The 123,125-nt window shown below is 34.1% G+C and overlaps 4 protein-coding genes and 1 long non-coding RNA gene across 13 annotated transcripts; 1 reads left to right on the forward strand and 4 right to left on the reverse strand.

Moving 5' to 3' along the window:
* Positions 1 to 42,551: 42,551 nt before the first annotated feature.
* LOC120328895 (uncharacterized) lies at positions 42,552 to 45,357 on the reverse strand. The gene is made up of 6 exons (XM_039395460.2): positions 45,292 to 45,357; positions 44,965 to 45,075; positions 44,447 to 44,572; positions 44,141 to 44,236; positions 43,472 to 43,597; positions 42,552 to 42,899 (listed from the first exon to the last, which is right to left on the reverse strand). Exons 1-6 carry the CDS (start codon positions 45,306 to 45,308, stop codon positions 42,812 to 42,814), a joined length of 564 nt encoding a protein of 187 aa, XP_039251394.2. The 5' UTR covers positions 45,309 to 45,357; the 3' UTR covers positions 42,552 to 42,811.
* Positions 45,358 to 46,697: 1,340 nt separating this feature from the next.
* Positions 46,698 to 53,911, reverse strand: LOC120328388 (uncharacterized). Of its 2 annotated transcripts, XM_039394857.2 has the most exons (9): positions 53,729 to 53,911; positions 53,116 to 53,233; positions 51,301 to 51,422; positions 50,222 to 50,443; positions 49,955 to 50,059; positions 49,178 to 49,285; positions 48,622 to 48,727; positions 48,096 to 48,271; positions 46,698 to 47,785 (listed from the first exon to the last, which is right to left on the reverse strand). In XM_039394857.2, exons 1-9 carry the CDS (start codon positions 53,802 to 53,804, stop codon positions 47,274 to 47,276), a joined length of 1,545 nt encoding a protein of 514 aa, XP_039250791.2. In that variant the 5' UTR covers positions 53,805 to 53,911; the 3' UTR covers positions 46,698 to 47,273. The 2 variants fall into 2 exon arrangements, with proteins under 2 accessions (XP_039250791.2, XP_077970696.1); XM_078114570.1 differs by lacking the exon at positions 53,116 to 53,233 and having other exon boundaries at positions 53,729 to 53,827.
* A 7,289-nt stretch (positions 53,912 to 61,200) lies between these two features.
* Positions 61,201 to 63,132, reverse strand: LOC144425184 (uncharacterized). The gene is made up of 2 exons (XR_013477366.1): positions 62,721 to 63,132; positions 61,201 to 62,433 (listed from the first exon to the last, which is right to left on the reverse strand). It is a non-coding gene; the product is annotated as an uncharacterized LOC144425184 (long non-coding RNA).
* Positions 63,133 to 63,339: 207 nt separating this feature from the next.
* Positions 63,340 to 112,241, forward strand: LOC120327493 (uncharacterized). 7 transcript variants are annotated; one of them, XM_039393794.2, is made up of 15 exons: positions 63,340 to 63,831; positions 77,188 to 77,517; positions 83,821 to 84,160; positions 96,937 to 98,434; positions 101,152 to 101,244; positions 102,865 to 103,007; positions 103,723 to 103,912; positions 106,267 to 106,431; positions 106,771 to 106,920; positions 107,245 to 107,420; positions 107,671 to 107,905; positions 108,509 to 108,712; positions 109,838 to 109,975; positions 110,279 to 110,422; positions 110,632 to 112,241. In XM_039393794.2, exons 1-15 carry the CDS (start codon positions 63,411 to 63,413, stop codon positions 111,112 to 111,114), a joined length of 4,710 nt encoding a protein of 1,569 aa, XP_039249728.2. In that variant the 5' UTR covers positions 63,340 to 63,410; the 3' UTR covers positions 111,115 to 112,241. The 7 variants fall into 7 exon arrangements, with proteins under 7 accessions (XP_039249728.2, XP_039249732.2, XP_039249729.2 ...); XM_039393798.2 differs by lacking the exon at positions 63,340 to 63,831 and adding an exon at positions 71,289 to 71,439; XM_039393795.2 differs by lacking the exon at positions 63,340 to 63,831 and adding an exon at positions 73,017 to 73,195.
* An 885-nt stretch (positions 112,242 to 113,126) lies between these two features.
* Positions 113,127 to 117,346, reverse strand: LOC120327494 (pre-rRNA-processing protein TSR2 homolog). Of its 2 annotated transcripts, none has more exons than XM_039393801.2 (5): positions 117,118 to 117,346; positions 115,568 to 115,670; positions 114,818 to 114,909; positions 114,159 to 114,281; positions 113,127 to 113,363 (listed from the first exon to the last, which is right to left on the reverse strand). In XM_039393801.2, exons 1-5 carry the CDS (start codon positions 117,184 to 117,186, stop codon positions 113,181 to 113,183), a joined length of 570 nt encoding a protein of 189 aa, XP_039249735.2. In that variant the 5' UTR covers positions 117,187 to 117,346; the 3' UTR covers positions 113,127 to 113,180. The 2 variants fall into 2 exon arrangements, with proteins under 2 accessions (XP_039249735.2, XP_039249736.2); XM_039393802.2 differs by having other exon boundaries at positions 115,580 to 115,670; positions 117,118 to 117,340.
* Positions 117,347 to 123,125: the final 5,779 nt, after the last annotated feature.

Genomic DNA, 123,125 nt, shown 5'->3' on the forward strand with positions numbered 1-123,125 from the left:
AAATATGGATACAGCATGTTACTAAAAAAGCTTTATTAATTATTAATAAATATTCAATATCGGCAATAAACATAATACTACGTGCATTATTGTATTAGTATTAATATAATCAGAAAAATATTATATCAAACTAAAATCAAAATGAACACTAGATGGAAAAACATGTAACATATTTACCGGTATTTTAGATTTGTCTCTGGTTCCGTCTTTTTTAAATTTCTTCAGTGTCTTCAAAATTTTTTGCCTGTGAAGCTAAGATTACATTAACAATATCTCAGCCTAATAAAATTTGTAAGAATATTCACATTCAATATGTAGATTTTCCTTGTATCAGTCTTTTCCTATTTTCTTCATTGTGTCTTTGTATCAGTCTTTTCCTAATTTTCCTATTGCCTTCATAATTCTTTGCCTGAAAATCTAGAATACCATTAAAAATATCTAAGCCTAATAAAAACCCTATTAATCCTAATGGCGGGTATTTCTAACGGTGGGAATGGGTCTAAATCTATTTATAACAGAGAAAATATTAAAAACAAAAAAGCCATGGCAACCCCTGTTAATACTTTTCTTCTTTTGTCAGTGTCACGATATCCTGGTTCCTGTTGAAAATATCTTAAAAATAGAAGAGAAAATAATGATTAAGACAAATAAGATAGGCAAATATGGATAGAGCGTTTTACTAAAAAAGCTTTATTATTAAATATTAAATATCAGCCAGGAACATAATACTTCTTGCATTACTGTATCAGTATTAATATAATCAAAAAAATATTATATCCAACTAAAATCAAAATGAAAACTAGATAGGAGTAAGCCTGACTAACGAAACACTTGTAACATACTTACCGGAATTTTAGATTTGTCTCTGATTCCGTCTTTTTTCAATTTCTCTAGTGCCTTCGAAATTCTGTGCCTGAGAAGCTAAGATAATATTAACAATATTTAAGCCTAAATAAATTCGTAAAATATTTACGTGTAAATTGTAGATTTTCCTTGTATCCGTCTTTTCCTCATTTTCCCAGTCCCTTCATAGTTCTGTGCCTGAAAATCTAGAATAATATTAAATATATCTAAGCCTAATAAAAACCCTATTATTTCTAATGGCGGGAAGGGGTCTAAAAATCTATCTATACCAAATAAAATATTAAAAACAAAAAAGCCATATCAACCCCTGTTAATACTTTTCTTCTTTTGTCAGTGTCACGATATCCTGGTTCCTGTTGAAAATATCTTAAAAATAGAAGAGAAATTAATGATTATGACAAACACAGGTAGGAAAATATGGATACAGCATGTTACTAAAAAAGCTTTATTAATTATTAAGAAATATTCAATATCGGCAATAAACATAATACTACATGCATTATTGTATCAGTATTAATATAATGAGAAAAATATTATATCAAACTAAAATCAAAATGAACACTAGATAGAAAAACATGTAACATATTTACCGGTATTTTAGATTTGTTTCTGGTTCCGTCTTTTTTAAATTTCTTCAGTGTCTTCAAAATTTTTTGCCTGTGAAGCTAAGATAACATTAACAATATCTAAGCCTAATAAAATTTGTAAGAATATTTACATTCAATTTGTAGATTTCCTTGTATCAGTCTTTTCCTATTTTCTTCATTGTTTCTTGTATCAGTCTTTCCTAACTTTCCCATTGCCTTCATAATTCTTTGCCTGAAAATCTAGAATACCATTAAAAATATCTAAGCCTAATAAAAACCCTATTAATCCTAATGGCGGGTATTTCTAACGGTGGGAATGGGTCTAAATCTATTTATAACAGAGAAAATATTAAAAACAAAAAAGCCAATGGCAACCCCTGTTAATACTTTTCTTCTTTTGTCAGTGTCACCATATCCTGGTTCCTGTTGAAAATATCTTAAAAATAGAAGAGATATTAATGATTATGACAAACACAGGTAGGAAAATATGGATACAGCATGTTACAAAAAAAGCTTTATTAAATATTAATAAATATTCAATATCGGCAATAAACATAATACTACGTGCATTATTGTATTAGTATTAATATAATCAGAAAAATATTATATCAAACTAAAATCAAAATGAACACTAGATGGAAAAACATGTAACATATTTACCGGTATTTTAGATTTGTCTCTGGTTCCGTCTTTTTTAAATTTCTTCAGGGTCTTCAAAATTTTTTGCCAGTGAAGCTAAGATAACATTAACAATATCTAAGCCTAATAAAATTTGTAAGAATATTTACATTCAATATGTAGATTTTCCTTGTATCAGTCTTTTCCTATTTTCTTCATTGTGTCTTTGTATCAGTCTTTTCCTAATTTTCCCATTGCCTTCATAATTCTTTGCCTGAAAATCTAGAATACCATTAAAAATATCTAAGCCTAATAAAAACCCTATTAATCCTAATGGCGGGTGTTTCTAACGGTGGGAATGGGTCTAAATCTATTTATAACAGAGAAAATATTAAAAACAAAAAAGCCATGGCAACCCCTGTTAATACTTCTCTTCTTTTGTCAGTGTCACGATATCCTGGTTCCTGTTGAAAATATCTTAAAAATAGAAGAGAAAATAATGATTAAGACAAATAAGATAGGCAAATATGGATAGAGCGTTTTACTAAAAAAGCTTTATTATTAAATAATAAATATCAGCCAGGAACATAATACTTCTCGCATTACTGTATCAGTATTAATATAATCAAAAAAATATTATATCCAACTAAAATCAAAATGAAAACTAGATAGGAGTAAGCCTGACTAATGAAACACTTGTAACATACTTACCGGAATTTTAGATTTGTCTCTGATTCCGTCTTTTTTCAATTTCTCCAGTGCCTTCGAAATTCTGTACCTGAGAAGCTAAGATAATATTAACAATATCTAAGCCTAAATAAATTCGTAAAATATTTACGTGTAATTTGTAGATTTTTCTTGTATCCGTCTTTTCCTCATTTTCCCAGTCCCTTCATAGTTCTGTGCCTGAGAATCTCGAATAATATTAAATATATCTAAGCCTAATAAAAACCCTATTATTCCTAATGGCGGGAAGGGGTCTAAAACTCTATCTATACCAAATAAAATATTAAGAACAAAAAAGCCATGGCAACTCCTGTTAATACTTTTCTTCTTTTGTCAGTGTCACGATATCCTGGTTCCTGTTGAAAATATCTTAAAAATAGAAGAGAAATTAATGATTATGACAAACACAGGTAGGAAAATATGGATACACAATGTTACTAAAAAAGCTTTATTAATTATTAAGAAATATTCAATATCGGCAATAAACATAATACTACGTGCATTATTGTATCAGTATTAATATAATGAGAAAAATATTATATCAAACTAAAATCAAAATGAACACTAGATGGAAAAACATGTAACATATTTACCGGTATTTTAGATTTGTTTCTGGTTCCGTCTTTTTTAAATTTCTTCAGTGTCTTCAAAATTTTTTGCCTGTGAAGCTAAGATAACATTAACAATATCTAAGCCTAATAAAATTTGTAAGAATATTTACAATCAATTTGTAGATTTCCTTGTATCAGTCTTTTCCTATTTTCTTCATTGTTTCTTTGTATCAGTCTTTCCTAACTTTCCCATTGCCTTCATAATTCTTTGCCTGAAAATCTAGAATACCATTAAAAATATCTAAGCCTAATAAAAACCCTATTAATCCTAATGGCGGGTATTTCTAACGGTGGGAATGGGTCTAAATCTATTTATAACAGAGAAAATATTAAAAACAAAAAAGCCAATGGCAACCCCTGTTAATACTTTTCTTCTTTTGTCAGTGTCACGATATCCTGGTTCCTGTTGAAAATATCTTAAAAATAGAAGAGATATTAATGATTATGACAAACACAGGTAGGAAAATATGGATACAGCATGTTACTAAAAAAGCTTTATTAAATATTAATAAATATTCAATATCGGCAATAAACATAATACTACGTGCATTATTGTATTAGTATTAATATAATCAGAAAAATATTATATCAAACTAAAATCAAAATGAACACTAGATGGAAAAACATGTAACATATTTACCGGTATTTTAGATTTGTCTCTGGTTCCGTCTTTTTTAAATTTCTTCAGGGTCTTCAAAATTTTTTGCCAGTGAAGCTAAGATAACATTAACAATATCTAAGCCTAATAAAATTTGTAAGAATATTTACATTCAATATGTAGATTTTCCTTGTATCAGTCTTTTCCTATTTTCTTCATTGTGTCTTTGTATCAGTCTTTTCCTAATTTTCCCATTGCCTTCATAATTCTTTGCCTGAAAATCTAGAATACCATTAAAAATATGTAAGCCTAATAAAAACCCTATTAATCCTAATGGCGGGTGTTTCTAACGGTGGGAATGGGTCTAAATCTATTTATAACAGAGAAAATATTAAAAACAAAAAAGCCATGGCAACCCCTGTTAATACTTCTCTTCTTTTGTCAGTGTCACGATATCCTGGTTCCTGTTGAAAATATCTTAAAAATAGAAGAGAAAATAATGATTATGACAAATAAGATAGGCAAATATGGATAGAGCGTTTTACTAAAAAAGCTTTATTATTAAATAATAAATATCAGCCAGGAACATAATAATTCTCGCATTACTGTATCAGTATTAATATAATCAAAAAAATATTATATCCAACTAAAATCAAAATGAAAACTAGATAGGAGTAAGCCTGACTAATGAAACACTTGTAACATACTTACCGGAATTTTAGATTTGTCTCTGATTCCGTCTTTTTTCAATTTCTCCAGTGCCTTCGAAATTCTGTACCTGAGAAGCTAAGATAATATTAACAATATCTAAGCCTAAATAAATTCGTAAAATATTTACGTGTAATTTGTAGATTTTCCTTGTATCCGTCTTTTCCTCATTTTCCCAGTCCCTTCATAGTTCTGTGCCTGAGAATCTCGAATAATATTAAATATATCTAAGCCTAATAAAAACCCTATTATTCCTAATGGCGGGAAGGGGTCTAAAACTCTATCTATACCAAATAAAATATTAAGAACAAAAAAGCCATGGCAACCCCTGTTAATACTTTTCTTCTTTTGTCAGTGTCACGATATCCTGGTTCCTGTTGAAAATATCTTAAAAATAGAAGAGAAATTAATGATTATGACAAACACAGGTAGGAAAATATGGATACAGCATGTTACTAAAAAAGCTTTATTAATTATTAAGAAATATTCAATATCGGCAATAAACATAATACTACGTGCATTATTGTATCAGTATTAATATAATGAGAAAAATATTATATCAAACTAAAATCAAAATGAACACTAGATGGAAAAACATGTAACATATTTACCGGTATTTTAGATTTGTTTCTGGTTCCGTCTTTTTTAAATTTCTTCAGGGTCTTCAAAATTTTTTGCCTGTGAAGCTAAGATAACATTAACAATATCTAAGCCTAATAAAATTTGTAAGAATATTTACATTCAATTTGTAGATTTTCCTTGTATCAGTCTTTTCCTATTTTCTTCATTGTTTCTTTGTATCAGTCTTTCCTAACTTTCCCATTGCCTTCATAATTCTTTGCCTGAAAATCTAGAATACCATTAAAAATATCTAAGCCTAATAAAAACCCTATTAATCCTAATGGCGGGTATTTCTAACGGTGGGAATGGGTCTAAATCTATTTATAACAGAGAAAATATTAAAAACAAAAAAAGCCATGGCAACCCCTGTTAATACTTTTCTTCTTTTGTCAGTGTCACGATATCCTGGTTCCTGTTGAAAATATCTTAAAAATAGAAGAGATATTAAGGATTATGACAAACACAGGTAGGAAAATATGGATACAGCATGTTACTAAAAAAGCTTTATTAATTATTAATAAATATTCAATATCGGCAATAAACATAATACTACGTGCATTATTGTATTAGTATTAATATAATCAGAAAAATATTATATCAAACTAAAATCAAAATGAACACTAGATGGAAAAACATGTAACATATTTACCGGTATTTTAGATTTGTCTCTGGTTCCGTCTTTTTTAAATTTCTTCAGTGTCTTCAAAATTTTTTGCCTGTGAAGCTAAGATAACATTAACAATATCTAAGCCTAATAAAATTTGTAAGAATATTTACATTCAATATGTAGATTTTCATTGTATCAGTCTTTTCCTATTTTCTTCATTGTGTCTTTGTATCAGTCTTTTCCTAATTTCCCATTGCCTTAATAATTCTTTGCCTGAAAATCTAGAATACCATTAAAAATATCTAAGCCTAATAAAAACCCTATTAGTCCTAATGGCGGGTATTTCTAACGGTGGGAATGGGTCTAAATCTATTTATAACAGAGAAAATATTAAAAACAAAAAAGCCATGGCAACCCCTGTTAATACTTTTCTCCTTTTGTCAGTGTCACGATATACTGGTTCCTGTTGAAAATATCTTAAAAATAGAAGAGAAAATAATGATTGAGACAAATAAGATAGGCAAATATGGATAGAGCGTTTTACTAAAAAAGCTTTATTATTAAATATTAAATATCAGCCAGGAACATAATACTTCTTGCATTACTGTATCAGTATTAATATAATCAAAAAAATATTATATCCAACTAAAATCAAAATGAAAACTAGATAGGAGTAAGCCTGACTAATGAAACACTTGTAACATACTTACCGGAATTTTAGATTTGTCTCTGATTCCGTCTTTTTTTCAATTTCTCCAGTGCCTTCGAAATTCTGTGCCTGAGAAGCTAAGATAATATTAACAATATCTAAGCCTAAATAAATTCGTAAAATATTTATGTGTAATTTGTAGATTTTCCTTGTATCCGTCTTTTCCTCATTTTCCAAGTCCCTTCAGAGTTCTGTGCCTGAGAATCTCGAATAATATTAAATATATCTAAGCCTAATAAAAACCCTATTATTCCTAATGGCGGGAAGGGGTCTAAAAATCTATCAATTCAAATAAAATATTAAAAACAAAAAAGCCATGGCAACCCCTGTTAATACTTTTCTTCTTTTGTCAGTGTCACGATATCCTGGTTCCTGTTGAAAATATCTTAAAAATAGAAGAGATATTAATGATTATGACAAACACAGGTAGGAAAATATGGATACAGCATGTTACTAAAAAAGCTTTATTAATTATTAATAAATATTAAATATCGGCAATAAACATAATACTACGTGCATTATTGTATTAGTATTAATATAATCAGAAAAATATTATATCAAACTAAAATCAAAATGAACACTAGATGGAAAAACATGTAACATATTTACCGGTATTTTAGATTTGTCTCTGGTTCCGTCTTTTTTAAATTTCTTCAGTGTCTTCAAAATTTTTTGCCTGTGAAGCTAAGATAACATTAACAATATCTAAGCCTAATAAAATTTGTAAGAATATTTACATTCAATTTGTAGATTTTCCTTGTATCAGTCTTTTCCTATTTTCTTCATTGTTTCTTTGTATCAGTCTTTCCTAACTTTCCCATTGCCTTCATAATTCTTTGCCTGAAAAACTAGAATACCATTAAAAATATCTAAGCCTAATAAAAACCCTATTAATCCTAATGGCGGGTATTTCTAACGGTGGGAATGGGTCTAAATCTATTTATAACTGAGAAAATATTAAAAAAAAAAAGCCATGGCAACCCCTGTTAATACTTTTCTTCTTTTGTCAGTGTCACGATATACTGGTTCCTGTTGAAAATATCTTAAAAATAGAAGCGAAAATAATGATTAAGACAAATAAGATAGGCAAATATGGATAGAGCGTTTTACTAAAAAAGCTTTATTATTAAATATTAAATATCAGCCAGGAACATAATACTTCTTGCATTACTGTATCAGTATTAATATAATCAAAAAAATATTATATCCAACTAAAATCAAAATGAAAACTAGATAGGAAGAGTAAGCCTGACTAATGAAACACTTGTAACATACTTACCGGAATTTTAGATTTGTCTCTGATTCCGTCTTTTTTCAATTTCTCCAGTGCCTTCGAAATTCTGTGCCTGAGAAGCTAAGATAATATTAACAATATCTAAGCCTAAATAAATTCGTAAAGTATTTACGTGTAATTTGTAGATTTTCCTTGTATCCGTCTTTTCCTCATTTTCCCAGTCCCTTCAGAGCTCTGTGCCTGAGAATCTCGAATAATATTAAATATATCTAAGCCTAATAAAAACCCTATTATTATTCCTAATGGCGGGAAGGGGTCTAAAAATCTATCTATACCAAATAAAATATTAAAAACAAAAAAGCCATGGCAACCCCTGTTAATACTTTTCTTCTTTTGTCAGTGTCACGATATCCTGGTTCCTGTTGAAAATATCTTAAAAATAGAAGAGAAATTAATGATTATGACAAACACAGGTAGGAAAATATGGATACAGCATGTTACTAAAAAAGCTTTATTAATTATTAAGAAATATTCAATATCGGCAATAAACATAATACTACGTGCATTATTGTATCAGTATTAATATAATGAGAAAAATATTATATCAAACTAAAATCAAAATGAACACTAGATGGAAAAACATGTAACATATTTACCGGTATTTTAGATTTGTTTCTGGTTCCGTCTTTTTTAAATTTCTTCAGTGTTTTCAAAATTTTTTGCCTGTGAAGCTAAGATAACATTAACAATATCTAAGCCTAATAAAATTTGTAAGAATATTTACATTCAATTTGTAGATTTTCCTTGTATCAGTCTTTTCCTATTTTCTTCATTGTTTCTTTGTATCAGTCTTTTCTAGCTTTCCCATTGCCTTCATAATTTTTTGCCTGAAAATCTAGAATACCATTAAAAATATCTAAGCCTAATAAAAACCCTATTAATCCTAATGGCGGGTATTTCTAACGGTGGGAATGGGTCTAAATCTATTTATAACAGAGAAAATATTAAAAACAAAAAAGCCATGGCAACCCCTGTTAATACTTTTCTTCTTTTGTCAGTGTCACGATATCCTGGTTCCTGTTGAAAATATCTTAAAAATAGAAGGGATATTAATGATTATGACAAACACAGGTAGGAAAATATGGATACAGCATGTTACTAAAAAAGCTTTATTAATTATTAATAAATATTCAATATCGGCAATAAACATAATACTACGTGCATTATTGTATTAGTATTAATATAATCAGAAAAATATTATATCAAACTAAAATCAAAATGAACACTAGATGGAAAAACATGTAACATATTTACCGGTATTTTAGATTTGTCTCTGGTTCCGTCTTTTTTAAATTTCTTCAGTGTCTTCAAATTTTTTTGCCTGTGAAGCTAAGATAACATTAACAATATCTAAGCCTAATAAAATTTGTAAGAATATTTACATTCAATATGTAGATTTTCCTACTTTCTTCATTGTGTCTTTGTATCAGTCTTTTCCTAATTTTCCCATTGCCTTCATAATTCTTTGCCTGAAAATCTAGAATACCATTAAAAATATCTAAGCCCAATAAAAACCCTATTAATCCTAATGGCGGGTATTTCTAACGGTGGGAATGGGTCTAAATCTATTTATAACAGAGAAAATATTAAAAACAAAAAAGCCATGGCAACCCCTGTTAATACTTTTCTTCTTTTGTCAGTGTCACGATATCCTGGTTCCTGTTGAAAATATCTTAAAAATAGAAGAGAAAATAATGATTAAGACAAATAAGATAGGCAAATATGGATAGAGCGTTTTACTAAAAAAGCTTTATTATTAAATATTAAATATCAGCCAGGAACATTATACTTCTTGCATTACTGTATCAGTATTAATATAATCAAAAAAATATTATATCCAACTAAAATCAAAATGAAAACTAGATAGGAGTAAGCCTGACTAATGAAACACTTGTAACATACTTACCGGAATTTTAGATTTGTCTCTGATTCCGTCTTTTTTCAATTTCTCCAGTGCCTTCGAAATTCTGTGCCTGAGAAGCTAAGATAATATTAACAATATCTAAGCCTAAATAAATTCGTAAAATATTTACGTGTAATTTGTAGATTTTCCTTGTATCCGTCTTTTCCTCATTTTCCCAGTCCCTTCATAGTTCTGTGCCTGAGAATCTCGAATAATATTAAATATATCTAAGCCTAATAAAAACCCTATTATTCCTAGTGGCGGGAAGGGGTCTAAAAATCTATCTATACCAAATAAAATATTAAAAACAAAAAAGCCATGGCAACCCCTGTTAATACTTTTCTTCTTTTGTCAGTGTCACGATATCCTGGTTCCTGTTGAAAATATCTTAAAAATAGAAGAGAAATTAATGATTATGACAAACACATATAGGAAAATATGGCTACAGCATATTACTAAAAAAGCTTTATTAATTAATAATAAATATTCAATATCAGCAATAAACATAATACTTCGGGCATTATTGTATCAGTATTAATATATTCAGAAAAATATTATGTCGACTAAAATCAAAATGAACACTATAGATGGCAAGCCCTGTTAATACTTTTCTTCCTTTGTCGTTGTCACGATATCTTGTTTTCCTGTTGAAAATATCTCCAAAAATACAATAGAAAATAATGAATATGACAAAGAAGAGAGCTAAATATGGAAACAGCATATTACAAAAAAGCTTATTAAAAAATATACAATATCAGTAATAAACGACAATATAATTAATAAATCAATAATATACAATAACAGTAATTAAAATAAGAATAATGTAAAACGAAAGAATTATTTTAAACTTATCATACCAGGACATCAAATACAGGATTGCATTGCAGGGTGTTAGAATACAATTAACAATTGTATTTAGTTTTCTGAACTATGATTTAATTCATTAATAAATATACAATCAAAAATCTTTTCGCAATTATTCAAATTACATAAATAGTTCATCACGGGTCGACCCATGTTTTAACTTTCGCATATCATCCTTTTACAGTGTTTATGACATTTTGGTATAGTTTTAAACAACAGTCCTATTTGATATATAAGACATGTGTATGTGCTGCCCAATGCATTTCTTTGCGCTCACATATTGGTAATCAGTGCACATATATACGAGCTTAAAGTTTGTATGGCAATGAAATACAGTCTCAAACAACAGTCTATTTTTACATATCGAAGTCTTGTGTGTGGACTCGATGCATTTGTTGGCTAGCACATCTAAGTTATCTTTAATAAAACTCTTCTTTACATTCAAATAATTGAGTTGTATTTTTTTTTTGAAAAACAGAAAGATTCGTCAAGTTCCATAATTGAAGAATCCTGTGAAAATATATATACATTTAGGTATTATGTCCTTTCATAGTAGAGGGAGTAAATGATGAGCAACTTATTACGTATGATGAGGCTATACAAGACGCCTATAACGTGTTGAGCGGTGACACTGCGCGACATCAACTCCCTTAAGACTTATAACCTGCCAGTTTTCTCGATATTAACAACTCCACATCTTTGAATATTATTGAAGTCTATTACTGGCAATGAAATATCCAGTCTACATGAACAAAGTACAAGAAACGAATAATATGTGATGAAAAACGTCAAATAGTGTGCTGATAAAAATGATTATTGTAGAGGTCGAAACGCATAATGTAGAAGCCAAAACTATTAACCCTACTTTTCACGTATGCCAATATATTGGGACATTTGTCATACTTGGTCATAATGTATTGGGTTGCTAAAGTTTACGACCAACCTAAGTATGTCGACAACATACTTAATTCCCAAAAGATGCAAACAATAGCAACATTAATTTATGTAATATGAATAAACCCTATCATTTAATTAAAACCTCTTTAACCTCTTATGAAGATATGGCCCTAATATGATTGTGAGTTTAACGTCTTATCGTGGACTAAGTCAAAACAAAACCAATAAGAAACTTTTGCGTCACTTTTTAAGCATGATACATGCTTGTCCGTTGTTCGTTTTCACGGTAGCGCGTCATTTTTCTTAATTATATTTTCAATTTTACGAGTTTTATATCTTATAAGTATTTGAAAAGCAACAAATATACAATGAACCTGTTCCTATTTTAACAAAACTAATTTGAGCAAACGAGCATTCGATTTCGACTTGTAAACAAGCTAAATACTGATTACACGCACAATAATAAACAAACAATGATTACGTCCGCGAGAAATTCCTCGCGTCGACAAGCGTTCGTTGTTTCTTTATTATCTAGAGTTCCACGCCGTCTAGAATAGCAGGTTTAGACTTGTCTGGTAGAAGACGTAATTGTCCTTTTTGAGAGAACTGGTTGTCGAATCGGTTTCGCTTGGATTGATCACACCGATAGTAAAACAAAACTTTAAAAAAAAAAAAATCTCTCATTTTCAACGTAACACGGTCTAGCGAATAGCACACGCTATTTGTAAAACGTCTGGCAAAAGGCGACGAAATACCGCATTCCGATGAAATTAAAGTGAAGGCTCTCGCACGTTTGAACAGACAGTTATGACAATTTTTAGAAGGGGTATACAAAATTATCCAGCAGATTCGACTGCATAGGGTCCAAAATAAAAAAAACAAGCAAACAATCCGATTATTACAGCAATTAAATTAACACTACTTGAACGACAAACCTCTAATGCGAATTAACTTTTAAATAGCCGACCTGCAATGATCCGAAATAACTATAAACAAACAAGAGTATGAAGAGACAAGACCGATACAAGATTTTGTTGAAGTCAACATGCCTCTTTTCTGCCCCCGAACAGAAGATGAATTGCCTTAAAGAAAAAAGGGTGCTCCCGAAGTATGTGAACCAAGATGGCGGACATCGGAACGTAACATGGGTAACAGGTTAGGGTTAGGCGATAATTTTTTTCCATTTTTTTCCTATTTTAGCCCTATTATCAGTTCGAAGACTAGCAAAGAGCCTCCCGTAGTATTTATACCTAAAATTATGGCCTAACCCTAACCTAGTACACATATTACATTCCGATGTCCGCCATCTTGGTTCGCATACTTCGGGAGCCCCGAAAAAGGTATATGAGAGGTCATTCACCGAAAGTACAATGCCCGATAACTTTCGAAATAACCCCGGGTCAAATATATATACGGAAGAAAACAATTAAATTTTGTCTGTTGCTGAGAAAATAAATCTTAGTAGTAGTATGTATAACATACTATTACATGCTTGAGATGGCTTAAAAAGATGGTATTTGATATCATACGAGTTTTTTAAGTTTGCAGTGCAAGAGTACATTGTTTTACAACATATTATTTGATACAATAACGAATGAAGTGTATATCTATTTTAAACATTACATTAACGTCCATTACATTATGCTAGAGATTCCAACTAAGAGATTTACCGATACCTTTTGTCGCCGATACCAATCCGACAACAACGATAAAACGACGATATTAATATTTTAAAGCAGAAATTGCCGACATTTACATGCTATGTAATTATTATCTCAGGTGTGCAGTCCAAACAAGTTAAAGTAACAGTTTACAAGCATTATTCATGCCACACAATTTTTCAGATTTGAAAAAGCCATATTTCAGAAAAAAAGAAATTAATGATTTGGATCCTGATACGTTTTTTGATTTAAATACATTGCACACTGATGTTAATTAAATCGGTGTTCGGTTTTGGCTACTGTAGGTGGTAGTACTTCTGTAGGTGGTAAAATAAATAAATGTTCACTCAATCTATCCAACTGATAAATCGAGTTGTGTGCGCAGAATTTTATGCCATGCCAACGTCCTATTTTGTATTTTGCTTATCGAAAAATTCACATTCGATATATTTCTTCATAATTTCTATGGTATGTTAAAATTGTCAATATAAAAAATAGGTTGCAAAATTAGCCAAATTAGTTGAGCTAGTTGAGCTAGTTGGGCTGATGAATGGCTAAAATCAGTTCATAATCATATTCCCGTTTCTATTCGCGCGGTTGGGAAACATCATTGCTCCTACCTAACGAGGCTAATATCGCGAACACGATCACTCCAAGCAAAAAATAATTTTTATATCAGTATTTCAACCTTCAATTTTTTAAAACATTCAGGAATAGATAAAAAGTTAATTATTTTGAAAATATCAGTCTACATTTAACCGATATCGATACGAATACCAAAATATTGCCGATATTACCGATACCTTTTACCGAAAGCCTTTTATATTAGCTTTGACCAGCACTGACAGCATGTATAACGACATTGATGTTTGTTTTAAGCAGAAGGTAAAACACTCATTTCAAGCATTCCAAACCGAAATTGGAATAAATGAAAAGTCAATATACCGCAATTAATGATAAAATAAAACTAGTAAATAATACACGATAGTAATATGAACATTTGTTAAAAAATCACTATTCAAGGCAGACAATATTATTGCAAAATGAACATATCATATTGGGTTAGTTTAGCTGTCCTCAGTTAAAATTTGGACGTGTAGTAGAAACAAGTAGAACAAGTAGAAAATGCGTGTAAAAATTCACACTATAATATTTTCTTTTTTAAACCAAGAGCAAAAAACTGTAAAATCAAAAACTATCATATAAAGTATTGACAACATAAAAAATGAAAAAGTATGAAACGCAAAGAACTACAGAAACAAATGTTTGTGGAAGTATGTAATGAACAGACATTTTTTTTCTCTACAGGTATCCCATATTTTCCTCTTTATAATGTTAACGGCGTTCTATATTTTGTACTAAACCCAAAGAGGGTTTATTTGATTTGGGAGATTTGTTTTCTTTAATATTTATAGTCACGTTAACATATTTTAGAATATGATTTTAAAACAATCGCAATACAAATAGGAGTTTTATGATGTACCTACATGAAAGCCGGTAGAATTCGCATTTTTATTTTTTCAAAATCTCAAACTGATATGATTTTGTCACAATTACATCCAACACGCGCCTTCAGTTAACAGTTAGTTGGACGTGTTTTATTCTAAAATATTCTAACACTCTCCAACATTAAAATTAGAAGCAGGTTAAAGTAGTAAAACGAGTTTACAAATGTCCACTTATTAGCAGAGGATCAGCTAAAATAGAAGAACAAACGATTGGGCAAAGGCTTAAATATTATGGCTCGGCATGTGTGCAATGTAACTTGAATATTTTCTGCTTTGCCAGCCTGTTTGGGACTGTTTTCTATGCGCTGGAAAATATGAATATCCAATGTAAGCGTCAAGTATACAACAGTGCAGCATACAACAGATTTAGCAACCAATCACAAGAAATCATTTTTTTTACTACATTGGATACCCGACAGCCAGAGTGCACCTTCTGAAAAGGAGTCGAAACAACAACCGTTGGAATATCAAGCGCACAAACCGAGGATAAACAGATCGAGCAATAATCAAACACATCAATTTAATCACAATCAAAAACTATATGAAATATTTTGTACAGAGACAAAACAAAATGTGAAAGGAAAAACTAGCCTTGACAAAATGAAAAATTTGAAATGTTAGGAACTCCGGAAAAACGGCCCGCGAATGAACCCGAACGACTTTCGCGATTATTGCTGCATATTATTGTATTTTATTATTTCCAGTTTCGTGTACAAAATGACCACCTATTAGCAGAGAATCAGCTAAAATAAAAACATACGATTAAGCGAGGAGGGAATAATAAATATGACCTGGCATGCGTGCAGTGTAACTAAGATTTTTCTAGCTTGTCAGCTTGCTTAAAACATGTTAACTTTTTGTTCAAAAATTTACCATTTCAATACAAATATTAGAAACTATGAATATTCAGTGTCAGCGTCGGATAAATAACAATTCGTAAAATAAAACAGCTAATAAAGCTAATAAAACAGAATAAAGCTAATAAAACAGAACTAGACAGCAAACAACAGAAAATATCATTTTACTTCCTACAAGCATATTAAAAAGTTAATATTTAGGGTTGAAAATACGATAAAATTCCACGAGAAACTCAATGTTGGCTCGTGGGATACTAAGTAATTACTTTTCACCCAGTTATTTGTATCTGGTCCTTCTGTATTATAATTTGTACAACCCTGCTGTTTGATTTACATTTTTTACCACCAATGAATTCACTAAGGGAGACAAAACCCGAAAAGTTAATTGCGTTTTTATATGAATCTGTTGCTGTGCAGCTTTCAAACATCTGATCAAGCGTTTTTGTTATCGTGGAGATATAGTGTGAGAAATTTTGTATAAAAAAGGGTGTTAAAAACAAGAATTTTGCAGTTCATTTACCTCTCTTCATTACACAGCTTAAGATTTCGATTTCAAAATATCGTTATATAATTCGAATGTACCAATGATTTTTCGAACTATGACATTATGTGAACTATATGAATTATGTCAAGTTTTGGGTTTATGAATGACCGAAAATGTAATTTGATAAATTAGATATGTAATCGATATATATTTGAACAAATCTATTCGTACCTGTCTGCTCTAGCGATATGGCAACATAAAATAATACACTTTAGATTTTCCAGAACCCTAACGAGCCTGTCAAACCCCTGCGGTATCCTGAAAGCTCCCGCCAAACCCCATTGTACCAGATGGTTGAAATTAAGAGCCCAATTAAGACTTTATAAAGGGGGAGCATAATTTCGTGCAAATTTATAGAAAATGAAAAGATTCAGGTTGAAAATCCTTGGTTTGCCGTAGCAATCGAAGATGTTTCAAAGTCATGAGCAGAAAGCATCAAAGGGCACAAACACCGAAGCGCGCACCATCCGTGGAGATGACGGGTTCACTAAAACTTACAAACTTACAACTGCGAAACGCTATACAAACAGCAACGCTAATTTATAAGTTGTTGAACGTGTAAGTTTGAATAGCTGAGATGAACTGTACTTAAATTTGCATAATTAGTAGACGATGTGATAGAAATTCCCATAATAGAAAACTGTTTTAATTTGAAGGAACCTCGTCGAACCTTTGTTACCCCAACAAAAAACAAAAAGTCGACTGAACCCTGGTTAAAAACTACTCTTCTAGACTATTGAAAAACTAACAAAACGCTATGACAACGAAATAAACAAATAAAGTACGAATACAATAAATACTATAAAATGAGGCCCGAACAATTGTATTAATGCAACCGCAATTGCCCCATTACTAGTATTATAACCCCATTGCTGGCGGACTGCCGCATACTTCGATACATAACCCGCGTCTTTTCGGGAATTGTGCATACGAAATTAACAAAGCAGAAACATTTATTGCATACCAGCTAAAAACTGCACACCTTCCGTGAACTAGCTGGTGGAAAACATTGCATTATATGACTTTACGAAATTATATAAATAAAATTGGGCGGAACATCTTGTGAGGATAATTCAAACATTTGCAGTTCTTCCTGACTAGCGGGATTTAACATGATATATCAGTTTATACCTGACAAAATATGAATTGAAAGATTTATAAGATTACATACTTGCTCTTTACTCTTGGGACTATATAGGCTTCCATCCCACTCCGTGAGGCACCAGACTGATAACAATGTCCGTTTGATGCAATGACCCTTTCAAGCAGTGATTTAGAAAACTGAAAATGAATATATAGTTTCATTATCAAGTTTTGGATTACAAATCACAAAAAATGCTTATTAACAGACAATATTATTTTGACCACGTAGAAATGCCATTATTGCCGATTTATTCATGTGGTTAGTATCAATAAAAAGTGTTTTAACAAAGTTGAGTTACGTGAACATTCAACAGTAAGTATTGTGGTGATTACCAATTTGCGAAATTCTTTAATTAATATTTAACACGAAAGTAATACCGACACGATCTAAAATTAAACGCATAGAAATGTCCAACTATTCGCTCCACAAATATCGCACCCCGGGGTCAATAATGATGATATTGTTCGCTTAAAATTGGGACCGTAATTTACAAACTGTGATAGAAATCCTACACAGAAGACAGAAATCATAATAAAATTAATTTATGTTGTGAATGCACTTGTTGTCCCTCTTTGCCGATGTGAACTCACAATCATGTCCGAAATATAAAAACTACGATATCCGCCGTGATAATTAATATTTCCTAGTGAATAAAAAAGTGCTTTAATATAGTCTAACAACATTAATTGGAATGTCGGCCGCCAAAACGATCGCGGTGACAAATAATTCACTGAGGCCTTCGATTACGACAAAATTATGAAATAAAAAACGCCTCACTGTTCTAGTAAAATCCGAAAAAAAAAATATTGTCACGACGGAGGTTTCGGCGGCCGACATCCCAATTGATGTCGTTCAAAATGACAATACTGATTATTCGGCGTCCGTTAAAAATATTCGATTAACTCGATTAAAAAATACGATTATGCCCGCCACGGATCACGGCGCAAGTAAATAATCATTGAATGGAAATAAAAGTTCAACTTCATAACAATAAATTTCAAGTAATAGTTTTAAATTTCATGCATTTGATCGGCGCTACACGCGAGCGTATTTTTGTACATATAAACCATTATGACACTGCTGACATCTGCGAGTTTTAGTTCTCTCTGAAATTAATTTTCCCGAATTTTTAATGTTTTATTTCTAAATGCGGGTACCCGCTGACTACGGATTAATAGTAGACGTTTGAAATACGACTTGTAAAATATTCACCAACACCATCAGGCAAAGAGAGACGGGCTACAACGTAACTGTGGAATTTCGCTGTGAACGACCATACATTTTAGTTTATTAAACGCCTTACGTCGTCGTGAATTGCACTTTTGGCGCACTCTTTTTTAATTTCGTCGTAACCCCCATTGAAAAATCCTGGCTGCGCCCCTGGATGCGGCAATATTTAAAATGCTGTATTTATTGGCTTAATTGTGTTCAATGAAACCTGCAGTTGCGACGACTTACGTCTTACGACAATATAAAATCATTACAACTCAAAAACTCGATCAGCGGACTTGAAATGAAGAACAGTGAAACCAAGTGTAACAACACTGAATCCGCCCCGCCGCAGGCCTGTCACTCTGATTCTTTTTAAGGTTTCACCGTTTGAAATATCCCAAGATTTAGACAAAATACGAACGATTGTAATTTAAATTATTGCAAAAAAAATCGATCTAGATATCTTGCATTAATTATTTTATATATCACATCACATACCGAGAAAAAGTCGTATGCGGCTTCATAGGTAGTTAGTTTCAAAATAGACAAAAGTACATCGCGTGCACAATTTACTGTGTTTCGATTTCAGTTACTATTACGGTATATATTTTAAAGAAATCCTAACATAACACCAAATTTTGTGATTTACAATGTCTAAAAAGCGTATTCAATCTGCTGCGAGACTGCTAAAACAAAACTCATGGTGATATCTTCCGTTTTATATTTTAATTTTAATATTTTATAATGCCGCAATCAAGAAATTGGGTTGCGGATCACCTCTTTATCATTTATTTCTTCACCGATTTTTATAATATAGTATTCTAACTTGTTTGTGATGAATGTAAATTAAAAAGATTCAGAAGATTTTAATAACATACTTGCTCTTTAGACTCGATTCATCCCCCTCTCTCAGTGATGCATAATCGGACAAATAACTCCGCATGTCTTTTGATGTATTATGATAAACTGTCTTTTCCGCTTTCAAGAAGAGTTTTAGAAAGCTGAACTTTATGCGAGATAATGAACTGTAAGTAAATTTTGTATAATATTGATTTGAATAAATATAGTTGTTCGAACTAAGTCATTAATAAGTTTAAGATTTATAAGTTACGGGAAATGTAATTTGACAGGAGCACAGAGAAGCTATGCTTATACTTTGGATACATAAAATAAAAATATTAATTTTCAGTTCATTGACAAATTATTCAGATTCCCCCCTTATTTACTAACAATACTTTGGAATGAATGGTGTATAATATTGCAACACATCATATAAATTTTATTTATATTCATTGAATAGCACGTTGAAAATACGGCTATTAAGAAATGTAAATATCAAAAATAAGGGGGAAAAGATAAAATTTAACAAATATTCCTGTTTCTAATTACCTTTACGCCCCTCCACGCTCTTGTGATAAGCTATGCTTGTTCTAAAGATACGAGGACAACAACTTGTACTGATATTCATTGACGTTCATTCTATATTATTTGCAGATTTTCAATATTATAAATATTACTTATTCGGAATGATCTGTCAGTGTGCTATGTTTCTCATTATCTAAATTTTAACTAGTGAATTATATATTAGTGTGTTATATTTTACCTTCAAGTTCTCAATAGTCTTCTCTTCCCATCCCAGAGACCTGAAAATATACATTTATAAATAACTTCAGCCAAAGACATTTTAGACATTATATATATAAATATAAGAACATGACAGATCATAACTAGGGAATAAACGATAGAGAAATAAGGAATATATTCCCAGATTCAAACACTTATGAACATAAGGCTACTAGCAATAGGGATATATGCTGACTATAGTAGATTTACAATTGGTGGGATCTCATATATAGTAACCTTCGAAATTTTAGTTTGGGACACAAATCCCATTGTTAACCAATACTAAAGGATTCCCGGTTATATTGATGCATATTGATGCACTTGATTCTACTCACTCATATAATAATATACTCGTTATTGGGAACTTAATGCGATTTTAGTTCGAAACACATGTGAACACGAATGTCATGGTTAACTGATACCAAAGGGGGTATACGATTAATTAGGTCAAGTTTATTTTTTCCAACCAGCAAAAAGTATCACAACCATAAAATACGACACAAAGAAAATTTACACCGTTTTACTGGGGAAGGGACGTCGCGGGGAACCAAACTGGCTATCGTGCAGCGACACCCAAGTTCCTAATATCTAATTTAAAAAGTAAGAATTCTATAGTTTTGAAACCACTATATCTTATATTGACGGTGAGTACCGTATATGAAAGAGACCATTTAGTAGAAATTATATAGAAGAGTTTACATTAATTAAGCTATTCTTAATGCACATGATTAGGCATAACATGACGTGACCCGCACTAACAATAGGGAAAATATGACACATATTTCTATGTCTCTATTTTTAAATAGTTATGAACATGGATGAAATGATAACTTAGGACTTTTAGCAAGGGGATAAGAATCAAGAAGGAGTTTACACTTGGTTGAATATAATTCATACAGTATCGTTTTTGGAAATTTTAGTTGCTCTAAGGTGTAAGATTAACGGCGATTCCAGTTTGAAATAGTTGGGAACATCATTGGCATGAATATCAACTGTGAACTACCAGAGCGTACAGGTCACAATGAGCTACAGTTACATTTAAAAAATTAGCCTGATTACTTTATATAGTATGGTAGTTAGTGTCAACTACCATTTGTGGCAAAAACGCTCATCAGATTAATGAAAAAGGCCAGGACTACGTTTCCAGACATGTCAGACATATTAGTATATATAGGCACCCTATGATAACCAACAAGTTAAACAAAAAGTTTTAATATTTGCATGGTTTTTGTTGGGGTTGTGCTTTGACCGAATTACACTTAACGAGGCATAGTTCAAATTCTTACAGTATCTCTGCAGATATACACGTGCTGAACTTAAAGTATCAATATGAAAAAAATTCACTGTTTGTCGTAATCACAACGTGACACCCTATTGCGGTGAAACGCCTTTTATTTATGCTGGCCTAATAACCTTTAAATAGACTGACATTACAAGATAGTAATTGGCCTTTCGGTTTGGACGATTAAACGAAACGACAGCAGATGGGACAACACAGCAGTTAGCCCCTACGCTGTACTGACTATGCCATCATTCACCGGATATTGCTACAGTTAATTCGTAGGACAGAATATTTAATTCCGCGATACTACGAAATGAGCATGGTTTGGTTTAACAGATTTTGTCATAAACAATTATGAGCGCGCGCATTGGTGCCCAAACTGACAAAAATAAGATCAATTTAATGCATTCTTGTACCTCGACTATTGGGAGGGAACCAAAAAAAGCTTAATTTTTATTTCTAAAACATGGCCCTAGCCTTATTCACTGGACCGACTCAGCAGCCAGAATAAAACGGTAGTTGTGCGAATCATGTTATGATGAAATTTGGAGATTGTAATTTTTAGAAAATTTCATTTGACACACAAACCAAAACTTATACTCAATATATTGAAAGTAATATTTGTATGTAGATTTTCCGAAAAAATTACAATATATCATTTATCTATACTATAGACAACTAAATTGAAAAGCTTTCAAATGATTTGGTTACATACTTGCTCTTCAGAATTGATAGGCCTCCATCTCACTCAGTGATGAAAAGCTGGCACTTGACGAATTTCTTTTGCTACAATGATAAATTGTTCTGTCAACTTTCAAGCAGTGTTGGAAAAAGCTGAAAATCAACATATATCTCATGATTTTGTGCAAGCCAATTCTAAATTTGAGTTAAACTAAATTTCGTTGAGCCAACTATGTCATTAGGTAGTTAATTCAGACAAATGTTATTTGACAGAGACACTGCAAAGCAAAAAATAGACGTTAGTTTCAATAAAATACGTAACGGGTAAATTTCGACATTAGATTTCATAAAAGCCAAACTTTTCTCCGATTTTTTGTTAAATACACGAAACTAAGAAAATTTAGACGAATAAAATTTATTCAGCGATTGCCATTAAATTTCAAATATTATAGATTACCATAGAAATTGCTTTTCATCGACCTTACAGTTACAGGTATATGTAATCATTCAATTTCATAAATACAGCTCCATATTTTATAACATACCAGGTGTAGTTTTCAAACTGCACGAGTTGCAAATATTACAATAAAAGTAAAACACCCAATGAACTTTTATAACTGTTTCATGGAGTATATGACTAATTACCTCTAATCAGTAACTTGTAAAATTATCACCTTGTTCACGATGGGGATCGCACACTGGGGATCGCTATTCAGCAGAGAAGCGAGCAACGAATTTTAGGGGGCGCAAAGGGTACACCAGTTTGATACAAGGTACTATATTAATAGTACTATTTCGGACTTCTGCTTTAAAACACAATTATTAAAACATGGACAGAATCTAAATCTTAAATTTCGATAGAATGCACAGGATCAAATATACAGCGTAACAATGTTGGCTTGCATTGAACTATTTAGCCTTTTAAACGTGAACGTGGGTTGTACTTTTTTGGAACTTTGATTCGAAAGACAATTATTAAAACTTGTGAAAATATAAATCTTACAATTTCGAGGGAAAACACACGATCAAATAAGTGGCAATGCCGACTTTGATCGCAAGACCCGAGACGCGGTGCGCTTGCATCTAATTGTTTAGCATTCTAAACGAAAACAGTGGTGTACAGGAATAAAATATGCGTCGAAAGTCAAATAAAATGTTTAAATGATATTTACTTGTAAAATTCCTCGTTCGTTGCTCTGTGTCTTTGAATCTACAACCTTTAATAGTTTTGCATCTGAAAAAAAGTTAAAATATTGATAAATAAACTGTCGCGGAACTGTAGCTAGCATATTCAATGAACAGCGGGACTGAATCTATCGGATCTTCTGCCAACGCTCCCGCCACGTTTTAAAATGACATATTATTAATTATCCATTTGGGGTTAGGAATGATTTAAAAATTGAATTCCCAGCGCAATCTGCATTGCTAACTTAAACTGGATAATTATTAATTCTCTTATTTTAAAGGTTGATAGGGTCTTTGTACAAAGATCCAATCTATACAAGGCGATCCGGTAGTATTCGTACCAAGATGGTGCACAACCTGAACCCTAACTAGGTACACATACTGTGTTCAGGTTGTGCGCCATCTTGGTACAAATACTCTGGAAGCACCGTATACACAATAAAATATGAAAGGGAAAAGGCTACGGCGAATCTCTATTAAACCATTGATTTTGCGCTACATTTGCGAAAGTTTTGAAAGTTATGCATTACATTCATGTAAATCTTGTCCTGTTGAATGCAGCTTACGTAGTGACGTAGATCAGTATATTACGTTTAAATTTCTTAATATGATAAGTCTATGCAGCAGTCCCGCAATTGCCCCATTACTAGTATTATAACCCCATTGCTGGCGGACTGCCGCATACTTCGATACATAACCCGCGTCTTTTCGGGAATTGTGCATACGAAATTAACAAAGCAGAAACATTTATTGCATACCAGCTAAAAACTGCACACCTTCCGTGAACTAGCTGGTGGAAAACATTGCATTATATGACTTTACGAAATTATATAAATAAAATTGGGCGGAACATCTTGTGAGGATAATTCAAACATTTGCAGTTCTTCCTGACTAGCGGGATTTAACATGATATATCAGTTTATACCTGACAAAATATGAATTGAAAGATTTATAAGATTACATACTTGCTCTTTACTCTTGGGACTATATAGGCTTCCATCCCACTCCGTGAGGCACCAGACTGATAACAATGTCCGTTTGATGCAATGACCCTTTCAAGCAGTGATTTAGAAAACTGAAAATGAATATATAGTTTCATTATCAAGTTTTGGATTACAAATCACAAAAAATGCTTATTAACAGAGGTAAAGCAAAGGTAAGCTTATATTAAAAATACACAAACAATATTATTTTGACCACGTAGAAATGCCATTATTGCCGATTTATTCATGTGGTTAGTATCAATAAAAAAGTGTTTTAACAAAGTTGAGTTACGTGAACATTCAACAGTAAGTATTGTAGTGATTACCAATTTGCGAAATTCTTTAATTAATATTTAACACGAAAGTAATACCGACACGATCTAAAATTAAACGCATAGAAATGTCCAACTATTCGCTCCACAAATATCGCACCCCGGGGTCAATAATGATGATATTGTTCGCCTAAAATTGGGACCGTAATTTACAAACTGTGATAGAAATCCTACACAGAAGACAGAAATCATAATAAAATTAATTTATGTTGTGAATGCACTTGTTGTCCCTCTTTGCCGATGTGAACTTACAATCATGTCCGAAATATAAAAACTACGATATCCGCCGTGATAATTAATAATTCCTAGTGAATAAAAAAGTGCTTTAATATAGTCTAACAACATTAATTGGAATGTCGGCCGCCAAAACGATCGCGGTGACAAATAATTCACTGAGGCCTTCGATTACGACAAAATTATGAAATAAAAAACGCCTCACTGTTCTAGTAAAATCCGAAAAAAAAAATATTGTCACGACGGAGGTTTCGGCGGCCGACATCCCAATTGATGTCGTTCAAAATGACAATACTGATTATTCGGCGTCCGTTAAAAATATTCGATTAACTCGATTAAAAAATACGATTATGCCCGCCACGGATCACGGCGCAAGTAAATAATCATTGAATGGAAATAAAAGTTCAACTTCATAACAATAAATTTCAAGTAATAGTTTTAAATTTCATGCATTTGATCGGCGCTACACGCGAGCGTATTTTTGTACATATAAACCATTATGACACTGCTGACATCTGCGAGTTTTAGTTCTCTCTGAAATTAATTTTCCCGAATTTTTAATGTTTTATTTCTAAATGCGGGTACCCGCTGACTACGGATTAATAGTAGACGTTTGAAATACGACTTGTAAAATATTCACCAACACCATCAGGCAAAGAGAGACGGGCTACAACGTAACTGTGGAATTTCGCTGTGAACGACCATACATTTTAGTTTATTAAACGCCTTACGTCGTCGTGAATTGCACTTTTGGCGCACTCTTTTTTAATTTCGTCGTAACCCCCATTGAAAAATCCTGGCTGCGCCCCTGGATGCGGCAATATTTAAAATGCTGTATTTATTGGCTTAATTGTGTTCAATGAAACCTGCAGTTGCGACGACTTACGTCTTACGACAATATAAAATCATTACAACTCAAAAACTCGATCAGCGGACTTGAAATGAAGAACAGTGAAACCAAGTGTAACAACACTGAATCCGCCCCGCCGCAGGCCTGTCACTCTGATTCTTTTTAAGGTTTCACCGTTTGAAATATCCCAAGATTTAGACAAAATACGAACGATTGTAATTTAAATTGTTGCAAAAAAAATCGATCTAGATATCTTGCATTAATTATTTTATATATCACATCACATACCGAGAAAAAGTCGTATGCGGCTTCATAGGTAGTTAGTTTCAAAATAGACAAAAGTACATCGCGTGCACAATTTACTGTGTTTCGATTTCAGTTACTATTACGGTATATATTTTAAAGAAATCCTAACATAACACCAAATTTTGTGATTTACAATGTCTAAAAAGCGTATTCAATCTGCTGCGAGACTGCTAAAACAAAACTCATGGTGATATCTTCCGTTTTATATTTTAATTTTAATATTTTATAATGCCGCAATCAAGAAATTGGGTTGCGGATCACCTCTTTATCATTTATTTCTTCACCGATTTTTATAATATAGTATTCTAACTTGTTTGTGATGAATGTAAATTAAAAAGATTCAGAAGATTTTAATAACATACTTGCTCTTTAGACTCGATTCATCCACCTCTCTCAGTGATGCATAATCGGACAAATAACTCCGCATGTCTTTTGATGTATTATGATAAACTGTCTTTTCCGCTTTCAAGAAGAGTTTTAGAAAGCTGAACTTTATGCGAGATAATGAACTGTAAGTAAATTTTGTATAATATTGATTTGAATAAATATAGTTGTTCGAACTAAGTCATTAATAAGTTTAAGATTTATAAGTTACGGGAAATGTAATTTGACAGGAGCACAGAGAAGCTATGCTTATACTTTGGATACATAAAATAAAAATATTAATTTTCAGTTCATTGACAAATTATTCAGATTCCCCCCTTATTTACTAACAATACTTTGGAATGAATGGTGTATAATATTGCAACACATCATATAAATTTTATTTATATTCATTGAATAGCACGTTGAAAATACGGCTATTAAGAAATGTAAATATCAAAAATAAGGGGGAAAAGATAAAATTTAACAAATATTCCTGTTTCTAATTACCTTTACGCCCCTCCACGCTCTTGTGATAAGCTATGCTTGTTCTAAAGATACGAGGACAACAACTTGTACTGATATTCATTGACGTTCATTCTATATTATTTGCAGATTTTCAATATTATAAATATTACTTATTCGGAATGATCTGTCAGTGTGCTATGTTTCTCATTATCTAAATTTTAACTAGTGAATTATATATTAGTGTGTTATATTTTACCTTCAAGTTCTCAATAGTCTTCTCTTCCCATCCCAGAGACCTGAAAATATACATTTATAAATAACTTCAGCCAAAGACATTTTAGACATTATATATATAAATATAAGAACATGACAGATCATAACTAGGGAATAAACGATAGAGAAATAAGGAATATATTCCCAGATTCAAACACTTATGAACATAAGGCTACTAGCAATAGGGATATATGCTGACTATAGTAGATTTACAATTGGTGGGATCTCATATATAGTAACCTTCGAAATTTTAGTTTGGGACACAAATCCCATTGTTAACCAATACTAAAGGATTCCCGGTTATATTGATGCATATTGATGCACTTGATTCTACTCACTCATATAATAATATACTCGTTATTGGGAACTTAATGCGATTTTAGTTCGAAACACATGTGAACACGAATGTCATGGTTAACTGATACCAAAGGGGGTATACGATTAATTAAGTCAAGTTTATTTTTTCCAACCAGCAAAAAGTATCACAACCATAAAATACGACACAAAGAAAATTTACACCGTTTTACTGGGGAAGGGACGTCGCGGGGAACCAAACTGGCTATCGAGCAGCGACACCCAAGTTCCTAATATCTAATTTAAAAAGTAAGAATTCTATAGTTTTGAAACCACTATATCTTATATTGACGGTGAGTACCGTATATGAAAGAGACCATTTAGTAGAAATTATATAGAAGAGTTTACATTAATTAAGCTATTCTTAATGCACATGATTAGGCATAACATGACGTGACCCGCACTAACAATAGGGAAAATATGACACATATTTCTATGTCTCTATTTTTAAATAGTTATGAACATGGATGAAATGATAACTTAGGACTTTTAGCAAGGGGATAAGAATCAAGAAGGAGTTTACACTTGGTTGAATATAATTCATACAGTATCGTTTTTGGAAATTTTAGTTGCTCTAAGGTGTAAGATTAACGGCGATTCCAGTTTGAAATAGTTGGGAACATCATTGGCATGAATATCAACTGTGAACTACCAGAGCGTACAGGTCACAATGAGCTACAGTTACATTTAAAAAATTAGCCTGATTACTTTATATAGTATGGTAGTTAGTGTCAACTACCATTTGTGGCAAAAACGCTCATCAGATTAATGAAAAAGGCCAGGACTACGTTTCCAGACATGTCAGACATATTAGTATATATAGGCACCCTATGATAACCAACAAGTTAAACAAAAAGTTTTAATATTTGCATGGTTTTTGATGGGATTGTGCTTTGACCGAATTACACTTAACGAGGCATAGTTCAAATTCTTACAGTATCTCTGCAGATATACACGTGCTGAACTTAAAGTATCAATATGAAAAAAATTCACTGTTTGTCGTAATCACAACGTGACACCCTATTGCGGTGAAACGCCTTTTATTTATGCTGGCCTAATAACCTTTAAATAGACTGACATTACAAGATAGTAATTGGCCTTTCGGTTTGGACGATTAAACGAAACGACAGCAGATGGGACAACACAGCAGTTAGCCCCTACGCTGTACTGACTATGCCATCATTCACCGGATATTGCTACAGTTAATTCGTAGGACAGAATATTTAATTCCGCGATACTACGAAATGAGCATGGTTTGATTTAACAGATTTTGTCATAAACAATTATGAGCGCGCGCATTGGTGCCCAAACTGACAAAAATAAGATCAATTTAATGCATTCTTGTACCTCGACTATTGGGAGGGAACCAAAAAAAGCTTAATTTTTATTTCTAAAACATGGCCCTAGCCTTATTCACTGGACCGACTCAGCTGCCAGAATAAAACGGTAGTTGTGCGAATCATGTTATGATGAAATTTGGAGATTGTAATTTTTAGAAAATTTCATTTGACACACAAACCAAAACTTATACTCAATATATTGAAAGTAATATTTGTATGTAGATTTTCCGAAAAAATTACAATATATCATTTATCTATACTATAGACAACTAAATTGAAAAGCTTTCAAATGATTTGGTTACATACTTGCTCTTCAGACTTGATAGGCCTCCATCTCACTCAGTGATGAAAAGCTGGCACTTGACGAATTTCTTTTGCTACAATGATAAATTGTTCTGTCAACTTTCAAGCAGTGTTTGAAAAAGCTGAAAATCAACATATATCTCATGATTTTGTGCAAGCCAATTCTAAATTTGAGTTAAACTAAATTTCGTTGAGCCAACTATGTCATTAGGTAGATAATTCAGACAAATGGTATTTGACAGAGACACTGCAAAGCAAAAAATAGACGTTAGTTTCAATAAAATACGTAACGGGTAAATTTCGACATTAGATTTCATAAAAGCCAAACTTTTCTCCGATTTTTTGTTAAATACACGAAACTAAGAAAATTTAGACGAATAAAATTTATTCAGCGATTGCCATTAAATTTCAAATATTATAGATTACCATAGAAATTGCTTTTCATCGACCTTACAGTTACATGTATATGTAATCATTCAATTCCATAAATACAGCTCCATATTTTGTAACATACCAGGTGTAGTTTTCAAACTGCACGAGTTGCAAATATTACAATAAAAGTAAAACACCCAATGAACTTTTATAACTGTTTCATGAAGTATATGACTAATTACCTCTGATCAGTAACTTGTAAAATTATCCCATTGTTCACGGTGGGGATCGCAAACTGGGGATCGCTATTCAGCAGAGAAGCGAGCAACGAATTTTAGGGGGCGCAAAGGGTACACCAGTTTGATACAAAGTACTATATTAATAGTACTATTTCGGACTTCTGCTTTAAAACACAATTATTAAAACATGGACAGAATCTAAATCTTAAATTTCGATAGAATGCACAGGATCAAATATACAGCGTAACAATGTTGGCTTGCATTGAACTATTTAGCCTTTTAAACGTGAACGTGGGTTGTACTTTTTTGGAACTTTGATTCGAAAGACAATTATTAAAACTTGTGAAAATATAAATCTTACAATTTTGAGGGAAAACACACGGTCAAATAAGTGGCAATGCCGACTTTGATCACAAGACCCGAGACGCGGTGCGCTTGCATCTAATTGTTTAGCATTCTAAACGAAAACAGTGGTGTACAGGAATAAAATATGCGTCGAAAGTCAAATAAAATGTTTAAATGATATTTACTTGTAAAATTCCTCGTTCGTTGCTCTGTGTCTTTGAATCTACAACCTTTAATAGTTTTGCATCTGAAAAAAAGTTAAAATATTGATAAATAAACTGTCGCAGAACTGTAGCTAGCATATTCAATGAACAGCGGGACTGAATCTATCGGATCTTCTGCCAACGCTCCCGCCACGTTTTAAAATGACATATTATTAATTATCCATTTGGGGTTAGGAATGATTTAAAAATTGAATTCCCAGCGCAATCTGCATTGCTAACTTAAACTGGATAATTATTAATTCTCTTATTTTAAAGGTTGATAGGGTCTTTGTACAAAGATCCAATCTATACAAGGCGATCCGGTAGTATTCGTACCAAGATGGTGCACAACCTGAACCCTAACTAGGTACACATACTGTGTTCAGGTTGTGCGCCATCTTGGTACGAATACTCTGGGAGCACCCTATACACAATAAAATATGAAAGGGAAAAGGCTACGGCGAATCTCTAATAAACCATTGATTTTGCGCTACATTTGCGAAAGTTTTGAAAGTTATGCATTACATTCATGTAAATCTTGTCCTGTTGAATGCAGCTTACGTAGTGACGTAGATCAGTATATTACGTTTAAATTTCTTAATATGATAAGTCTATGCAGCAGTCCCGCAATTGCCCCATTACTAGTATTATAACCCCATTGCTGGCGGACTGCCGCATACTTCGATACATAACCCGCGTCTTTTCGGGAATTGTGCATACGAAATTAACAAAGCAGAAACATTTATTGCATACCAGCTAAAAACTGCACACCTTCCGTGAACTAGCTGGTGGAAAACATTGCATTATATGACTTTACGAAATTATATAAATAAAATTGGGCGGAACATCTTGTGAGGATAATTCAAACATTTGCAGTTCTTCCTGACTAGCGGGATTTAACATGATATATCAGTTTATACCTGACAAAATATGAATTGAAAGATTTATAAGATTACATACTTGCTCTTTACTCTTGGGACTATATAGGCTTCCATCCCACTCCGTGAGGCACCAGACTGATAACAATGTCCGTTTGATGAAATGACCCTTTCAAGCAGTGATTTAGAAAACTGAAAATGAATATATAGTTTCATTATCAAGTTTTGGATTACAAATCACAAAAAATGCTTATTAACAGAGGTAAAGCAAAGGTAAGCTTATATTAAAAATACACAAACAATATTATTTTGACCACGTAGAAATGCCATTATTGCCGATTTATTCATGTGGTTAGTATCAATAAAAAAGTGTTTTAACAAAGTTGAGTTACGTGAACATTCAACAGTAAGTATTGTAGTGATTACCAATTTGCGAAATTCTTTAATTAATATTTAACACGAAAGTAATACCGACACGATCTAAAATTAAACGCATAGAAATGTCCAACTATTCGCTCCACAAATATCGCACCCCGGGGTCAATAATGATGATATTGTTCGCCTAAAATTGGGACCGTAATTTACAAACTGTGATAGAAATCCTACACAGAAGACAGAAATCATAATAAAATTAATTTATGTTGTGAATGCACTTGTTGTCCCTCTTTGCCGATGTGAACTCACAATCATGTCCGAAATATAAAAACTACGATGTCCGCCGTGATAATTAATATTTCCTAGTGAATAAAAAAGTGCTTTAATATAGTCTAACAACATTAATTGGAATGTCGGCCGCCAAAACGATCGCGGTGACAAATAATTCACTGGGGCCTTCGATTACGACAAAATTATGAAATAAAAAACGCCTCACTGTTCTAGTAAAATCCGAAAAAAAAAATATTGTCACAACGGAGGTTTCGGCGGCCGACATCCCAATTGATGTCGTTCAAAATGACAATACTGATTATTCGGCGTCCGTTAAAAATATTCGATTAACTCGATTAAAAAATACGATTATGCCCGCCACGGATCACGGCGCAAGTAAATAATCATTGAATGGAAATAAAAGTTCAACTTCATAACAATAAATTTCAAGTAATAGTTTTAAATTTCATGCATTTGATCGGCGCTACACGCGAGCGTATTTTTGTACATATAAACCATTATGACACTACTGACATCTGCGAGTTTTAGTTCTCTCAGAAATTAATTTTCCCGAATTTTCAATGTTTTATTTCTAAATGCAGGTACCCGCTGACTACGGATTAATAGTAGACGTTTGAAATACGACTTGTAAAATATTCACCAACACCATCAGGCAAAGAGAGACGGGCTACAACGTAACTGTGGAATTTCGCTGTGAACGACCATACATTTTAGTTTATTAAACGCCTTACGTCGTCGTGAATTGCACTTTTGGCGCACTCTTTTTTAATTTCGTATATATGCGGCAATATTTAAAATGCTGTATTTATTGGCTTAATTGTGTTCAATGAAACCTGCAGTTGCGACGACTTACGTCTTACGACAATATAAAATCATTACAACTCAAAAACTCGATCAGCGGACTTGAAATGAAGAACAGTGAAACCAAGTGTAACAACACTGAATCCGCCCCGCCGCAGGCCTGTCACTCTGATTCTTTTTAAGGTTTCACTGTTTGAAATATCCCAAGATTTAGACAAAATACGAACGATTGTAATTTAAATTATTGCAAAAAAAATCGATCTAGATATCTTGCATTAATTATTTTATATATCACATCACATACCGAGAAAAAGTCGTATGCGGCTTCATAGGTAGTTAGTTTCAAAATAGACAAAAGTACATCGCGTGCACAATTTACTGTGTTTCGATTTCAGTTACTATTATGGTATATATTTTAAAGAAATCCTAACATAACACCAAATTTTGTGATTTACAATGTCTAAAAAGCGTATTCAATCTGCTGCGAGACTGCTAAAACAAAACTCATGGTGATATCTTCCGTTTTATATTTTAATTTTAATATTTTATAATGCCGCAATCAAGAAATTGGGTTGCGGATCACCCCTTTATCTTTTATTTCTTCACCGATTTTTATAATATAGTATTCTAACTTGTTTGTGATGAATGTAAATTAGAAAGATTCAGAAGATTTTAATAACATACTTGCTCTTTAGACTCGATTCATCCACCTCTCTCAGTGATGCATAATCGGACAAATAACTCCGCATGTCTTTTGATGTATTATGATAAACTGTCTTTTCCGCTTTCAAGAAGAGTTTTAGAAAGCTGAACTTTATGCGAGATAATGAACTGTAAGTAAATTTTGTATAATATTGATTTGAATAAATATAGTTGTTCGAACTAAATCATTAATAAGTTTAAGATTTATAAGTTACGGGAAATGTAATTTGACAGGAGCACAGAGAAGCTATGCTTATACTTTGGATACATAAAATAAAAATATTAATTTTCAGTTCATTGACAAATTATTCAGATTCCCCCCCTTATTTACTAACAATACTTTGGAATGAATGGTGTATAATATTGCAACACATCATATAAATTTTATTTATATTCATTGAATAGCACGTTGAAAATACGGCTATTAGGAAATGTAAATATCAAAAATAAGGCAGAAAAGATAAAATTTAACAAATATTCCTGTTTCTAATTACCTTTACGCCCCCCCCCCCCCCCCCCCCACGCTCTTGTGATAAGCTATGCTTGTTCTAAAGATACGAGGACAACAACTTGTACTGATATTCATTGACGTTCATTCTATATTATTTGCAGATTTTCAATATTATAAATATTACTTATTCGGAATGATCTGTCAGTGTGCTATGTTTCTCATTATCTAAATTTTAACTAGTGAATTATATATTAGTGTGTTATATTTTACCTTCAAGTTCTCAATAGTCTTCTCTTCCCATCCCAGAGACCTGAAAATATACATTTATAAATAACTTCAGCCAAAGACATTTTAGACATTATATATATAAATATAAGAACATGACAGATCATAACTAGGGAATAAACGATAGAGAAATAAGGAATATATTCCCAGATTCAAACACTTATGAACATAAGGCTACTAGCAATAGGGATATAGGCTGACTATAGTGGATTTACAATTGGTGGGATCTCATATATAGTAACCTTCGAAATTTTAGTTTGGGACACAAATCCCATTGTTAACCAATACTAAAGGATTCCCGGTTATATTGATGCATATTGATGCACTTGATTCTACTCACTCATATAATAATATACTCGTTATTGGAAACTTAATGCGATTTTAGTTCGAAACACATGTGAACACGAATGTCATGGTTAACTGATACCAAAGGGTATACGATTAATTAAGTCAAGTTTATTTTTTCCAACCAGCAAAAAGTATCACAACCATAAAATACGACACAAAGAAAATTTACACCGTTTTACTGGGGAAGGGACGTCGCGGGGAACCAAACTGGCTATCGAGCAGCGACACCCAAGTTCCTAATATCTAATTTAAAAAGTAAGAATTCTATAGTTTTGAAACCACTATATCTTATATTGACGGTGAGTACCGTATATGAAAGAGACCATTTAGTAGAAATTATATAGAAGAGTTTACATTAATTAAGCTATTCTTAATGCACATGATTAGGCATAACATGACGTGACCCGCACTAACAATAGGGAAAATATGACACATATTTCTATGTCTCTATTTTTAAATAGTTATGAACATGGATGGAATGATAACTTAGGATTTTTAGCAAGGGGATAAGAATCAAGAAGGAGTTTACACTTGGTTGAATATAATTCATACAGTATCGTTTTTGGAAATTTTAGTTGCTCTAAGGTGTAAGATTAACGGCGATTCCAGTTTGAAATAGTTGGGAACATCATTGGCATGAATATCAACTGTGAACTACCAGAGCGTACAGGTCACAATGAGCTACAGTTACATTTAAAAAATTAGCCTGATTACTTTATATAGTATGGTAGTTAGTGTCAACTACCATTTGTGGCAAAAACGCTCATCAGATTAATGAAAAAGGCCAGGACTACGTTTCCAGACATGTCAGACATATTAGTATATATAGGCACCCTATGATAAACAACAAGTTAAACAAAAAGTTTTAATATTTGCATGGTTTTTGTTGGGGTTGTGCTTTGACCGAATTACACTTAACGAGGCATAGTACAAATTCTTACAGTATCTCTGCAGATATACACGTGCTGAACTTAAAGTATCAATATGAAAAAAATTCACTGTTTGTCGTAATCACAACGTGACACCCTATTGCGGTGAAACGCCTTTTATTTATGCTGGCCTAATAACCTTTAAATAGACTGACATTACAAGATAGTAATTGGCCTTTCGGTTTGGACGATTAAACGAAACGACAGCAGATGGGACAACACAGCAGTTAGCCCTTACGCTGTACTGACTATGCCATCATTCACCGGATATTGCTACAGTTAATTCGTAGGACAGAATATTTAATTCCGCGATACTACGAAATGAGCATGGTTTGGTTTAACAGATTTTGTCATAAACAATTATGAGCGCGCATTGATGCCCAAACTGACAAAAATAAGATCAATTTAATGCATTCTTGTACCTCGACTATTGGGAGGGAACCAAAAAAAGCTTAATTTTTATTTCTAAAACATGGCCCTAGCCTTATTCACTGGATCGACTCAGCAGCCAGAATAAAACGGTAGTTGTGCGAATCATGTTATGATGAAATTTTGAGATTGTAATTTTTAGAAAATTTCATTTGACACACAAACCAAAACTTATACTCAATATATTGAAAGTAATATTTGTATGTAGATTTTCCGAAAAAATTACAATATATCATTTATCTATACTATAGACATCTAAATTGAAAAGCTTTCAAATGATTTGGTTACATACTTGCTCTTCAGACTTGATAGGCCTCCATCTCACTCAGTGATGAAAAGCTGGCACTTGACGAATTTCTTTTGCTACAATGATAAATTGTTCTGTCAACTTTCAAGCAGTGTTGGAAAAAGCTGAAAATCAATATATATGTCATGATTTTGTGCAAGCCAATTCTAAATTTGAGTTAAACTAAATTTCGTTGAGCCAACTATGTCATTAGGTAGTTAATTCAGACAAATGTTATTTGACAGAGACACTGCAAAGCAAAAAATAGACGTTAGTTTCAATAAAATACGTAACGGGTAAATTTCGACATTAGATTTCATAAAAGCCAAACTTTTCTCCGATTTTTTGTTAAATACACGAAACTAAGAAAATTTAGACGAATAAAATTTATTCAGCGATTGCCATTAAATTTCAAATATTATAGATTACCATAGAAATTGCTTTTCATCGACCTTACAGTTACAGGTATATGTAATCATTCAATTTCATAAATACAGCTCCATATTTTATAACATACCAGGTGTAGTTTTCAAACTGCACGAGTTGCAAATATTACAATAAAAGTAAAACACCCAATGAACTTTTATAACTGTTTCATGGAGTATATGACTAATTACCTCTAATCAGTAACTTGTAAAATTATCACCTTGTTCACGATGGGGATCGCACACTGGGGATCGCTATTCAGCAGAGAAGCGAGCAACGAATTTTAGGGGGCGCAAAGGGTACACCAGTTTGATACAAGGTACTATATTAATAGTACTATTTCGGACTTCTGCTTTAAAACACAATTATTAAAACATGGACAGAATCTAAATCTTAAATTTCGATAGAATGCACAGGATCAAATATACAGCGTAACAATGTTGGCTTGCATTGAACTATTTAGCCTTTTAAACGTGAACGTGGGTTGTACTTTTTTGGAACTTTGATTCGAAAGACAATTATTAAAACTTGTGAAAATATAAATCTTACAATTTCGAGGGAAAACACACGATCAAATAAGTGGCAATGCCGACTTTGATCGCAAGACCCGAGACGCGGTGCGCTTGCATCTAATTGTTTAGCATTCTAAACGAAAACAGTGGTGTACAGGAATAAAATATGCGTCGAAAGTCAAATAAAATGTTTAAATGATATTTACTTGTAAAATTCCTCGTTCGTTGCTTTGTGTCTTTGAATCTGCAACCTTTAATAGTTTTGCATCTGAAAAAAAGTTAAAATATTGATAAATAAACTGTCGCAGAACTGTAGCTAGCATATTCAATGAACAGCGGGACTGAATCTATCGGATCTTCTGCCAACGCTCCCGCCACGTTTTAAAATGAAATATTATTAATTATCCATTTGGGGTTAGGAATGATTTAAAAATTGAATTCCCAGCGCAATCTGCATTGCTAACTTAAACTGAATAATTATTAATTCTCTTATTTTAAAGGTTGATAGGGTCTTTGTACAAAGATCCAATCTATACAAGGCGATCCGGTAGTATTCGTACCAAGATGGTGCACAACCTGAACCCTAACTAGGTACACATACTGTGTTCAGGTTGTGCGCCATCTTGGTACGAATACTCTGGGAGCACCCTATACACAATAAAATATGAAAGGGAAAAGGCTACGGCGAATCTCTAATAAACCATTGATTTTGCGCTACATTTGCGAAAGTTATGCATTACATTCATGTAAATCTTGTCCTGTTGAATGCAGCTTACGTAGTGACGTAGATCAGTATATTACGTTTAAATTTCTTAATATGATAAGTCTATGTATTGTCATATAGCTTTTAAGTTCAACCAGTTTTGAGGAAACAATGGAACCCGTTCGATACAAAAGAGAATCACCCACCAATCTAGACTTCTGTATTTAGTTAATAATTCCAGTTCGTATAGGCCCGAAAACCTCCAATTTACCACTTATACAATAGAAATATGAAAGCAATGGAATAGCAATGAAAACAATAGGTTTAAAGAACATTTAGCTCACCTGAATATTGTTTTAAACTCGCTGTCATAACCCAACAGGTAGCTGTCCATACATTCTACACAAAATCAAACCTTATCCTACGACGAACATTTGTGACTGCGATGTCGCTTGTGGCTTCCCGCGCACAAATATTTGACGAAAAAAGCTAACTGATTGTTGTAATCAAATATTTTCAACTGATTACTTTAATTACTCCAGGTTGCCGTTACGATCCGATCACGCTTCTAACGCGTGATCTCAAAGTTGCAGAATGAAGATGACGGTTAGGATTTGCTTCATACATTTTCTAATCGCATAATACCTAGTTCATAGTATTTTCGGGGGTGTTTATCTCGGTGACCGTACATTTGAACTCACGTATATTTTAACCCACGTACATTTGAACCATGTACAAATATCCGTAAAACAAATAAATTTCCATAAGTGCAATAGTACACAGGTGCAATTGTCGTGGGTTCAGACGTACGTGGTTCAAATGTACGTGGGTTCAAATGTACACGGGTTTAAATGTAATGGAACCGTTTATCTCAGATCTCACATTTTTACATCAGTGACGGGAGCTTAGTACAAAGAATTCAGCATTTCCATTATATTTGTCTGTTTTGTTTTTCGAGTAAACGCGCACGTGGATATCATCAAAAATGTAACCTTCCCTCCACTCCATGAAAGAATAACGGCGTGTTTAGCGTTATATCAATGCATTCTCTAAATTGACGTACAAATCTTAGCTCATTGACTTTCGCAGTCAAGAATGTTTTCATGCAATAACGTGACGGCGATGTCCTTAAAAATGGAGTCACAATGGGTCGTTGTTTCGATGCCTACTGCAGGGCTACTCAACTATTTTTATCGAAGGTCCGCAAACAAAACTTCAAAATTATTTGGGTCCGGTCTTTCCAGAAATGATATTTTGGCCTCCTTAAACGGGCAATTCCTCGACGGCTAATGGTTAGTAGCAAATTAAAATTGTTTATTATGGTGTTATAGTTCTTTTCGTATATATTCAAAACTATGAAAGTCAATGTATAATAGGAATTCAAAAACTGGGGCTAATGATCCAAAATAAATAATTAGGTGCGGTCCTGGCCTACAGTAAAGGTAATTTCTCCGCCCAAACCAAACGGCAGAGACATAACATCAGCAACAGCATTAACCACGGTTCTATGTAAAGTAAATACGATAATTGACTGCTCAAGACAAGTGCATACCGACGACAACGACTGATTCACATATTTGGTGTTATGAAGCTCGTGAAGAGGTAGACTGCTATTTACGGAGCCCCACAATAAGAACGTAACAAAACCAAATTGTTACTTACAGATTAATATTAATGAGTGATTTGAAAATACGCTATTCAATACCTCGGATGTATTTGCTTCTTCTTAAACTTTATTAATGTCATTTTGAGTAAACGAATAGTTCGCGGAGACTCTATAGTTCTGTATGAAGCAATTTGAGTCTGTCTCTACAGTAGACCTCTTGGTAAAAAGCGATCATGATACAGGTATGTACGCCATAAAGAACAATCCTGAGATTTCGTCATCCAGCGTAAGGGTATAGACGTATTTAATGTGTTTAGTATCTATGTCAGTGCACTGCAGTTGACTACGTTCGCGTTGAGTGGCGCATCGTGCTAAGCCTTAGGACTACGCTTGATTTCTAACCTAAGATTACCCCGCTTAGATTCGCAGGTTCAAATCCAGTAGGGGATAATTTAGTACCAGAGGATTGCTGGCGGCTTACTCCCACTATCCCTACCCTAAGCTAGCGCTTCCCAAACTTTTTAGCCCCGGAATATTAATAGTTTTTATGATGTAATTTCAGTTTTTGCTCTACTTTCGCTTGAGGCACATAATATGCAGCACCTACGCCAAATGGATTTTTCGAACCGTCAGTAAATACTTGTACATAGTCTCGATAGTTTTTCGTGTATATGGTCAAGAAATGACGTTTGAAGTATTGTTGGTGAACATGTTGTACCATAAATCGTTAACGTTGTATCAATTTGCGGTGGCTTTATTACCCAGGGAGGAATCTTGAAATTGACATCTTTTGCAACAAAGAAGTTGGTAAAAAAGCTGTTGGTTGTTTTCATAATAAACGTTGCAAATGACGGTTTGTAAGGAAAATATTCTTCCCACGACTGTTTGAATAATTGTGCTGTAATTTCGCTGTCACGAGGAATCATTCTGCATTTGTAATGTAGACATTTTCTATAATGTATAATATGTAAAGGCATTTCGTTACACTGGGATTGTAACGCTATAATAGGAGTACTTTTTAATGCAACCAAACATTGTGATTAGATTACAGCCAGTTTCCGCAATATAGTCGTTGTTCTTATTGTTCCTGTTCTTGTTCTTTGACACGTTTTTAAAAAGTTGCGTTTCTCTTTGATTACTGGACCAAATGCTTTGAAATTTTCAGTAGTTAAAGATGGAATTTTTTTCTAGAAGGCTATTACTTTTATTAGTTTCAAATATTTCTGTGAGCTTTATGAGATTCGTTTTTATTTTGAGCTATGACGTCATCAGAATTTGCCACCATGTGGCGATTCCGCAAACATTTCAACGATATATTGGTCAGCAAAGTCGGGAGTTTTTTGATAAGGTAGACCAGGGTGGTCCAAACTCTGTCATGCTGATACATTCCGTGCGGCTCACAGAACAATTTTAGCGTATATTTGTATGTAATGAAGTAACGTTTTTTTTTAGATATTCCAACTGGGGTTGGGATCCCGAAATTCAAACCCTTTTTCTAACCCTTTGTGCCAAAACACTCCTCTGTTTACAAGCATCGGCCATGTGACAGTAGTGACGAAACGCAGAGCCGACTTAACACCGCGTAATCCAGTTTTTTAGCTAGGTCCAGAAAACAAACTTAGACTGACTTGGTTGGTATTTGACGATGTCACTGAGCTTGCTCACGCTGCAAGTTTCTAAATTACTCAATATAACAATTCGTAATAAAATGAGTGTCGCAAGAAAGGTGACATGAGAGAACACGGCGGAAATGTACTTCCTTGCCCATCACGCAGTGTCTGGTTTGATTTCAAGTAATATCTGTCACGAAAGAATATAATTTGAAGCGACATTAAACGCGAGATGCGCAAAATACAACGGTAATTCTCGGAAATTAACTTTAAAATATCTGAAGGCTTTATATATCTTCTTTAAACGAACGCCAACCATGCAGCCTAATAATAGTCTGATTAGAAGATCTCGTTGTTTAATAAATTCAAAGTAAGTAAACTCGCGATATTTTGATCACTTTTGGGTTTTCTCCGACTTGCGGCCCGCGAGAGCTCCTCAAAAGTTTTTGCGGTCCTTCAACATAGCAACCTTGAACCACTTTGAGGTAGACTACTAGGTACCGGTAAAATTTCAAACTACAGTTGTGACTTGTATCCTATGGTATTTTGATTCACGTTGAGACTGGAGGCATAAATCTTTATTGTCACACTCCCTCAGGATTAGCCCAACCGATATATCGGCCCGATATATATATCGGCTATATATATAACAGTTAAAAAACCTAAAAATGTTCGTAAAAGTTGTTCTATTTACTGTTGGTTGTGATTATCTCTAATGAATAATACACTTATGTGGTTTATTGTTTTTATAATTAAATTACACATGAGGGGTCACCAAACACCAAAGTATTCAGTGCTTAGGGCACCAAAGGGGCTTAATCCGCCCCTGGAAATATTCATAACGTGCCAATGATACTATTATGCTGGGTGCGTTATTGGAAGCTAAATTTAGAATAGCTGTATAACACATAAACACTTGTGGTTAGCATCTGATTTAAATCGTGGCATAAAATTATAATCAAGTATGCATGTAAAATATTTCTTTGTCCTTCCCTTTTCCCAAATTCTTCAATCTGTTATATGTAAATGACCGTACGTCTAATAGCATTGTACAAAGGGTCCAACTCGTACTATCCCACATGTAAGATATTTACTAGTTTGGGTAGCTGGCTTTGTTTATAAAAAAAAAATACCGCCTTCAAATCGATATATTCCTCTAATTATAAAATAATTTTGATTTGGAAATACACTATTTTAATAATGTAAACCCACGATTGAAAGACAACATTTCTTCAGTATCTGAAACCCATGGGCTATTTAATAAAATACAGTTGCCCAGTGATATTTTTCTTCGGTGAACGTATAATGAGCTACAACTCTACTCAAACGCAGTCTACTGCTCGATTACCAACACCGTCGACAAGGAATATGGTAAGTCATATATATATATATATATATATATATATATTATTGATAATCGAAAGAAAGTTATTTGAGGTACTGAAAAAATCTAGCTCGACTTATCCAGACTGCAAGTCGTGGCGTTGTTACTAGAAAGCGATATTACGACATGGCAACCCTCCTTTGGCCTGATGAATAAATATGCATTCCAAGCAACTATAAAAATTATATTTAGGTTAATATTGTTTTTTGATATTATGAAGATATATGTCCACAGATATTAAAAAAAAACTGTTGCAACATGCCGTGGTACCAGTTCAAACAAAAATTCATAATTTTTTCAGGAACATCTTCTATTTATATAGTCAATAAACAAGCATATGACCAGCAAGGTTTATTAATTACAGCAATCTGATGGTTGTATCATATATACAAGTTATCTTAAGTAAATGTGCATGAAAAGTTTGCAGAAGAGAATACTATCAAATCAAACTAAATGAAGCATAATATTTTCAAAATTACAAAACAAGAGGAACCGATGTGTTGATATTCTATTATATGCCTAATTGCTACCACCTTTGTTCTTTTCCTTCATAACGAATTCTACCACCTCCTCGGCCAAACCCACTTCTTCCGCGTCTGGACCCACCTCTGCCCCTACGGAAAGCAATATTATATTCAGCAATACTTTTTATTTTATGTTTACGCTGTATAATTTTGAAAGCTTAAGATTCAGCTTGCACAGATAAATGCAGATGCCGAGCTTGGTGATGGGTACGTAAATCATTCTGCTGAATACGAGACCACTGGCTTTGTTAACTTATGGCCAGCTATTGGACGACATCAATTGCTGATATGATAGATTTAAAATAAATTGAACATACCATACTTCATTATAAAGTTCTGTTACTGTATTCAATCATGATAGTGTGAATTTAGAGAACAAACATATAGTACATTTATTTAATTTTTATCAGTGTCGCATACATATGAGAAATCGGGCCCCAAATTCAATTGCCTCTATGTAGAATGTATGTAGATCACAACATCTATGCGGCTGAAATGCATCTTCCTCCGCCAAGTTTATTTCTCAAGCATGCTGGTTTCTGATTTGAGTCTCAGAGAACAACACAGAAATAAATAGGAAAGACGGAGTAATCGTTCGAACCTAACAGGTGAATTTGATACATAAAATCTAAGCCCTTTGAAACAAGAAAATGAAAGCTTACCGTAAAATGTAAGGCCTTCGATGGTCTGGAATATCGTTTCTAACTGGGGGCCATCCTCTCCGATCCTGGTCCCAGACAACGCGCTCACCCCAGCCTCTTCCCCTTCTGAGGTTTATACCCCTACGCCTGGTTTTATTTTCAAAATTATACTGTTTTGTTTATGTATAAAAACAGGTTATTGGGGGTTGATCTCGAGTATGCTTCACGATTGCAAATGCAATGTTTGGCTAAATAGGATTAATTGCCGTCAGCCACATAATGGTAAAATCACATAACTGCCCGCCACTGACTTACGATATATTTATTTCAGGCGGTGATCAACATCTTTGCCCCAAATAAGTCCATTTTCAAACAGGTAACAATCATACGGAATTATTATATTCAGTGACAATATTTTTTTACTATTTTCCTCATCCTAACTTTTAAAACTTAGATTTAATATTAAAATCATGGCGGATTATTTTGGTATTTTACAGTCACATTTGAGGCATATCAGCCATCTTTCCATATGTATACCTCATTTCGGAGGCTGAGTCTATTGTGACGTTTTATTGTGACGTTGTAGTTACATATTAGTTGACATATTAATTTGCGTTAGTATATAAAAGTATATAATTGCTTTGTATATAAGGGTATTAGTTAGAGTTAAACAACAATACGTAGGCTCACCACTTTATATATTCATCAAATTCCTGGTCTCTTGATTCTGTGGGGGGAACTCTGTGTGAACCTCCCCGACCACCGCCTCTTCCACCACCTCTATTTCTATTTTTGAAATTGAATTTTTTTTTAATTGAACAGGTATAAGATTGAATTAATTGTTAGTTGTTGAAAACATTTAAAAATTTCTACATTGAGCTTTTATCAATCAGCAATTGAATGAAAGGAGAAAACAAACTTAGAAAATTGTTTGTAACAGACAAGTTGAAATAAAAAGGCAAAAAAATAATGATGGACAATATGACTGAAACTTACAATTTACTAGCATCACGTTCTTGGTCTACATCTACAGCGTTATCATTAGGTGGAGTCGCTTTCCTTTCGTCTTTCACAGGTACGCTATGATGACTACCTCGGCCACCTCTTCCACCACCCCTCCCCCTGATTTGAAGACATATATTCAATCTTCCAGCAGCATTAGATTGAATAAAATTTCGCAAAATGCAGTAAACCTAAACTACCGGTTTACAGTGGTTTCTAACTTTTTAACATGTGCATCGACATTTTATTATGTATTGTTGACACTACTTAGTCTGACGTGTGAATAACTTAAGCCTATCGATGGTATATATATTTTTTATATATTATCAATTCTCGAGTGTCGCACATAATAGTAAGAGATCAAATGGTACCATTCTGACTATTTTTGCTTTTATTATTTATCACAGGTATTACAACGTCGTATTGATTATACTTTTATGTGACTTTACTTAGGCGAAATATTTCTAGAACTATACGTGAAACAATACGTTCAATCTCTTGCAATCACTTACATGTATGCATTGCTGCTCGGTGACTTGTCTGTAGCCATGCCCAATGATTCCCATGTTTGCTCGCTAGTGTGTCCACCGCCTCTTCCCATATATCTTCCTCTCCTTCCACCCCTATCCATAACAAGAATATATATGATAAGTTTGAATGATTTTGCATAATTTTCGATCGTCCAGAATTCAAGGATAGTTTTGCAAAATCTTACACCGATAAATAACTAATCTCACCCCGAAGTAGAATCCAGATACAAAATTCATTTCATAATTGTTGCAATGATCCTTGCAATCTTTTCTACGATATTAATGTTGAATTTGTATTACTAACCTTACCTGCCATAGCCTGACATTTTCTTCAGTCAGTTTTGAAAAATTCTAAACATCCGCGAAACAATTCAGACAAAGCAAAATACCATGTTGAATAGGTTATTTTTGTTCCCAAGACAAAGGTGACAATCAAAGAAGCCTCGGAAACATGAAGCTATTGTGCACGGAAATATAGCAGTGGAGTGTATGACATGGAACATTTTGGCGTATTTTACTCGATTGATTAGCAATCTACGGAAATAGCAGATACACCCATTATGACCATTTAGTTGGTGATGCTATCATGCATTATAATATAATGCTTATTTAAAACACTTGATCGCTATACGTATACGGTTGTGTCAATATTATTCTAAAAAAAGTACGACGGTTGATGTTCCATTTGGACGGCTTTGTGTTTATATCGTAATGAATATTTCTCCAACTAATTCATATATATTTTGTCACGTTAGATAGTTCTCAGCACTTTTATAAAAAGTTATACTATTGCCTATTTGCCTAAATGCAATGTAGGCTATCTATTGTTTTACTTTACTAGCTTTATCTATTATTTGAGAAATTGTAGTATATCCAACACCATGTTACTATTAAAATTGTTTGTACGTAACGTCATGCATGGTATAAACTGGTTTGTTTTGCGTTTTTATTTGCGACCTTGAACCTCTATTACATCTATTCTGTTTTGGGTGTAATCTTGTATAATATTATAGGTACATTTGAAAAGCGCTGGTCCGACAAAACGTCTAAACCCGCATGCCTAAAACGTTTCGTCATGTTTAAAGTGATTCAATTAAGTTTATGGGCATGGAAATGATTAATATTGCTGAATAGCCCACTGTTTTATTAGGGTAATAGTAATTGCCATAACATTTCAAAATATGGCAATTAAAATTTCATCTACTATCCACAAATTTTACGCTGATTTTCATGTATAAGGTTGGCTTGGTTGTACAGACAAGTTCTTGTATGTCCTTTTTGTTGTGCCCTACAACCAACGATTTCAATAGAACACCAATTTTGAATCATTGATACTCACTCAGTAAATTTGGTGCAATTTGCATATAATTTTTGTGTCCTCATGATCGATATGCATACTGATTTACAACATACTTGATAAAATGATTTTAAAGTGGCCAACTGAATTTTTCGGTACAATAGTGATTCACGCATAGTTTGTATACTTTGATCGTTATCGGTGATGCCTTATTCATAATATAGTTTAGTCATATTTTCTTTTGTAATTCTCCGGAGATATTGCTCATTCAAATTATTTTGTTCATCACATTATAAGTTCTTTAGTATTGTGTTAAATGACGTGGCTACAGCGTTGTTGAAATTTAATACATCCTCATAAGAACAGTAAAAACTTCTAACATATACCTTAAACAAAATGTTATTTTTTCGCCCAATATCTAAACAAAAATTTCTATAGAATCAAACAACATCATACTTTCAGATATTCAGATTCAATAATGTTTTGCATTCAAAATGTAGTTACATCTTCTGAGATGTAATATATTTGGCTGCGTAACGTAATACAAGTCATTAAATTGAGTTAGCAAATGCTATGGTTCAGAACAAACACTATATAATATATCTTTATGTCTGCTTTCTGTAGAAACAGAAAATGTTTTCGATCAAAATTTTCGAATCTGTTCGAAGTCATTTGATGAACGTACATTTGCAAAATTGATTTTAAAATACACGTCGGTACATTCAATCTTTTGCACATTGATAAGTAATAAATGGAGCATGAGTTAAGAGTTTAATTGGACTCAAGTATATATAATAAAAAAAAAATGAATAACATTCTCGATAAAGATTAGTTTTTGCATGAGTAAAATGATACATGAATAAAGTCCACATTTGGTGCCAATCAAAATCGACACAGTATAATATACACAGATGATATATCCTGATATTTATATCGTGATATTATCCATTATGATGGCAGTGGTTTCGGTAAACACCGTTAACCTAATATATATTCATATCTTCTTTTTCGTGGTAGGTTTTCTAGATTTATGTCTAACGACCGAATACGTTGTAGTCGTATCAGAATCACTGTCTGTTTCAAATTCATCAGAGTCAAAAATTTCGTCATCACCCTCTTCATTTTCTGTAAGCTCTGGTAAAGGACCGCTCATATCAGCATAAATTGATTCATTATTTGTTATTGGATCGATAACACGAATTGAGCGCATTTCTTCTCTGTGAAATGCTTGTGGGTTTTGTCCACCCATCGTTGCATAATCGTTTGTCACATCCTCATCGAACATATTTGAGGAATCCAGTCTGTTATAAGCAGGCGCCGCATCGTCATAGGAAGGAGGACTCAAGTCGACCGTTTGATATTCATTACTACCTTCTTGAACTGCATCACTGAAAGAAGCGTCACGGGTAGGATAATCATATGTATTTTGAGAAGGCGATGTATTCTCTTTTGCAGGAAACTTCTTCCTAACAACTGATGCATAAGTGGGTATTTGATCAGAATGACCTTGAAAAAAGAATTGTCATTTTATTACAAAATACGAAATGCCTAATTGGGTCATACTATATATATTACTATTATATCTTATATTAATTGTGTTTATAATTATAATAATTTGCTTCTTGCGTGATTGTCAATTTGGTATTGAATGTGCACAGGTTTTCGACGAGGTTTCAGTTCTGGCCGCTTTTTTGTGAAATGTTGTTTTGCATTACGGGCAAGTATGGTATTTTGTACGATACGCAATGTGAAAATTTTGTCTCAAATTAAAGCAGTGTTACAAGATTGGGAAAGTTCACCATATTTTTTTTCTCACCACTAGAATGTAAAGTATCATATCCATCATGCGCTTCATTTACACTCGAATTTATAGCTGGCGATTCATCCTGAGGCAATGAGGCATTCCTCATATCTTCCAGAGACGAGTATTGATTTTGTGGTTTGGTTGAAATCGCAACATCTATAGTTTGTAATGGTGTCGCCGGTTTATTCCTGAAAATTATATTATCATGACTTTCTTGTATGTATTAAAACCGTTATCGTCACTGGAACCCTCACCCAAACTGTAGTAATTTTGTAAAATGAACAAAATAAATGGCAAATCTGTTTTAAATGTAGCCCAGACTCTAACGTTAATCAGAAGAGAAGTGTCTCTCACATCACATAACTTGTCCTATGTTTCAAAATTGTTTTGTGATCAATATGAAAACCTTCAGATATAAGAGAACGTACTTTGTTTTAAATAACAAACTATCCAAACTTTTGGAAGAAAAATTCATTTTCAAGGAGGAGTGTTTGTAGACGATACTAATTAGAGACAAGTGTACGTCGTAGCAGTTCACCTGTGTTTTCTGAGCAGAACAACAATCAATATGACAACAACAATGATTAAGAGAGCGACAGCAACAATTGGCAGAACGTGTTCAATTGTCTGGTTACTAGTTACACCTGGAACATATTTGGGTTAATATTATTAAATAATTTTATTAATTAAACAATTTGATTAAAATAGCAAAATATGCTGTGAAACTTTTTCCGGTCATCGTTGGAGAATAGGGCGACAAAATATACAAAAACATTTTTTAGAGAATGTATTCAAGAAGATTGTATATACAATTAAACTTTGTTACCACGAAAAAAGTTCTATTCTAATCAAAATCTTTGGGAAAATCTGATAAAATTAATAATTAACCCAATGAGTTGTAGTAGTGGGGTGTTATGTTGACATATGATAGTTTTATTTGGGTAACAAAAAATTATTGATCTTTTTAAATTTTTCAAACACGCAATTGGTAACGTGATATTTGTCATCGGAATTTTAATATTTGCAAAAAATCTTACCAGAGCCAGGAGCATATACCCATATATATATTTCGTTTTTATAGGTTCAAAACTTACCTGCAAATGTGGTAGGGGAATGAGCCGAACGATTTTCGGTCGCTGTGACGTTGATAGTATTTCTTCTCCGAGTAGTGTTTAACAATGATTGGGTAATTTTCCAAGAATCTTCTCATGGGATTGATGTTTTAAAACAAAATATCGATACTTGCGATTTTATATTTAAAGCAAATAAGAAAAAATCAGATAGCTAGGTATAATCATAGAACCAACAAAAGTAGCCCCCCCCCCCCCCCCCCCCCCCCCCACTCGTTTCAGTTTAGTGGTTAAAACCTCCTGTTATTATAGAAATCAATAACACTCTGCTATATGGCGATTCTCATTTCTCAACGGGGAATTTGACCTGCGTTTCTCGCGCATGAAAATCAGCAGTAAGTTAGCATGCTTCTTTGTGGTCCTTACTTCAAGACTTTCCCAACCAATTTTCAGTGTTTACCTTCTATGAAAATTCTTATCGCTAACTATACACTCGCTTTCGAAATTTGAGAAAATATGTCATGTATTTACGTCTGTTCTATTCGACCAAATTTAATTTGCACTGCGTCCATAAACGTGGAGCTGTATTTATTGCAAGTTTGTGTCGAGGCCGACAATTGACTTTCCGTCTACCCATTTTACTACCCGTCTACCCAGAGCATGTCTATACTGCATTTATAAATTTAAAATCCCCAATGTTCATGAAATTTATGATCATAACATAATTGATCATTTCGTCTGCCAAAAAACTAGCCGTTGTATATAATTTATGTTATTAAATATTCGTAAAATAGTAAATACCTGTATATGCTGTAACATGTATTTGACTACCGTGTGAAGAGCTGGTAACGGCGGATTTTGTAGTGGTAATGGTAGCCCTCGTAAACTCCTTAAAACCAACATCATCTAAATATTTATTTTGAGTTTTTATTACGAATTTTGGAAATTTTTAATATAAACTGATTATTTAGACGTAAAGTGTTCCTCCTCATATCATGAAAAAGCCGCAAAAAAGCGTGTATGATGCAATACATATAATAACAATAAGTAATAAACTTACAAACTTACTTTTACAATCTAAAATTTGATAATCCATATTAAATCCTGTCCAGTCATCAAGATTTATAACACCGCTGTTTTCAAAAACGATTTTTGGTGTTGAGTTTGCTAGCGGGCCGTTGTGGCAATTCATGGAATGTCCGTGTGACACATGTCTTAGGCAATTATCGGATACCGAATTATAGTTGTATATGAAACACTTAGGTTGTAACAAAGAACACTCATAAGTACCTGTAATCGTTATGTGAATGCAGCATTTTTAATCTTGATTCAGTGTAAAGTTATTTGGCCATTTTTACATGGCCATTCTTACAACTTTTTGCGAACATGCAAAGTTATTTAAAAAATGAAAAAAGTGTCTGGAGTACTAAATACTATACCAGAATAAAACTACAAAATAGCGCCCTCGTTTAACTTCTGAAAATGTGGAAGGCAGAGGAATCCAAATTTGCGACCTACCCAAAACATGAGGTTATTTTATCAAAGAAAAGAGCGACAGCAACAATTGGTAGAACGTGTTCAATTGTCTGGTTACTAGTTACACCTGGAACATATTTGGGTTAATATTATCAAATAGTTGTATCATTTAAACAATTTGATCAAAATAGCAATATATGGTGTGAAACTCCTCCGGTCATCATTATAGAAATAAGACGATATATATACAAAATGATTTTTCAGTGAAGGTATTTAGCAGATTATATATCCTAAGCACACTTTGTAACCACAAAATACATCGATTTAAAAAAAGTTCAATTCTAATCAAAATCTTTGGTAAAATCTGATCAAATTAATAATTAACTCGGTGATTTGTAATAAGTGGGGTGTTATGTTAACATATGCTAGTTTTATTTGAATAACGAAAAATTATAGATCTATTTTAATACTAGGAATCCAAATTTGCAACCTACTCAAAACATCAGGTTATTTTAACAAAGTGTCGTGAGTACCCTGGACTCTGCCAGACAGACTACGGGGGTTTTCTCGTAGACTTTCAATAAAACTCCAGTCGACTTCAAAAATGTATTCAACGAGGTTTGGGTAAATATATCCTGGCAAAACATCTTATTGTATTCATAACACCTTACCATCAGGCATTGTTAGTCGGGCGGCAACATCTCCACACTTATGTTGATTATCGCGATAGACGAAGACGTGAGTCAGATTCAAAAACAGCAATTTGTCATTCCCGATCTGTGGTAAATTCCATCTAAAAATATTGAAACATAAGATACTTTCAAAATAATGTAACACTTAAAAACTCATCAGTTTTGCTGTTGGTCTTTTGCTTCCGAGTTTTGTAACTGTCTGAGTTTAGAAATCGAAAGTTCACAGGAGATGATCATCTCATGATCCAGGTAGAAAATATTTGCAAAATCGAGTTTATTGATCAACGTAAACTTTTATTTTATTCATGGCAAAGAAAAAATTTTCCCTATACAACTAGGGTTGTCATCTTTGAAAAGTTTCAATAAAGGACATAGATTACCGTCACCATTTATATTGTAACTTGAAGTAAAGAACAATATAAAACAATGAAATAAAAATTATATACAAGCTAAAAAGAAATTTTAAAACAATCTTTATGTGTTTTTCATTTAATGTTTATTTGACACTGACCCAAACAATGTTAATAAAATTGTTATTTCTTTGGATATTTGAGCCGGACCAAGGAGAAATTAAACTAAATAAATAAAAGCTTGCAGATACATAAACGGTGGCGATTTTTTAAGAACGGAACAATATCAAGCACAGTACTATAACTAGGGATGTAAGTTTCGAATATTTTTTTTACGAATCGAATTTCGAATCACAATGTTCCGATTCGAATATTTCCGAATCTGATTCTATTTAGTATGTCATCATATTATCGTTAACGTTCTTTAAATTTGGAAGAAATATAGTATAAATTTTGATAAAATAGCAATAATGAGATTAAAGAATTAAGAAAGTTACTAGAAAAACAGACTGCATGGATGTATCAACTACCAAATATATTACGGCTGAGATTTATTTGTTGTTACATAAAGGTATACTCAGTTACATATTTACTTACATACAATTATGTTTAAAAATAATATTGGGTGTATAGCAATTGTTTCTTCTAAAATTGACCTTCAAAATTCATCCAAATGATAAACGTTAGTACCGTATGCGCCATAATTTTAAGAGGCAATGATATCGAGGGAAGCATCATGTTTTTGAGGTATAAAGCAATAATGTTTTATTATAGTATTATTATGTAGATAATTTGAAGAAACGTTTAAAATATTCGTGAAACTTTGTAGCATTTTAAATAGTCGAACAAAACTGAGCGAAACCATTGGTTCCTCTAAAGCAGCTATCAATAAGAAATATAACGACTGTCACGGCTTTGGAATGCTGTAAACGTAAGGATAATGAACGCTTTTGGTCGATATAAAGGCAACGCCGCTGTATCGTGCAATTGCCTTGTGTTATCTATTAATTTTTTTCAAATAGAATCAAGCTCCTTTTTTCTTAAGTTACTTCGAATTGATGTTGATTCGAATCGCTTCGATTCGAAATTCTGAAACTTACATCCTAACTATAACTATCGGGCAACACGACGTTGGAAAGAATAAAGGACAATTGGCATCTTTTCTGAATGCTAAAAAGAACAAGAACAGAAAAGCTCAATTAAAGGATTGTCCTTTGAAATAAAGGACGGTTGGCAACCCTATACTATACAGCTGAAGTAGATATTTGACTTATATTTTCAAAACTTCTTCAAGATAGGAAGCAAAAGCAAAGGCCTGGAATTTTATTCGGGTGCATGGAATTTATCAAAATTTGATAAAGTTTTAGAAAAATCGATGGAAAACTCTATTATTTTTATCAAAATCTAACAACCGTAGATTGAATTTGAAATTAACAATGTATACCCGCATGCATCATCTTTCTTGAATTTCCCTTTTGTAATAATTGAACCGCTTTGTTCCGTTAATACTTTTAACTGAGTAGCATTAAACAAGGAACAAGAATTTGCTTCATTTTTTTCAACTGAAACGTAATTTCATTGTAAATAAATTTTAATATTTCTGGTATTACTGAAAATTGATTATATACTGTGATTATCGAAACTAAACAAAAATGGATATAGAAATATGGCCTGGGCAAAGAGAAATTCAGCTCGCCTGACTTGATCTGTAGAATGTAATTAAAATTGGCTCAACCTTATCCCCAAGCAATATCAACCCTTGATATATTCTTTGAAAATTTAGGCATGCGTTCTGGGATAAACTGGATTTGAATCCAAATGCACGCATCGCACCAATTTATGGTTTATTTCACATTTGGTCCAGAAGCCCGGTTAACTGGTAGATCCATAAAATACTTATGTCTGTCTATCTTTATATTAAATCGGAGTTAAAATATCATATTTTGTACTATTCTGAAGACTATTGTACTATTCTGAAGAGTTCACATTTTCGGTTTCAGGTTGATAGTTATTTTGTAATCATACTGCAATTATAACAAATGTATGCCTTTACTTACCGAGATTCAAGATAGTAATAAACAGCAGAAGGAGCTTGCAGATATTATCATTTCCTTTTGTTCTGCCACACAACATGATTTTAATTCACAAAGAAATGTTGAATAAAATATTTCTAATAATCTAAAAATTAGTACCTTCCTTAATATAGGGCAGGGGTCGACAACCTACGGTCCGCAGGCCAGATCCGGCCCGCGGAGCAATATAATCGGGCCCGCGACGCTTCGCTGAATTATAGTAAGAAAACAGCTGTTTTGACGATTATATTTTTTACGTAACAGATTGTTTTGTTCTGAGACACGTGTAGACTAAATTACATTGTAATTTCTTATAATTAGACAAATGGCAACAAAACGCGGAAAAGTTGATTGAAGTGTAAAGGGTTTAATGGAGCAGAATTAATTCAAATGGTCAGTCTCCGAGCTCTGCTTAAAATTTAACTTCTGACCTGTGTGAAAAAATGGGATTCATCGGCCATTCGTTCGGTTTTTAACTTTCTAAAAATCTGTGCGGCCCGCCAATGACGTGCAACCTTTAATTTTGGCCCACGGGTGACAGAAGGTTGCCGAACCCTGATATGGGGGTGGGGGGGGGGGGGGGGTTGTTTTAGCAGGTTAGCAGATGTATAACAATTTATTCCCCTTTACTCTACGAACTCCAATTAACCCTTTCTCCGCGTTCACAATACCCCCCGTAGTTGAGTGTTAGTAGGGTTGGTTATATGGCCCCATTCGAATGCCCTCCTCCGCAGAGGCATATTGGGCTGCTTTATTCGAGGACAGCTACACAAGTTGTGTACGTGAAGTCTTTGTTTTTTGCTATTGTGTTCGAATATGTCTAGTTGAAATGAAAAAAATCTAACATACTAGGAAACATTTTAGCCCTTGTCTATAACTGTTAGTCTAACATCACCGAATTTAACTCTAATTCTATGTCCGTACATGACGCTACGCTTTGAGAAACTCACTCGCCATCACACCTCTGATAACCCTACCCTGTCTATGGTAATGACCATTCCTGGAAAAATTTCTGAATCAGGTGTTTGTCAACTTTTTTTCGTAATAGTCTCCCCCCTTCTAACCTTCACTCAAAGCCTGGTACACCACACCCATCCCACATCGCGGTTAGTAAAACTAATATTGTTCGACTCGTCGAGATCACAGGGTGATTCATGTAAGCGCCGCTCGATTCAGATACCTGATATGAACAGGAAACTTGGCGACAGGCCGTAGTTTGCAATATGAATTTCCGGTTTATCAGCTGGTCTCTCCCCAGATGAATACGAAAATTCTAAAATTTATCAGTCAGTTATTTCAACATCTATGTCAAAGAATAAGCAAGCACATTCCAATAAGAAGTTTCTCATCTCCATGACAACATCCACCGGACGATGAAAATAGTGATTTTGTCGTTTTTTTGCTCGAGATGGGTTGAAAATAACCAAGGTCTTACTAACTAACAACGATAGGGTGACGAATTAGAAATTTAGCAAGACAGATATTTATTTATACGTTTTGATTTATTTGCAGGCTGCCTAGGCTGCCTTTGCCCATTAACCTAAAAACCATCACTGTGAAATAAGTATATATGCAATTCTAAACACGAATTTATAGACTTACGTATTAAAGCGTCTTCGTTTCTTAGTCATTAGGAAGTTGGAATGATATTTTAAGCAAGACGATGCAGTACTGCATCTGATATGATATAATATAGTTGACGAAGTCCGAAATCTTCTACTGAACCATGTTTGGCCTATGCCTGATTGAGAGTGATACTATGAAATATATATATATATTTTAAAATATAAATATATTTTATCGTTTATGATTTGTACTATGATTAAAATAACTGGTGAAAAATATATATATATATATGCTATAATCGTTTATTTTCCAAAACATGAACTGAAATGAACTGATTATAGTCCACTGAATTTAATTTTGTTAAGTACGAATTTTATATTTGATGTGAGGCACGGAAATTACAATATTTTCCAGTTGAAGAAACATTTGCTGCTTTTGCAATGTAGCTTTCACAACAGGACTCGAAAATTACATACGTATATAGAAATACGGAATGTCTATGGGAACCCACTCGGTTGTATAGCAATATATTTGTCAATCAAAGGACGAACCTTTAATTGTGAACACATTCAATGTAGCCTTTGTGTAGGCCATTGTTAGGAATAGGAATAATGAGTAATGGTCCCAATCATCGTGTAAATGGCACTCAACCTAAAGTGTCATCAAGTCTCTTATGTCAATCGTGGTTATGGCAAAGATAATAATGCATATATTTTGGCACCCTGTTTTTGAATAAATTTGTCATTTGGTTAAAATCTTTACTCTCACTAATTAAACGTACTCTGATTTTATTGTACAACTCTCAGCATTAAAAACTGTACGCATGGCACTTCCCTGCATTTCCACCGTGTTTTAACCTTTTTCGAATAGACTTACATCACCTAACCAAATAAAAGAAGGGTTTGGTCGGGGTTACCGTGAGTTGCCCGTTTGGATTCGGGACCAGGTTACTGTGTGTTGGCGTTGTAAGTCATATTGATAGTTGGTTCTGGGATTGGCCTGTTGTGATAAACTTGAGTTACTGGCCAAATTTACCAATATGCAATTAAGTTAAGGTTAGACTGAGTCATATTCACTGCCTATTTATTTTATTTTGGAGACATCTTCCTATCTGGAAAAGAAATCTGGCGCAATTGCAAATTCGCACTTTTCATGAAGCTAATACAAGGAAATAATGTGTTTCTTTTGCTGGTAGCGCTAGATAATAATAAGTGAAAAGTGCATCGTTTCCTGTGTTTCAATATTGTTCGATCACATTTTATAGCAATCGTTCTACGGTGTGGTTATATACACGATGGATTTGTTGTCAATCATTCTTTAGAGCTTAGGATTAACTCATTAATATTGCTAATATTATTTCAATTTTACTTTTTATTTATACTAAATTTATTACCTGTTCATTTTTCAACCAGTGTGATGAACTGAGATCGCAGCCCCTTTGTCCTCTGCAAAATGACCCACGTATTTGTCCACTATGTTTGGTTAATCCACGGCTCAAACTAGTAGTTAGCTGTAATTATGTTTACAAAGTAGATTAGAGAATATTTGATCAATGTTGCGAGACATGTTGCAAAATCGGTCGTAACCGTGTTGTAGAGAAAACTATAGTTTCTAGGCCACGGAAGAGGCATATTTTGGAAGTTTAAAGATTATCAGAATCTACGAATGAAGTTTGATAGATTTAGTTATATACGCGTTCTCGACATTCTGGTAGCGCTTTGGTCGCATGGGGGAATATCTTTGACGACAATCTTATGGTAAACGGAACTATTATGTCATTAAATCTGAATAGATTGACTTAATAGTTCCGTGTCCATGTTATAAGCTACATTACTATGAGATTGTCGTTTTAGTTAGGAGAAATGACAATCTTTTGTTAAAAGCGCAATAAATCTTATTGAAACAAACTACCGTGTCGAGTATGGTTTTCCAACAGAAGTATTATCACAGTTTTGGTTTATATCCGATCAGATGTGAGATAAGTATAATCCTGTCAGCGGAACGCTAGATAAACGGAACTGGAAATGAAAAGAGTATGACGTAATGGTTCCGTACTTAAGGTACCCAAGCCTTTATATAAATTTATATGTATGGGATTTGTTCCACCTAGATGGCCCAAGACCGTTGAATATATAAAAACACTATGCCAAATTCAATTCCCATTTTAGGCATTCAGTCGCGCGATATGATCGACCAATGTAACAGGATTGTTGTAAAATGGGAACCATTTTTGTTATTGTATCACAGAGTCCACACATATAGTAGAAGTAGATATTCAATGGACGCGTATTCTTATCATTCGATATTGACAACCTATCTGTGTCTCGCGAGTGATTGGAAATTCTGTAATAAAAAGCCATAAAATATGGCTTAAATAAATACAAACGCAAAATCTGAGAAGTAGATGAGAATTTTACGTATCCCCACCAAACACGGGAGTATACATACGCCTACGTCGAGTTAAGTTGAATTTTTTTTGAAACGACGATATTTCCGGCGTTAATTAAAGATATTAGGCTGAAGCACGATTTTGAGGAGATTTAAGCGAAGCAGACATGCCCAAGATATAGTTCAATCAAATACTGTTTAAACCAGATATTCAACTGTTTACACTTTCATTCATAGTCATTTTAGCGTTGAAATCTAATATGACGCAACGTCTGAATTTGGAGTGACGGACATCGTTCGTCTGAGGCAACAGATACTATAATTAACGCTAGGTAATAGTGGTTCGTAAGTTATTGTATAAATTATGCTATTGTGTTGGTATAAGGCCTAATTTTTAGAAAATTTAAGTGGCAAGGTTGTGATAGTGGGCCAGTCGCTATGATCACAATTTGGTAATTGTATTAGCTCACAGTGCGTTTGCATCGTAAACATATTGAATGACTTTGTAGCTAGAATTAAAGAACATTGGCAGTTGCTTTCACGAGTCAAAAGTTATATTGAGAATAATCGTTACGGAAAATTCCAATCAAAAAAGAAGTAATGTCATGAAAATGCAAAATAAATATCAACCGAAATCGTGCACAATGCGTGTTAGATCCAGAAAGAGCTAATATTATTAAAAATTTAATTATATTGAATCAAGAAAAACGATTTAAAAGTTTTTCACATCGGGTCACATTACGCCGTTTACGAATCGATAAGTTCTAAAAGTCAATGTTAGAGTACTTGTCATTCCGACTTAAAAGTAGCAAAGAAAACATTACTCCATCTTGAATGCCACGTCAGTGCAACAGTGCAATCTAAAAGTTACTAATGCTTTTCGCAAATTTAATTCCTTTGTTATACAAATGATCTGTTTTCATTTCATATTAAATAGATTTAAATTTGACTTGTATCGAATACTATATATGGTGCCGGAAGTAAAAAGTGACACCATGATTTCAGTTACCCCGGGGATAAAGTTGGGAAGTTCCGCCAGCGACATTGTTACATCTTATGGTTCCTCAAAACAGGGTTTGAATTACGTATTTTATTTAATTAAAGAGATCTAATACGCTATGACAACAATTGCCTTTATGAGCACACGGAACTTTTCAAACAATGCAAATATAGAACCAGGAACGGGAAGTATATCAGGGAAGTTCAGAAATGTAAATCATGATCTAGTTTATCTACTTTATGGTGTAATACAGTATGATATTTCTTCAGTGGTTAATCGCGAATAGAGGGTTGATATAAAACGAATAGCGAGTAAAAATAGATAGATTTTGTATCAAAAAAAAATTAGGCGTCGGTAACGAGCTATCCTCGAGGTAAAACTATTGTTTGTACTTTTTTTAGAGTAAAATTGCTCAGATTTTTGCAAATTTTGCAAATATTTGGAAGCTTTTGTTAAAAATAAAACAATCTTTTCGAGGACATTGTCTCATTGCAATAAATAGACATAAAAGGCAGTGCATAGCAAGAATTTCAAAGCTATAACCTCGCTGGAAATCCAAGCGATCGTCGAACATACTAAACTGAAGTACTTGTAAAATCAAACATACTAAAATTACTAACAAGGTGGCAAACAACGTATTTTATGTTAATACATACGACCGCATTATTACAGTATTTCGCGGTATCTATACGTAATGAAATTGTAACGACAGAAATCTAACGTTACGTATCAAGGTGCTTATCGTGTCGAAATTAGTGCAACGTACGATGGAGAAGTACAAAGCAAGATTATTTCTAGTGTGTATATGGTATTGTGGCCATATTGACGCTATGATTTTCCACAAGAGTATACTTCTGCTTACTATCAGCGTTATCACCGACTATAGGCACAATCTCTGGTTTAATATGTTTGAAGTTCGACGAATCGTACGAAAGTAGTTTAGTTTAACATGAAAGATCCGCAAATATTGTTTGCGACATTGCTTTTATTAAAACGCTATAAAGACATTAAATTCCAAATCAGCAATGTACACATATCGCTAGTTTTGCAATGCTTACCTTGTGAGCTATATACTCGGTAATTTGAGTGTTTGGTTTAGTTTAACATTGACAGGGCGAAGTTGTAAATCTGATGAAATGAATTAGCTTTCGCTAAGGGTGTGTTACTATGCACATATACCAGATAGTAACCAGAAAAAATGCCTTTATATGTTGTTGAAGTATAATGACAACACAAAGGATTTCCCGAAACTGTTTCTGTTCCCGAAACTGTTTCGTTAACTGTTTATTGATGGAACTTGTGATATTTGCGGTCGGAGTTAATTTTAAAACTTTCTGGGAATTTTTTATTAATGATTGAAAAAACTCCTCAATCACACTGGTTTAGATACAAATTAGTTTGAACTTGCATGTATTTGTCGAGATAACGACTCTTACTCGTATTACATTTATTATTGGTACGAAAACGGCGCCACGTCTGACAGTATACATCCGAGTTAGAAATGTATATGGCGAGTAAGCGAGATAATCAGATATTTAGATTTGTTAACATTTATAGCAGTACTTACCATGGTCCATGGGTATACATGTTTCATAGCGATGGCCATCTTTGGAAATTTTTAGTCTGTAAAGTTTGGGCAGGGTGCGAATATTACCAGTCTCGGTTTCCTTTGAAATAACTTTGACACTTTTTGTGTATTTTGAATACTCAATTATGTACTCCAAAATGTCTGCTTCAACGTCTTTTCCCACATCATAAAAAAGTTTTGCTTTCATCTCGCTTTATTTTGCCTCTCAACTGTACATGCTTATTTTTGTGGACAGATAAAGCATAATTTTTTTTACAATTATCGATGTTGAGTTCCATACAGAATCAAAAACTTTTTAATGAAATTAAACATTGGGAAATTATCAACAGATAGCTACATTTTACTTAGATTTTTTATTCTTTATTCTCATATGGCATAGCCCTAGCTAGGGTAAAGGTATTTAGCCTGTTTTTTAACACTTTTGCGTCAAGGAAAGCTCGAAAACGTGCATCGTATATGGTTTCTGCCATTACTGTTTCCACTCCTATAGTTGAGGGATATTGCTTTGATTTCGCAAACTTGACTAAATATATTACTAGTAAATTTTCGGCTGTATGTAATCTGTCATAGTCACAGATTAGCTGGTGCAAGACGAATCAAAGTGAGCCAAATCGGATATTTCCAACCTGCAAAGCCAAAATGATTTAGCCAACATCTTAGCATGCCATTTAATAAGTTATGTAAAGAATTCTGTAATAATACAATGACACTAAAGTACTCACTCAATAATATGAACCACATATGACTCTAATTTGTCCCCACGGTAATCGTACATTTTTTACTAACCCATAATCCTGTTTTTATTTACTGAATATATAGCCATAAAGTTAAACAGAAAGTAAAATATTTGTGTATCATGTAATAATGCGTATAAGAATTTGAACAACTGTATTCGAACAACACAATCTTTTTCCACGTTATCCATTAACTCTTCAAGCCCCAAGGTCAAATTCGAAAAAACCCACCTATACCTGCAATAATCCCCTAAATATGCTATGTTTTCAATTCGAACTCAAACGTCAACTACTGACCCTATAAACACGCATTCGGTAGCGTCTGAAAGAGGTAAACGAGTCCTATATTGCACTCCCTTTCATTTTTACCACATTCCAACCGACTCGCCGAATATGTAGGTCAAACTAATCGATGTTTTCACTCTTAGTAAATATTGGCGAAAATTGATCAAAATCGAGTGACCTTGAAAACGAAATACTCACAAAAAAACTATAAACGCCACGACCACCAAAGTTGGAGGCCAGAAACTACAAGCTATTGCGAATCTAGGAAAATTATCCCTTCCTGTCTAACCCATAAATTACTATTCATAAAGAGCATATGAAAATACACAAAAAATGAATTTTTTTTGTGGTCTCGGATGAAAAACAACAACTCAAACGAAAGAAAAGAACCAAACAGTGATGATATATATATACAATGCATAAAATATAACAAGGATGATTTTAGAAAAAAGTGATATCCATCAAAACAGTGTATACAAAAAGACTAAAAAAACAGTGTGGGAATAATCGCATCGAAAAATGTTTATATACAATGAGTGAAGAATAAATGAAAAAGAATGAATAAAAGCACTGATACCCTGGCAATATAACATGACCAATATAACGTGACCATCTTTTTTTTACTGGTCTGGGATTAGGATAGGATTTTACATATTTATCCCGGGGGAGAGGAAAGCCGATAAGACGGCTTATCCATATGGCGAACCACGGCCTCTCGTCCGGTTACCATTCCAAGTCGGGTATGGGATTAGTTTTACTGTATTGTTTGTTTTCGGAAGCATGGACTTGGTGGTGGAGGAAGCCGTAACCGACCAGCGGTTACGTGAACCACCCAACGACGGCGAGGAGTCCAGAAATCCTCTCGCACATAACCATCCCTGCATGGGATTCGAACCTGCGAACCCACGCAGAGTAGTTAGAGGTGCGGTGGCGAGCGTATTCCTAACGCTTAGCCCGTTGAGCCACACCGCCGCGTCTGCCTCTCCTTGAACGAGTCGTGCTTGTGGACGCAGACGAGGTACTTGGCATATCTGAACTGCCAGAACTGGAGAATTGCCTTATAAATATTGGAGTTGTTGATTCATCAGAAGAGGACGAAATGTCTTCCAACTCCCACTCATCTCCAGAGCTGTAAAGGAACAATTCTAATCAATCATACTGCACATCTGCTGACTTATATTTGAATATAGATATCAAGAACAGATTTATATGATATATAGGGCCAATATCTTCATTATAAGTGACTGCTTGCAATTTTAATCAGTCGACTTTCCTCTCCCCCCAGGATAAAAAAGTAAATCCTATTCCTATTCTAATATTGTAATTTACAGTGTCAACAGCAGAATGAATATAAACTAAGCCTTCTGTCAAGACTGTTGAAAAAAAACTAACAGGAAGTATATCAAAGTCACTTACCTCTCACCAAGATCACTTTCCACTTCGATTCCAGTAGATAATTCCATATTAAATTTCAAAAGACAATGCCGCTACGCTAACAGTTATCAAGCCAACATTCATAAAAGAGGTCGTCTTCGTTTACAAGCAGTATTTACAAGCAAAACGGCGTGTTCCCAGCGCCTAAATCGACTATATCACAAACAAATCACCATAGAAAATCGTCATTTTTCAAAAACATTTGGAGCACTAACATATCACGTGATGGCTTGATGCCTTTTTCTCGTTATCATAGCGTTGTAGACGAGACGGTCTTTGTTTACAAGCTGTATTTACAAGCAAAACGGCGTGTTCCCAGCGCCTAAATCGACTATATCACGAACAAATCACCATAGAAAATCGTCATTTTTCAAAAACTTTGGGAGCACTAAACAATCACATGATGACCTGATGCCTTTTTCTCGTTATCATGCGTTGTAGAGACGTAACGTCAGAATCGATTGATACCAAAACCAGGTCACACAGAAGCGTTGAACCAAAACAGTGAACCCGGAAAGCGGAAGGGATATATCGCCGGCTGGTTCGTTACCACGGCCACTAGGAGGCGATAATTCGCTGGCCGGGGCTTGAAGAGTTAACAGAGACAATAGTGTCCTCTCCTGCCTGCATTATATCATCTACTTTACTTCGGTGCAACGATTGCATGGGAACATGCATCGAAATAGAAATAATTCACCTTTGTCCACGTACGTTCCAAACAACCGGTCGTCAGAAGTGAAACAAACTAATGTTACAGAGAACTCTGACAAAAGTAAAGATGCAATTCAAGATAATAAGAAGAAAAGACAAGCACATTTAGAGCAAGTGAAATCACGTCGTAAGAATTTAAGCGATAGAAAATCGAGGTTGACCCGTCGTCATACCAGTTATATACCGTCATATGCACCAGATTATGTGACACCGGCTTCTCAAAGAAGTAAATCGGACAACTCTCCAACAAGAAGTCCACTAGCAGCAAAACCGGTGCTAGTCAAACAGCTGAGTTCACCACCAGATAGATTTGGACCAACAAGCAAATTGACTCTGGAAGAAATAAGACAGAAATATACTGAAGATATTTATAAGCCTAAAGGTAAGCACATTTTTGTAATAATATACTGTAAACTGTGAAATATTTCTTGATCTTCTTATCTTCGGTATGACCTATTGATTAGCGTATTGAATTTAGGCCTGCGATTGAATCCTGCTGTTTTATTCACAATAACTAATATTCTCTGCTTATACCCTGCATGTTTTTCATGCTGTCGAGATTTGGTTTCAATCACAGGCTCAATAACTATGTTCATTCTACTTTGTTAGACATCCAACCTGATCTGCAAGACATCTGTTTTTTTGTCTTGCATAATTCAAAATAAATTGTATTTATCAGAATCCTGTCGTGGTCGGTATTAACTGAAAATTTTAGGTTTTTATATATATATACTGGAATGATGGATATATTGTCCCATTTCGATGGTCATCTTCGTATATATAGTGCATATTGAGATGCCATATGCAGCGTTCTCAAACTTTTTTTAGACTCGGAACCCACGCTTTTTATCTCTCCTCGCGGAACACAAATAAATCAGGGGGTAAAATTATCAAAAATTGCGTAGCGGATTTACTTTGTGCATCAACTTGCACAAACGGCTTGTCACGACATCTTTTGAGGCTTCTTGTTTTAAAACAACAGTCCATTGAGAAGGGTGGTTTCCAAAAAAATTAGCCCATGGTAAGGTTTAAAAGTTTGTTGTAAACTCGGCAATCGAAAAATTCGGCCGACAGGTAACAATATTGAACGGACCAAAATGCCATACTTTCCAGGCGGGCTCAAGGCCTGTCCAGCTGTTTAGATAGCGAAGCCTGCCCGCTTGTTTGTCGCCAGTTGGGAGACAGATTTACGACCCTGAGGCGACTAAGCACGGCCGAGATCTCTATGGTAACCACTTTAGTCACAAGTCCGATCCCTGTACCGCGGAACACTCCGAAGAAGCTCGCGGAACATCAGTGTTCGGCGAAACAAAGTTTGAGAAACGCTGCCGTATAGACAGCGGGCTTCATTTTTAGGCCAGACACAAGACGTCCACTGCGAATTGAGTGCAATATATTGTATAAGGACTTGTCCTTTTGATGTAATCAGATGAAACTAGCTCAAACCAGCGATAATGATGAATGTACTAAAATCTGTGTAGAGTTTCCTTAAAAATTCTGATAACAAGAAAGTGCACCATGGGTGATAGTGTTAAAATTATGAAATAGTAAAAACAGCCAAAGGTGAAATGAAAGAAAGAAGAACCGCGAGACAACACAATTTAACAAATTTTCCTAATCTTATTTCAGACAATTATGAGGTATAGGCCTCTTTACGAGGTTGTTTGTGTTTCCTGACGTTTACCATGTATTGTAATAATGTCTTTGGTAATATGAATATTGAATAGTTATAATTCTCTATATATACTCATTGGCATTTAGATATAAAGAATATTTCTTATAATATTACCTTCACTACTTCCACCGCCAGCGATTGGGCCACTATAATGTTACGAATTTCAAAGACAACGATTCGATACAAGGTATTGTAAGTCCAATTTCGACTACGGTAAGAAATGTTGTGAAACGGACATGACGTAACCTTCAGTACTATTCACAGGGTTAATATTATTTCCTGGGCTTGTTTTGGCTTCTGTTGTTATTTTGGACGCTGTCAACAGTTCTGCTAGAGGTTTTTGTCTAGCGGCTCATAGTTAGAAACGCACTGCTTCGCTATTGTAGAAGATTTACTGATGTGTCTACAAGTTTTAGACTGGGTTTTGTTAGGTGGGATAGGAAATAAATAACCAGTTTTTGTGTAGTTTTTGCCATGTTTAAGACAACTTTTCTCCTTATAAGAAGTAAATTAACATTAAAAAATTTTTGAGCTGTTGAAAGATAGCAATAAAGCGACAGAATTAAATTTTTCCCAGACATAAAGCATCTCTAATGATATTAATAGTTGCTCCTGATTAAATAGCATTTGAGCTACTTAAAGTGAAACCACTCTTCATTGTAAATACAAGGTATTTTATTTGCTAATGGCGAAAGAGATAAAACGTCTCAACTATGCAGAATGTAAAATTAAAGTGTTGCTATTTGGCCTATACAGCATTGAACGCATTCTAGCAATAAAGCAGTATTAAAACAACTTTTTGTTGCTGTACGAGGTCAGCAGCCACCTTCTGTGTAATACAGTTAATATATAATCTTATATTGACTTCCATAAATAAACAATTATCTTTACCACCCTTGTGATTTATCACATATATTCTCAGTTGTGCATGTTACAATACATTTGCGTATATTGTTACGGTTTTTAATTATCTTGTGCAGATATTGACTTAGCGCGGCCTATTTGTTTGGTATGCTCTACACGAGGTGGCGTATTCGAGATTGTAGCATTCTTACCTTGTTATTTGGGCATTACAATTGCAGCACAACTATTGTACTATTGAAACTAAATTGCGATCTTTTATGTGAAGATGCTCCATGGTGCCATAGTACTAAACGTTAGATTATATAAATTCAAACTTGTTTCATCAGAGTTATGTGATTTTTGTCATTCTAATGTTAAAACCACTAGCCGCCTTTTCTATGATTGTATTGTTGTTAAGCAGTTTTGGGAATATCTTAACATGTGGATATATTCAAAAACAGGAATAAATTTGAAATTTTTCAAAATTAGTTGGATATTGGGATATGCTAGTAATTTTTATAATAAGTTGTGTAATTGTATTCCTCTCGCTGCTCGGTTTTACTTTTACGTTGTAAGATACAAAAAAATAAACCTCTCTCCAATGTTTTTACCACATATCTGTCTGAAGATAAAGAGACTACACGGTACATTGTGTACAAAAATGGCAAAATAAAAGAATATGATCAAAAATGAAAATTTTTAAGATATGTACAATAATTGGTTGTCTATATATGATTATATGGTGTCTATTTCTCATGATTGGTGATGAATAATCAAGTAACTGTCCGTGTAACTGTGTTTTATATATTGATAATTTAATAAAATCTATTTAGGCAATTAAACATTTAAATCATTATATTTAGGCAATAAAACATTGAGAATTAGGTTCAGTGATAATTAAATACCATACTTGGCTCAATCAATCAAACCAAAGTAAGTCTAATATATGATTGATATAGTGGGTCTGATTTATATCCTGATGTGATGTTAACTTAAAAGCGTTTTTAAGCAACCATCAGCTAGGAGTAGGTGTCGATATGGTCGTAATCGCCATTTAAATGGCATTCTCAGCAGATGGTAAGTTGGGCTGCCATGTAGCCAGCTGGGTTTATTTTTGGGGCAAGTGCAGTATGATATTTGAAGACTTCGTTCGGCGCTCCCGAAATATGTGCACCAAGATGGCGCACAACCTGAACCCTTACCTGGTACACATACTATGTTCAGGTTGTGCGCCATCTTGGTGCACATACTTCTAGAGGTCTCTTCTTTCTTACTTTCATCTAATATTGAAATATCCATCTACTTTTAAAATGAAGTTTAAAAAATGGTCTTCAATTTTAAATTATTGAAACGACGGTCGAATGATAATACACACTACATAAATTTAATAAATTTTAATTTGGTTAAATAGTATTTTCCTTAGTCGTGATATTGAAAGAGACAGTTTATTTACCTAGAGGTCATTAATTCTATGATGTTCACGCCAGCCAAAAGTTTGAATAAGCACTCTTTCACTTAGTGGCCAATCGACCCATCAAACCCTTTTGTGTTTTAGAAATGTATGTTGCCACGAATATGTGGCACGACGTCATGTTCTGTATCATGCTGTCACATTTTGACTTTATTACCACCATCCCCTCATTGAAAGTTATGTTCTCATGAACATAAAAGAAGATTAAAACGTAGATTAAAGACTATTTGGATAAAACAGATTAAAATTAAATTTTGAACGCGCAATGATATACGTTTATTTATAGATATTTATAGCACCGGTCTAAGTACAGAACTGTAATAATGCGACGTCAATAAATGTTGGACTTTTTGTTGTAAAAATAAATTAGGGATTTTTTCGGGTCGTATTTCAACTTTGTGTTTAAATTACTTCAACGAAGATTTCTGTTCCTATATAACACATTGTATATTTTTATTGTTAACTGCTATGACTTTTATTCCACATTGATGGTTAGAAAGTCTATATCTATATGTTTTAAGCATATAGAATTGTCATTATGATTTGGTTCAAAAGGTGACTTTAGGCTAAGAGTAATGTAGGACGAAACCTATTTCATTGTGGAAACGAATAAATTCCTTTGGTATTAACATGTGTAACTGAATATAGTACAAAAATAGATTTGCCTGCAACTGTTTTTACATTATTTCGCTTCAAATTGTAATAAAAAAATCCCCAATGTTTTCTATATTCTATTAGTTTATGTAACTAATAATAGTCCAACGTTTTATTTCGGTGAATTTTCCATCTAAATGTCACTCGTGTCTTTCGTTCATTAATTTGGTATCTAGGTAGCTTCTCCCGTATTCGTATCAAAATAGCAGAATAAAACATAGGAATGCAGCAGTGTTACGTTTTGGGAATACAAATATTTTCCATTGGCATATCATGAAACCGGATGTCTATGGGCTATTTAGCCCACACACCAAAATGAATGGCACTACTCCGATTACGTTCTGAGTTTTCCATTTATAATTCAGTCAGAAATTTGAAGTCAGCATTTGTAAATTAGGTGAGCGAATGCACGATATGTTTTCATGCATTTTTTTGGCGCCTTTCGCAGAACCGCACAATGCTGACGCATCTCGACTTTCTGATGTATGTGACCCTGGCAAGGGTCATTCACTATGAAAAATCTTCGCTTTCGGTCAATGTTGCGATGAAACAAAGGTAATCCTATGTTTATGTCTTGAAAATGAAAGTACATTTATCTGTTGCATTTCTCGCCTTTAGAATGTCAAAAGTATGCGAGGAAAACAGAACGATTGAAGATAGGTAATGCACGGGAGTGAAGTTATATTAGCAAATCAGGTATGTTAAGGAGATGTCAGAAACCGAACGGGTACTCGTTTAGACACCGCTTAGAATTAGCCAATGCTAATCAATTTCAGTACTCGGAACTTGGATGGTGTTCGTCGTAAAAAACAATGGAAGCAATCAGATTTTTTCGGTAATTTAAAAGCCAAGTTTGAATTATAATAATCGCTCAACATGTAACTCAACATGTATACCTCATTGTGTCGGTAGCATTGAGGCGGTAGGTAAATGCAAAACTAGAATCATGCCGAGCATACGAAGTTTAAACTTCAAGGTGGCGTTTTGATGAAATAAACACGTAGGCGTACATTTCAATTTTCAAGATTTTGTGGAATAAATGCCTTCTATGAATTTTCTGTTTGGTAACGTTCAGAATGTTTATTTCACTCATTTAATTCAGAGCTTGGATATTGTATACATGCCACGTACCGCACGCTCCGTATATTTCTATTCATGGTTCGTATGTGAATTGAAAGTGCACTAATCCAACCATAAGCAGTGAAAATACAATACATCAACGTTAGCTTTCGAAACTTCAAATCAAATCCTAAACAGACTAATATAGTTCTGATTTGATATCAATAACTAAAATGCTATATCGATATACGCGGAGCATACCATTTCCTTATTTTCTATTTGTAAATAGCATGCGCTATAAATTAATATGTAAATATTAAACCTATGCGAATGTATAGACACTTTGAAACCGTTATACTAAATGCAAATTAAGTTAGGTAGATTCAAATGATGTTTCACACATTTTATGGTTAACACGGTATAAAATTGAATAAATGCAGAGATTTTAATTAAATATGGTTATATTATCTCACAAATATTTTTGAAATAATTTTATCAAAACAACGCGCCTGTTCATTAGAAGTACAAACTGCATAATTGCTGTTGAAATTTGTACGAAAACTAAATTTTAAAAATAAGAATATATAATTATTTGAGCGAATCATTCTGTGGTAAATATCCAGTTGCAGTATTCGTTTTGACAAGGGAATTCAAGTTTCCACTTTTGAAAAAAAAAACTTGCGAATAATCTGAATCACTTCGTTTTTCGTTTTAAGCTTGGTAAAGGGTGATATTTAGTTTATCAGTGGGCCTAGTATGAACGAGAACAACTTGATCTGAAACGCACAGGAACCGATTGATGCGTAATCAAAAATATTTTGAGGATATGATGACATGTTAATTTGGCCTCGAGAGACTTTAATTACTTCATGTCGAATCTTGTAGCAAGGGATTTGAGAATTTGCTTCAAGCTATTACGTCACTCGTCTTCATACAAGTTTTGCAGGAGTTTTAGAAACGCATTGGTTCAGATTTTTTTTCAGATTTCAGTGCATGAAATAGAATTGCTTGACAGTTGATCGCTATAGGTGACATTTATACGAAATAGCTTCAATTCTGATTACATCCATTATTCACGTTTATGTACAGTATGTTAACTGCTTGATAGATTGCTTCAGTCACAAACGATTGTTGCCAAGTTGAAAAAATGAAATTACTTCGTCTGAGAATAGCTGACAACGTTGTCGATTGGAAGGCTTGAAAATTGGTTGGATAAATTTTATAGAGACCGCCCTTGATCGCGCAGGACAAACTTAACAGTTGCTATGTAAACTGCAGCAATAAATAAGTTATAGAAAATTTTATTTTATCATTAATTGCTTTTAACTATTCAATTGTGGGAGGTAACGGCTATATCATATTTTGTGACTATTGTTCCAAAATTAGTTCTTAATAGCGTCAATTTATTTGAAGTTTCTTTTTTCGGATAAAAATGATCTATTTAGTATCGGATTATGATAACTGCCATGCTTTTGTATTGCTTTTAGTGCAAAAACTCATCTTAATTTCTGGCACAGACGTACTGCAATCTAAATTTTCGCCAGTTTCATACCATGACGACATTAATCGTGTAAATAGATCAATTCAGCTCAAAATTGAACATCGACATGATGTCGGCGGCACGAATTTCGACCACGAGTGATGCAAACATTTAAATAGAACCGATTTGGTTGATATTTTGAGACTACAACACCAAAAATTGTTCTGGTGTTCAAATATCAATAAAGTCAGTGCTCACGCGGGTATAGAGTAATGAAGTAACGGTTCAATCCATGGTATAGTTATCAATGTGCAGAAATTATGTAGTCAGTATACATTTAAAAGTGGAAAACTAGTTTTAAATTGCTCACAGGAAACAGATGTTACTGTTACTAAACCGGCTACCTTTCTGTGGGGCGAAACAGGTCAGCGCAAGTAACCATTTGTTTTGTGATTTATTCAAAATGGAGTATGAATTAAAAACTTACAACTTGAGCTCAACATGCATTAAGTCTATTAAGTCTAATTGAAATTATTTGTAGATCACAATATCACTTGAATTTTATCAAAAATTGAAAAAAAAAATTAGAAAAAAGCAATTAAGATTGAATTTTATTTTTCGTATATAAGGCTTATTTTAGGCTAAATTTGCAGAAATCATTTTGATTTTATACAGCATTGGATTTTTACATTGCTACATCGGTATTCTTGTAGTTGTGTGGCATGTTGGATTAATGAAGGATATAAGGTATTAATTTCGAAAGATAACCAAGAAAATTTTCAAGACGAACCCGCTTGAATAAAAAAGAGTAAGTAATATTTGTCGAACTTTTAATGCATTTTTATCTCTATAAAATAGAGACATAAAGACTGAAATTCGGAGGAAATACTTAAAAAGTTATTCGAATTTAAGACATTGCTTTTTTCAAAAAAGGGAATTTTTTTAACTCAGCTGACGATGGGTATTAAATCGCTTCCGCGTTTTTGTTATAGTATATTTAGCGTCTTAGTATCAGTGTAGAAATTCGTTATTCAAATGATTTCACAATACCCCTGAATAAAGGTGATATTTGGTAGTTTTCACACTTACCAGACAACCAACTAGATAATCGATGTGAATTATAAACAAATATGAAACACAGTTGTTAACTTGCAATCTCGCATGTTATTTGAGGTGTGCGATATTACCATGAAATTTCAGTTAGTATGACTAAATTTGTTACTAAAAAGTTCACAACATATTTTAGGATGTACTGGAATACGCCAATTAGGCAATTTTCGTTATTTCCAGTCATTGCTTGTAGTAGCGTTTTTGATGAGATTCATATGAAGCATTATTGAGTCGATATGAAAACTGGTGATATTTGGAGAAAAACATATTTCCATTTCTTTATTGCAAAATACAGCACCAAATGGCGCCTAATTTTGTAATAATACAAGAACATCTACAATTTGAGATGACTCTACAATGACATAACGATACCTGAAAAATGATCATGTAAGCGGAAAGTGGGCTAGATTGCATTCAGGTTGTAACAATGATAGATGTAACATTGTGATGGAATTTCCATTAGACGTGTGTCAACAGTGGATAGCAACTTGATATTTAATGAAATAATTGTAAACGGATAGCCATTATTACATTATTAGGAAGTCGATATGTCAGAAACGTACATAAGTTGTTTAATAATTTTGTATATAAACAAAAATTCTATATACAAATTTCTGTGGTTTATGGTTTAACATGAGACGTTTATGAGTAAACTAAATCTGAGATATCGACCATTAAAAAATTCGTGTTAAAATGCTCCTGAATTCGTTGCTTGAAAGGGGTTTTGGTGAGAATGCTTTTGCCTAGTTATTGGTTATTGATAACTATTTTCCAAAAACAGAAACATATCAGTGGAGTAGTCAAAATAAACTTTACTTGCATTTTGTTTATTGGGGACTATACTATTGGAGGTAAATACGAAGGTGTTATTGAGAGAATTCATTCAGCAAATCATCAATGCACGTACAAGTGGGCGGTATTATTTGTACCACAATGGACTCACTTCAGTTATATTTAGGTGATTGGTTGATTAATCCAACAAAACAATGAAAATATAGTCATGTAAGGCTATAATATCCTCCCCAAATTATGCCTTAGGTAAAATCTTTGTTATTTAGCTATTTTACGGTATAGAAGCTCTTTCAATGCAAAATTAGGAGAGTGTATTAAAATAGTCAAAAGAGCATTAACATAAGCGTGATCTGACTGATTTCATATGCATTCAGTCTACAAGGAAACGTCATTGTGTCAGTCATGCTAACAGGCAACTGCTGCTTTATAAAACGATTTTGAATGTATTTCTGTATAACTGCTTTAATGTAGTAAGTACGGTTTTAGCTTGACCGCATCGCTAGGCTTGATTGCTGTTTTGATGATGATCTATGCCACCTATTCAATATATCAAGTAATCGATTAGAAGGAAAACTCAACGTAGTATAGAATGACGCGAAGGACTCTACCGGATATTAGGATTTATTTTGCAGACGATGCTAAGACAGTGTTTCTGACACAAGGTAAATAAATACAACTGGATGTTTTTAATAATGAAATTGTTGTAGATTTTGAATTATTTTCTAGCGCACGCGACAGTAAACATATTGTCACAATAACAGTGCACTGACAATATTAATTGTGTGACTGCAGTAATAATTGTACGTACCTACACTCCCTTATGAATAATAGTCAACGAGAAATTAACGAGTTTAACGGGTGATAACGTAAAGATAGTAAGTAATTCCGCTGAAAGTAGAAGTTGACACTGGATAAACATGAATGGGACGCTGGTAATTCTATTTACGACAGGACAGATGGCCACTTGTGCTGACAAACAGTATTCCTATTAGTTTAGCATATTTTACAAAACTCCATGTCTATAAACGAAGTTTTGGTCAAATATGGCCAATGACTCCTGCTTCCCACTCATGCATCTTATCGTCACATCATAGAAATATGCTAACTAAACTCCGAGAAAATTCTAGTGTGACGTCATTCGAAACTGATTTACCTAAGACTGTAAGATGCTTAACTGAACAAAAGGATGTCATACTTCCTTATATTTTATTGTCCACGGCTAAGCCCGACAACAACAGACTACTTTTATCGCTGTCATACCACACGTTATAAGTTACAGATTGTTGTGTAGTTAATTACTTCAGACGTCTTTTCTTTCCATATCGTACATTAGGTTTTAGAAAATATAGAATTGTGTTTGGTGTAAAAGGAGTCTTTGTATATGTTAGAGACAGCACAAACTTATTGTTTACGTAAATAGGTAAGTGAGTATTCTTCTACTATTTGAAAAAGGCTGAGTAGTCAATATCAGTATACATAATCAAATTAGAAAAATCTTACATTCGAGACTTGCATTTTCTATTCTCTATTAGTTCAACGTACATTTTGCTATATGCTGGAGAGTTGAAACCATTGTTCGAGTAAATTGGTCATATTGTTTTCTGATCTAAAATATAAAGTCTTTCGACCACTATTTCGAAAATGGTTTTTAAATGAATCACTCCATTCAACGCTTTAGATTTGAATATAGTTGTCGAAATACTCTTTGTCAGTTAAATATTTTTATTCGAAATACTCTTTGTCAGTTGAATATTTTTATTCGAAATACTCTTTGTCAGTTGAATATTTTTATAAATTGTGCTGCGTTCAAAAGCGTGATACATTTCTTGTAGAACGCCATTGCCATTTACCTAACATCAAATTTAAACACTTCAAATGATGATTCTCATAATTTAGTTTTTATTATTGTCTGATTCAAATTTGAATTAATGTTTACAAACAATATATTTGCAACACATTTTAAAAAGCACCGGTCTATTTTAGGTTTATTAAATACATTAATCAATAAGAATATTATATCACTGCTTATTTTTAGATCATATAATCATTTCCTGCCAAAACATCGAATCTCAATTGATTAAAATTGCGTAAACGTGTCAAGACCGGGTCCCAAATTACTTTGGTATCTTATAATATTAAAAAAAAATTATCATAACTTTTAAACGTGCTTATATACAATCATAGCATTTTGCATAAAAAATTTCCATTTTGTTCGCAATATGCTTGCTTTAATTTGAAAGGGATGTAGATCATATTTGTCTTGAAAATTACCATTCGTTTTTTGAGTCTGACACCTGTGGCGTAATATTATGTACAATCATGAATGAGGTAATTTTATCAAGTAAAATCTCATCTGGAAGGATATTATATCGGATTGCCTTGTTTCCAACAGCTCCATACACTAAGACGCCTCCTAGTTATATAATATATTTCATCGCGAATAGTAATAACTTTTGTTTTCTATATGATTTATAAATGGATATTATTTCTGTATCGTTTACCTACAATATCAGGGAATACACCATTTCCAAGCATTCTATTAATATCAGTGGGAGTCCAAATTAATACAATATCACTTAAATTAGTTCTATTATATATATATCGAACACGTTTACTACTGAAACTTATTTTATTGCATGTCGCATAGACGTAATCCTATAATCATGGCAATTCTTATGCTGATACAAACAGCTGTTTGAGATTAGATGAGCTACAATCTATATCTGAATTCGTTAAAATGTCTTCGGCGAATGAAAAATGGACACTCGTTTTTTTAAATTCGTAAATTACGAGTACTATTGACTTTGCACTCGAAAATTCCGAGGACAATTTTTCACATGTGAGGTTGCAAATGCGGAACTCGCGCTCATGACCAGTGTTTGTTGATCAGGAACAATTACAGATCGTCATTTCATCAGTTTCAACAGATCCAGTCATCTATCTATAACTCACTGAGTGGGCAACATTTATCGCGGTTAGCGGAAATGCTAACAAGAAATAATCAGAATAAGTTCAGGACTATGACAGATGTCATTCTTGACTCGTTGCCAAATAAGTTCATCATCCGTGTGCTTATAGTAGTCATACCAAGACACTTTTTTGAGCATTTTCCTGTAGCACAACGCTCAGTAATTGCAGCGTAGACGAGTTTTGTCTTACGACTTACACAAATATGTTTGCGAAGTAGTAGTAAAAAATGGTCACTATGCTTTACTTGAGATGAGAAAAGCTTCATCCTGTTTAGAAGTATCTGCTATAAGTTGACAGAATCCAAACATTTTTGATAACGTTAAACGTATTCTGTGTATTGGTTTTCAAGCACATATTCATAAATCATTCTCAACTATAGAAAACCTTGCCAAGGTGTTGAACTTATGTTTTTAAAATCGTCGTAATGATTTATTTGATCTGTACCAAAAAGCTTAAGGATTTGTACCATTGAGAATACTTGAGAATACACGCTATATTATCGAGTGTGGGCCAGCGAATAAGGCAAGTAAACTAAAGACGATCCACCATTGGGCCAATCATAATTGGAAAGAGAGGTTTGTCGGACGATGGCCAAATATATTTACAGTTTTGCAAACATAGATTTTGCGCTAATTGATTTTCGCGTCGAATTTCACATCTTCTTGCCAATTAGACAAGAGTAAATCAAGGTACGTCAAACATTAGTAAAGGTAAAGTACGTGATTTGTAGTGCACTAAACTGCTAGTCTCGCTTGCTCAGGAACGAACAATGGTGCAACTTATTTTGGGAGGTACTTTGATTTATTATTGCGGTAAGCGTTAGTTATTGGAAGGATATTTTATATACATATGTTTCAGTAGTATTTTATCTTTGCAGTAACTTTTCAAAAAAATCAGACTTTTCCTCGTGTTTTTTCCTTTTGTATTGGTTTAAAGTTAGTTGACTAGGCTGATCAATTTTACCCGACAAGACGCTGAAATATAAAAAAATGACCTTTATTCGACTGTCTAATGCGATATAACCAACAAAGAACAATATTTCTGAAGTTTACTTTTCTTTTTGTTTAGCTTCGTTTAGTTTGCCATAATCACAAGCTCAAATGATTCGTATGTTATCATACATAAAAACGGGGTAAAACAATAAATCTAGTTTGATAAGATTAGACGACATTAAATTTGTTGCTTCAAAATCAAATTGAATTCATTTCTGGAGTTGCAGATTAAATAGTTCATATTGTAAATTGATTAGTCTTGTTCTGTTAGAATGCCCTCCTGTCTGATACACATACGCTGAACTAGTTTCAATTTGAGAATATTGTTCGCACCATTATGAATAATGATTTTGAAAATAACGGCCAACTTTAGTGTTACCAAAATTTGTTAGAGTGATATTTTACAAGTAGTAAGATAGTATAATTATATCGTTTCCAATTATTTCTATTATAAATTAATAGATTGTGTATGATTGTATGAGCGGACGTGGCTGCATACGTACATGCGATACATAATCATGAGTCATTCCCAAGAAACATACCATAACGGCATAATCTAGTCATTAAAACAACGGAAAGCAGCGGCAACTGTATACTGGCTATATCGATGTGTGTCATTAGCTGAAAACTAGCGTTTAGCTGAATGAGCGCTCACTGTACTAATCGCAGATGTCTTATTTGTTTTTCATCAGTGCCCGTCAAGGACAAAGTAGCTTTGATGGAATCATGGAATCAGGGCCCTGAAGATCCGAAAAAGCCAAAGCCCAGGGTGCCTCCAAAGCGATCAACTTCAAACGCATCACGCTCAAACTCCGAGCAAAAGAGGGTACCATACAGAGCGCAAAACAGAGGAGCTACCAACCACGATTCCAGTACTCCAACTACAAATTCGGGAAATAATATGGCTAGTAATTCGAGAAGACTAAATCGAGATGCCAAACATCGTAGATCTATGTCGGATCCGAATCTTCAGAAGAGTTTTCAAGCAATGAAACAGCTTTGGGATCAGAAAGTTGAACAAAGTGAGTGTGCTTCTTTTATTATTTTTTATTATTGTTTATCAAGGCTGTGCGTGCCAAGAATAGGCATATATGACATTGGTACGTTAAAATTGATGATAGGTTTTAAAGGATAGTAGGTAAAATTGTTGTTATAATTTGGCAATAAACTAACTGTGTAACGTACCATATGTGTACCACAAACTGAGAATAGCAAGTCGAACCGGAAAATTACAGTCATTATATACGTGAGTGGTATACCGCTTTTGTAGAGCCTCTTCGGTGTAGAGGGGATGCAGAAAAATAATCAAATTTCACCCTCAGAACCCCCGTACTGACAGATGTTCTGTGTTATTTTTGGGGCGGTAAAAGTTTGCTTATTCCTAACGGTAGGTGGGATGGCAGTATAAAATTCCAGAATTAACTTACTCTGTTGTGATTGTTCATGATTCCACGCGTTTGTTGCTTTGAGATGCGGATTATCTTTTTTAATGAAGATAGTATGTAACATACTATCAAATGTATTTCAACGGTAGTTTAAGGATGAAGTATTATTTTAAAACTAAGGTTCGAACCCAAACAGGTGTGAAACGTATAAATTGATATGGTGACTTACCGTTGTTGTCGAGAAAGCTAATTGATATTTTTCCAGATTAAAAATGTAAAAAACTGTAAGTTTTGCTTAGTGAGATAATTTGGTTCAAAGTAGTTAATTTAAGAGAATTAGTTTAAGAAAATGTCCATTTGGTATTATCTTGTATACGATTTGACAATCATGCTTCAGAAATTCACATGCTCAAGTATACTATACGCCTAGATATAGAAAATTTTGGCAGCGATGCAATTGGATGTACCAGCAATGAGAACCTATATATAGGCCTATCCGGAGGTCCCATACAGAATGTGGGCATCGTCAGATGGAACAGTTTAGTTCCAATTTAGTCCTAAATTTTTTGAAAACCTGATTTTAACATTAGAAAGCCTAATTTTAATATGTGGACAAATTTTGTTACTTATGGGTATAAGGAAGTTCCTTGAAGAACCACGAGTTCATGACAAACATAAAACCCGGGCCCAATGTACTATCTTTATTTATTTTGAGGCTGACGGATTCATAATTGATATTGATACAGTCATACTGCCCACAGTATAATACATAAAATACCAATTAATTCAATAATTGTCACGCTATCGAAACAATCAATTCACCTGTATAATTATTTTGTTACGTCATGAAGGTTTTTAACTGTCTACAAAAATGCTGACCACCCCCCTCATCTTGTCGCATATCTTTTGTCAAATTTATCGAGTGGCACGATATACTTGAAACTAATTTTTTTGATATCAATACTAAACACATCAGCTGATCGCGTAATTTATATTTTGATATACCTTTTAGATTTTCAATTCTAATCTATTCATATGAAGCAATAAACCTTTTTTAATTTAGATTGAAAACTATATGTGAACGAACACCTTATCAGGTTTATTGAACAAATCAATGCTCGTGTTATATTTTCATGACTAAATAACTATTGATAACTATATCATAACTATAAATATTCTAATCAAAGTTACTTCTGCATCAACTTTTAGTTTATAGAGTAAATAAATTAGAACAGGAATGCTTCATTATAATGCTGCGTTGCATTCAGCAGTACGACAATAAAATATTATCAAAATAACACCTAATTCTGGATGTTTTATAATTGTGTCTGATGATGTGAGAAGCACAGTCGATTATTGGATAATTTGATACATTTTGTAGTATATCTTGTAGGTCGTAGCCAGTTTACAGTTTAATTCTGGTTGGTAATGTACAGATATGCTATGTTTGAACGATTCCATCCAATAAATCAACCTAATATTTGTGACGTTATTCGATGGAGCCTAAATCAACATTCTATAATTTAAACAATACGATTCTACAGAAATATGTGATTGTATGTACAAGAAAGTGAGTTGAGTGAAACGAGAACTTGAGACTGACGCAAGCGTAGTAATAGTTTGTGTCAGAGATGAAATTAACGATTGATTTGAACAGAACAATTGCCTTTGGCATGAGTAGATGATGTTGGAACGAATGAATCGTTTGTTAGGCAATATTTGGGAGATTAACAAGCCTGATGCAGCATTGATAATAAGGAGCAATATATAGCTAACGAGATTTTAGTGATGAGGAACGATACGTTCTAGTTATCAATGTTTCTAGTACAAAAGTTGTGATATTTTATTTTTACTCCTAGGAAAGAATCACATAAAATTCACATTATCTATAATATTCTTTACTGAAAATGAGCGTACCAGTGTATTAAAATATAGGAACATATGTACGACATTTGGAAATTTGCATTGACGATTCATATGTACTTATAGTTAGTAATATGGATAGTTATGGTAGAAAATGATATATGATTTTAATGGTTGTTTGAATGGTCTTTTACAAAAGATTTTCTACATATAGTTCACTAAAGTCTTTTGACCTACTGTCAATACGCGTATATGGGTTCTTGCTGTTGATAGTTCGAGATGGAAACGTGTTTTCCTTTCCAATATAATAACATGAGCAGACTTAGTTCTTCTTAAAATACTAGAGTCAGACTGAAACGCAAAGTAGACGACAGGACGTGACGTACCCTGACGTCAGTCAGTGATCATGACTCGAGTTGTATTTGACGGTTTGTGTACGATAGCGTATTGTAGTGTAAGTTATTAGAAGATTCACAATTTTGTTCTTTCAATAAACAAACTATAATGTCTGGTAAGCAGTTTTTGTTGCATTTAAGAATAATCTGTATTGGCCAGTATGTTATTGTAGGGCAGCTGAACGAAAGTCAGTAAAAGTTAATCGTTTACACAGGGCTATGGTCGCTTGCTTAACTTTAAAGCTTGTTGTTATGTAGTTCATCCCTACCGCCATCAAGCCTTTCATTTCATTGAATCACTTTTATCCCGTTTTAGTTTTTCTGCGCCGTGAGGATCCAAATTCAAATTGGGGATAGTATATGCGAGTCAGCTGAAGCAGAGTGAGAACGCAAAAAATAGCAATTGTAATCTTGAATTTACATGTTACCGTGAAATCAAATATGAATGAGATTCAAATACAGATATATTAAGCAATCACTGTTTTTTTTGGCAAATATAACTTGTTATATCGTATATCCTGTGATATCCTAAACTTTGAGCTTACTTCAGCTTAAATATATTCATAATTGTATGTGCAACAAGCACAACACACAACTCGACAAAAATCGGGTTCGCGCTACTTTCTGATATGCCGACTTTCTGCTCGCTATCCCAGCTGTTTGTTGGTAAGCTAAAACATGCGGAAGTGTCTATGACTAAATCGCTACGTCACTTCCGTTCGGGTATGAAATATTCACCCGTATTCACCAGTGCGTATGTGTATACAACGGTGTCATCACCAAGCACACAACACTGTTAAAAACGTAGTTAACATACCTTGTTTTCGCCTTATTTTATTAAGGTCGAAAAATGCAAAATTAGTATTCAAGACTATTACCAATATAAGGCTGCTCTTAAGATGAAATACTCGATGTTTAGCGTTTGTTAACCCCTCCGTTTAAAAGCAATTTAGGCTCTTGGTCTGTCCGCGATCGTGACAGGGCCTCATGACATGTTGCAGGCGACTAGATTCCATATTATGTTCTCTTTATTGGCGTATTATATTACATGCTGATATATTATTAGTTCAGCACGAGTCAGCCTACAGATTACCCTTTTAAGTCACATGGATTAATATGTCATTATCGAATGCAATAACCCAATCAAAATAATATTTCATCATGTGCTGTGATTAAAATAACATGCGACATTGAAATATACTGGTCACTGAAGTGACAAAAATGTAATTGTTGGTTTTTGTAAGGTTTGATTTTTCGTTTTTTTGGGGTAGCATGAAATAGCGGAATAGAATCGAATAGTTTAACTAAAGACCTGTTGTTAATTGATCTGTCTGTTTCGATCTATTTGAAATGTGCCTTCTGCATTTCTCAGAATTAAAAAAGGCAACCAGGCATTAAACAAAACCAGACAACAAAATCACATCAGATTTCGTTTCGAAAGGGCAGGCTAATCGTCATTACATATGAGCATGTGATGACCAAACGCCGAACCCTGTGTGCCATTTACTGGCCAGAGAATTGATCACGTGTTCAAATTTGACAGCTAATATTATATGAGAATCACGCACGGTGATAGATGAAATCTTTCACGAACTATAACGTGTATCATCACACTACTTTGCAAGCAGTTCTAGACTAGTCATACCTCGACAATGCAAAACTCCATTATCGAGCAATACGCTTTCCTGTATCTTTGAAAATAGTGAGTTAGTTATACACAGTGTTAGTTTGCCTTTATGACAAGCTAGTTTGAATAGTAGGATAGAACGATCTAAGGTAATATAACGAGTCTGGAAAGGTGGTTTCTGTATCTCGTAGTAAAGGGCGGGAAATACCTGGATGATATTACTACAACTAATATATATTTGCATTATTATAATTTTATGATTTTTCACGTTTCTAATTCATAAAAGGACCTAGACCCAAATTTTACTGACTAAGTTCACTACTAAATCATGGCGAAAATTGTTGTTAAATTTGGTCAATATTTTGTTTTAATCAAATTTGGTATTTTTATTTTGTAAATTTGATTATAACAAAAATTAGTCATTGTTTGATATAAGCTACAATGCTAGTTAAATGTAGCGCCAAACAAATCTATGAAAAGTAACCTGAAGTAAGATGTAATGTTGTGGGTAGATAGGTATTTCATCAACTATTGAAAACTTCAACAAATATACTTATATTCACAATATCTGTTTTGAGAATTTGTTAAAAAATCTTCAGATCGATTTACGATTTTTTTTAGTACATGTCAATAATTGTTTACGTTTTTTTAAATTCCATCAGCGGTTTACGTCCTTTCAAAAGCGCTTAACCCTAATGTAATATTACTACGAAATTCACTAAATATTTTTTTATTTTCTTGAATGTAATAGGAGGATTAAATACAATCATTTTGTGGGATGATATCGTCATTCATACATGCATGTGATTAAGCTCTCTAAATCATAAAGCAATTTAATGAAAGAAATATAACCGTATGTAGAGTATAGTTCCGTTACAGCAGTTTTATCGCGTTATAAGTAACAGCTTACTAAGAAAATTTTTAAGCTGTCAAGTCAGATGCAATCACTTGTTTCCTCGTTATGTTGTCAGCTGTTTTTGATGGACAATATCGAGTTTGCGTATGAGCATACTGTAAAACGTCAAGAACGTATTTGTTTAGTATATGTTGAATTGAATATTGGTGAATAATATTGTTACTAATTCATTCAAGTAGTTGCCAGAGTTAGGTTCATTTCATTCTGTTTATATTATCAGTGTTAATGAAGTAGAATCTCATTAATAAAAAATTGTATTTTTACCTATTTTGAAATGACTGCTGAATTATATGACTCAGTATTAGAAATAAATTAGAAACTTCCTGACTTATTTCGACTTTCACCGTATCAGGTGAATTATCAATGGATAAATTTATAAATAATATATTGGCTTATAACAATATACATTAATTCGTAACCTAAAGAAACATAAGGCACGCCAGTATTTAACAGACTTAATAAAACAAAACGACGGATTCGAACGCCTAACAATAAATTCGACATTTATTCGCAGTAGAAATATTATGAAAGTTAGATTGCTTATAGGGAATTGTTCGGGCCATAGGTTAATTTCTTAGTCATGTCAGTTATCTATAGTTTAATATTGATCGAGGCTATCATCTGATTGATTGAGCTATCTAAATTTCCGGGTGTGCAACAAGCTTTACTGGAATAATTGCTTCGATTTCATGATTACATTCTTGATTTGCACCTCGAGATGAGGAATTGTGTATTTAAGTTATCCAGTATATATTTTGGCAATCACGTTACGCACGTTGATGCCTGATATAGGATGCCTTGCATTGAATATGAAGATTTTTCAGTCAATGAAATTTCCTTCCGCCTTTTTGTTACATGTTGACTGCGTGATTAGATTCCAAAATTCAAATGCTTCAGTCGTAAAAAATTTTTGAATCCAAATTTAAATCGCGCACTTTCCTCTTTACCTGTAAAAAATCTTTTCCCTTTTAGTACCATGGCTTGTGACCTTGTGTGTACTAAATACTGGTTTGGTACCACGGGAGGATAGATTTATTCTTTGTCGCATATTTATTTGTGAGGCTATATTTTGTTGTTTGATAACCCTTTAAATACCTTTAATGTAATAACAAGTTGTATTTTATTCATGTACTTTTCAGCTTCAAAAACACAGCTATCGTCATCTAGGCCACAAAAGTCACGAGGGAGCAGTGTATCCTCGACACAATCTAACGATTCAGATCAGGCGTCCAGATCGCCGAAGCAAAGACCACGTGGTGGGAGCGTAAAAGTTGGCGTGGTCAAAGAGGAGAAACGTAAAGGACCTCCTACGCCCACCAAACCCAAACCTGCTCACCTTAGGATAAAAGAGAATCATCTGGGAGACGCACGAAAGAAAGCACATTCCACTTCTGATCACACTACGGCTGGAAATTTGGTGAAAAATCGTGCGAAAATGTTCGACTCCAATACGGAAAACAGGACTCAAACTGATCGAACGTGAGTACCAACCGTTTTTATATTTTTATCAATATTTCTAATAATTTTAGCTTCAGGCACCGTAAAGCTTCCACTCAGAGGTATAGGGCGATAGAGTGAAATCGTTACCTTTCGGTTACAGTGTATCCAATTTGTGGCGGTCTTGGTGATATTCATCGTGTTTGGCCTCCAATGATATAAGGATATGGTATCGAATCCGACTTTAACGACTACAACATGATTTTATAGTTGCATATATAAGACTTTGACTCTGGTAGTTTAATACAGAGTACGGCTTGTTATTTATTATTCACTGAGCTAGCAAGTTCGCAACACGTTTAATATATAATTGGAACCTCTAAGTCATAAAATATGCGCAATGTATATATTTAATTCAAATCGTCATTGAATTTTAACAGAATGGTTTTTAGAAATGTTTGTCACAAAAGTTAAGATCACCCTCGTCTAAATAAAACGTTCCTATGTATGGTCCAATGGCGGCGGGAGCTAAAGCTGATCATCACTCAAGTACTTCCTCATCAGTCAGCAAACATAGAAATAAATCAGCTGGTAAAACTGTATGTTTCGATCTAACACTGCCAGACGATTCACGACCATTTATATATTAATATATAGATGTTTCCAAGTAATAAAGTGTTATATCTATAATTAATCAGTATCCCAGAAACGTGAATAAACGATCTTTCGTAATTAGCATAACGTGATATGGATTAGATATAGGAATGTTTGACTGCAACATAGGGCAACGTAATTTAACGTATGCTATAATTCATATTATAATATGAATAGAGTTTCGGAAAGTACTCTTCTGGATGTACTTGTGACAAAGATCTGCGTAAATACATAACATTTTGCATGTCGACAGTAGACTATATCATATTTGGTTCATGATTTCATATTGATGGTGTTTCCTTATCATTCTATTATTTCCAAATTATGTTGAAATGGCTTGAAACAATGCAGATCTTTTGCAAATGTTATAATTTTCTAACTTATACTGGTTACGCACATCTAACTCACAGGCAATCACATTATTCAATGCCCAATAATTTATATAACGTTCAAGTATCACTCGTATAAAAATCAAAATCTTAGGGATAGGCCTATATATGATTTAATAGGATAATTTCAGATACCTAGTTAATTTTGAATTTATGTTGATGTTATGAGGTATAGATATTGTTAAATCAAGTTGAGTAAGTGAGTATCTGTGTACAAAAGAGAATATGCTATTTTACATCGCGTGTCAAATATTTCATCAATCAAGAGTTAGCTTCCGCGAGGTGGCCCGGGAGAGTCAATATTTTATCTCTTCTTCACTAAGACATATGACATCGATTATATATATATACCTTGTGTGTTATCATATCACTTTCTCTGTTCAGGAAAATTGCTTTTATTACTGTACGTCATATTTTCTATAATCTCGTAGAATCGATTCCAAATTTTCTATCAAATTCCATCAATCAAATTTTCGCCAAATACCGATTTTGAATTTTAAAATTTTGATAGGAAATTCGCGTCAATTTCAAATAAACCATTGATCGGGTAAAGCATCTTGTGCTAGTCATTATTCATATCAATTATCATTTAGCGCCTACGCTTCACAAAGCTCTTTGATGACGTTATTTCGATTCAATATTATTTATTTATTTTTCGTCTCCTTTTGAGTTACATACCGAACAGCAAATTATGAATATCAAGTTTTATAAGTCACAATGTAAATTGTATATACAGTAGGACAATGAAAACTATTATTTAGATGTAAATTGAGACGCAAACGAGGTGTCTGTCTTTTGATGATTCACGCAACGTCCAGACAACGCGAATCTTTTTGGGGAAAATCACTTTCGTTTACGCTCGTCTTAACACGGATTAACGAATTAAAGTTATTACGCTATTGTCTTACCTGTTCCAAAGTGACATTTGATGTGTCAACTCTCAATAATAAGACTATTGTGAATTTTTTTGGCTATAGAAGTCATGAAGTATTTTATTTTTGCTGGTTGAATAATTTATTATTCAGATCGTCCATACATCGTGTTTCGTATATTAGCTAAAAAGCTAATGGTATTCGTGACTTAACCCCTGATTCATGTAGTTATTATTTTCGGTCGTATTTAGATAACAAATGAAAAGTTATAAATAACATTCGGAACGTATTGCATTTATTCTCCTTTGGAATAACTTGTACAATATAGTCGATGCACTGCAGCATGATGCAGAAAATGTTCAGTTTTGGCGAAATATTATTATATTTTTGTTTCATGCGGTGAGTTATTTCGAATTATAGTGCTGAATTCTATTCGTACCCCAATTACTCTCTTCTATCAAATTGACATCAAAATGCATGTAATATTTTTGATCTAAATTCTTTACTAAATCACAATTCATTGTCATCATTTTGCTTGTGAGCTAGACTGACAATATGAGCAATACATTACCGGGTATATAGACCATTAAAAGTAAGGAAAAAGCGCAACAGAAACTAATATGCATATAGCAAGTCGCAAGCCATTGTTTTAAAGGTGAAAATACATCGGTGACACACAATATTTTAAATCCAAATTACATAAAATAATTGCATATGGTCGCATAAAGGATTATTGTCTTGCCAAACGGGTGAAAATCATATCATGGCAAAATCAGGCAAAAGTGAATTTCATAAGCTATTTTGTTTGACTTCCCTAATCCTAACAAGACTCGAAGAAAAAGAAACATTCATCATTTTCATGTTATTTATATTTAATCAAAGTTATTTTATTAAACTATCATGGCGATGATGATATTATTAATTAAACCGTTTGATCATATGCAAAGTTTTGAGTGTCATTTTACTATCCCTAATTTGAACGGTTTATATCAATCTTCTATGGAGTAAACACACCTGAACTAAGGTAATGATGATTTACATTTATCAGCACTTCACAATTCGAGTTCAGCGGGGGCGTTTACGTGGTTGAGGTTGTTGTTGATAATCCACTTAAAATTGCGCGTGTTAATATGAAAACTCATGGTTGACTGACTGACTACATGATTCTTTGTGATAGTTTATCGTGTTGCAATAGTCTTATATGACGAAATTAGAAATATAGTTAGCTCTTTACAACGTTTTGAATATGTAAAATCACTTTCAGTTTTACACCGGTTTCAACCGGTCAACATATTACACCTAAAACTTAATTTTTAGTTTCTACGATTCGAATTCTCTGAGCCCGAATCTGTTCTCACACATGAAATCTATTTATGTAAAAACTCAGTGAATTAACTATATAACTGACTTAATTATCATTGTAACGGATATGAACAATTCTACATAGATTTCATTTTGAATGTTGTTTTCAGTCTGTGAAACATAATGTAGTGTTAAAAATAGCGACGATGCAAAGCCGGCCGGCGTTAGTGATCCCAAGTGGCCAATAAAAACAAAGTCATCGATTTGACACCACGCAGTACAAACCACAAAACCTATTATGAACTTGTGTATTGTAATCAAAGACGTACATCTGCCGAGCAGTGTCGTAATTTCTATATTTACCTACGGAAATGCGAAGCATAATATGTCATTCTTGATCAAGATTGACCAATGCTAAGTACGTTCAAAATTTAGAGATTTGAACTTGGTCCAACGCATAAAAACAACACAACGACGTCAGAAATAGTAGTTTGTATAGAACTGCAGCAAACCCAGGAATACATTTCCAAAGGGATTTTCGTCTTACTATAGCCCATCAGGCTTCAATCTAATTAGTGGAATTGTTACATGTAATTATTTTATGCTGTCATAAGGCAAATTACATGGAATAATGAAGCAAATTGTTTGTACCGTTTTAACGTCTTGCGCATTTCCAACATCGCAACTTGATAATAAAACTTATATTTAGCACTAAATATATTTTTTGCATAGTTATCAGCTAATCACATTATTGCAAATGACTCCTAATGACAGCCGTCAGATAAAGAAATTCATTCATCCAGAAATATAGAAATAGTCTTTTCTCACCTAATGACTTCTTTATTAGTTGAGGAAATTTGTGATATTTGATGAGGTTCTATTGTCATAAGATAATGAAAGGGGATTTCAGAATATCCTGTGTGTAGTTCTTGTCGTGGCGTTAGACTTCAGTATTATTCTAATTTGAACAATGTTTTATATTGGGAATAGAAAAATTGCGACTAGTGTCGTTACCGATCTTCTGGTCGTGCGTATAATAGATGAAATTCGTGACGTTACGAACGTTACTTTTCCATTAGTCAAAACACAACAGTTTCAAAAACAAATAAAACCGTTTAATCCAAATTTCGTAACTCCTAATTTTGGTTTTCCTTACACTTTGCAAAAGCATGTATGTTGCTTTTTGAAAATTAGTACATTGAACAGTAAACAAAATCATCATATTCCAATCATTGCACGTTGTGACCAAGTGGATGAATTGGGATTACTTCTCACCTCGTTTTATTATTTCCTGCGAATCGTCATACCTATTTTATTTGATTTTTAAGTCATTGTCTTTTCCGCAATTTTTCCAAACTGCTTATATAATTTTTATTTTGAAATCGTACTTTTGACAGCTCGACTAATTCACGCACGACTTGCTGAAAATACAGAAGTTTTTAATAAAAGGATAAGAATAATATACGCTTCACAAACTTTTTTAATAAGACATTTGCACGAAATCTGAACAGGCGATGTAAAGTTCAAGTACGTAAGAAATAAATCCAGATGAACATTGCGGAAATACACTGCGAAAATTGGAAGTAAACTCACTGTGGTTTTATAGTATACTACTTAGAAATTGGTGAACTGTAATTTTGAACCACTCGGGAATACATGGGAAGAAACCTGTTTAAAGCATATTTCAGGCAAATATGTCATACAAATATATACGCCTCTGGATATACTAAAACATACATGAGTAATCGGGATATATACATGTGTGTGTGACTTAGAATCATGATACTCCCGCCCATGGATATTTTCTAGAAGTACATTTTGAAATGTATAGTGCTATGCGTTATATTGAAAATCTCTCTACTTTAGATCGAACCGATTGCGTTGTAAAATTTTTAGATTAGAAATCAATTTACGTATCCGTGGCTGCTTGTTCATAGCCTAGTGCGGAGTGAAAGTGTAAAGTAATTTTTTGATTTTGTGATGAAGGTCTGTGTATCATGGTGGTCTTTGAAGCTAATAAACAGGAATTAAAAAGATAATATACACCTGTAGACCGCCTATTTACGGATTTAGTTTCGATATTTCGTAAATGGAAGACGTACTGAATTGATGTGAGCAAGAAACAATATCGGTGTGTTATGTTCTGCTATATTAACTACCGTATATGCTCGTTTTACCGCCCGATCTTGATTAAGGGCCGGTTTGAATAAAGGCCCGGTGAGTGAGTTGGTTGAAAAAAAATATGGGCCCGGGTTACAAAACGAGCAAATACGGTATCTTTCAACTCTAACTTTAGTTGAGAAATAATTCACATTTTTGAATTTGAAATCAACGTATGGAAGGTTAGAGTAGACTATACCTAAGGATACGGATATGCAGATACGATTTGGTCGTTTTCGATAGTCTGGAGCGGGCCGTATGCGAACAGAATTGTCGTTTTGAGTGTTGCAAACTTGTTACCACTAGGCAGAAAATACTTTACGTGATCCGTAGCTGGTGCCCATGTGACGGTGTCGAGTGGTGTGGTCGCCGTACTTTACGTTCCATCACGCTAAATAATAGCTTTTGTGCGTATAATGACAATGTTTCGGCGCCACTTAAGAATAAAAGTGAACTTGTAGACATTGGAAAGTGGACGTTCGACGTTGCCTCAAACAGCAAAACAGGTTTTACTAAGCAATACAATTCACAATTGAAAATATTAAGCTTCAATTCAATCTTGAAACTAATATTTAACTTGAATAATAAAAGAATGAAGAGATATAAACGAGTTATTTATCCAAAAAAGCATCAACACTTAATGGGCGGACCCCATAGAACTTAAATTACGCTTAAATTTTGTGGAAGATAAAATCTTTCAAGAATATTATTTATTAGATATAAGTCGTTTCAATATCAGACTACCAAACAAAAGAATAATACCTAGTATTAGGAAACCGTGACACTCCGTTCAGTCAAGTGCTACGATGCGAAAAGACATGTCTTTTTTGACCGCAAATTTAGTATACAATATTACATGGCCGATGGTTATGCTTGAACAAAACACATAAGGGCTTCATACGTGATCATACTTGTTATATATCAGTTTATTTATTTATTTTACAAGGTAAAGTTCGCGGGTCGTAACTTTTAATTCCAACAAAAAAGATCGACCAACAAAAGGTGATTTGGGGTTACGATCGAGCGAGAGAGAAAACAATGAATTTTATTCTCTCGAATGGCCGGTTCACAGCCGTCGCTTGTTTTAGTCTGTCGTAACAAGGCGAGGCGTGAACCAGCTGGTTTTTGTTCGAGTTGTGAGTGGCATCATTTCGATTGAGTTTATCTGTAAACGGATGTCTATATTTGTAATGGATTTTAACACTATCGCTTTGCATTTTTTGAATTATGCTAGTGTATTTTTTGGGGGGGGGGCTCAAAAACCATGTTGGATTATATTTTGCATCTTAGGAAATCGAGAATTATATTTTATATTTGACTAAAATCCTTGTGTCTGAGAGCAGTTTTTCAAACTTTTCAAACGCAGAGGATATTTTATCAAAATTTTAGTATATGCACTTATGTTAAAATTTACCACAGTGTTTCGAAGGTTCACTTCAGTGATATATGGATATACTAAAGTTCTTACTTATGATGATAATATAGTAACCGCATCATGTTTGAGGAAGGGGTGTATCACTCTTCAAACTCAAATCGTTGCACGCGCCATATTCAGCCAAAGATGAGTAGGTAATATCAGATACTGTTTAGGAAAGGTTTGAAATGAGATAGCGCGATCTATTATTTTAATGGAAAGATACTTTGAAACGTGGAGTCAATACACTAACACCATATTATGTTACTTCGCTGTCGCACTTAAGATATCTTATGCGGTGTCATGTTGCTGAGGGATTGGCCTTTTTGTACAGAGCGGGACTAATAGTGAGAGATCTATAGTGAGGATACAGGGACATTAACCGTTTATTTTTAAGACACGATACGGTAAACTTCTCGAGGTTTCAGGCGAAGATGATAGTTTTATATAGTATGATCATGGTTCATTTAACGGTACATGCGACGTTTATTCAGGATAGAGGGAGCTCTATATAATTGATTATATTTCCAATTTACGCGAGTTCACTTGTAATGCTTTAACCCTGACTGTTGTCGCTAATTGAGAGAATGTCCAATTTGTAAATAAACGTATAATTTTAATTGCTCCACATGATGTTTGACATATTGCTGACCTCGACTCAGCAGTTAATCAAATACAGCGGGTTATACACACGCTGTGTAATTTTGACTGAATAGCGTTTAAGTATATATTAGAAAAAAACTTTGTTTAATATTCGATATACAAACGTCATTTCGATTTAAGTTCCCGCGCGAATTTAAAGAGTCCCAGCGGGACCTCCGTAGTGTAAGTCATCAATAGAGAAGGAAATTACCGAGGGAAGGATTATTCTTGACCAAGCATTTTCCGCAGATGAATCGTCATGCAAGACGCGTAAGCATTATGTAATCCCCAGTTGATTCCAGCCTATTATTTCACCGTGCGGGATGACAGTTCAAGAGAATTTTAGGGGAATTTACGAGCTTCGGTCTATCGTCACTCTGATTTAAGGACATGAATATGTGAGTCGATTTTGACATTTCTTACAAGGAAACATAAAACGACGATATCATACAGAAGATAACGGTACTTGACAGATAAGATGACCTAGTCATTAGTTAGGTTGTGGCCAGTATGTGTCGCTGTATTCTATCTGTTCATCCATCTTAAGGTAATTTAAACCAATTCAAATGGATACGGCGCTAACCAATGACGGCGTATACTAAAATTCCTACTCCTTTATTATTTGTATGTTTCTCAAAGTACGAAAGATTTAACAAGTTAGCATTTCCGTATGCATGCGATGTAATTATAACTAATTACACAAGAGTTTAGGCGCAGACCAGTCTTTATACACAGTAAGTCGTAAACGTCAGGTACTTGGGCGACGGTTGATATAAGCGCGATAATTAGTTATGATATATCACCAAATGGTTCCGTGTAATTTATAATAGCACTATAATGAGCAGGTAAATGTAAGATTCCAAACAAGTTGAGACTGTTACAATATTATGCAGTTACAAAAACTGAGAAGTTTCAGCACAATGTCAGTAATTGTCGAACTAGAATGAGCGAAAACATCGAAAACTTTGCAGTATTTCTCACTGAATATCTTTATGGGACGTATCAGTTAATCAAAAAAGTCGATAGAAATGTTTGACTATTCATTTTTCTATGTAAAGTCATCTTTAAGTCATCTGGATCGCATTTTTTCAAAAACAAACGTATTGCAAAACTCATACGTTTTATTTTACTTTAAAGTCAGTTTTGATATACCGAATGCTGATCATCTATCGCATAGCTTACCTCCGGTTTTCGTCCAAATAAATAATTTACAACTTCCACAATTTTTGTAAACTCAAAAGATAAAAAGAAAACTTAACGTCATCAGACGCAATTTTCGTTTTTTTGCCGGACGTTTCGTAGCCAGTTGACTTAAATATTTGATTATTTCTGAGTAATCGTATGCTACGCACATCGAGTCAATTTTACAGTTGTTAACTCTTATATCATTTCTACAAAACTGGCCATCATATCCAAAAAAATGCGATGCCGAGGAAATGTCTGAAAAACGTCTACGGGGAACATACCCGGATGTTGGATCTATTTGCACATATTATATAATTTGTTGTCAGTTGCCCGAGGAAGTGACGAATTTGCGTAGGTGGGTTTGTGTACCTATCTACCAAAACAAAAACAATAAAATTTCACAGAGATGGAAAATATGCAAACGCAAATTAATCCGGAAAATTAGTGACGAACATTATCGTTTTTATTAATGATATATTTTATGCGGACTACGAAGTTGCTTGGGCTGTTTTCCGAACGATACTTCGAGTTTACGAAGTATCAAAATGATGTAAGTCTGGCTCTGTAAACATAAATTTGCAGAATTAAATTGTTATGACTCCACAAAAAGTACCTTATCGTCACTTGTCCTGGTGTTAGCACAAGAGGGCTTGAAACTAAATGACGAATGTCGGGTCTATTGTATTGCGACAATTTCGATGGGATAGAATATTAAAAATAACAGAAAAGTTGACCTGAATATATATATCTATGATTATATAAACTAACTTGAAGTATAAATGGTATATTACTTTAATAACTATATCATAGAAATAACTTTTACTTGTCTCAGTTACGATCCTATGAGGTGTTTTCCTCGTGGAAACTGCATCATAGCCAAAGGGAACTGACCTATGTCCTCTCTATTGTTCTAATCGAAAAGTGAAAAATAAATGTTATTACTGGATTTAAAGAAATTCTGCATTAAAAAACAAATATTGAGTTGCGGGTTGAATCATATATTATGTCGTAAGCCTCGTAGAGCAATTGCTGAATAGCAAAAACCACACAAGTCTTTGTTTTTAAGGTGTTGTGCAGTAAGCATTGGTGCCTTTGTCATACTCTTTTCGAAAATTGCTCTATTATGAGATTTTTTGTTAAATACGCTGAAATCTTCATTGGCAGTAGTTTGATTATATTTGGTAAGACCATAACGGCGATTTATGTAAGGATATACAATATTATTGATACGTATATACTGACGCGATATAACCAAGGTGTTGTCATTTTAGCAAAATATGTCGAGGACTTTTCGGGACAAAAAGCGTTTGATTTGTCACACACCGTATCACATACTTTATATGTTACATAATATTTCAAGTGTTGAAAGCTTTATATGACTGTGTATAGACATATACTAAAGCGAAATATCCCAAATTTTGAATTCTGTTGAAAAGTGTTGTTGTTTTAAACCAGAAAAATGAAAGAGTTTTTGTGTTTTGCTGTCTGATAAAATCGCGCTTTCTATTATGATACAGCACATATTGAATAAATATAGATGACATCATCTAAAATTTCGGCGAACACAAAAACAATATAGAGTTGAAAGTATATATTTATATATATATGTGGCAATGTTGGATTTTGAGAATATGAGAATTATTACTTCTCACGCCTGGAAATATCGGAACAGAACAATAAATTACAGTAGAGAGAACATGTGTGCACAGTGTAAATGTGTTAGTTGATCTCGGAAATTAGAAATATTCATAGTTACTCATAAATTTTGGCGTTCATTTTTAGATGCTGCAATAGTTATAAGTATAGAAATATAATTGTGAACTGACTATGTGTTATCGAGTTGATCTTACATTGTAAATTAAAAAATACTTCAGTAAATTATCGGAATTAAAATGAAGTCGAAAGTTCCTTTCACGCCCGTTCCTGATGGGGAAACGAGTTTTTCAGCAGCAGAATTTGAAAAAACTCATGTGCTTTCCCGATCTTCTTCATCTTGTTCGGGTGGAGGTACATGTTGCAAATGCAAGAAGCAAAGAAAGAGTTGTATGACATTATGTGGCCTTATGCTGGTCATAAGGTATATAACAATTTTATCATTGTGAGAATTGTATTGTGTATACATTTTAATTCAATTTGTTCTCGGTGTGCCAATCTTTGCAGTCATAGCCCAATGTGCCATTTCGTACCGAATCGCTGATGAAAAATATTGCTGATTTCAACTTTAGACTGATCATATGTTATGTTATGGAAGCTGTATGACTACTACGGAACACTGTTTCCCAGTATTGTTATTTGTAATTGGATAATGTACGTAACTAACCATTTGTTTAAATTATACACGGTGAATGAATAACACCGCAACTTTTTTGCTTCCCAAGCTTTTTCAGCTAGAGCTGATAAACACGGTAATAAGACTGTAAACTTGTTGGTACGGTAGAATATGTAAAGTTTTGATTTGATTCGTATTCAGGTTCACATCCGTGAATTAAAGTTTTCTTTGTTATAATATGGGTTCTCGATATTTTTCTTGCTATCTACGAAAATAATATGTATCATAATTACCACAAGGCGGTTCTGCCTACGCGCGTATGGCCATAAATGGATTACATTAAAAGACATGAATTATCCATGGTACATAGTCGAACAATTTATATCAAAAATACGTCCTGTTGTATAATAACTGTATTTCGTCACGACGTTTACGATGTACAGCATGCATTGCGTCACGTGCTATATATACTTCGAAAGAAAGCGGGTTCGTCGTTTTGATCGCAAATATTAAATTGAATTTGACATTGTGTGTGTGAAAATGTACGTGGACGAACAAATAGAATGACTGTTTACAAAGAGATGAAGTATTAATGGTGCACTTGATTTGACGCACCCTGCATTTACATGATACTAACTTTGATTCAGCTATAAGATGGACGCTTGATCATTATAGACTTATATTTTTATAAATTATAAACATAATGGATTTAATAGTTTGTTATGTTATATATAGTCGGATGGCCTCGAATGTTTTTCAACGATTTGAAATCTTGGGAAACGTTACAATTACGCAGAAAATAAACTTGACAGACTTTCAAGGAAATTACGTTTACAGCTTGATGGTTTTTATCTCTTTATCTTCAATAATAAAAGTTATGTGTATTCTAGAATGTAAAACTAAACCTTTTTTATTGTTTCTTGTCCTGAAGACAGTTGTAAAGCGATTAATTTCGCCTTCATACCTCACAGATCACCTGTCCATTAGGGATTTTACTGATTACACCAATTTTATCCAGATTTAAAAATTCCATCTCGTCAAAAAATCTCACATACGTTACATCTTCGATTGTGCATGGCTCGCGGGTTGTGCGCATTGTTAAGTATGTCTCAATCACGATCCTAGCTTGATCTTAGATGTATTTTTTGCTATTGTATCCAAAGAACAACCTTTTCGATCAGCATTTAAATTTTACGATGGTCATCTTTTCGAACGGGGAATTAATTGCGCCCCTCAGCAAAACAAGAAACTTTAATGGCTGTTTTATTACTAAGTATAAAAGGCAAATTGCAGACTTGAGTTACGGCTTAATTGACAATTGAAACTATTTATACAGTAACTCGTTAAAGGCTTTAGGTTAGAACCCAAAGTCGTGGCCTGTTAATTACGAATTGATAGTAAAATCAAAAACCTGTTACATCCCGATCGTAACTTGAAAATGAACAAACACCTAATGCGAATGAAGAGAGCCTCGGTACCATTCATAGGTTATTTACGTACGCCAGTAGGTTTCCTTGTTCCTGTCCAAAGTGGCTAAAACCGTGTCGTCATTAGGTGGTAATATATTCACGCGACTGGCCAAGATTTGAATATGGTACATATTCGACTAACTTTGAGTTTCTTGTATTGCTAATATCAGTCATTTACCTATTGTAAAATAGACAATCGTTATCAATTCGATATATCTCTATTATATTTCCATTTGTTGATTTATGTATAACAACCGCTGCTATATATACAAATATCACACATTAAATGTTTTTGTAGTGTTTTAGGATTATTTTTTACAGAAATCAAGACGCAAATGTCACTTAAATATATTTTGAACCACATTTTTAGTTATAGTAAAATATTGTAAAGTTGAGTGCATACTTCCGCCATCACTTTTTTTTTATAAATACATGAGTAACCTAATGAACATTTTTTCATAGGTCCATCAATCGTGGAAAGAATCGTTCATCTACGACTTCTTCTCCAGATTCACCGAAAATTTTCGATGAGGCAAATGGAAATGTCAGTGTTCGTAAATTGGCGATGGAGAACGCCAAAAGAACTTCACCTCGACATGCTGCCAACAATAATAAAAAATCACAACCAGAAGAGCTGAAATCCGACTTGGCACGTCTTCTCGATAACGAAGAATCAGTGGATAAAGACAATAGCGAGGACTTACTTATAAGTAAAATGAGAAGAAACAGTGCAAATTTAGCGAAAGAGAGAAGACGTAATATGCGGAGAGAGAACTCTAATCATTCTGACAGTGATTCTAGCTGTTCAGCTACATCGTCGTTGTCTTCGACATCAGTTGATGGGCCGCTGGTAACAAAGAGAGTTCCTTCTAGGGAAGAAACAAATGAGAAGAAAATACCAAACTCTCCTGTACTAAAAAGTTACCTTCATCGCAATGCCTCTCCAAAAGCGGCCCCACAAGACAGCCCACCGATCCCGCCACCAAGAAGAGGAAGTTTGTCAGCTTCGGAAAGACGCGAAAGCGTTGGTAGCATTTCGTCCTCCACGGGCGGCGCACTTCAGACTCCTACTGCCCCAAGAAGGCAAAGTTCACTACACAAAGAGCACACTACTTCATCATCACCCAATCCTTCTCAAACCGACATTGATTTTTCACCGACTGCTGCATTGCAGCGTAAGTTATCTATTGATGCTGCAAAAAGAGTGAGTATGTCGACAACAGACAGTGGCACAGGCACTGTATCCCCAGGTATCAACCGTAATTCTAGATCCTCTGCAAGATCAATAGAAAACAGAGACAGTATTGATAGTGACCCAGAAGCATTTAAACGTGGAGGTTCATTTTCGTCAACGTCATCATCAAGTAAGACTCCTCCCGCACCTCCTCCGAGTTCCGACAAACCTACGAGAGCCAGATCAGCTTCTACATCTCCTATGATAGGAAGTAATCAGTCTCCACCCGTTAAACCACGAGGTCCACCGCCCCCTCCACCTACCAACAAACGGCCCAAATCTGAAGCCATTCAGCCCCAAAATCAGGCCGGAAACAGAGCTTCAATTGCGTCCACGACAACTGTATCTAGCCGACTCAGTATTTTGTCTGATATAAGCGGAAGTGGAAGCATCAGTGGAAACTTTAATGACGAAATGAACCGCATATTTGATGTAATCGCTACTCCCACTAGCATCAAAAGATTTAGAACCGATGACGGTTCGTCTCCCGAAAGTGAGACACAGGAGCAGCGACCGGATACACTGAACATTTCCAGCAATTCAGACATAAAAGATTCTTCCATAACAATCAAAAGAGATTCCCTAGAAGTTCCCTCGTTGAGCAGAAAATCAGGAAATAGCGATAACGAAAGTTGGAGCGATTACGATCCTAGCGACGATGATGGAAATCAATTGCCTCTCACACCTTCAAAGGAAGAACAAAATTCAAGCGAACCAGCCCCCGCGGTAAGCGTACTTTTTATTTATCATGAGTGATCATTCAGTTGTTAATTATCATCGACATGTCTATGAGTAAGTTGATAGATCACGTTGTTCTATGTTGGTGCAAGAGAGGTGTAGACTTCAACTACTTCGTTATAGATACTATGTTAATTTGCTGAGTTTATGTAGCTGTTTACATCTTCCTAGCTACTCGCAGCTTCAATTTAAAATTTATATGTTCCCTTTCTTATTGAACTCAATGACTCTCAAGAGAAATGCAATTTTGCCATAATTATGAGATATCATCACACCAACAACCTTTCAAGCTGTTGGAAATGCTAGTTACAACGCTCTTGCGTTTTAGCAAATCAAAATATTTTGATTAGATATGTTACAAAATACAAACTATCTTGCCCCGACGCAGTATTGTATGTATATACACTGTGAACAGACATTATAGGCTTCGAACGATCTCGTAATCAAACATATTATTCCCTGAATATTGCCCTATGTCAACATCGATCTTCAGTCAAATACAGTCTCGTTAAAATATACTACCTCAGCAGCATCTTTGTATGCAGAACGTATCACGAATGAACATCTTTTTATAATCATTGAAGATATAATATCACATATACTTCGGTTATCAGGTCATTTTCAATGGTGTGTAACATTTTATTCCTGGTTCAATAAAAGTTGTGTTGAGAATCATTTTATAGAAATTTAGCTCAGTCATGATAAAAACAATTAAATGAGAAATAGTCCAAAAACTTGAATAGATTAATGTATATAAAGACAATGGAAAATATGCTTTTGTGATCTAAATGCATCTCACAGCTCATCATATCAAATTTAAATTCTCAAACTCCAATCTTTGAGCTATGACATCATGTGTCATGTATATCAAATAACCATGTGATTTTTCACTGAATGTCAGTTTTAGTGTGCTAAATTATACTCTCGTCACGATCATTTGCCTCCTAAATTAGCTTCATACGGCAATGATTGAAAAAATTTTTTGTTCGAGCAAAGCGGGGACCAACTTGATTTTTATCTATGAAATATACATTTTTACAACCAAATTTCCCATTATCGATTATGGTTTAAACATGATCAGTTACGATTTATCAATGCTATATGCATGTTTTAAACCACCCGGAGAACTGATTTAATACTTTGAAGCACTTCAGCTAGCACCTGCTTCACTCGAGTACCATCCTTTAATAGTTGTTCACGTTTTGTTTGCATTATATTGCCGCTTTGGTAGATTAATGGTAAACGTTCCACTTCTACGATACATGGCTAACGTGATTCCCGACAAAATCAAGGCTACAATTGAATCGTGGACATTTTAGTTTTCAAATTGACATTACGTGTTTCAAACCTTTGACAACGTTATTCTTTATAAAAAATGATCCATTGGACACGAGGACGCACACTGTTTGCATATGTAACACATTACGGTAATATTTCAGGCGCCTGATAAAATATAGCATGCCCCTTTTGTGTTGAATTACTCGGTATGTACATTGGGTGTAGTACATCAACTCTACATACTGTTTTCTGACCGCATGCCTCGCCGTGTTATGCGTTTTGATGAATTTTCCTTCCATGTCTACCTAAAAAGACCGAAGTCTAAATATCACTTTGCTCCGAGTGAAGCAATTCTCCTCGGGAATTAATCAATCTATCTATTGTAATCGATGAACTTAAAATTCTTTGATAATGGCAAGTATAATGGCGGATGCGGTTCTGACACGCTCCCCACCAAATACGGTATTAACCGAAAAATTCAGCCATGGACAAGTATGGCCTAAAAATAAGGAACAACGTTAAATGTTCATCGGGTGTACCAAATCAATATTCAGCCTTAGGTAGTCAGTCATAATACCTTTGGCGTAGATATAATAACGTATAGTATTTGGGTTTCATTATAAAAATGAGATATAATGCTCCGGTGGTCTATAATTTAGGGCTTTCTCGATATTACGTTATTGTTATTCATGAATAAAATACCAGATATAGTTATTGCGTAATTTTCGCTTTGGCTGTGCATCAATGTACTGAATAGAGAAGAAATTATGCTTTTGACGCTATATTAGGGCGACCAATAACAAAACGAACATATGATGTATGTCTATGTTTTATATAAAATTTCTCTTAACCCCCAAAATTGCGCAAGTCGAACATCAAACAAACGATCAATGATCGCACAGGATAAGTAGGTTTTGTATCTTGATTCAAAGCCAAACGTTAAGAATCCTAGATAAAAACATGTGCGGATTCCTTTTTGATGAGCTAAAGTTTGAAGTAGTCTGAACAAATGGTACTTCATAACGCCTCGCTTAATTTTCAATTCCATTACTTCAATCGACAGGTCGGATTACCACGCAAAAACTTCAGATTGTGCAAATAACAGTCCCTGGTTTCACCCAGTTCAATCTTTCCAATTTTCTATAAAAACTTGGCGATTATTCATTCTTTTGTACTTTTAGTAAGGAGGACCCTATCTCTAATTACAAATTTATATACGAATATATATTTATATCAAATCAAAAATGAAGTTTATAATATGAAGTCATAATGCATCTCTCGACTTGTGTATCTTATTCCTATAGATGGGTATTTTGTCATTTGTCTAGTCCCGTTATCATTCCTGACTTGTAAATGAGACCCGCGTTATTATAACTTCATTTCTGTATGTCTTATGGTGTTTACTTCAAATTGTTTTGTATTTTTAGCCTGTGCCACTGGAGGTGAAAATTCACAATATTGCAAAAGAATTGCTATCGACCGAAGTTACATATGTCGACGTACTATATTTAATAGATCAGGTAAGTAACATATATGTGCAATAGTCCAGTCTACTAATGAATAAATGTGTTTAGATTCGAGTAAGAATCATTGTGTGGACAAAGACCGTAAACTTCACCTACATTTACAGTGCAAAAATTAGTGGGGAATTCGAAAGCCCATGCAGTCCAGTAGCTACCCACGCGCGCAGATGTATTCAAGTAAAACCCCATAAACTATCGATTTCATTGACTCATTTGTTCGATTTGAAATATTAAAATTAAATATACTGAATTCTAAATTACCGTATTGTCTCGCACAATCATTTGAGAAATTATTCGCCGTAAATATGTAAACGCCACAGCGCCATTATTTTCCAATCAAGACGATATCTGTTTATCCCAACAATCGTCTCGCTTATGCCATTTTCCACTGATTAGGCTCAACTAAGCATGGCTAGTGTTCAAGCGCTATTTAGGCCGTGTTACTGCCTTGCTCGGGGAACATCCAATCATAGGTTGTGTATAACATGAAAGCATTGGGTTTTTTAGTTCTTGCGTCAGGTTGGTAAAATTAGGAACGTAATCTTGAACCGCCATCTTTGTAGACTAGTTTGACTTCGTGGTGTAGAATATGCGCCGATGTTTTCCTGGTATGGTAATAAACAAAATCGTTGAAGAATTTGATGCGTGTGTGAAAAAAACTGATCGCCTTCAATGCCGTTGAGTCAAATTATTTTATCGAATCAGAATTTGATGGTGTTAATTTATATCAATCGATATCTGAGCGTTAATCATAAAATTTGCAAAAGTTGAGTTTGATGTGCTTGGAATAGACATAGCGAAATTTTCCTGTTGGATAATTACTGGGTAAACTCTATTTTTTAATTTTCCTCAAAATTTTGTATTTTTTGTTAAGGATATCTAAATAGGTTGGTTTTGACAAAATATGAAATCAAGCTATTCAAATAAGGATGGTTTTTAAGACGTATTTTCTAATCACCAAGAAAAATTAGGTATTCCAACTCTGTCTTTAGTGCAATTTCTTCTATCAAGAATCTTACCACATATCGCGCACAAGGTCACAAAACGTCAAAAAGCGATCAAAACACAGTTCAAACCACTGGTCGTCGCCGATATTGTTGCGTCGTCTGCAAAAATTGAATAGGCCAATTTATTGAGCTTTGTATTGGGTTTTTGTCTTGACAAAACGACAATTAAACTCCTTGTTTTATGAGAAAATTTGAACAACCGGGTTATTTTTGTGATGTTGTTTACTTTTCAATAACGCATGTGTCTCGACTATGTGATAGTGCATGGGAGTGGACTGCAAGCCCTATCTGTTTCTTTCTCATATAATAAATATCTTGAGTCAGTATGTGATTTTGAACACAAATAAACTTAAATTAGACAATGGCGTAGTTCAGGTGTATAGAGAAGCAAATGACATTTTGACATTTCAGAAAATCGAACAGCGAATAAATATTTATTGAGTAATCAATTTGTACTACATCTATTTTAATATTTTCTTGCTCACCTTTTTCAGTTATTTTCTCAATTGGTCAAAACTCATAACTCAGTGTGTGTTGTATTAGTGCTATATGATAGAATCTACTATTCCTACATCTAGGGATATATATTAATTTTTATCTTTTACTTCAGATTTTCCACAAACGTGTTCTCGAGGCCATCAACAAGAAACAAATTCAGTCAGACGTAAAAAACATATTTTCAAATGTATCGGCAATTTATCAATTCCACAGTAATTTTTTGCTTCCTCAGTTGAAGAAAAGACTTGAATGCTGGTGGGTATATTTATATTGCTAATGCCTTGCATTTAGAGACGACAATCAGAGAATATTGTAACTATGCAAACCGAAACCTGCGCTTCGAAAGCATCGTCCATACCACTGGAAACCTACTTCCCATTTATATGCTTGGAGTAATATGCTAATGTATTAGAAATGTTAGCAAGTCACAGTACCAGAAAAGTAAATTGGTTTTGAAGATACCAAAAGCGATGTGAAAAAAATTGGGGGGCAAATTTCTCAAGGTGTATAATAGCAGAATACTAGTAATAGACATTATTAGTGCGGAGCTTGGATTTTAAAACGATCGTTTAAAGTTACATTGTGGTTAACTTGAGAGGATAAATGTGCCAATCGGTAAATGCTGAGGTGGTGTCGATTTCGCTTCCATTCAGATCTATCGAATTACGTTCCTACTTTGATTGTGGTTGCGTTTTCTAGTATTATGGAAATTAAAATCCCCATGAGAGCTAAATGCGCTATGCAGCCTATGCGCTGAATTGTTAATAATAAGTAATAGATATATTTATCTGATTGTGGTGATTCGCTAAATCACTATTTGTTAATTTAGCCTTATTAATAATGCAGTAGTTTGTCCGCGTTGGTGGTGGTTATTGCGAATCTGTGCATGGATGTGCTCAGAATAGCATAGGCACACAGTAATGGGAGGGCTCACTGTTTCTTTAGACCATGTTCATATTATATTTTACAGGGAAACGAACCCCAAACTTGGTGATATCATGACTCAGGCGGCCCCGTTCTTAAAAATGTACAGTTTGTACGTTCAAAACTTCGATGAAGCTATGAGTAAACTGACTCATTGGTCCGATAAATCGAGCAACTTTGCTGGCATCATGAAACAAACTCAAGCTATGCCTGAATGTGGAAGTTTAACTTTGCAGGTTGGTATTTGAATTCGCTTAAACGAATATCTTCGTAGAGCTGACTGTACAGTTTAGATCTGTGTCTTCAACATAGTAGTTGTATTAATAAACAGTATTTTAACGACAATTTTCGGAAAACTGCCGTTGGGAAGTATCAAGTATTTGAACATCAATTTTTTTTATTGTGATTTGCGGACAACATGAACTTATTTTAATTGTATGTATCACCGTAGCTGACGTGATTTACCCACTTTGGTTCCCATTTACCCACTTTGGTTCCCCATACTCCACTATTATAACAAAATAAAATGCTAAAAAGGGTATTTATTACTGGGTGAATTTTCGAGACGCTTTCGGGGAATTTTTTCACGGTTATATAAGACCTCAAGGTATGAATTCAGAAAACCAGATTCGTGCGACTCCTAATCGCTGATTTGATTTCAGAAAAACAAAACCGAAAACGTGTCAGTTCAGATTTAATTTCACTGAAAATCATATTGTCGTCTGTAACTTACTTTCTGGGAAAAGATCAAGTTTTCGTGACCACTGTAGAGGATATTTATATATATTTCTAGGTCGAATTAAAATCATTATTCAACAGTTGTTCGTGTTTGGTCAAACATAAATTTATTTCGTAGACAACAGGGTTAACTGATGCGCGCCCAAAACCAACGATGGGGTCAAATGTCATTGGATATCTATAAACAAATTAGTCAAGGCACGCCTTGCCGTTGCTTATCATACTTGGTCTAAATATAATTTTGTTACGAAAATAGACAAATTATGTTAGGGACATTGATATCTTACTGCCTTTAATAGACAGTTTGTACATGATTATTGTTTTGGATACAAGTGGAGATGAGTGGGAGGTACTGAATGGTACGGAACAGACAAAGTATAAATTGTTTCTCTTTATTCACTTCCCGATTGTTCAAAATTGATGATATTGTATTGGAATTAAAATTCATTCATGACTGTATTCTCAAAAAATGAGTGTGATGAAGATAACTTTTTCGATGCCCTTGTGTTTAAATTTTGTCCCTCCCACGAAAAGCATGGCTGCATCAAAACTTTCGAAACAATGCGAAAACTTAGGTTTCCGTATGAGTTTTTTTGTATTGTTGCATTATTCCCCTTCTCGTACCGTCTGCACATTTTTCATCTGTCAAAACCACTCACAGGTTTGATTCTGTAGTTGCGACCTTTTCTTGACTTTTAAATCCCCATTAACATGTTTTCACATCGTTAAATTCCCACCTAATGTGTTTTTGGGTTGAAATCAAAACAAATGTTGTTGTTATATTATTTCACATACGTGTTCTACGTTTGGCCAATAGTGTTTTAAAAGTGACCATTTCTCACGTTAATACCCTATAAATGTGTCATTGGGTTGCGCACGGTTTGATCCCCATTTATGTTGCGTCATTTTGGAATGAATATTTCAAATTGTGGCTCATAAAAGACAGGTATAACATAAATAACAGGTCAAAGGATGTTATCGGAAATAACATGGTGTGGGGTCCGACTGACGATATATTCTTTAAAAATTCAATTTTTCTCGAATTAATTTTCTGATCAGGGGCTTTTCACACTCGATACAGCATGAGTGTCTGAACTATACTAAAAAAATTACAGAAGTTGGGGAAAACTACCCACGACCTATTGCGGATATTATTTGTTTATATTCGAATAAGCATCAAAGCAACACATCTTTATAATTTTCCATGGAAAATAAAGGATTAGGTCTATTGATATGGGGGCACAAGTAGACCAATGGCATCTTCCAATGCCACCACGAAGTAAGATGTGGGTACACTAGACTGAGTGGAAAACAAATCAAGTTTCACTTTTCTAAACATGGTGCTAATCGCTTTCAATACCACATGCATCATTACAAAGAAGCCAATTAATTGAAATAAGATACGGGAGAAAAGATATTTTTAAAATTGACAATGTTAATAACAGGTTAGCATTCAGGATTAGGATGTTTTTAGCAATCGTTTTTAACGTGAACTTCCGTCAAAATAATACGAAGAATGTCACCTTTGAACCAGGCAGATTTATAAGTTGCAATGAAAATATATATCTTCATAATTAACAGATTTAAACTTTTATTAAATTTTTTTAAATCAACCGTAAATAGTAAAATAATTGTATTTGGTTATATTTCCCTTTTTTGTTTTAAATTCTGAAGAAGAAATACAATGCAAATCATAATAAAGGTAATACTTTATTTAAAGGTGATACCAAAACGAGAGAAGAATACATCACTTTCACCGAAGTCAAAAATTTCTTTGATTAAGTTATATTAAAATCGCTACCCATTATGTGTAAGGGTACTAAGAACTCATCAGTTTCATTTATACTTACAGCATCATATGCTTGGACCAGTCCAACGAATACCTCGTTATAAAATGTTATTGGAAGATTATTTGAAACGACTTCCAGAGGATTCACCCGACAGACCCGAGGCTGAAACTGCACTTGAACTTATATCAGCTGCCGCCGCACATTCCAATGAGACAATGAAACAGAGCGTAAGTAAATTTCCATGCCTAGTCAAACACTTGATCTATGATTTTAGAACGTCTGATGCAAATGAAATTGACAATATTTTGTATCCCTGCCTAACCATATCGCTAAAACATAGCATTTTATCGCAAACCAGCGATTAATGCAGAAGCAAACGCTACTGTTCTTCGTACTTTGTTCTCTTAGTTAGGGTTTGATGAAGTGAACTTTCTTGATTTGAAGTTGAATTTTATATTGACATGACAAAGACAACGTATAAAATGCTGCAATAGGTCTCATGTTTTTATGTCGTATTTTTATATTTGAAGTATTATGTTTAAAAAATACTGGCTTTAATTCTGCAGGATAAATTCAACAAACTTTTGAACGTGTATAACAATCTGGTTGACATCAATTTGGATTTTGTAAACGTTTCAAGAGAATTGATTCAAGAAGGAAAAATTATCAAAATTTCGGCAAGAAATGGAGAAAAACACGAAAGATATTTGTACTTGGTAAGAAGCTCATCAACTCATCAATCGTGCATTAAATATACATTTATTGATGCAACCTGGATAGTTTAAAGGCTAATATCTATAGGCCCATGCCTGAACGCAATTTCACTGCTAACCGGTATGACAAAGTCAAATAGTTAGTGGATGTTAATGGGCTTTGCCTTCCAATGCTCTCTACATTTGTGAAGTTATACACAAACAATACACATATTCCTTTACAATTTGTTTTCCTTCATATCTGATTATAACTTCAACATCTTGTAGCTTAATTACTGAAGCCTAAAATAACAACCTTTCCTCATTTATTTTCAAATTTAAATGCAGTTCAACGACATGCTGTTGTGTTGTACCCCACTCCGACGATTGCAGAAGAAGTCGTATAAGGTTACTGCCAAGATAGATTTAGACGGGATGGAACTTGTTGCGGACGTCACTAATATGACAATACCACACACATTTTGTGTAAACGGAACTAAAAAATCTATGGAATTTGCTGCCAAGTGAGTGGCTGCTTCTTAGTATTAGTTTGTCGGGGAAAATATGAAGCTAACGTCGATATGAGGAGTAATATCCCATACTAAGCTCTGAATTGTGAAAATCCACCATTTCCTTCTCGTGAATAGCGCAGTATATAAAATTAGCGCAGTTAAAAATTAGTTTTATTAAATATCTGGCTATTAAATATTTCCACTATTATTTATAAATATTTTACAGCACATGGTCACGATAAACAAATCTTTTTTTGTATAGTTCTCCTGAAGATAAAGAAAAGTGGGTGAATGCTATCAACGACGCAATCGATAGTTTCATGGAACGAAAAACGTCTTTTATGAAGAGTGGAAGTCAGAAAAAGAAAAATACGAGCGTTGCAGAAGATACACCGCCACCACAAGTAGCCATCCCAGAACAACAACAACAATTTATACCTATTGATCCCATCTCGCCTCTAGCCAAGTCACCTACACACGTACCGATTAGTTTTGAGGTAAAAGCATGGTGGAATTAGGGTATATTTTTTAAATGAAAAAATGTTGTATCATAGACATCTAAGCGATGTGATCACTAACGTGATTCTTTTTAATTATTATTTTATCTATCCTGATAAAATCCTGAACACAGTATGACCATTACTATGGAATCAATCATATAACAATTTTATCGTGCTTTGTCTAGATTGTGATTGTTAACATATATCACTCATTTTGTCGTATCATTTCGGTTTTACACTTTTTTTTCTGGAAAGCGATTTGAATTCATTGATTTCACTTTGTAAGGCGAGCAGATATTAATAAAAGTGAAACAATAGCTTTAGGCAAAATCTATATTATGTTGACGACCTAAAATTACGTTTGCGGTGATTCGGTTCACGTCCGTCTAGATTAATTGTTGTTAGCTTTCTTTTGTGGCTGCACATCATAATTTTCATCCATGTATTAGTTATGAGCCCAAGATGATGTAAACTTAACGAAAAAATTTACTGCAGTATTAATTTTCTAAACTTCAGCCGCGCAGTGAGTCAATTTTTTTAACACTTGTAAAAATAGGTTGGTAAATCTCTAATACATTTGTTTATTCTTCTTCTTTCCAGGAAACAGAAAACGATGAAGAAAAGCGGATTGAAATATCGTGCACCCCAGGTGGAACACAATATGTTGTTGACATCGAGGAGCATGATCTTGGTAAAAGAGCTCCAAGGTGGATCAAGGACAATGAAGTCACTATGTGCATGAATTGTTCTAAGCCATTCAACAGATTACTTCGCAGAAGACATCACTGCAGAGCATGTGGCAGGGTATGTTTACATGTACGACTTTAACTAGAATAACAAACGAATGTAACGCCATCGCGTAGTTCTTACCCTCATGGAATAGCCCTGCAATCGCAAAACAAAAGGACAACAACAACAAAATATTTCTAACAACAAATTCTTACAATATATTACAAAATTACATGAAGCAAATAACAAAATAAAAAGAATCTTCTTCAAGTAGCAAGCGATCTCGAATTTCCTGCCAACAATCTGTTAATAAGTCGACCACCCAGAAATTTGCTTCTATTTGTAGCAAGATTTAGCATCCACACTATTGCCACAGTAGGAATCAGACTGAGAGAAGTTAAAATTATGATGCACGGTCCCAGCACCAAAGGACTTTCAACGTCATCTCCGATTAACCAAGGGAACGTTATGTGAAGCCCGCGACAAAAACATTGTCCAGCTTGGCTGTTGTAGTTTGCGTCGCTTATCCCGCCATCACTCACTCCGGTTAAAAACTTCACAGTCTCGCCAAATACTTCCACAAAAGTCGCTCGAGCATCCTCCGTTTCGACTCCCGTAGGTGGTACCTCTAATTCGTCATTGTCATTGGTATTTATGTAAGTCGTGGTGAAGACAAGAGCGGCCAAAAGAACCGATGTCGCAACTTTGACTGACCAGTTTAGCACCATGATGAACTTATTCCGATTTTTATCGCAAAATCGAAAATATTAATCCAGCAATTGAGTAAAATCAACGCCAAATAATTCTACGTACAATTTGCAAGAAACGACGTAGTTTTTAATTGCTGATATTCTGGTTTATAAAAAAGTAGGGATCTATTTGTGACGTAATAATGAAATTTTAAGGATGACCAGGCCCAGCCAGTATTATGACGTCACACTTGTAAATTGTAAGAGTGAGTTTTCAATGGGAAACATGGGAAAGCTAAAAAATTACTCAGAATTATTAATCTCGGCAGTTTAAAATATTCTCTGCGTCCCCTATTTTTCACATCGCGCAGTTACAATCGTGATCAAAGGAGAACTTGCTTTAATGGCAATGTGAACCTGTGCAAGTTTGCCTTCCGCGTTCTGAATACCTATAAAGCTTTTGGAATTACCTACTATTATTTGAATCTATAATATGAATTTGAAATTACAGGTCATATGCACTGAATGCTCAGAGCATAAGCTGGAATTGCAATACGATACTGGGAAAACGCACAAAGTTTGCAACAAATGCTATGCGATTTTGACCGGAAGGAAAAACGAAGAAGTTGACAAGAAAGGGGTACTAGAGGTAAACTGCTGATAATTTTACCAAGCATTTATGATCAAGGCACTTCCGCCAACAGTCGGGGCTTCCGACACCAGTAGCATAATAAAGATAGGGTAACAATTACAAAATGGGATCAGACGGTGCTCTGTGCCCTATGCGTAACAAGGTGAGGCGGGCACATCTCGCGAATAAATCGCGATTAGACCGTTCATCATGTCCTTTTGACCTTATAGAAGGATCTGCCGCAAGAGGGCACTTTTTCTATAAACTGACAAATTTTATCCTACCATTTATGGTAACTTGTGAAAATCTGATTTTTGTCAGGTTGAAGCGGATATTGTATCTGGTGATAGCATATTGTCCGAATATTTGCTGTTTTCTGAAGCCGACAAAAGAAAACCTTGGAACCGAGTTTGGTGCGTAATACCGAAAAACGAACTCTGCCTCTATGTTTACGGCGCCAACCAGGTATTTATTTGAATACTATTCTACATCTTTGTAATACCGTGTACACATGTACAGTCTTTTAGCGTCATGTGAATATCAAATATTTTATTAGCTCGCTAGCGGTGTCTTGTGGATTTTCATTTCCAATTGATACCTGAAGTGCATTGTGGAACTTTTTATATTTACTAAATCCACAGATAAAAAAAAACATATTTTCTTCTACTGTTCAGGACGTTCGGGCCATGATGACAATGCCACTTCCGGGTTTCAATCTTGTGGAAGATTCAAGTTTGGATCGAGAATTTTCATTTAAATTGGTGCAAGCGCGAAAAGTTCTCTTTTTCGCTGCATCCAGCCAGGCACAAAAACAGCGGTGGAAGTTTGTCTTCGAAAAGGCAGCAGTCGGCGAAAGTGTCTCCAGAGAACAGGTTAATGAGGCTTCGGAAAGCGCGCAGGCATTACAGAATAAGCAAAATCAGATTAGGGAAGATTTGCAAGAGGAGGTCGCTTCAAAACTTGAAACGACAAACGGGTCCAGACTGAGTTCATCTAGCGCGGAGTCAGCTACAGCTTCATTGTCATCTTCTTCGACCATTAACAGTGATAGCAGCCGGCCTTCAAGCACAATGGAAAAGAACAATTCTTTCTCTGACACCAACGGCTTTAGCCAGCATGACGGTAACGTTATGTTTGAAGGCGAGGTCGAATCGTAGTCTGGTGAACTATAATACACTTTCAAATGAAATCCGAATAAATATAGTTTCTTAAATGCCAGCCCATCTCGACGTATATTTATCAATCAAACTATATTGATATGAGTCTTGACATTTTAAAATGTACTCGTTTTTGCGTAACCAAGATTCTAATACTCTCGTTATATTTACGTTCCTTTTTGTTTTGCCTTTATTACTTATTGCTTCAAGCTTTTGAAGGCCACATTTTCAATCAAGTGCCGAGCTACGATTTGTATCTTTAAATCCATGTTAAACGAATGTAAATTATGTTTGATCTTAATATTGGGATACATTTGTCTGAATGAAGTGCATTATTATCGAAAAGTTTTTTGCTTCATGCGTGTTTTGCGTTTACTGATTTTTACTGCGTTTTCAAACCATAGGCCAAAATAACTATCGGTTGAATCGATTCGACCTTGACTGGATCTAAATACTGAATAAAATTATTGCATTTCTCCATAATAAAAAGTAATACATGTTATTAAACTATTTTATTGTTGGGTGACCAAAATTATCACATACTACTGTAAAGCGACCTACAAGCAATCGACAGTATTTTTTAAATTATTTTTGCTAACATGAAATTCAAATTTTCCTGTTAGGGAGCAATGTCGATAAAACTGTCATGCATTTAATTTATTGAACTTTCACTTTTAACTGGATTTCCAGCTTTTCCGTTGATAATGAATTGCTCGCACAGTTAATATATATACATCGGGACCATACCATAACCGAAAACATCGGGGTCTAGTAATGAAGACTGTTTTGCTTTATAATTTTAATTTATTATAGTTTCTTTATTCACACCTTTTCATTTTAAACCTCGAGCGGTCACAGGCTGGCCATTGTGCTCTCTGACTACTATTTATCATGGTATTTTATATTTAGTGAATGAGTTTAAAGTAGATTAATCATAAACATGCTTCAGATTAGATAACTTAAAAACTGCATGAATATCTTTCATTATGGTATCTTGAATATCTAATCAAGGTTACATCTTAGTGATCTTGTTTCAGTATTTTGTTTGTTCCATTTCACTGTACTTTCGATGTGTAATATTTTGACAATGTGTAGAAAATAATAAAATAATGTTGCCGATAACACCATTCACTGAAAACTGGGCCTGCAGCTGCAAGTAACAGTCAATCAGTCATTATTAGTAAATAAGAATAAACTCTCGATCGCCTCCTACAATTGAAATGTTGCAACCCATTGTACCATCTCTAGCAAAATTCAAAGCGGTCCTGCTTGATTGAACAACACACAACAGCAATTACGACCAAAGTTTCTATTAAACGAGAGGGTTTAACTCCGCAAAAAGAGGAATAAAGTTTAGGAAACTAGAGGTTGTCAATTTTATTAAATGAGCTAGGGAAATCTCAGTTTATAGATAGGATTTTCATAACCAGATGCGAGTTCAGGATCGCATCATTAAAGATTCTGCTTACCTCACTGGTAAAATTAAAAACTGTCTTAACAACAACAGACCATATGCAGAATCAGTACCAGTACAGCACGAAAGGGTACGAAACCCAAAAGAATAAATAAAGTAGGTGAGATTAAATGCGATTGTGCCAAGTCAAATGATTTTGAATAAAAACTATCAGTTTGAGTTCTGAGAGAATCGTCAATTTCCTCTGGTTTTTAATTAACTAATTGAAAACAAGGAAGCAATGCTCCCTAAGTCCAAAACGGAAAATTTTGCCCACAATTTTTCCAAATCATATCCCGCACCAAGCTGGAATTATAACGAACAATACAAAAATAATAGTGTGGCCCGCAACGCCGACAACCTCAGACCACCCTGATTTAAACGATCGCTCGTCATTGTATATGCGGCAACGATAAACTCACTGAAGCCAGCTATCTTTCTCGTACTGACGTAATTAGGAAGACGTTGTAGCGTATCCAGGATTGTAATACAGGCAAAGAAACTGTTCCTGAACAGAACTGACACAATTCCTTTCGCAGCTTAGTCACAAAACTTACAATTCTGCGCAGATAAAATGTAATCGATACGATCAGGCACAAACACATACTATTTATCACTTTCGCCTAGCCCGAGACCTTGTTGTAACTGTTGTCCAACCATCATCATCTTCCTTAGACTTTGAATCACCTTCATCATAATTCATTAAATTACTACTATTTGAAGTGACAGAAGCATTGTTCATTGAGTTTGATAGTGAAGATATTACTTCTTGCTCTTCAACCGTTGGCATTCCACTCTGGATTGAATAATGTAGAAACAGAAAGAGTATCATAATATGTAAAAAAAAGTATTATAGTTTCCATGAACATGAGTATGAAAAACGACCCTGATAAGTCAGGGAGAAGGTTGAATACAACAGGGGCTGGGAAACTGGTATGGAAAACTAGCACAAACATGACGGCTTCAGGTCCGGCCATAGTCTCATTTTTTACCTCAAATCAGGATAGCCTTATCTCCCAATAGCTGTTGATGTTTTTTCGCATGACAAATACCATAAAAAAATCCATCTAAACGCAGTTGTTCTTATTTATGTGGTGCATTTTATTGTGTAAAACACATGACTCGATACAATTTTATGTAAAGTATGATACATAGCAGTTGTTCTTATTTATGTGGTGCATTTTATTGTGTAAAACACATGACTCGATACAATTTTATGTAAAGTATGATACATAATACATGCTCTTTTGAACCAGATGAGTATTCACACCACTGCCAATTAGAACAAATCATAAGCTTGACCTTGGATCAAGACGTATATGGAATATTGCTGTAGGCACATATTTTTGGAAAATGCCATAACTTTGGGCTCTAACTCGCTAGGGCCAATTAGTGGATAGAGAGCTGGTCCTGTAGGTGGAGAAGTCATGAGCTTTCGTGGCATGGTTCGCAAATCTAATACCTACATTTTCATTTTTCAAGGTACCTATCAGACAGCAATATATGTGCAAATATTTAAATATCTTCAGATTATTATATACCGGTATACACATTTTGGCAGGCATTTTCAATACAAGTCAATTGTTCATACCTTTTCACATTGAGAAACACTTTCCGATAAATTAACCTGGGGGAGTGACTGCAATCTTGCATTTAATTCGTTTGTTTTATTTCGTGACCAAAGGTCATATACAGTGACAATTTCTTTTACGACCTAAACAAAATCATATAATTTAGAACACTCAAAATCTAATTATGAATTCTATCACCCCATGAATTAGTTGAATCTCAAGTGGGATGGTTTTCACGAGGTTCTCCAAATTAAAGTCTTCCAATGAAACGAAATATGTGAAAATTGGATGTTCTTATTGCTAGATAATTCTTTCCTGCCAAACATGGTCATGCGGAAGTAAAAGGGAGAAACATTTTTCTTGAGACTGACTTTAAAAATTGATGTGAAATGATGAAGGCTTATATATAAAACACAGGATATCCAAAACTATGCGAATTAAAAATTATATTGAAGTTGAAACAGTGAAAAGTTTGCAGAGTCGTGGCCTTGTGCACAGAAAAATATCTAATCCATGCACCTGGGAAGTATAATCTGGTTGGTCAATTAAGATATTTTTCTCTTTATTTTATTGCCTAGCTCAAACTCAATATTGCTCTAAAATCATATCACTTATTTGAAAAACATGAACAATTAAATTAAATGCTACAAATTGTGAAATTAAATTAAGAATAAATTACCAATGATAAACTATCATCTTCTAAAACAGTATTAAATTCTTCATTCATTATTTGTGATATGAATTCTCCTAATTCCCAATCTTCTATATCATCTGGTAATATAAATATCCAAATAGAAAAAAAAAAAAATAGGTGGAAAATTGATCAAAGATACTAGCATAAATATGAAACAATTGCATAACATCGTGGGCAAACATAGTTGTGTAGGTCAGTATGCAAAGCCATAAATGGTCATCGAGGCTGCTGATCAAGTAAACTGGCATCTGGGTTAGAACAATATTATTGAAATGAATTAGATAAAATATGAATATACACAACTTATATGGAACCATTATTTTATTACTTTATAGTGAGTTTATGATATAGTCCAGAGGTTGTGTGTGGTTTTTACTCTTGGCTAAATACAGGGAATTAAAAGATATGAAACTAAGAGAAGCGATCCAAATACGTAAAAATAACCATAATTAAAGTAATTCCTGTATGACACAGATTCAATATTAAGCACAATGTAAAAATCTTTAAAAAATTCTAAAACCATTAGCTGTAAATTACATGAAGGGCTAAAACTTCAACTAAACCAATTTGAATAACTAAGATGCATACTAAAAAAAAGATCTGATACAATCGAAAATAATAACTTATTGCAGAAGGTTTGACATCCTTATCAATACTTTGTGTTTTGATGTATTCCGAATATAAATATCATCTAACATTGAATTGAAGAAAAAAAGAATAACAAGTCAACATTACATCTCGCTTTACCATTATTCCTGAAATAGTCTTCAATTACCCCAACCATCCATTGAGCTTTTTCTGCACTTTCTGATCCACCAAAGCCGTGAGAAACAGCCAACTAAAAATAGTCAAAATTTGTCATAAAACATGGTAATTTGTATGAAATTAGTGGAGGTTCCATAGTTGTAAGCCATCATAAAAAATCGAAAAAAAGCACAGCGAGAAAGTCTTCAAACCATAGTGATACTGTGATATGATTAAAAACTGACTTGAAAACTCAGTGATCACTCTCTTATCTGAATTTATGCTTGTAAAGATATATGAAAAAATGAAAGTCTGTAATAGAAATAACATGGTCTCAAATCTAATTTTTTTGATTTATCAGCTTCTTGCCTCTCTTCAGGATGAATATACCACATGCTATTTATTTTTTGATTAGGACTTACATATTTAAACTTCTTTGCACTGGATAGGATAGGATTTGCATATTTATCCCGGGGGAGAGGAAAGCCGATAAGACGCCCTATCCATGTGGCGAACCACGGCCTCTCGTCCGGTTACCATTCCAAGTCGGGTGTGGGATTAGTTATATAGTTTGTTTTCGGAAGCATGGACTGTGGTGGAGGAAGCCGTAACCGACCAGCGGTTACGTGAACCACCCAACGACGGCGAGGAGTCCAGCAATCCTCTCGCACATAACCATCCCTGCATGGGATTCGAACCTGCAAATCCACGCAGAGTAATTAGAGGTGCGGTGGCGAGCGTATTCCTAACGCTTAGCCCGTTGAGCCACACCGCCGTGCCGTAGCTGATAAAATGACTTAATCATATGACAAACCACTGCCTCTAGTCTGAATACCAGTCCATGCCAAGCAATGTTCCCTCTAATTTTTTGTAGTATGTGTGCGCAGAAATTTTAGCGTGTGCGCACTTTTTTGGAAATGACTGATATTTGTGCAAAAACCAATGAAGAAATTTCGGCGTTCTAACCGGGTAATAAGTGGGTCAACAACAAACTTTCTCAACCTGCCAATCGAGCACATTGTTACATTACATCGAAATACGTTTGTGCGCAGTAAATCTATTCGTGTGCGCACCCTCTGAAAGCTGTGTGCGCGCGCACACGCGCACACCTTAGAGGGAACACTGATGCCAAGTATGGTCGTTGACCATTTATTTAAGTATTTGTTCCAGATGCATGGACTTTATGGTACCGTATGATGGTGGAGGAAGCTATACCGGTACCTACGGTAACTGGCCAGCAGTTACTTGAACCACCTCACTACGGTACCGTGGGCTGCGGTGCCCAGCAATTCTACTGTCAGTACCGTAATTATCCCCGCATGGAATTTAAAACAGTTACGGTACCAGTAACCCTCAGTTTTCAGTACTGTCAGACTGTAATGTTGCAGTACCGGTAGGCTACTGATACAAGGATACCGGTACAGGTATCAGTAGTTCTGTAGTTGGGCTACTACCAGACTACGGTACCGAGCTGAGATACCTTACCGGTACAGTATTATAGATTAGGTACCGGTACCGCACAGCCGTAATGGAATACTAACCTGAAGTGCAGTCCAACTTTTGAGAATTCCCTGAATTGCTATATAAAACTGAGACGAATTGTCCATCATAGTCCCTTACTTAGGCCTATCTTTTTAAAGTGCTTAAGACAGTGATGATCAGTTACTATACCACAGAACAAAAAAAGTAGACTAGGGGTACTGGTACCGTTTTGCAACGAGCACTATTCGAAGATCTGACTAGTTTGCTAGTTCTGTAGTTGGGACCACGAAGTTGTAACCGCTTCTAAATCTGCCTGAGCTTAAATGACGTACGGCATCCCACGTGAGTGAGAGCAGCTTACCGTCAATCGTCATGCGTATTTATATGTAACTTTCAGGGCTGGGAATGGTTAACCGTAAATATTTGTGTGATATCAACCCTATTATTGAAATATCAGGTAAATAAATAGGTTCGGAAAAAACCTGGTGAAACTAGTAAAGTAAAACTACTTTCTGTGAAAAATACACTCTTGAAACTATGGTATTACTTTGACCGTAAATATATACTATTACGGGTTAACCGATTTTAGATGGTTTTAACAGTTACGATTTATTTTAACTGTTAACTGACGTACATCAACTGTACAACTGTACAAATCATCTTTATAATGTACAATTTCTTCAAAAATTGTTACGTCATCGCAAATTTATCTCCTGTGGCGTTTACTATTAGATTTGTATCTCGTGATATCAACATGATCAAGGCCCATCCACCGGAATTAAAGAAGTTTATGGATAAAAGATTGGATTTAAAGTTTGTGTTTGGCAGTCGTCGGGTGCGGTCGCATTTTTGAATGGCGCAGAAAGATTAGATTGACTATCAACAAGTAAAGGCCGAAATATGAAATTACATGGCAGCATAAAGGCAACATACGGACTAGGGTTAGTTCGGATACCTATAATTTATACTATCCGGATAACGGATATATCCGGGTATTTCGTATTTTAACTATCCGGTTAACCGGATAGTTACTGCTAATTTCAGAGAACCGATTTCACAAGATTTTTTGACTAGAAACCACCACACAGTTCTATGTTGCATGTGTCAATAAATAAAAATTTAAGCTCTGTAATCGTACAGAAGTACAGCTGGATAATATAATGAATTTTTTTTTTAAATACTGTGTCCTTATTGTCTTTCCTTCGACTGCTACGTTATTTTCTCATATTCAAATCCTATGTAAAAATTTATATTATTCTTTTTTTTATGTTAAATTTTTTGGAAGTTTCTTTTGTGTCTAGACTCTAGACTAGAGCATATTTTCTTTAAATTTCGACTCGTACTAAATTTTGGTGTCGCAGACTCACGATGACCATTTTTTTAAGCTTTTAAGTTCAATTAGTTTACCATACACCTGACTTAGATAGAATAGATTTATTTCGGCTGGTATATTTATTGATTTGATTGATACATGGAAATTTGAAAAAAACATATATACCAAAGTTAAAAGCAAGCACATAACATTTGGTCGTGTACCCAAAATTTTGAAATGCTACACAGATTACATGGAATCGGAAGTGTTGTGAAATAAGTCCTCGAAATTCAAACTGATTTACTTCATGATGAAATGCGTTCTTTCGATACACGCAACAACTAAAAGCCACACCCGACGAAAAAGCAACAAACTCGCACCCACCCAACCAATGCTATTCAACTGAATTCGTTTAAGTTAGTCTTGCTTAAACTGTACCTCCACTTCAATTCTAACTTTATAAAGCGAATGAGCTCTTCTAATAAGCGCAATAATCACATTTGTTCTGCGTGTTTTGTGATGTAATAGTGAAGTTCACTCCACCATTCTACGGATGGCTAAAATATAGACAGATTAAGAGTGGAAAAAGTTGTTATTATATGCTCTGGGAGATGTCAGTCGCCACTCAACAAAACATAAAAATCGCTAATGCGCATATGCATCATTTTAACCGCTCTATTATCCGGTTAACCGTCACAATAATATCCGGATATCAGATAGCAAAATAACTCTTGGTTAACCGGATATCCGGTTAACCGCTATCCGGATAATCCAACCCTAATACGGACATCATAACAGAATCGAAAGATGAATACAACAGGGATTGATTCAGATATTTTATTTTGTGACAAAGAGTATGATATACTGCTATTTCTAGAAATTCCGCTTGAATACTGAGTATTCAACTATATATGTGTAAATAGTTTGCAGTGTAACTTACAGTGTAACATTTTTAAACATTCATTTAGTGGCATATTTTTGATTTGTTCTCTCTGTGTGTATACCGGTACTGTTTTAACAATGTTGGCCACGTCAATGTATCAATTAGGCTACAGACCTGCTCACGTGTGATTAGTGTTTTTCCTAATAATTGCTTTTATGAGTGTCCGCACACCGAATTTGCCGCCATGGTTTTGCGTTTGTTTGTATATTAAACCACTTATCACCTTTTCCGCAATGCCCAATCTAGCAATCAGTGTAGTTTTTCATGGCTTGGTTTTTCTTAAATCTTTCATGAGTATGACTATCGTCACAAATTTATTACATTCCACTCCCGACATTATCTTTGCATGAGGTTGTAGGTATTGGTCATTATCAACGTAATTGTTGAAAGAGAGTACAACAGCCCGAAAGTTTATTACTATCGTGTATTTTGTTTTTTAAGTTTGGCTCAAGCCTCATTTAATTGGGCTTGTGTTTTTGTGTGCGTGCTGGTGGGCAGGCACATGAGATACTTCATGTTTTAAACTTTTTTGTAGGTTTTGCTTGCCCTCCAGAATTCTCCATTTTAAATTTAGGTTTGTTATGGAGTTTTCGAAATAAACTATCTATCTATCTATCTTAATTCAAAAGAATATCAATACAGTAACTGCATTGGTAAGGACCCAATAAATATGAAAAATAAGTACCAAAATTGCTGATTATGATAATTTGACAATGATAAATTCAGAATCAATTTACGGTAAAATCATATCGTTCACGATTTTATTGCAAAATCGTCCATTCATTGTGCGCAGTTGATGCTGTTTTTCTTTATGATATCTCAGGGTAGAACTTGCACATCGAACCAGTGGCGTATCATCAACCCCCGCGGTCGCGGGAGGGCCCACAGCGCAAAGGGGCCTAAGCGGTTAGAATTTAGAAATTTAGGCCGCAAACCAAAAGCTACAGTGCAAAACAAGTAATGGACATCAGGGATTGATTCAGATATTTTATTTTGTGACAAAGAGTATGATATTGAATTCGGACTGTCAGCAGATACTGCTATTTCTAGAAATTCCGCTTGAATACTAAATAAGTATTCAACTATATATGTGTAAATGGTTTGTAGAATGACTTATGACCATATCAATGCGCAACATTTTCAAACATTCATTTAATGGCATATTTTTGATTTGTTCTCTCTGTGTGTATACCGCTACTGTTTTAACAATGTTGGCCACATCTATGTATCAATTAGGCTACAGACCTGCTCACGTGTGGTTAGTGTTTTTCCTGATAATTGCTTTTATGAGTGTCCGCACACCGAATTTGCCGCCATGATTTTGCGTTTGTTTGTATATTTTAAATCATTTATCTTTTCCGCAATGCCCAATCTAGCAATCAGTGTAGTTTTTCGTAGCTTGGTCTTTCTTAAAGCTTTCATGGCTTCGTGAATATGACTATCGTCGCAAATTTATCACATTCCACTCCCCACATTATCTTTGAGGTTGTAGGTATTGGTCATTATCAATGTAATTGTTGAAAGTACAATAGTCCGAAAGTTTAATACTATAGTGTATTTTGTTTTTCAAATTTGGCCCAAGCTTCATTTAACTGGGCTTGTGTTTTTGTGTGCGTGCTGGTGGGCAGGCACATGAGATAGGCTACTTCTCATGTTTTAAACTTTTTTATAGGTTTTGCTTGCCCTCTAGAACAGTGGTTCCCAAACTTTTTTGACCATCGCCCCCCTAAAGTAGTTTATGCAACTTCATCGCCCCCCTGCACTACAAAAAAATATAAAGTCAGAAACGAATATATTACAGACCAAATAAGAAGACAAATAATAGTTTATGGTGTTTTTTAATGAAATAGATGAGCTTGGTGTTCTTCAGCGAGTTATTTATTATATCTAAAATTAACCCGTTTACTGATGGAAAGGTGATTTCGTTGTTTTACGAGCAATAGTAGCACGGCTGAAAACCCCTTTTTCACCATATAATAGATCGAAAATGAAAGAATCCAGGGTTCTACCTCCTCAAAAACCGCCGTGTACTCTTGCCTTATAGCATTTCACTTCCTAAATTCACCCCATTTCACATTAAAATAATAAAAACAAAGTTAATTTTCCCAAACTTATAATAATGATTTTTGTACATCTCATTCATTCGTACAGCCTGATGACCCGCACCAAAATATTTCGGAAAAATTCATCCCTGATTCCTCATCCTATCACGGCCTCCAGTTCGATCACCATTCCACAATTAACCAGCCATTTGTTTTTGATTCATTGACTCGGATGTGGAAGAAGCCGTGACTGACTATCGGCTACGGCCCAGGGGTCGGCAAATTTTATGTCGCTCGCAGGACAAAATTCAGGGTTGCTAGTCTTTTGCGGGTCGCATATATTTTTTGAAAGTTAAAAACGGAACAGCACGCAAAAACTGCGACAATTCGTGAACTCAACTCAGTCGTCTTATTAAAAAAATATTACAATGATATTTAATGTGACACTGTCTCGTTGCTGCATCACGCTGGATAGCTTTACGACGCCAAGATTGAAACATTTTCTAAATGGGCATCACCAAACCCACTTCTTTGCTTGTTTTTTGTAATGTTCATTTTCGAAAATAATGATTTGCACAAATATGTACTTCCAAACATCGAAGTGAATATTTTCGCATGATTTGTGAAATTTTGATAAATATTTTCTCTCTAAGAAGATACATTCTTACAAAAATTAAGCAGTGATGAATCTCTCGATTAAAATATGAATTTTATTTCTTATTGCTTCGCAATATATTCCAATATTCACTGCGCTATTGAACCCCTGCACTCAGCATCAACTTTTCTGCGTGTTTCCATTTGTCTAATTATAATTACATTGTAGGCTCGTTAAACGAGTGGCTGTTCACTAGATTGTTAGGATATAGTATAATTTAGTCTAAACGTATCTCACGATAAATTCTGTTACGTAAAAAAATGTAATTTACTCCTCGAGCGTAGATTATAAATAAAAATTTTCATCGTCAAAACCGCCGTTTGGATATTTCCCCGGGCATAGACTTCCTTGTTTACTTCGTGACATTGGCCAATCAGCAAGATGCAAAAAAAGGGAACAATGCCCCCTTTCGCATTCGCTCAGACGCTCAGACACTCTCACTCAGACAGATTTTCAGGCGTGGTCGTGAACACTACCTCATTTTCGCATTTTTGAATTATATTCGTTAGTTTTTAGTTGTTTTTCGGAAATTTAAATCAAATAAGTCAATGATTACTTTGCCTTTCCATGAGTTTCAGTTTAAATACAGCAATCAAAAATTAGTGTAGAAATAGCTGTGATAGACTAGGCTAAAATTCTTTATCGGTACTTTTAAAAAACAGATTGTTGAATGATGTGTCTTAGAATGATAGTTTGAAACAAATACCCCATTTTAAAGGCAACAACTCGCGAAACCACTCTTAAAATAAGCCCCGAAACTTTTAAAATGGTAAAGTATGGGAAGAATTTTCCGCAGTCAAAGGTCGGGGAAAGGTCCATTCAGTGAATCGTCCAGGGCCAGATTATTTTACTCCGGCCGTATTTTGCCGACCACTGGGATACGCAAACTACCTTACCTTACTGCGAAGACGAGACCAGAAATCCATTCGCGTGTGAATATCGCCCACATGATTCAAGCCTGCCAATGCACACAGAGTACAGAATTAAGTGCGCCGAACATAAAACAGGTTTCGCGAAATCGCCCCCCTATCGCTCCCTTAGACTTTTTCGCCCCCCTCTGTATCGTTTTCGCCCACTGGGGGGCGATATCGCCCACTTTGGGAATCACTGCTCTA

This window comes from Styela clava, chromosome 7, assembly GCF_964204865.1.
Source record: "Styela clava chromosome 7, kaStyClav1.hap1.2, whole genome shotgun sequence".
Lineage (NCBI taxonomy): Eukaryota > Metazoa > Chordata > Ascidiacea > Stolidobranchia > Styelidae > Styela > Styela clava.

Bases quoted from the DNA above. Each gene is read 5' to 3' on its own strand.
- LOC120328895 (XM_039395460.2), bottom strand. The intron at 44,573-44,964 runs GTAAGTGATTGC...TCTTCAAATCAG, and splicing joins CCGAGCAGCAATGCATACAT to GGGGAGGGGTGGTGGAAGAG. The intron at 43,598-44,140 runs GTGAGCCTACGT...AAATAAAACCAG, and splicing joins TTTGATGAATATATAAAGTG to GCGTAGGGGTATAAACCTCA.
- LOC120328388 (XM_039394857.2), bottom strand. From the start codon at position 53,804: ATGTTGTGTGGCAGAACAAAAGGAAATGATAATATCTGCAAGCTCCTT. The intron at 48,728-49,177 runs GTAAGTTTTGAA...AATATGTTCCAG, and splicing joins TTCCCCTACCACATTTGCAG to GTGTAACTAGTAACCAGACA. The intron at 47,786-48,095 runs GTGAGAAAAAAA...TCTTTTTTCAAG, and splicing joins TGATACTTTACATTCTAGTG to GTCATTCTGATCAAATACCC.
- LOC120327493 (XM_039393794.2), top strand. From the start codon at position 63,411: ATGCATCGAAATAGAAATAATTCACCTTTGTCCACGTACGTTCCAAAC. The intron at 101,245-102,864 runs GTAAGTAACATA...CTTTTACTTCAG, and splicing joins TACTATATTTAATAGATCAG to ATTTTCCACAAACGTGTTCT. The intron at 109,976-110,278 runs GTAAACTGCTGA...GATTTTTGTCAG, and splicing joins ACAAGAAAGGGGTACTAGAG to GTTGAAGCGGATATTGTATC.
- LOC120327494 (XM_039393801.2), bottom strand. From the start codon at position 117,186: ATGATGGACAATTCGTCTCAGTTTTATATAGCAATTCAGGGAATTCTC. The intron at 114,910-115,567 runs GTAATGTTGACT...TTATATTACCAG, and splicing joins GAATAATGGTAAAGCGAGAT to ATGATATAGAAGATTGGGAA. The intron at 113,364-114,158 runs GTATGAACAATT...TATTCAATCCAG, and splicing joins GTGTTTCTCAATGTGAAAAG to AGTGGAATGCCAACGGTTGA.